The sequence below is a fragment of the Rhinolophus sinicus genome, chromosome 17 (genome assembly GCF_057876585.1).
Source record: "Rhinolophus sinicus isolate RSI-liver-muscle chromosome 17, RSI-T2T, whole genome shotgun sequence".
NCBI classification, from domain to species: domain Eukaryota; kingdom Metazoa; phylum Chordata; class Mammalia; order Chiroptera; family Rhinolophidae; genus Rhinolophus; species Rhinolophus sinicus.
In genome coordinates, this window is record NC_142517.1 from 100050210 (window position 1) to 100151777 (window position 101568).

Below are 101568 nucleotides of genomic sequence, written 5' to 3' on the forward strand. Positions count from 1 at the left end.
ATAAAGACAAAAGCAGCCAGATACAAAAGAGCACGTGCTGTATGATTCCATTTATATAAAAGACAAAAACACACAAAATTAATCAATACTGTTAGAGATACGGACAGCAATTTTCCTTCGGGGTGGGTAGTGAATAGAAGGGAGGAAGGGTTGCACAAAAGGGGAGTTTCCCAGGAGGTGGCTTATATGTACAATTGACCCTTGAACAACATGCATTTGAACAATGTGGGTCCATTTATATGTGGATTTTTTCAATAAATACTATAAATGTATTTTCTCTTCCTTATGAAAATCTTAACAGTGTTTTCTTTTCTGTAGCTTATTTTATTGTAAGAATACAGTATATACAAAATATGTGTTAATTGGCTGTTTATGTTATTGGTAAGGCTTCTGGTCAACAGTAGGCTATTAGTAGTTAAGTTTTGACTACAGGGGGTGGGCACCAGCACCCTCTGACCACCACATTCGTCAAGGGTTAACTGTACTTTGATTTTTTTTTTTTTTAAATTAAATAAAGGACATACTAGGAAAAAATACTGCCTGATACTTTCCACAGCCATCTCTCAAATTCAAGTTCCTTTATCAGGTCACTAAATACATACATTCTGACATGCAAAGCAACAACAGGTTTTTGCATTGTTCTTACGAAGGCAATAATCCCAGCCTCTACCAAAGGTGTTTAAGAAGCACTGCCTTTCAGAGGAAAGACTCCTGCCTTCTGAGGACTTGAGGTCTTCCATTTACTCAGGATATTCTGGATGGGTAGGTTTTTAAAAAAAATCTTCCTGACTCAGCCTGAGTGTCTAAAACACCTCAACCCCATGGAGGTCACTGTTTCAGCCCTGGCAGCTACCTGCTTGTTTGAAACACCATCCACGTGCCGAGAAGCTGCCCTGATCCTCTCTACAACATGCTTGCCCAGAAACTAGCAGAGCTTCAATTGACAGTTCTCATCTGATATCTAAATCCCTGAATGCTTCAGTGTTGGATTGGCAGCCATAGTCTGACCTGACCTTCTCTTTCCGGAGTCTCTTAACCTTGTTTTTCTCTCCATTCAGAGTCTTTGCCTGGATTTCTGACAGAATGGTTTGCATGACCAAGTTCTGAACCTAAACATTAAAGGTTAAAGATTACTTTCTCTCTTTTCTCTACCTGCCCACTAAATGCCACTTGGAATTGGAAATAAAACAACCCAAAGTCAGCTAGGTTGTAGATATCAATAATGAAAAATGAAGCCTGTAAGTAAATAGATTCCATTCAATTTTGATAATTTTCTCAGGAAACAGTTATATTCAAATTGATCTGTCCTTGTTTTCAATTACATTCTATAAATTAGCATATGGAAATTCAGTAACTTCACTTAGTAAATTCAATATCTTTCCTAATTTTTTTTAAATGGGGAGGAAGCAACTAAATAAATTGTGTTTCATTTTTTCCTGAAGAACCAAGAACTAGATTCATCAAATTCTCAGTAAAATATAAATAAAAAGCAAGAAAAATAATACACTGCACATAACTTTGTAAAGTAAACACACAGTGAAATCTGCTTATCAGAAATGCTTCAAATGAAGAGCTTTAAACAGCTTTCCAGGATATTCTATTGGTATTAGCCAGGAGAGAGAAGCTGGGTATGAGGAAACCAAAAGTAAAGTGGTTAAGCTCATCTACCTGAAGGAGTTTATCTAGTCTAGACTGCAATAATCCTGTCAGTAATACAATGGTGAAGGATTCCAGAACTTCACAACTGAAAACGTAGGGCTCAATTATACTATTGTTGTTATACACAGCCCTTTGTCAACTCTCAGAAACAAAGCTAATCCAGGTTACTGGGCACAGACACAGTGTTCTCAAAGTTTGATCCCTGGACCAGTAACATTGGCATCATCCAGAAAATTGTTAGAAATGGAAATTTCAGAACCACCTCAGACCCACAGAAGCAAAACTCAGCGGAGGGTGGGGGGGGGGGGCAGACAATGCACAGTAACTAACACATAAACAAGCCTTCTAGATAATTCTCATGCATGCTCATGGTTGACAACTACCACTCGAATTCATCCTCCCCTAACACACAGAAACATCAGGTGCCACTGCTTTTGTGTGAGTCTTGCTGGTGTCCCTCCTTCTCGTCCCATTAACCCATCCTGGATGAGATGTCATTCTCTACCTCTCTTTACCAGAGGCACTGATAGAGACTGCTAATTGTTCCTCAGGAATATTTCCACCCTTCTCCTGCCTACTATTAATCACTGCCCACCCCAACACTGCACCACAACTTTTAGCAGGCCATTGGGCTTTCCTGCGAGAAATTAGATATTCAATCCTCTCCTGCCTCTAGATAGGGATGTGTAAATAATTAGCTTGGACCAAGAGTACATGAGTGGAAGTGATGTTTTCAACTTCCAAATCACATCTTAAAAAAAAAAAAAAAAAAAAGACCTGGCTGCCCTCCTCCTCTTCCCCCACTCCTCAACTGGAATGCTAATACAGTGGATATTTGGCTTTGAGGATGAGGACCACATTTTTCTGGTGGAGGAACAAAATAGACAAAACCTGGGTCCTTGGATGCTCCTAGATCAGAGCTGCCATAGGAACCTAAATTACCTTCTCCTGGACTGTTATGTGAGAGAGAAACAGAGTGTGATTTTGTTTGAATTACTGTTTCTCTTTGTTACAATCTAGCCTGTATCTTCTTTAGAGGGCAGAGTTTCCTGCCTACAGCTTCAATCCTATTCCCTTTCATAAAGCTGAGAATTCAGGCAATCATTCCCATAAAATGAACCTTTTATATAATGAACTTTACATAAAGGACTTCTACTTCTAATACCGATGGTCTAGGTAATTTGGACCAACTTTCCTACTGAGGACCTCTACAAAAGCCAGACAGATGTACTTAATTTTTTAAAAATCTACTTAAGGACATTGAAGAGGTAGCAAGGCAATTAAAATAACTAAGCTAACAGAAAAGAGGGAAACCCAAAGAGATGCATTTGGGCTTGCTTTTTCCATGGGCACTTGCAAATTATAGAAGAGGTGACTGAGCGGCTGAGCAAGATTGTTGACAGTCTAGAAAGGGCTAAGGGAATTTAAAAAAAAAAAATGAGAATCAAAGCCCACCTAGTATGAGAGAGAGGTGCTAGTAACATCCACACTTGAGATTGAGACATTGTGGGCCGCATTTCAAGTATAGGATGAAGTGGAAGGGTTGCAATCTGGCTTTGAATCATGGTAATCACTGATCCCGAGTTACAAACACTCCTAAGTTCCTTCTTGAAGCAAATATAATTCCTCTCCAGAGAAAGATTATATAATCTCAAATCTCAAATTACTTCTACAATTTTTCAAATAACAATATCTAGCACATGATAAAAAAAATAACCAGACATTTAAAGAGATAAGACTATATGAACAATAACAACAATAACAAAATTAGGAGAAAAAGAAACAAGGCCCTAAATGGTTTTGGATATTGCAGGTATCAGATATAGCCTTAAAAATAACTATGCTAACTGTCTTCTCTGGCCACAATGGTATGAAACTAGAAATCAATTACAAGAAAAAAAAACCTGAAAAATACACAAACATATGGAGGCTAAACAACATGCTAATAAACAATGAATGGATCAACAACAGAGATTGAGAAAGAAATCAAAAGATACCTTGAGACAAATTAAAATAAAAACACAACAACCTCAAATTATGGGACACATCAAAAGCAGTCCTAAGAAGGAAATTCATAGCAATACCGGCCTACCTCAAGATACAAGAAAAATCTCAATCTAACCTTACACTTAAAGGAACTAGAAAAAGAATAGCAAGCAAAACCCAAAGTGAGTAGAAGGAAGAATAAAGATCAGAGCAGAAATAAAGGAAATAGAGTCTTTAAAAAATACAAAAAATACCAAAAAAAAAAAAAAAAAAAAAAAATCAATGAAACCAAGAGCTGGTTCCTTGCAAAGATAAACAAAATTCATAAACCTTTAGCCAGACTCATCAAGAAAAAGAGAGGACCCAAATAAATAAAATCAGAAATAAAAGAGGAGAAGTGACAACTGACACCACAGAAATACAAAGGATTGTGATAAAATATTATGAACAGTTATATGCCAACAAATTGGACAGTCTCTAAGAAATGGGTAAATTCCTAGAAACATACAATCTTCCAAGACTGGATCAAGAAGAAACAGAAAATCTGAACTGACCAATTACTACTAATGAAATCGAATCAGTAATCAAAAACTTCCCAACAAACAAAAAAGTCTTGGACCAGACAACTTCACAGGTAAATTTTACCAAACATTCAAATAATAATTAACATCAGTACTTCTCAAACTATCCCAAAAAATTCAAGAGGAGGGAAAGCTCATGAGCTCATTTTATGAGGCCAACATTACCCTGATTCAAAATCATACAAAGATATTACAAAAAAATGAAAATTACAGGCTAATATCCCTGATAAACATAGATGAGATGTAAAAATCCTCAATAAAATATTAACAAACCAAATTCAGCAATACATTAAAAAGATCATACACCATAATCAAGTGGGATTTATTCCTGGGATGCAAGGTTGGTTCAATATCCACAAATCAATTAACGTGATACCAGCACATGAACAAAAGATAAAAATCGTATGCTCATATCAATAGATGCAGAAAAAGCATTTAACAAAATCAAGCATTCATTTGTGATAAAAATTCTTAGTAAAGTGGGACTAGAGGAACATACCTCAACATAATAAAGGCCATATACAACAAACCTACAGCTAACATCATACTCAATAGAGAACATTAAAAGTGTTCTCCTTAAGATCAGGAACAAGACAAGGATGCCCGCTTTCACCACTTTTATTCAACACAGTATTGGAAGTCCTAGCCACAGCAATCAGTCAAGAAAAAGAAATAAAAGGCATCCAAATTGGAAAGGAAGAAGTAAAACCGTCGTTATTTGCAGATGACATGATACTATATATAGAGAGAACCCAAATGATTCCACCAAAAAACTATTAGAATTGATAAATGAATTCAATAAAGTAGCAGGATACAAAATTAATATTCAGAAGTCAGTTGCATTTTTATACACCAATAATGAACTGTCAGAAAGAGAAATTAAGAAAATCCCATTTACAATTGCATCAAAAAAATAAAATACTTAGGAATAAATTTAACCAAGGAGGTAAAAGACCTACACTCAGAAAACTATAAGATAGTGAAGAAAGAAATTGAAGAAGATACAAATAAATGGAAGTATATAACAAGTTCATGGATAGGAAGCATTAACATAAAATGTCTGTACTACCCAAAGCAATCTATAGATTTAATGCAATCCTACCAAAATACCAATGACATTTTTCACAGAACTAGAACAAATAATCTTAAATCTTATAGGGTACCGCCACAGCAATGTTGAGAAAGAAGAACAAAATTGGAGGTATCATGCTTACTGATATAAAAGTATACTACAAGGCTGTAGTAATCAAAACAGCATGGTACCAGCATAAAAACAGACACATAGATCAATGCAACAGACAGAGCTCAGAAATGAGCCCACATCTACATGGTCATTTAGTCTATGACAAAGGAGGCAAGAACATACAGTGGGTAAGGACAGTCTATTCAATAAATGGTGTTGGGAAAACTGGACAGATATATGCAAAAAAATGAAACTGGAACACCTTCTTACACCATATACATGGATAAATTCAAAAGGTATTAAAGACTTAAATGTAAGACCCAAAACCATAAAACTCCTAGAAGAAAACATAGGCAGTAAACTCTCTGGCATACTCTTAGTGATATTTTTTTTTGATGTATCTCCTCGGATGAGGGAAACAAAAGAAAAAATAAACAAGTGGGACTATATCACACTAAAAAGTCTTTGCACAGCAAAGTAAACCATCAACAAAACAGAAAGACATCCTACTAAATGGGAGCAGATATTCACCAATGATACATCTGATAAAGAGTTCATATCCAAAATTTATTAAAAAAAAACTCATACAACTCAACACTCCAAAAACAAACAATCCAATTAAAAACTGGGCAGAGGAACTAAATAGACATTTTTCCAAAGAGGACATACACATGACCAATAGACACATGAAAAGATGCTCAACATCACTAATCATCAGAGTAGTGCAAATTAAAACCACAGTGAGATACCACCTCACACCTGTCAGAATAGTCGTCATCAATAAATCACAAACAACAAGTGTTGGTAAGGATGTGGAGAAAAGAGAACCATCATGCACTGTTGGTGGGATTGCAAATTGGTACAACCACTATGGAAAACAGAATGGAGGTTCCTCAAAAAGTTAAAAACAGAACTGCCTTATAACTCAGCAATTCCACTCCTGCATATTTATACAAAGAAATCCAAAACACTAATTTGAAAAGATATATGCACCCCGAGATTCATTGCAGCACTATTTACAATAGCCAAGATATGAAATCAACCCAAGTGCTCATCAATAGAGGACTGGATAAAGAAATTGTGGTACATATATACAATGGAGTATTACTCTGCCGTAAAAAAGAATGAAATCTTAACCATTTGCGACAATATGGATGGACCTAGAGGGTATTGTGCTAAGTGAAGTAAGTCAGACTGAGAAAGACAAATACCATATGATCTCACTTATATGTGGAATCTAAAGAACAAAACAAACAGACAAACCAAACAAAAACAGACTCATAGATACAGAGAACAAAATGATGGTTGCCAGAGGGGTGAGGGGTTGGGGGACAGGGTGAAGGGATTAAGAAATACAAATTGATAAATACAAAATAGTCATGGGAATGTAAAGTAAGCTTATAGTCAATAATGTTTCAACAACTATGCATAGTGCCAGGGGTGTACTAATAAGTGGGACAACTGCATAAATTATACAAATGTCTAACCACTATGCTGTACATCTGAAACTAATATAAAATACTATTGAAAGTCAACTGTAACTGAAAAAAATAATTTCTAAAAATGCAAAAAACAAAACTGCTTACAATGTTAAAGGAGACAGAAAATGAGACTGAATTTCAACAGGGGATTTGAAAACATAAAAAAAGGACAGATTTTTTTCTAAAATTTCTAGACTTCTAGCATTTCCAAAGAAATAGGAATTTCCTAGAATTAGGAAACTATATGCTGACTACTGATTATTAAGAAAAGTTTTGAGAGATCTTCTACCTCTAAATCCCACGAAATGGGTTCTTCACAAGAAACAGTAGAGAGAAACACTGGACCACCCAAAACAATCAGTGTCCCCCAGGGGCTTTAAAACTACAATAAGTCCTCATTTAATGTCCTTGATAAGTTCTTCAACTGCAACTTTAAGCGAAGCAATGTATAATGACACAAATTTCACCACAGTCTAACTGATGTCAACAAGAGTTAAGTTCCTACTGCATATTTCTGATCACAAAACATCACCAAACTTCTAAATAAAGATCCAAAACACCTCTAATATTAAACACTGAAATTAAATGTCAGCAATACAAACATTTACGAGATAAATGAAAAACAAGTATGATAATTATATTCCAGCCTGCTTATTCCAGTTCAGGGTGGCGGGTGTCCAAAGCCTCTCCCAGCAGCTCACGGAGCCAGGTGGGAACCCACCCTGGATGCCCTTCCATTCATCGCAGGGCCACTCACACCCACACCTCACTCAGACTGGGCTACTCACACCCACACCTCATTCACTGAGACTGGGCCACTCACACCCACACCTCACTCACTCAGACGGGGCAAACTGACACCCACACCGCACTCACTCAGACGGGGCCACTCACGCCCACACCACACTCACTCAGACGGGGCCACTGACACCCGCACCGCACTCACTCAGACGCGGACAATGAGGATACGCCCATACATCTCAAGTGCACATCTTTGGGAGGCGGGAGAAAATCAGACCATCCTGAGCAAACCCACGCAGACATGGGGAGAATGTGCGAGCTCCACACAGACAGTGGCCCTGGACAGAATCGATTTTTTTTTTTTATTCTCATCAACATTGTAATGAAATGACATTGAATGAAATGACATTACTCAAAGACCCACTGTACTAATAACAGAGAGAGTGGATATCTAATAAAATTAAAGAGGAAACATAAACTTTCAGAAAGTTTCCAAATAAAACTCATACCTTTAGCTACCTAGATTTTCCTCTGTGTTCAGCCATGTTCTCCTTTGTACATAGCCCCCTGCCTTTTTGTTTTGTTTTTTTTTGCCCCTGGAAATCCCAGAACCCATCTGCTTACAACTGTTCTGTTCTGCTCTGCATTTGAGATATAAACTCTCATAACTTTTCCACTAAGTCATCTGGGAGTTCTGGGTCAGCAAATGGGTTGACAGAACAGGCCAGAACAAGCCCCTGGGCATTGCCCCCAAAAACCTTGATAGGTCTCTGAATGTCAGAGACCTTGATATAATGTTAGGTGTCTGAATGTTAGGTCTCAGAGACCTTGACTTTCGGACAGAGCCATGTCTGCAAGAAAACAACAAAATGTCTGTTGGCCTGCACCTGACAGAGCCAAACTTGCAATGACAGAAAACACCACAAAAGAGCTACTGGCTTCCAGGCAGTCAGCATTTTCTGTTCAAACAATGCTCCCCTGGCAGCACAGCCCCTAAAAACCCTCCTCACCTCCTCCCTCGGGGCCACAAGTCTCCTTTAGACATGCAGCCCAGGTTGTAGCCATCTTTGTTCAGCCAGATAGACTGTCTCTTAATAAAACAGACTTTCTCTTAATAAACTTGCGTAACTTGCCTGACCATGCGCGTTCCTTTACTGGCCGACCTCTCACTCCTGAGGTTATCTTTACCTCTGGAAACAGTAGAACACATTTCTACTTCTTCCTCCTCCATCCCATTAACCCCCACCTTCTCTACCACCCCACACCCACCACTCATCCTCCTCCCTCCAATAACACCGGTGTGAAAGGGAGGCAGAGAGCTTTCCAGGCTGCTAAGACACAGAGAAGGCATTTCTTCCCTCCTCCTGAGGGAAGGGAAAGCCCTCAGTCCTGTGGTTGAGAGTGAAGGGGACTTGTCTTCCAGGCCACAAGTTGGGGATACAATGAAAACTCCTCAGCAAGATGTGGGTATTTATGTTAAATAAAAGTTAAATATGTTAAATAAAGGTTAATTTAAAAATGACTCAGATGATACTGTAAATGTATATTTGTTGCAAAAATGTGTATATAGAGGTATATATAGTGCTCAAGTTAATTCTCCCCACCACCAACTCTCCCTGCTCCCCAGAGGTATTTATTTCTAACATTAAAGAAAAAAAGAAAAGTTCTCTCCTGCAAGTATGTGTGTACCTGTGTGTGTTTATTTCTATCTGTATCTAGGGTGCTGCCGTACTGAGGGGTATTGAATGTGTGTTTATTTATTTCTTTAGAGAAGCGCCAGCTACTGTACTATCCAGGCTGGAACAGAAAATCACTTTCAACTCAGTCATCTATTGCCATATAACAAACCAGTGATTTGAAAAACAAAACAAAAAACTCACCATTTTATTTCACGTACAATTCTGGGGTTCAGCCGTGCAGTTGTTCTGATCTGGACCAGCCAGTGGGTGGGCTGGAGCTGTCCTTCACATTCCCTGGTTGGCAGCCTGGTCGGTGCAAGGGCACTCAGCTACAACAGCTGGTCCCAGCTCCACACACTCTCGCACCCTCCAGTGGACTAACCCAGGCTACATCACATGGTGATCTCAGAGTTTGCGGCAGCAAAAGCAGGCAAACTGCCCAACGCATAAGTGCTTTTGGGCTTCTGCTTACATCATATCTGCTAATGCCCTATTGGCCAAAGGAAATCAGATGATCAAACCCAGCTTCAAGGAGCAGAGAAACAGATGATTCCACCTCTTGATGGAAGAAGTAGCCAAGTTACATTGCAAGGGACTGTAGCTACAAGGATGGGAGGAATTTATAGCCATCGCTTCAATCCACCAAAGCCCCTGAGGGCATGTGTAAGGCTCCTGGGAATTCCTAGGGCCTGTCTTTCTCAGAAGCTAGATCACCTGGTCAGATGGGCCAGTAGTTTCAATGTCCAGGGAAAAGGCACACCTCCTTTTCAGATGCTCTGTGTAATTAATGCGGGGACTCAGCTCCCGCTCCCCCACACAAGAACGCAGGATATGGTGAGGCCAAAAAGGAACAACAGAGCCATAGACAGGGGAGTCATACCACTATATTCTCACTGGCGGCTGGTTTGGAGACATAGGAAGCAGTAGCCACACAATCTACAATCCGCAGTCCGCTTCTCTGCCAACCAACCAACCCCTTGCTAACTGCAATCTGCGCTTGCTAGCTTAGCCACCGCAGTTATATTAGTGGCTAATGGCTAACCGGTAACAGCCGACGGCCATCTACTACCCGAGCCAGCACCTTTCCATGTGAGGCCAAGAGCCTGGAAACTGTACCCACACTCTGTGCTCTGGATATTTAAGGGGAAGCCTCCTCCTTCACATGTCAGGCCTGGAGGCCTAGAGAGAGAAGGCGGACAGGGTTTCTGGGTCTGAACAGTGGTGGCTACTGGGACCTGGCGTGGGGCCCCTATGAAGGGAAGAGAAAGGGCGAACAGTTGTATCTTTCTGAACCCAAGTGAGGGGCTTAGCAACCAGCAAGTACATTATCATCTCTGGAAAACCCAGGGCAGCAGCCTGTGCAGGTGAGTTAACTTAAGAGCTTAAGTAACTAACTGGAAAGAGAAACTGATTGTGACTCTTTTCACACCATGTTTATGAAGAAAGTTTTATTAATTATATCTATTTTAGTTAATATTTAATCATTAAAATTGTTCTGTGTTTACTTCATGAATTTGACAAGCTGTATACATACAATGTGTACACTTTTCTACACATACATTTTAATAAAATGTGTGCATTTTTTAAAATTGCCCCAAGTTAATCATAACAGTGCCAAGGGCATATGGGACTTGTGCAGTGCTGTGAGGCCGACACTGTCTCGGGAGCGAGGTAATTTGAGTGCTAGTCCCCATGCGGCCACTAACGAGTTCTGGGCTGAGATAAACCACCAAGTGTCTGAGCCAGAGTTGTTTGACTGTAAGGTGAGGGGTTAAATCAAATTATACCTACCACCCATTTACTTCTGTGTGGTCTATCTACTTTTATTAAGTAATACTAGGCTCTCGGGGCACATTGGAGGACAAGATGGGACTGACAACCTGCGGTAGTAAGGACACACAGACAAACAACAAGTAGAAACTGCCTGGGATCTCTGCTCTCTGAAAGGATTGGCGCAGGGGCCATGGGCGTGTTGTGGCGCCTCCTGGGAATCATGAAGGATGAGGGGTGTTAGCCAGGGGAGGCACACAGGTACCAGAACAGCATGCCACAAGCCCTGAGGGGAGGGATGCATGGCAAGTTCAAGGAACGCAAAGACTTCTGGGAGGACCTGATCACAGAAGAAGTGGTAAGAGTCTTGAGACACAGCTGGAGACATAAGGGCCAGCGGCTTATTAAATCAGCCTACACCTGAACTCTGGCTGACCAGTTCTCCAACAGAAATCATTGACAGGACAGGGTAAATATGTAAACACCATCCAGGCTCCTGAAACACACTCAAAGGCCTCTCCTGTACTAACAGGCCATATGCCTTACTCTCCTCATTAAACCCACGCTAGGAAATAAAGCAGGATTTCTAACTCCATGGCAAGTCCAAAGCCTGGTGCATTATCAACACTTACTTGAGTCAAAGGATGAAATTAAAAATGTAATCCAGAAAAGAGTCAGGAGGAAACCAGTGCTGTGTCCCCTGCTCATAGATGTTGTACCGCTACAATTTTCCCACACACAACATTCATATAGGTTCAGCTGTCATTTATTAAGTTGCTTATGTGCTAAAAGCTGCTGGGAGAATAGAGTGCTAACAAGCAGAGGAGAGTCCGATTTGGTAAAGAGTTTACAATCAAGCTGCCACTTCCTTCTCAGCCTGTAAATACACTTGGGTTTTTATATGTATCCCTGTTAAATCTCTTTTCTTAAACTTGTCACTTATTTTTCGGACAGCTGACAAGCTTTGAAAGGATCCTCTACATGGCTGCCTCTATCCACAAACTTTTATTGCATTCTAAGTGTAAGATAATGGACAATCAGAAATGTAAATAGATAATGCAGTATTTACAATGTGCCAGGAGCTGTTCTAAGTTATTACATATATTAACTAATTGAACCCACATGACCAGCCTATAAAACAGGTACAAAGAATATTAGTTTTTTGTACCACTTCAAAGAAGTGGCTGTTAGGCCACTTCATGGGCTTGTCAGGAGGAGTTAAGTACTTTCCCATATTACAATGTGGAGACAGAGAAGCTGGGTATCTTAGCTGGGTCATGCAGCTGTTCAGTTTTGAACGCAGGATTTAAACCCAAGGACTCTTGCTCCTCGAACCCAAGTGCTTAACAATTGTACGATTGTCCTTTTGATACCACCTGCTAAGTATTCTGATTAAACAACAAGAGTGCTCTGGAAGACAGTGACTAAGTTCCAGGAGAGGAGTCACGGGTGATTTCATGGGGGAAGGCATACTTGAGCAGAGCAGGTTGTGACCGCCGTGAAAATGTCCGCATTCATCTCCTGCTGCTGGGGGTGGGGTGTAGGAGCGGCATAACTGCCTGATGGCTCCAGAGGCCACTCTCTGAATCCCCCACCACACTTCCCAATGCAGCTCCCAGCCAATGACTGAGCGCGACAGGGAAATCCCCACCACCACCCTCCCAGGAGGGGCATTCCTGCAAGATGCACTCCCCTGATGGACAACTTTGGAACTTTGGCTCATGGTGTCCCTGACAGCTTTGCCAAATTTCCCCAGAACCATACTGCTTGCCTACACTCTTCCAACAAGCCAGCCTTCATTCCTTTCTTCCTCCCTTCCTTCAACCTCTCCTCCACAGACCTCAGATCTGCAATGCAATTGCAAGAGCAATGCTCTCACAGGGGTTTTCCCCACCTTGGCGTTTACTTCTTGGAGAACCCAAACTAACGCAAAGATCTTAAAGGATGTGTAGACTTCTGCTGGGTCCCTGCAACTGCTCTTACAAACGTCAATGACCTAGTCACCAAGGTCCAGTAGTCTTTCTTGGGTCTTGGTCACCACTTCTGGCACAATGGTGTCATGCAGGGTGACAGGTGGGGTCTCTAGTCCTGCTCCCCACATAAGAACGCAGGACATGTTGAGGCCAAAAAGGAACACCCACAGAGCCATAGGTAGGGGAGTCATACTACTATATTCTCACTAATGGCTGGGCTGGAGACACAGGAACCAAGAGTCACAAAATCTGCAATCTGCCGTACTAACTGCAATCCGTGCTTGCCAGCCACCATCTTCTTGCTAGCCCCCATTTTCTGCTAGCGTAGCCACGGCAGTTATATTAGTGGCCAATGGCTCAATGGTTACAGCTGATGGCCAATTAGCCACAGCTGATGGCCATCCAATCACAGTTGATGGCCATTTACTACCTGAGCCAGCACCTTCCACATGAGGCCGAGAGCCTGGAAACTACACTCCTGGCTCTGTCCTCACGATGGTCACTTGAAATCGTAGCTCCTTTGTTTTCCACAAAGTGGGTGTTATGGACTGTGTCCCCCCAAACTTTCGCATGTTGAAGCCCTAACCCTGAGGGGGTGGTATCCGGAGATGCGGCCTCTAAGGAAGTAATTAAGGTGGAATGAGGGTGGGGCCCTGATCAGGCAGGATCAGTGTCCTTGGAAGAACTCTCTCATTCTCTCTCCGTCTTTCTCCCCTCTCTCTCTCTCTTCCTAACCTCTCTATCCCCTCTCCCCCACCCCCAACCCATGCTCACACAGCAAGGAAAAGCCAGTGGAGGACACAGCCAGAAGGCAGCCATCTGTGAGCCAGGGAGACCAGAAATCAAGTTTCCCAGCACCTTGATCATGAAACTTGAGCCTCTACAACTGTGAGAAAATGAATTTCTGTTGTTCAAGCCACCTAGTCTGTGGTATTTTGCCTGAACAGACTGACACAGCGGGTTAACCTGGTCCTTCACCTGCGCCCACTCCTTTGTCAGTTCTCCTTCCTCTCAAGGTCAGAAGTTTGAAATGAGTCTTATGGAACTAAAGTCAACATGTTGGCAGGGCTGGTTCTTTCTAGGAGAGAATTTGGGGGCGGGGAGAGTGGTGTAACGTCATGGAGGCCTGAAAGGGGAGTTCCCTATGAGGAGGCATGTAAGTTAAGCGCTGAATGAGGAGGAATCAGCCATGCAAACAGCTGAGGGAAGAGCCAGAGCCAGAGCCTTTAGGTGGAAATGAGCTTAGTGTGTTGGTTTCTTGTTACTGCTGTAACAAATTACCACAAACTTAGTTGCTTAAAACACCTTAAGTTTATCTTATGGATAGAGCTGTTTATTTACTCATTTCCTTCTTTAATTCTTTCGTTTAACTTCTTCCAGAATATGAAGGCATGGGACTTGTAGGTCTTATTCCCAGCTGTGTCCTGAGAACCTAAAGTACTAAGATCAGATATTTTTTTGGCTCATTCTCTAACTGAATGCAAAAATAATAAAATAAATGGGGGTATAGCTACTTGATGTGATATACAGATTAATAAAATGAGAAAGTTTATGATGTCATGTTAAATGAAAAAATGCATAATACAAAACTGTACATATTCACAAGATGGAAAATAAATATTCAGGTACACCTTGTTTTTACTGTGCTTGGCTTCATTGCATTTCACAGATGTTGCATTTTTTACATATTAAAGCCAAGACGCTCCACTAGTAAAAAAAAGATCACAACTCTCTTTATTGTGATACTCACTTTGTTATACTGGGGGTGCCAAAAAAATGTATACACATTTTAAGAGCTGGTCAACGTTGCTCAAGCACTAGTTCACCAAAATAAGAAGTGTCTGGACGCTGATGGTAACCACTTTGAGCACCTTTTGTAATTGCAGAAGTCAAATGTGACTTGTATTCATCTTTTGTTATCACTCTATATTGAATATTGCAATTTTAATAGTTTTTTCCTTAAAATGTGTATACATTTTTTTGGCACCCTCTGTACATTTGGTCTAGAACCAAACCCACAATATCTCTGAGGTATACCTGTACGGAGAAAGATGACTGAAGTAAAATGCCTCAAAATGTTAATAGTGCTTGCTTCCGACTGTAGAAGTATGGATAGGATTTTTCCCTCTCCTTCCTTTTATTTTTATTTTCTGCATTTCCAAAATTTCTGTAATGAGTGTATATTACTTTTCCCCCACCCCTACCTAGCTTTATTGGCGTATAATTGGTACATGTATTACTTTTTACATGTCTGAGGCTATAGGTTAGACGTAATCTACCAGGTAATGGCTGTCTCCTTCTTGAGTGTCTCCTGATTCTCCATACTTTTGTCCCCGCCAAGGAGCAGTCTCAAGTGCCAAGACATCCTTCTGCCTGTCTGGTGGCAGAAGTCACATTTTTGTCTTCTGTCACAGTTATTTGTGACCTTGTCCTATCTCCCTCCCACTCTGCTCTCTGAGGGCAGTGGGCTTTCAGCATTCATCTCTGTATTCCCAACAGTATTTCTTTTGCTGTTGGCCTCGTACTTCTAATATGCTGCCAAGCATATTGCCCATTATAATAACCTTCTATCAGGTCTTCTTATTAATTAAGCCTTTGCTCTCCCATAATCTAGTGAGGCTAATTTAGTTGAGCCTAGTTTAAAACATAAACCACACCTGGTGCAAAGCCCTCCAATGATTCCCCATCTTAGAAGAAAAGCCAAAGGCCTTACATGATTCATCACTTGCTCTTGCACCAGCCACACTGGCCCTTCACTGTGCCTGGAATATTCTTCTTCAGAGATCCCCCTAGCCAGCTCCCTCTCAATTTCTTCATGCCTTGGCGTAAATATCACCCTACTAGAGAGGTCTTCCGTGCCCACCTCTACAAAAAAGCGACTATTCCTGCCTACAACTTTGCATCCCTCCCATTCACATTCACCTTATTCTTCTTCATAGCACTTATCACCTTCAAACACATGATTTATTGTGTGTTCCTCCCCCAATCTAAGCACCGTGAGAGAGAGCATAAACTTTATATACTGCTGCTTCCCCGGGGCCTAGAACAGTGCCTGCTATATATAGCACACACTCAATAAATATTTTTTGAATGAATGAATTACTGAGAATGCTAAATGAATGGATGGATGGATGGATGGGAAGTCCTGTAGGAGGCAGGAAGGAGAGGGATGTCCCTGGAGTCGTTAGTTTCAGCAGGGATAAAGGGCATCTACTGCTCTGTAACTGCAGGGACAGTCCAGAGACAAAAATATGAAGCAGAGTTAGTCTTACAGGTTGAAAGAGATGGAGCCAAAGAGTGATGAAGCTGGGCTTGACTTCAAAAGAACTCAGAAGAAGGTATGAAGCCAGGGAGGAGAAAGCAGGAGGATTTAGGGACTTAGGGTAGAAAAGCGTTTGCTGCGTTGCCCCTTTCCCACGGCATGGTTGCATAGCAATCAGGGAGAGAGCGTGCCATAGAAAATATTAAGGGGAAAGATAAAGTGGATATCACTGCTAATTAAGAGGCGTTAAACATACTTTCAGGGGTCATCTGAAAGGAGCTTGTGGGAAAGAAGGGGGATCTGACATTTAGAAAGGTGCCCCCCATAGCTAATTGCCATGGTCTGAATGTTTGTGTGCCCCCAGAAGTCCCATGTTGAAACCCTAAAGCCCAATGTGATGGTGTTTGGAGGTGGGGCCTATGGGAGGTGCTTAAGTCATAAGGGTGGAACCTCCTGAGTGTGGAACCCTCAGAGTTCCCTAGACATCTGCCGAAGGGAGGACAGAGCAAAAAGACAGGGGTCTATGAACGAGGAAGTGGGCTCTCACTAAATCTGCCACTGCCTGATCTTGGATTTCCCAATCTTTAGAACCCTAGGAAATGTATTTCTGTTGTTAACTACCCAGCCTCTGGTGTTTTGTTGCAGAAGCCTGAATGGACTAAGACACTAATGCAGCCAGGCATTCTTAATCAGCCTTCATCAAGGCTGTGGTTCTTCGCTATTTATTGTTCTTCCACTACAAATGAGAGCAACGCTTAGCAAAAGCATTGTGAAGAGACCCTGCGCGTTCTTCCTGAACAGAGAGCTATCTATAGCGTGTTCAAAATATTCCACATGCAAATAAGAAATTTGCACTGGGCAGAAAATCGCTCTCTCGCCTTTGTCAAAGTGGTTGTAATCATGGCAGTCTTCGGAGAGAACGTGGTAAATAGGAAGGGAAACAAAATACCAAGTGATGGTGACAGAGAACAATTACATAATATGATGTACTTTTGATAGGAAAAAAATGTTTTTCATCCATTTACATCAGAAGTCTCTAAAACATTGTTTTACAGATTATAGAACTAACATTTTTTAAACAAAATTGTATGTTCCTTAAAAATAAAATAAAACACTACATCAGTTCTCACAGAGAAAATAAGAGTATCTCTATTTATAATATAATAAAAATTAAAATAATTAAACTTTAATTCAAAATAGCCCCATGAAATAGGCAGATGAGGGATCTCAGAGGAGGAATGGGAGGCTCAACAAGCTCAAAGTCACTCAGCCAGTGAGGGGTGGTGCCTGACTCTCAAATCCCAAGTCTCTCCCACCTGCCGGTGAAACACCGGAAATGGAAATGGAAGCGGGGAAAGAGCCAAATGGCCCAGCATCGTCTAGTCTCTGAGTGGCCAAAACAAGAGAGTGACATTCCGTTCTGGGAAAATAAGGTGTTCTTTGTGTAGTACATGGATCCAAGGGAAGGAGATCCCCTAAGACTTTCAAAAAGGATGTAAAGGTTCTAAACAAGGGTACTTTAAAAAATCAATTCGCCATGCAACTGAGAAAATGCTGTACCAGTCACAGAACTGCGCTAGAGGCCAAAACTCAGGATAAGTACAGGTACCCTTATACTTGCTCTCTCGAAACCCTCACCCCACCCCCATTTCCATTCTGCTCTCTGAGGACCCTGAACACAAACAAACTTGCCTCCTCTGGAACAAGTCACTTCCCTTATGTAAAAAGAGCCAGTTGGATATCACGACCTCTCATCCCTTCTACCATCAAAATGCTTTTATTGCCCAGAAAAGTGTTGGGCTAATTCTTTCTTTTTTCTAATTCCACTTATCTTATTTGTACCTCAACATCTCTACACATACTTCTCTGTCCTAGGCTCTTTCCTGCCCTGAGCCCGCTAGAATGCTTTTGAATACTTTTCATTCTCCTCTCTAAACACCCACGTTTTACCCTTCTTTCCAGTGCAGCTCAAAATGTCTCCTCTCATCGGTGCCCCCTGCTCCACCGGCCTGCAAGCTCTCTTCTTCTAATCATATTGTGTGTATTTTTTTCTCAGACTCCCTGGAGTGCACAGGCAGTGCTGTGCCTCTCACCTGCCTTGTTCTGCCCCAGTGCCTGCAAGCTCTTGGGACTCCTGCCAGATGCTCAGGTGCCCTTGACAGGCATTCAGGTCAGGAAGCAGCCTTTCCTACTCCCTGCCGCGCCCCAGCACCCAGCAGAGTGCTGGCTCCCAGTGCTAATAAATACTAGTTTGTTTTGACAGTCATAAAATATTGCTTAGCAATTCTAGACACCTAACGTCTCACTCTCTGCTCCCTTGAGAGCCCTGTTACTGCAAGGCTCACAGCTAGAAGTCCCTGATGCCAGTAACTGACGTGATATTTACAACTAGACCTCAATATTATTAAAAGCTGGTGTGACACTCACAGCCAGGCCATTTCATTTTCGTTTTGGACAGAAACATTCATGAAGAATAATGACCACAGACAAGGTACTATAGACTGAATATTTGTGTCCTCTTAAAATTCTTATGTTGAAACCTAACCTCCAATGTGATGGTATTTGGAACTGGGGACTTTGGGAGGTGATTAGGTCATAAGGACAGAGTCTTCACAAATGGGATTAGTGCCCTTATAAAAGTGGCCCCCAAGAGTTCCTTTGATCCTTCAGCCATGTAAGGACAGAGCTAAAACACAGAGGTCTATGAACCAGGAAACAGGCTCTCACCAGACACCAAATCTGTCACAACCTTGATCTTGGACTTCCCAGCCTCCAGAGCTGTGATAAATAAATTTCTGTTGTTTATAAACCACCCAGTTTATGATATTTTGTTATAGCAGCCCAAACAGAATAGACACAAGGTTACTCTGAAACTATGATAAAAAGAAACAAAACAAAGCCACCTCATAATTGTGTCCAAGCACAGACAAAACTGAGGTCACTGTGCCACTACAATATACCCCATCCTAGAACTGCCCCCAACTCAGAGCAAAACCCCGCTTTCTTAGACCCTCTCCCAAATCATCTCATCAAAGCCTAAATCCTATAGGTTCTTTCCAGCATCCTGTTACTAAGGCATCTTACTGCAATGAGTAATAAACCAACTTATTTAACTGCACAGGTGTTCTTAATGGTCCTTGGCTGAAATGCACTGTCCATTGTAGACAGTCATTTCACATTCACTGATATCCACAAACATATTAGGGGTAAGTAATAGTATTCCCAATTTATACTGTTAACCAAAGAAGAGATTCAGGCTGTAAAAAAGAACAAAAAGCATTTATTTGAGCAAAGAACTGCAATCCGATAGATGTAGATTCAAGTACCGTGTTTCCCTGAAAATAAGGCCTAACTGGACCATCAGTTCTAATGTCTTTTGGAGCAAAAATTAATATAAGACCCGGTATTATATTATATTATACCCGGTATTATACTATATTATATAAGACCCAGTATTATATTAATTATATTATTACATAAGACCTGGTCTTCTACCCGGTCTTATATTAAAATAAGACTGGGTCTCATATTAATTATTGCTCCAAAAGATGCCTTAGAGCCAATGGTCCGGCTAAGTCTTATTTTGGGGGAAACACAGTAACTCAAACTGCACTCTGGAGAGAACAAAGAAAGGCATGGTTTATCAAGGCAAAAGCCACAAAATCTAATTCTTTCATGCAAATGAAGGATTGCTGGCCAGGTTAACAGGGATTGGTTAGTTCCAATATGCAAATGAAGGGGATGAAAACTACAAGGAGGAGGTACTGTCTCTATGTGTCCATACAGCGGTTGTTTGTTCCACGATGTTTGTGGCTCAGCCTTGAACTGAGTTTAGTAATAGGTTTAGCAATTTAATAGCAGCTATGAGAACTGAGGCACAAGATCTGCATAGGCCCACCTCCCTCATAGCCTCCTGAGTCTATTTTAAGTGACTCTCTTAGCACTGTTTATTCCATTTTATTTTTTTCCATTATCAATACCCAGAGAAACTGAGGCTGAAAGAGGTCAGGTGATTCAGAGATCATACAAGGGGACTTCTAGTCCTAACCCTGGTCACTTAATGTAAGGGGCTGCACAGGCCGTTTTCACAACACCCAGATGTCCTCAGCCACTAGAATCTTAGTTTGCTTTTTTTAAATCTTATCAGTGAAATCAAACATCAAAAACAAAATCCCTCAACCAGGAACATTTCTGTCTTGAGAAGCTTTTAAAAGGAAGTTGAACTCTACAGTGAAGGTGTATGAGTGTTCCAGTCGGGGTAGTAGGTTAGCGGGTGTCCATTATATTATTCGGTATACCTACCTGTGTGTACATAAATATTTTACAAAATTTGTATTAAGTACAATGAACTGAGAACAAAGCCCCAGAAAGAGGCTAGATGCCAGTCTTTTCCACCTCCTGTATAAACGGTGGCACAAGCAACAAACAGGACTCCAGCTCACTAACCAAGATAGGTAACATTTAACGCAGTATTTTAAAAAAATCCAATCAGCAAACTAGGACCCAAAGGCCAGTGCCTGTTTTTATAAAGTTTTATCCTAAGTTCCAATAAGCATCTGTCTACGCACCCACAAAAACCAAACCCCAACATTCGCAAAAAACAAGATTTGTTGATAGATTGTAAACCATGTTTATTTACATTGATGAATGGTTGTCAAGTAATAATGCTTGTAAAGCACTTTGATTACATAAGGTGCTTTATAAATGTAAAATACCATTTATTTGAAAATGAGAAGAAAAAAAGAAGTGGCCTCCAGGGTGTCCGTCGCTAGTCGCTACGCCCCCTATCCCCTTCACACGCAAAAAAAACTTGCTCCAAAGGAGCTGAGAGAGTTAAGGGAGCTCATTTCCCAGCAGATCAGGGAAAGCAGGTGCGAAAGAAGCCTGCAGTGGTCCCAGCTCCCCTCAGCAGCTTCCAGCCCCAAAGCCCCTGTCCTGGCACCGCCGTTCCACCCGGCTAAGAGGGTCCTGTGGCTTTAAATGCCAGAGGCCCCGCCGCGCCGCAGGCCGTTGCTTAGGGAGACGGACGCGCAGCGGGGCGCGCGCCCCCGGGCCTCGACCCCCTGCGGCGGCGGCCACCGCGCCAGGCGCGGTCTCGCATCCCGCCCGCCATGGCCAATTTGCAGTCGGGTCGCAGCTTCGGAAAGCCGGAGAAGGACGAGGGCCAGGACGGGGAGGAGGAGGAGGAGGAGGAGGAGGAGGAGGAGGAAGAGGAAGAGGAAGAGGAAGAGGAAGGGGAAGAGGAGGAAGAGGTGGACGAGGGGGAGAAGGGGCTGGAGGCCCCCGGGACGCTCGGCGATGACTTCTGGAAGATTGTGGACATCGATGACAGCACTGCCGAGAACCTGAAGGCCTTCCGCCCCCGCTTAGCCAGCATCGTGAGCCCCAGCCTGAGCCCGACCCCGACGCTCAGCCCGACCCCGACGCTCAGCCCGACGCCGACGCTCAGCCCGACTCCCAGCGCGACCTCATCCTTCAGCGTCGGCTCCCAGAAAAGTACCGCCCTGCCCGCGCTTTCCTCGCAGGCTTCCCGGGCCCTCGGGGGCAGCTGGCCCGCCGACCCCTGGGCCTCGGTCCACCCTGGTGTCCGATGTCTAAATCCAGGCCCCACCACACACACCCCAGTCTCTCTCGCCCCTTCTGTCAGAGGCACTGAAATCTTGGCGAGCGGGTGTGATGGTTCACAATGTAGGATATAGGTGAACGCCTCGTACAAGTGGGAACGTGGGCAGGGCCCACGGAGTGCTCGTTGTTGTAACACTTTGGCACGCGTTCACGCAGGGACCGCGCTTCTCCCCCCCTCCTTCCTCCCCCCCCGTGCGCGCGCGCGCACACACACACACACACACACACACACACACACACACACACACACACTCACTCTCTGGCAAGTGCCACTCCCGCAGGAGTAGTGCCTTAAGGGTGCTATGCTACCAAAAAGAGCCCTGCAAAACAACTCACCTTTTGTGTTTAACTTCCTGTACTGAAACCACTTCCTTAGAAACATTTTGGTCAGGATAATTCTTTGTTGGGGAGTGGGGGGTAGGCGGGGCAGGAAGGTTCTCTCCATTATAGGATTTTTAGTAGCATCCCGGGCTGTGCCATTAGCCCCTACCCCATGTGGTGACCATCAAAAATATTAAGTTGGTGCAAAAGTAATTGCGGTGTTTGCAATTTAACCTTTTAAGCCGCAATTACTTTTGCACTAACTTAATACTTTCAGACATTGCCAAATGTCTCCTGGAGGGCAAAATTGCCCTTTTGAGAACCACTGACTTAGAGGGAATGGCTAAAAATTTTAATGTTTCTTTTGACAGGTTTTCCTAAAATATTTCAGAGATTTAGGAAAGACGTGTCTGAAATAAAACCAGATAGGTAAGAGAATGTTTTCAGTTTTCATATTATTATTATTTTTTGAAGCTGATTATGTTTACTTTTTTTGATAGACATGTCAGGAAGTGGAGTAAAATCATCCAGAACATTTACAACTAAGTTTTTTAATCTACACTCTTAGACACTTTGGAGGAGATAGAGAAACGGTCCATGCACATCTCCAACTTATTACCTACCTGTAGAGATGACATGTGCACTTGTTAATCTTATGATATAATAACTGTATGCCATGTGTACAATAGTTAGTGCTATGAAAGTTTACAGCATAGGTCTGTACTGGCTAAAATTGAGAATGATCAGGTACACCTATGGAAGAGTGGAAATGATGATCTTTCCTTTGATTCTCTTTTTTCTTCTTGTTGCTATTAATCTTCAAACACTTTAACTATAATAGGAAGACACCAGAGAAACACGTTGTGGAATATCTTTATAAATCTTCTCTGAAATCTCACACCGAACTTGAATCCACAATTTTGAAGTACTTAATATTTACCTAAGTTTTGCTTTTACAAGCAACTTTTAAATTCTTAAGTATGGGAGAATTGTTTTGTTCCACATACGTATTTGTATTTACCCCCTTTAATTCAACATTTTCATAAAAGATAATGTATGTATATGGTTAAAGTATTAAAGTATACAAAGGTATAAAATTAAAAATCTTTGTACTCTTCTTCACCCGCCATTCTCACTCACCAGAATTAACATACTGTAACAGTTTGTTTTGCTTCCAGTATAATTTTAAGTAGCATCTTTGCATTCCTTGATTTATCAATTTTTGACATAAATACTGACTTCCCACCATGAAAGATGATAAATGTAACTTCTACTACTTCCCTCCTCTCCATTTTTGGTAGTTAAATTATTTTTAGTTTTTCCGACCTTTAGGACTTTAACCTCTACTTTCTGATTTATCTATTTTAGTGAGAATTAACTCTATTATGAAAAATTAACACATTAATGTACTACTTCTACCTCATCCTTTCCTCTCCTAATTAACAACAAATTATATTGAAACTTATGTATTTATACAAAGTCATATATCTTTGCCAAGCTTTATTATGTTTGTACTATGTTTTGTAATTATAATTAACTCTTAGTGCTTTGGGTACAGGATGATTCTAAAAATTGAAAATTGATGAATACCCATAATTTCATGCTGAGAGCCCAATAATGTGACTGGATTTATGCATAAGAAAATGAAATCCTATGTTTGTAAAACTTGGCTCCTAAAAGGAGAACTTCTCAACTCTCAGTTGTTTTTCATTGTCTTCAATTTTTCTGACTTGGGCTGTGACCACACTTTCTTGATTCCCATATTGCTTGCTTTTATTTTTTTTCTTTCTGCTAGAGAAACTCCTCAGTAGTGATTTCATATAGATCTCATGGGTAGCCAAATTTCTGAGTTCTTGCCTGTCTTGAAATCTCTTCATTTTGCCCTCATACTTTACTAATCATATAACCTGGCATAAAAGAAGAAACCATTTTTCCTCAGCACTCTGAGACATTGCTTCATTGCCTTCTAGTAGCCAGTGTTGCTGGATACTAGTCTGATTCTCAAACCCTTCTGATATTTGATCATTGCCTCTTCTTCACTGAGCCTGTTCTTTCCTTCAGAATTCCTAATGGATGGCTGTTGGGCCTTTGGATAGCTTCAAGATTTTCAGCGTTTCTGTGCTGCAATGCAGCCCTTGCACAGAACTTATTTCAGAATTCCTATTTGTAATTTCCAAGAACTGGTTCTTGTTCTCTGTTGCTGTTCAAATAGGTGTGTGTGTGTGTGTGTGTGTGTGTGTGTGTGTGTGTGTGTGTATTTAATTTCTTTGAGGGGGTACTCTTATACTGAAGGTCTTCTTTGTTCTTTGTATTCCTTTTTTATTTCAGGATCAGTTGTTCTGTCTATCTTGGTGCTACTCTTCCATGCTACTGATTGTCCGTAAGTGACTGGTAATCCTCGGTTATCCATTTGTATTTGTAAATGAATGACTGGTAGGTAGCTAAAATGGACTCCTTCAGCAGCTGAGTAGCTCTGTTTTCTAACACGGCTTGTAGAGGAAGCTTGACTGAGTCCTATGTGGGTGATGGGGTATGTCAGAGCCAGCGTCTCGTGGAGTGTCAGCAGCTCCCAGCAAGCTGGGTAACCCCCCTATTACTAGAGTTAGCATAAGGACACTTTACCGTATGGTTGGAGTTCTTTATGGGTGAAATGTCCCTGTCCCTTCACCCAAGTCCGTTGGGCAGGTCCTAAGTAACCTCATACTGCCCTGGGCCTCTCTTTCAGGCCTAAACACCCCTCAGGCAGGCTGCCCACTCTTTATAGAAAGCAGTTCTTTGGGCTTCATGTGGAAATAAAAGCAACTGCTGCCACATGTCCTGAATAAGGGGACAGGAAGGGGCCTGCCTGGCCAGCTCTTCCAAGTTCATTCTTTGAACTACTTGGATGACAGTCCCCAACCTCCTCCTCTCTGCATTTGGTTGAGTCTAAGCTAGGAGCTTGTTGGGAATTCCCTTTGGAAGAACTTTACTTACTCTCTTGTCCTCTGGTCTTGAGCTGTGATGTGCTCCGCTTTAGTTTTCCATCAACCTGAGGCCACTTATTTATTTTCTTATAAGGACTTCAATATTCCTTGTCTACTGATGGCAAGGAATATTGAAGTCCTTGTAAGAAAGTAAATAAGCTTTCTTGTTCTCCAGGGCTGTTTTTTGTTTGTTTGTAAGTATTTGTTATCTCCAAAAGCAAGGGCAGAATTGTATGCTCAGGTGCCATCTTGACCTGGACTTTTCAGTATGGGAATCTCTCTTTCCTAGATCAAATTCTTAATTATCTCATCAGTCTTCCTAAGAAAATACTTCTTTTACATTTTAAAGAATTCTGTGGTGAATTTTGTTAGATTGTGTTTTTAAAGAAATCTATCCTAAAGAGTCATAAAAATACAACCAATATTGGCTCAATTTCTATTTTTAATTGCCCTGTTACTCTTCTGGTTGAATATGGGGCAAACTTTAGCAGCTGATGAGTGTGCAGAAACACAGATTTCGGAGCCAAACAGGTCTAGGTCCCCATATGCCTCTGCCACACATAATTTCGGAGAAGTTCCCTAAAGCCAGCTTCCTTGCCTGTAGAAAGGATATTAGTCACTACAGGTATTAGTACCTGCCTTGATTGGTTTTTGCAAAGATGAATGAACTAATGTGAGAAAGCAACTACTATGGATATATGACTATATAGTTAAGTTCTTAGAAAACGTTAATTTTGGTATTCTCCTTGGTCATCTGCCATATTGCCACAGAATTTCAAACAATCTTTGATGTTGGTGTAAGGAAGACAAAGAGACCTAGATGAATAATGTATTGATTTAGTTAACTGTTGCATTGAAAAAAAATCCAGTCATTAGATATTGTCTCGGATTCCTCTTCAGTGTCCCTGTGCTCCTGCTCCCTAGAACTTGTTTCTCTGAGGGATTATATAAACAGAACTTTCCAGAGATTTGCACAGATGGCTTCAGCAGAGGAATACTTTGCCCATTACAGGACACAGTCATTTCAGAATTAAGACAAAACACCCCACTGATGCGGTATGCCAAGGAACAAAGCATTAAAAAAAGGAAGGTAGAGACATAAGAGAACGGAGAAAGGTGAAAAGGGGACAATCCTAAAATTGACTAAATGATTTGGAAAATAATTTGTTTGATAATTTTAGAAGATGCAACAAATTACAAATAGCAAAATTCAAAGATGCAAAGGAACTTGAAAAGTAATAGTTGTTTGCCAGTAAGTCATTTTATCTAGTAAAAGTCAACAAATTCCTGCCTTCCTATTAAGATAACTCAAGTTAACTGATTAAACTACTTGTAGAAAGAATGAAGATTGTTTAATTACAATGCATTTAACTTCAGCTTTTTAGAAAGAGTTTGGATTGTTTTTAAGCTACTTAAAATAGATGATATGTTCTCATTTAAAGTCAAGGAAATGTTTAAACACACACATCATAGCTGCCACCACCACTGGCAGCACACATGCACAGACAGAGTGGTAGTAATTTACTCCCTGAGGGAAATAATATAGTACTAGGAGCCTCTGGGATTTAGAAAGGAGTCCTTTCCAAAGAACAGATATGATGCAAACACACGGTGCCTGACTTCACTGAAGAGATAAAAATGGAAGAAAACATTTCAAATAAAGTGGAATTCAGGATCTTCTACATGCATTTGTTATTTGATTGTCAAATGTACTATCTTTAGAACTGCCGACAACTACACAGGTATACTCAAAATTAGCATTTTGTCTAAATTGCAGGATGATCTATCACAGTTTGTATCCAGGAACTCCAAAATCAGTACAAACAGAAGAAAGTTGGCTTCGAGACTTGTCTCACAAAAAGGAGCCCGGTGAGTAGTTTGGTTTCCAAGCTTTTGCTGGGAGACGGGTGGCACACTGGAAAGAGCACGGTGTCAGAGGCCAGCAGATCGAGGGTTGACTCTCAGCCCCAACAACTAACACTGTGATGGTTGGACGAGGTACCAACCTCAGTCAGTGCGTTTCTTCACGTGTTGGCAATAATAACACTGCTGTCACAGGCCTGTTACGAAGATCAAAATGAGGTTCAATATTTACACTCCTCGACCCTTAGTCTTTAAGAAATGGTGGCATTTATGTTCACATCAAGAAATAACCTGCCATTATATTTTGATACATATCTTTATATTTTATTATAGAAGTAACATGCACACTGTTTTTCCAATGTCAAACCATTAAGAAATACAGAGGGCTCCAAAAAAAGTATACACATTTTAAGAAAGGAAAACTGTACTAAAATTGTATTATTCAATATATATCGATAACAAAAGATGAATACAAGTCACGTTTGACTTCTGCAATTACAAGAGGTGCTCAAAGTGGTTACCATCAGCGCCCAGACACATCTGATTATGGTGAACTACCGCTTGAGAAATGCTGACCAAAGTGTCCACTTGTATATATTTTTTTGGCCACCCCAGTGTGTATAATGTAAAAATTAAAATTTTAACTTATCCCAATATATTCCTCAGAGGTAACCTTTATGAATAGCCTTTCCTTTCAAGTTTCATGTTTTTGTGTTATATCACTTACTCATCAGATGCGTATTGAGCACCTAGCATAGGCCAAGCCCTGTTCCAGGGAAACAGCAATGAACAAAACAAAGAAAACCCCCATCTTGGTGATCTTCTGTTGAAGTGTGAAAGGTGGAGGTGAAGGTGAGATAAATAACACAGAAAATAAGCAAATGCATAATACATTAGGTGATGTATGTGCTAAGGAAAACAAAGTCAAGCAGGTAAAGGAATAGAAAATATTGGAAGGGATGGGGTGCAAGCTTATACGGGGTGCTCAGGGCACTATTCACTGAGAAGCCGAAATATTTGAGCAAAGACCTCAGAAAGGTGAGTGAGTGAGCCACGTTGACCTCTGGGGAAAGAGTGTTCCCGGCACAGGAAACAGCAAGTGCCTCCTGGAACAAGGAGGCGGCCAGTGTGGCTGCGGCGGGGTGAATAAAGAGGAAAATCCTAGGGTACAAGGTCACAGAGACAACGAAGACCAAATCTTTCTCTGTGGCAATGAAGCGGGACGTCATGGGAGGGTTTGCACAAAGGAATGATACAACCTAGCATAAAAATGGACCAAAAAGATGTTAATTATTAAAAAGATGTTAATTATTACCAAATGAATCTCTATGGTCAATGTAATTCTGATGGGGTTTTTCAATGGAATTTGACAAGTTGAGTCTTTGATCTCGTTTGGCAGTGTTAAAAGATAAACGGAAGCATTTTCAAATGTTTAAGAGTTTATTTGAGCAAACATTGATGAAAATTGTGCAGCACCAGACCAGGTGTGTTCAGAAGCTCTCCACTGACGAGAACTGGAGGAGAGGTTTTTATAGAGAAGACATGGGAGCAAAGCAAGGAAATTATCTGATTGGCTGTAGCCTACTGAGGCATTTACAGGAATTGACTCTGGCTTAGGTTTCAATTTGCTGACACAGGCTACCAAGGCATTGGTGCCACCTCTAATGATCTCCTTGATTGATTACTTTAACAGCAGGAACCTACATTATTAAAGTACATTAACAGCAGTGTATCGCCCATTTTGGGGGAATCTTCTTTTACAGTTTGTTTGTTTTTTTCATAGAGGACTCAGATGCAGCTCTTATTAGTTTATTCCTAGGTACTTTTAGTCTTTTATTGATGTAACAATTGGAATTTTTTTCTATAATAGAAAAATTTTTTCTATTTTCTAAATGGTTATTGTCACTGTATAAGAAAGCTATTGATTCTCTGTATTAATCTTGGATCTCTGCCCCACTTGCTCTGACCCTCTTATTGAGTCTAATGATTTGTCAATTGAAAGTCTATTAGACAATTACATTTCCTATAAATAACATCAGTTTTACCTCTTCTTTAATTTTTTTACTTAGCAGTGTGTCATGGACATCTTTCCATGTCAAGAAAGATTGATCTAATTCTTTGAAATGACTGTACAGTATTCCTGTATATACAGTTATTGTATTGTGACTTATGTAATAAACATGATTGCTAGATATTTCAAGGTTGTCTTGGTTTGGTTTGGTTTGTTTTTTTTTTGAGCTCTTCCCAACAGCAAATAATGCCATACTGAAAATCTTGGTGCATTCATTTTTATACAGTAGGTTCTTGAATAACATAATTTCATTATGATGTTGATGAGACACCGAAGGAACTTACCTCTTGTACATCAATTAGCCTATGCAAAATTGATTTTGTTAGACATCTTTCACTTAAAGTCGCAGAACCTGTTGACGACAAGTGAGGACTTACTATGCCTGCACTTACATTTCTATTGGATGGAGCAACTAAAACTTTAAATTTTTTCCAGGTCCTTCCATAGTAAATGAGTCATCTTCTGAAGCCTATCTTTTCTCCAACAGCAGTCCTTGCTGTCCCCTTAAGCTCTTCCCACTGTAGGTTGTTCTGACTGGTTTTTCATCATTCCAATCCTATCTGCTTAAACTTCTAGACATTTAGTCACAGTCGCTGGCTTGTTGGTGGCTGCCTTCCCCATTCCTAGTATCGCCCTGGAATCGTGGAGGAAATAATCCTGAAGGCTTAGCTCACTGTTGCACTGGACCCCCTCACCCCAGCACCCATGTACCTGAAAAATCTTTTATAGAACAGCCACCATAAAGTAGACAGAATCGTACTTAAGAGAAGCAGAAAACAATAAGGTCTGAAAAACATGATTATAATCAAGTAAAATAGGCATCTGTGTAGTATTCTAGGATTGGAAAGGAACAGAACATTTAAAAATGGGACACACTAGAGTGATGAATTTTCTGTTTGTTCCTTATTGCTGATAAAATATTATTTGGAAAAAGGCAAAAAAAATATTAAAATACATTAAGCGTACTTATTTTTCCAAGAGGCATATTTTCTTTTATATTAAACTTCTTTCCCACCTTGTCAGGATTAATGACAAATGTACACTCTTTTTACAGAGAAGAAAGTATCCTCTGTAACGAAGACAACTGAACCTGTAAATCTGGCTTCTGAGTTAAGAGGTGAATGGATGTGGAGAGTCATCCCCTCTACTATCGAAGGCAAACTGCTGTTAGGAACCCCCCTTAGCCTGGGCGGTACCCACACCCCTTAGAAAAGCCCTCCCCCTGAGAACATACGCAAGAAGGTGGTGGACAGGTAGGGTTTCAGGACATTTACACAGTGTGTGTGATGGGCTAGGCTCTCCAAACTAGAGAAAATGGGATACGCTGCACAAAAGAAAAAACTTTCCTTCTAAATCTCTCCTTTTCTCTTCAGAAAAATGGGTAATTAATCCAGAAGAACCCAAACTAAACATTTTATGTGAGCTAGAGGTAAGAAATGTTCATCAGTCCAACTAGTATGCTATGCTCATGGTACAAATCATTTATCTTCATTTTCTCTCTCTCTTTTTAAAATTCAGTTTGAGGAAGACTTCCTAACACTGTTTGAGCCTTCTCTGAGAACGTTACCCAGCATCGGGCCACCATCCATTCTGGCATTCAAACATGAGAGTTACAATTTAGGCATTACCTTCAAGGTGATTTTAATTCTTTTTTTGTTTTTTTTTTACTGTAATAAATGATGTGAAAAGCCACATGATGATTTGCACAGAAGACAGTGAACATGCTTTTAAAAAGAACAGGTAAAGAGCCCATTTACTTGAATAACACTCAGACAGGATGGCTCTGCTAGGTTCTTAGGGCTGCTGTAACAAAGTATCACAAACTAGGTGGCTTAAAATGATAAAAGTTTACTATCTCACAGTTGTGAAGGTTAGAAGTCCAAACTCCAGGTGTCAGCAAGTCCCACCTTAGGAGAGACTCCTTCTTCGCCTCTTGGAGCTTCCGGTTGTGGTCGTCAGCCCTTACTCCGTGGCTTGCAGCTGCATCACGCCAGTCTCTGTCTAGCTGTCCTGGTGTTCTTTGTGTGGTTGTGTCCAAATGTCCAACTGTGTCTCTTCTCCAAGGACACCAATCATGTTGGATTAGGGCCTACCCTAATGACCTCATCCAAACTTGATTACATCTGCAAGGAGCCCATTCCTAAATGAGGCCACATGCACAGGTACCAGGGGTTAGGGCTTCAATAAGGCTTTTGGGGGTGGACACAATTCAACCCGTAACAGTGGCCATAAAGCTTGGAAACATAGGTAGAACATAGGTTTGCCATATTTCATCAGGTTAAGTGACCAATTAATGCCTGTGCTTGATAGGCAAGGGATAGGTCACCTTAGTAATTCCAACAGGATGGAACACCACCTGCTTCCCCAGAGTGTGAGGGGCTGACTGGTGGAATGATTATTTCCAAACTTGTATGTTATGGCCACGTGGAGAGAGCTGCATGTCCCCACCACCACCGGCCCCCCATCGGAGCCCCTTTGATTACTTCCTGTGGGTGCACTACAGGTGCAGGCTTAGTCACGGAAAGCAAGAGACCACGCGTGTGAGAGCGCGGCCGGTGTGTATGCAGGGCTGATGGGACCGCTGCCTAGGTGCGCTCCCTGACGCGGTGCTCACCGCCATGTCGAGCAGCATGTTGAGCTGTGCAGTTCCGATGAGGGCAACAAACATATTTACTATAGCATATCATTTAATATCAGTCAACATCTATTGTTTATATTTGCCCAGGTTTCTGAACTTTATGGTCACCCTATAGACAATTTGGGTGGAAATTCTTTATTCAAACATAGCACCCTCCTCTTTCGGAATTGCAAAGGCTTGTATCCAGGAAGCGTCTTGAGCTTTCTTCCCCTGACATCCAGAGGTGGGCCTGAACACGAGGAAGGCCTGTGGCCTTTCTTCCAGGAGGTTGTGCCCTCCCTGGCAGCGGGGCAGAGCTGACTCCTGCTCTTCAGACAGACCTTTGAGATGGGGCTTTAACACTCGCCTGGTTCAGGAGCAGCAGCAGCTGCTGGCTTGCCCACTCTCCTCTGCGGCCATACCCTCTTCCGGTGCAGATCACAGCCTCACTCGTGGTCTTTTGAAGCACTGCCACCTTGCTTCATCCTTGGTAAGGGGTAAAGGGACCCCGGGCTGAGAAGTTCACTGCTAAAACCCTTGTATGGAACAGGCTGCAGATGGCCTGGCACTGTCAAGCTCTCTTGCTGCCCTGCTCCATCATTTGGTAGCCATCCTAGATGTTATCAGCCCCCAACCAGAGTGTTCTGCTTCCAGCTGTGCTATTGTCTGGTTTCCGTGGCCTGAAGATGTCGCACATTACTCTGGGGTAGTGAACCCCTGGCTGCACAGGCCACCTCAGCTGCCCTTTGGCCCCACAATGGCCATTTTGCCAGTCCCAGAGAAGGGTCCTGTGGCACATACAGATGCCCTGGTGGTGTTCATGACCGCGAGTCATGATCTGGGTCTCCTCCTGGAGGCCGTGCGGAGGCTCAGCTGCTCGTCGTCCTGACCTCAGGTCCCCAGCGTGGCCATAGTGCATCAACTCCTCAGGCCTGAGTCTCTCACTCCAGCTCTCCCTTTTGCTTCCCCTGGTCGCCCCGCACCCTCCTGAATTACCTTCAGGGCCCAGACAGGAGAATTCAGCGCCTCAAACTGGGCTTTCCCTTGAAAAAGGATTCTATTTCAAAAAGCTGATCACTGTAAATGGTGGTCTACATAGGAATGTCAAGGCTTTTTCTTACCTGACACTTCTTGAAAGAGTTTATGGTATTCAAACTCCTTAGACCATTTGCCTGAAATCCGGTATGTGTTCTCCTCGTCTCTCGCATCTAGTTACACACTGTACATCCCACTCCCCAACAAGGGACTCTGATGTCAAAGTCATTTCTGCAAATGTCTTCTTACACTGAGGCGGCCTCTCAAGGACCCACCGAGTCGCTCCTGATGGGCTCAGCTCTGCTCTGGTGGCCTGTTCCAGACAGGCCGGCAAAACACCACCTCAGCCTCCTTAGTCCTCACCAGCTCTTAAACAGAGGTGATGTCTCATTACTGGAATATACAGATCTTGCTGGTTTGATGCTTCTAGTATAGGATCAGGCCCCTGAAAGTTTCCCACCAACTATTTCTGGGAGTCCGCACGGTGCCTGACAGAATTCCTCACGTAGGTTACCACATCCCACCACCCTGCTTTCCTACTGGACATTCGCTGGCCCTGCCCAGAGCCCTTGCTCCTATTACTCTCAGGGGCTCTTGTGGGCACGTCTTTACTTTTTCTGCCCTCTCTGAAGGAAGAAGAGGAGGAGATATTGCCCAGGTGTGAATTTTGTGGGAGCGATCTAAGACCATTTCTTTCCAGTGTGGATGTTGACTCTGACAACAGTAGCTCTCAACCAATAGGACATGTAAGTTCTAAAGCAGGTTTACTGGGAAATAATGTTATTTTTAAATACCACTTTTAAACATATGCAGTATTCTCTCCTGCATTGCCATTCTTAAAAGTTAAGTGTTAGCCGTCCAGGAAACACAAATCGTAAATAACCATAGTGCGATAGCATTCCACACCCACGCAGATGGCTAGAATCAAAAAGACAGATAATAGCAAGTGTTGGCAAGGATGTAAAGAAACTGGAACCCTTGTACACTGCCAAAGGGGAATGGTGCAGCTGCTTTGGAAAACAGTCTTGTAGTTCCTCAAAAGGTAAACATATAAATACCACACAAACCAGCAATTCAATTCCTAGGTACATACCCAAGAAAATTGACAATGTATGTCCACACAAAAACGTGTACACAAATGTTTACAGCAGCATGATTTATAACAGCCAAAAGGTGCAAACAATCCAATGCCCTTCAACTGATGAATGGGCAAGTAAATGTGGTGGATCCGTAAAATCAATTATTATTCAGCCATAAAAAGAATTGAAGTATTAATGCATGCTATGACATAGATGAACCTTGAAAACATGATGCTAAGTGAAAGAAGCCAGTCACAAAGTACCACGTATTGTATGATTTCATTTATATGAATTGTATAGGATAGGCAAATCTACAGAGACAGAAACTAGATTAGGGGTTGCCAGGGGCTGAGAGGAGAGAAGGAAATGGAGTAACTGCTAATGGGTACAGGCTTCATGTTCCAAAATTGATTGTGATGTTGATTGCACAACTCTGAATATACTAAAAACTACTGCATTGTACACTTTAAATGGATGGTTTATATGGGATATGAATTGTATCCCAATAAAGATGTTACCAAAAAGATCATGATAGATTCAAACCCCATTAGCCATTTTTGTTTTTTTCTCCCTCTAATTATCTTTATCTAGGACTGATGAGATGAAAGTGACCTCTTTGTCTTTCAGGCCCCCTGTTGTAGTTATTTCCAAAATCTGCTTGACCACATCTATGAGGAAAAACAAAAAGTGCAAAGGTCTGAAGCTGAATTAATCTCTATCAAACCTCATATAGCCTACGGCAGTGAAGTTGACAGACTCAAAGCAAAGGAGAAAGCCCTGCAGAGGTAGCATGGGGCCATTGCTACTGAAACTCAGACCCACTTAATTAGACAGCTTTTTGTAAAACGAACCTTGTTCTTCAAAATATATAATTTCAGGGCCGGCCCGGTGGCTCAGGCGGTTAGAGCTCCGTGCTCCTAACTCCGAAGGCTGCCGGTTCGATTCCCATATGGGCCAGTGGGCCCTCAACCACAAGGTTGACAGTTCAATTCCTCGACTCCGCAAGGGATGGTGGGCAGCAACCCCTGCAACTAAGATTGAACACGGCACCTTGAGCTGAGCTGCCGCTGAGCTCCCGGATGGCTCAGTTGGTTGGAGCGTGTCCTCTCAACCACAAGGTTGCCGGTTCGACTCCCGCAAGGGATGGTGGGCTGTGCCCCCTGCAACTAGAAACGGCAACTGGACCTGGAGCTGAGCTGCGCCCTCCACAACTAAGACTGAAAGAACAACAACTTGAAGCTGAACAGAACCCCCCACAACTAAGATTGAAAGGACAACAACTTGACTTGGAGAAAAGTCCTGGAAGTGCACACTGTTCCCCAATAAAGTCCTGTTCCCCTTCCCCGATAAAAAAAAAAAAAAAAATCTTAAAAAAAAAAAAAATACATATATATATATATAAAATTTCAAAGAGGTATTTCTAGTGAAGAACTAAAAATTGGCCAAAGCAAACCTATTACAATTCCTGATGGATGTTACGAGATTCAGAAGCTTCAAGAAAGTCAGTGAACTTGCTGATTTAAAGTAGAAATTTACCAATCCCAAATTGTCAGGGCAATTCAGAATTGCTATATTGGAGAAATGTGTGCACACAACAGAGACCCATGTACTCTGATTAAATGACTGCACTTACTAGTAATAACAGATAAAAATAACAAGGGATGGCATTTAAACAGTTAAAATTTGTAGTATACAGTTTTAAGCTTGAAACACATTTCAGATTTACATGTTTGTTTTTTTATCTTGTAGAAAACAGGAGGAAAAAATAGCCAAACATTTGGCAATAATAACAACTGAACACACTAGTTCCTCTGAAGACGGTGAGTTCATCAACGCTGATGTTATACATCAGTTGTACATTAGAAAGCTCATATGTTTGACCAAAAACTAAAATTGGCATATTTAAAAAACAATATTTAACATTTTAATTTCAGTCAATGCTTCAGTCAAAATGGCTCAGAAAAATCTGATATTTTAAGTCATCTGGCTTTTGAAGTTTTTAGTCTTCCTCTCGTTACTGATTGAAATAAGTTAGCAAGATCTATAGAGCACTTTACGGATAGCTGCAAAGAGCTTTTGAGTTCATTGTCTCTTGTTTTATTAAGAACACATTCTATTTTGTTTTCAAGCTGGGGTATGTAAAATCTGTCAAAAATAAATCAGAGTCCTTGCCTCATATGTGGTTTCCATCAGTCGGTGGGCCAGTATAGTTATAGTGCTGGTATAGTTAAAGGTGCGCTGATTTTAGAATCAGAGTTCTGGATTTGTATCCTTGCTTTTCTCACCTTAGGCTGTCTGATTTTAGGTAAATTACTTAATCTTTCTGAACATCAGGCTCCTCCTCTACCACTCTGAGCTATTACAAAGATACTTAGAGAAGATACATTTTTGGTTGTGTTTTTAAATTAAATCTCTCGTATAAAGTGCCTTGATATTCAACTGTTTCCTACTAAATCTAATGCCAGAAAAGTCCACTTAATGAAAATCATCATTTTTCTTCTTTTAACAAAGAAATGATCTCATTTTTTAACAAAAGAAGGCCCCCACTTTAACTTAATGAAGGGCCTCATTTTCCTTCCATTAAAAAATAGTCTGATGAATCAATGCATTTGTATTTGAAATTTCATGTTAGAATAGCGATTTTGGAAAATTTAAACCATGTATGTACTTTCATGTGATCCTTTTCCCATTAGATTCAAAGCACTTGAAAACAATTTCTTACCAACTTTCCATGGATATTCCAGAAAAAGCTCTAACTGATGACGGACCATTTGATTTTCAACTAGATGAAAGAAACATATCCATTGTTTGTTGTGATTCTAGGACAGCATGTGGAAAGGTAATGAGCTTTGATTTTTATTTTGCTTGCTACTCTTTAAAAACCAATTTTACCTAAAATTATAAATGCTGTCATGATGAATATAGCAGCTTGGTACATGGCACCTTTAACTATTGTCAAAAAGAATTGGTATAGACTTGGCCTTTTAACTTCTACTAGACTTTGCAACAGTGCTTTACATATGTTTTATAGGGGGCCCTTTTGGTTAAAGCCTTTTTACTTTAAAATGTGGTTATTGTACATTAAGGAACATTTGGAAGCCTTAGAAAACTAAAAAGAAGGGGAGAAAATCAACAAAGGTCTCAACCACTTCCCAAAAATCATTATTAATATTGTAATATTTTCTAGATCTGCACTACCCAATATAGTAGCAAATACTACATATGGCTAAATTTAAAATAATTAAAATTAAGTTAAAGTTTAAAATGTAATTCTTTAGTCACCCTAGCTACATTTCAAGTGCTAAATAGCTATATATGACTAATAGCTGCCAAATTGCAGTACAGATACCGAACATTTTATAGTCACCAAAAGTGCTATTAGGCAATACTCTTCAAGACTTTTTTATGCATAGGTTTTGTTAATGTACTAGTAATTATATTATATATGTAATTTTATCTCTTTTTAAACTGAATTATAAAAAGTATGTTTCATGATATTATACAGCTCATATTAACATCATTTTAATATCTATGTGCTTTTTCATATAGTTTATCTAGCCATTCCCTTGTTATTGGACATACAAGTTATTAACAATATTTTTTGTTATCCTAAATAACACTGCTTCGAATATCTTTGTGTATGAGTTTATTTTTATATAAGTATAGTTCCTCAGAATAGATTCCTAGAAATTAAATCACTGAGACCAGGTTTGTTTGTCTTGGGTGACATAGGAGGGGAGGCAGTGAACAGAGATGACTGACAAAATCAAATCCAAATTCTGTCTGGGGAAACATCATTCATCCAGCCCTCAAATTACTCCTATAGATGATCTTTCAAGTTCAATTACCAGCACACATGAAAAAGAATCAAGAACACAAGGAAACTCAGTACCACAATTGAAAATCCAGAGGAATAATATCCAATAATAAAAGATCTGCAAAGATTTTGGAAATTGAAGTAATCTAACTATATTCATGAAAATGAAAGATCAGCTTGGAGATATATAGAGGGAACAGAAAACTATGAAGTGATATAACAGGTTTAAAAAGAAAAAAAATGAACTTATAGACATAAAAAACAACTACTGGGAATTAAAAACTTAAACGATGAGAGTTAAATGCAGGTTAGATCCAACTAAAGAGAGAACTAATGACCTGGACAAGACATTAAAAATTTATCAAAATTCACCATGGGGATGAAAAAAAGGTAAGGAATACTTTAGTAGAGTGTAGGATATACAAATAAAATGAGGGATCTAAAATGTATTTATTCAAAATCCCAGAAGGAGAGGAGAAAGATAATCAGACAGAGGCAGTATTTAAAGAGATAATGGACAAATATATTGTGATGGAAGGAGAACTGACTCTGGGTGGTGAACACACAATGGGATTTATAGATGATGTAATACAGAATTGTACACCTGAAATCTATGTAATTTTACTAACAATTGTCACCTCAATAAGTTTAAAAAAATGAAATGAAATTAAATTTAAAAAAAAGAGAGATAATGGATGACAATTTTCCAGAACTTATAAAAGAGACTGATCAACATATTTAAGAAGCCCAATGAATCCCAAGCAGGATCGATTTTTTAAAAATCCTAGACACTTCATAGTGAAATTGTAGAACACCAAAGACAAAAGCAAAATCTTAAAAACAGAAAATAAAGAAACAGTTTCACTTACATTTAAAGGAGAACAGTAAGGTCATCAGATGACACTCCAATAGCAACAATGGATGCCAGAAGTCAGTGGAATGTCCTCAGTGTGCTGAAAGAAAATAATAATCAATATAGAAGTCTATACCCAGTTAAAATAACTTTCAAGAAAATGTGCCCCTGAAAGACATTGTCTGTAAAAACAAAGAGAGTTTGTCAGTAGTAGGCCCTCACTAAAGGAAATGCCAAAGAATATTCTTTGTGTAGTTGGGTGGTCTGAGTTTTAAGAAAGATAAGAAGCAAAAAAACTGATATATGGTATATATGAATAAAACTAAAAAATAGCTGATAAAATAATAATAATAATAAATAATGGCTGATGGAGTTTCAAAAAACAGTTATAGAATAAAAATGCATGACAAATAGTACATGATTTTGGAAGAAGGTTAAATGCAGTTACAGTGTGCTAAAATCCTTCATTTGAAAAAAGGACAAATACATAACTGAACTTTAGACTTTGGTAAATTAAGTTTGCTTGCTGAAATTTCCAGAATAGCCAGAAAACTAACAGAAGCAAAGAGTATAAATTCCCAGCCAGTGGAAGTAAAGCAAAAAATAGAATAATTTATTTTAAATATCTCCTAAAACGACAAGGATAAGGGGAGAGAAAAACACATAACAGGGGACAAATAGAAAACATCAAGGAATGTCAATAACTAAATGTAAATTGACTACATATTCCAGTTAAAAGACTAAGGCTGTCAGACAATTTTTTAAAAAGAAAAATATTCAACCGTCTACTGTTTATAAGAGACACATCTAAAATATAAGGATATAAAAACATTAAATATAAATAAAGAAAAAACGATATGTCATAAAAACACTAAAGAGCATTGCTAGAGAGAAAGAGGGTCACTTCATAATGATGCCCTTCGTAATGATAAAAGTTTTCATCCACCAGGAAGATATAACAATACAAAATATTTTTCCCATGTTAACATAGCCTAAAAATATATAAAGGGGATACATTAGCCTACATCTCCCAATAACTAAGAGGGCTAGTAGACCAAAAAAGAAGCAATAATACAATAGAATATTCAAACAACCTATTTAACAAATTTGTTCATGGATTGGAACATTAAATATTTTAAAGATGACATTCTTCCCAAATTTCAAATTCTAACAGGATTGCATATTTGTGTGTTTTGGGGGAAGGGAGGTCTTGACAAATTGATTCTAAAATTTACATGGAAATAGAAAGAATCTATAATAGCCAAGACACTCTTGAAGAAGGTTTGGAGGCAGGGGAATATGCTCTACCAGGTGTTAAGATACATTACAAAATATACTAATTAAGACAGTATAATGTGAGGGCAGGATAAACAAAGAAGCCCATGACAAAGAATAAAGAGTCCAGAATCAGACTCATGCGTACATAAACATCTTATTTATTACAGCAGTGGCACTGCGCAATAATAGACAAAGAAAAATCTTTTCAATACATAGTGCTGGGACAATCAGGCATCTATACACTTTTTAGTGAAATTGGAGCCACTATTTCACAGAATATTTAAAAATCAATTTCAAGTAGATTAAAGACCTAAATGTGAAATACAAAACTACAAAGATTTATTTTATAAGGGAGAATAGCTTTATTACCTCAGGTTAGGGGAAGATTTACTAACTGATGAAAAACGGCAGTGTCCATAAAGGATTTGATAAATTAAAATTAAAGTTGTGAAAGACAAGCCAAGAAGGGATAAATATATGCAGCACACATAACACACAAAGGGCTTACATCCTAAATGTAAAAGGACATGGAGAAAAAGTCTACCTAACAGAACATGGGCCAAGAAAACTTGCACACTTCTCGAAGGAGAAAATTCAAATGGTCAATAAACTTATAAAAAGATGCTCAACCTCATTAGTAAGCTGGGAAAGGAAAATTAAAATCACAGTTAGAGATCAGTACATACTATCATATTTGCAAAAAATATAAAGTCTGATAGTACAGTGTGTTGGAAAGGATACAGAGCTAAAGTTGTTATTATTTGCCTCTAGTGGGAATGTAAGTTGTATAACTTAGAAATAATTTTGACATTATCTAGTAAAGTGGAAGACAGGCATATCTTGGGATTCAGCAATGCCACCTCTGGACGTAATATCTGAGAGGAACTGGGTACCAGCATACATGCACATAAGAATATTCATAGTATTGTTTATAACAGCCAAAAACTGGGAACAACCCAACTATCCATTAACAATAGAATGGATAGTGATAAATTCATACAATGGAATACTATCCACAAATGAAAGTCATTGAACTGTATGCATCTCATAAACAATGTTGACAGAAAGAAATTAAAAATTAAAAATATATAGTGTATGATTCCATTTGTGTAAAAATCAAAATGGGAAAAAATAAACTATATTGTTTAGAAATTATAAAAGTGCAATGAAATTACTGTGAAATCAGATTAGTGGTTATGTCTAGAAAGGAAGGATATTGATTTTGGGACAGACATACAGTGGGCTTCTAGAGTCTCAGCATTGTTCTGTTTCTTCACCCAAGCAATGATAACATGGGTATTCACTTTATAATTATTCATTAACAAAACTGCATATTTTAGCACTTATATGAATTTATTTCATATTTCATATTTTTAAAAGTGAAAAATGTATTGTCTTCTAGAGTATCTAACTAACATTTACATGAAAATTTAGGTTGCTGCACTGTTCAGCCCTAGGAATTCTTGTATCCATTTTATTATAATTTAAGATTGGGAATAAATAGAATCAAATTAAATCTATAATTTATTATAAAATATTGTTGGGGTCAAATTCATCTCCCTATATTGTATTACCTATAAAAGAGTTAAACCTAGAGATATAATAAGGAATATCTCCCTGTATTTCTTTCTTCAACTTCCCATACTCCACTAGTGTTTTGTTCAGATGCATGTCGAGGTCATCCTTGAAGAGATGCCAGATGCTGCAGCTTCTACTGGGGTTTAAAGTCAGTTTATGGTAGTATAATTTACATAGAATAAAATTCACCATTTTTAGGTATACAGCTCTATGAGTTTTGACAGTTATGCAACCACCACTATAATCAGGATATAGAATATTTTCTTTGTGGTAGGGCTGGCTTTTATCTTCTGTTTTGTTTTTCTAGTAATATGTGTATAAAGTAAAACAAAAACCCTTCAAACAGGTATGTAATGTCATATTTTTGCGAGAAAGATTTTATCAAATTATCTCAAGGGGTTAGGGACAATCTTTAATGATTCCTAAGAATTGTTCCCTGTTGCTGAAGCAAGGCCAAAAACTTAAATTAATAAATGGTTTGTATCACTGTCTAGCAAGCAAAGGATGTCTGTTGTTACAATACTTAATGCATGCTATCTGAAACGATGAACAGTTAAGTGTCCTTTTATTTTCTGGGGTTTATAGATCGTGAGGAATGAGCTTTTAGAGAAGCACTACAAACATGGAAGCAAATTTCTGACTTCATTTCCAGATGGGACAACACAAATATTGTATCCTTTCTTGCAACAAATTACTTTTATTCGCTTTATTTCTTCACAAAAAGACAGATAAAAAAAAAAAAAGAAAAATATTTTAAATATATATATTACCCCCAAATCCTACCATCCAAAGAAAAGCTAACATCTTTTCATACATCTTGTCTTACTTTTTTCTGAGTGAGCATATATGTAATTTTTTAATCCGTTTTTCAACTATTTATATTTTATAACTTGCTACCTTTACACATACAATAAATAATGTTTGAGTCTTTAATGTACAATAAATATAGAGATACAACACCATTTTTATAACCACAATGTATTTCATTATAGGATGTACTATATTAATTTAACCTATCCCCTATTCCTGAACAAAGGTGGTTTTGCAATCTTGTGCTATTATGTACAACCACTAAACGAACAGTTTTGTGCGTATTTCATTGCATATTTATCACTTATTCCCTCGAATTAAATACCTAGGGATAAAAATTCTGGGTAAGAAATTATGGACATTTTAAAACTTTGATAGATTTTGCCTGCGCCCCCACCCCCAAAACTGTGTACCAGTTTACGCATCCATGAGCAGAATGTTATTTTTAATACAAAAATTCAATATTAATTTTATGGAACTCTGAGTTATTGATCATGTGAACTTCTGCCAGATGGATGGCCAGGCCTTTTGGTATTTTAACATCAAGTCTATTTAATTTAATATCTCAAGGAAAGTTAAAAACAATTTTTAAATAATTTTTTAAAAAACTATGAAAGGAAGAGTTCGTTTTGGTGAATTGAAGGCCTCACCTTATAGGAGAAAGTCATTTTTAGTCATAGTTCCCTAAATGTTTAGTCAAACACCAGTAATAAACCGGAAAAAGGACTTTCACCATACAGGAAGTGTAATGAAGTTTTAGTTCCCTAGACCCTGTGAGAAAGAGTTTATAGGTTTTATTTTAATCATATCAATGCATTTTAAATAACTTCCCCAACTTTTATTTTCAGTTATCACTTCATGCCCAGGCTTTGATTCTTGAGTCTCTTGAAGGCTGTGGATGATTTTCAAAATGATTCTGAATCAATCTTGTGTTTACTTCATCTCTGGATTTCTGCTCAGCTTAGATAGGACTGAGTATTAACAGTTAGTGAATTACCTTCAGTGTATTTTGTTCTTTTTGCTGTTAGACATGAAATTGTTTTCTTAATTTCATTTTCACAATGTTCACTGCTAGTGTACAGAAATACAATTTTTTATATATTGATCTTGTAGCCTACAACTCTGCTGAACTCGTTTGTTAGTTCTAATATATTGTTTTGCAAATTCCTTAGGATTTTATATGTAAAAGAGCATGTCAGCTGCAAACAGGGATCCTTGTCCTTCATTTCTTCTTTAATAAAATTTCCCTGACTAGAACCTGAAGTACAATGTTGAATAGAAGTGGGGAAAGTGGACATTTTTGTCTAATTCCTGATCTTAAAAGAAAAACAGTCTTTATCATGTTTTTTCTGTTTATGGTTTTTTCTCTTTATTCTATTAACATAGTATATTCATTAATTGATTTTCAGATGTTAAACCTTGCATTCCTGGGATAAACTCCACTTTGTCCTGATTTATAATCCTTTTTATATTTGTTAGATTCCATTTGCTAGTGTTTTGTTGAGGTTTCTTGTGTCTCAGAAATATGTTTTGATCCACAAAAAATCCTTTTGTAATAACAGTACCTCCCATTTTCAGAATGCTTTACAGTTTCAAAGGGCTCTCTCATAAATTGAATTTATTCCCAGAATAGCCAAGGACCATTAATTAGAACACTCGAATGACCTTATCTGATCTCAGCTACCCATCTGGAAACCTCGCCATCATCCGAGTGCCCAACAAGATAAATGGCTTCATGTGTATAGTCCAAGAAGACATGCCCAGTAACCCCGCAATCCTGGCGGTGCTGGATTCTTCTGGCAGAAGTTCCTGCTACCATCCAAATGGAAATGTCTGGTAGGCTCCTAGGTTCCTCCTGCTGTCATTGTGTTTTTTGGGTTTGTGAAATTTTATTTTTCCTTTTATTTTTTTCTAACTTGATTGACATAACATTGTATAAGTTAAAAGTGTACAACTGTGTTGATTTGATGCACTTATAAATTGCAAATGATTACCACTGTAGCATTAGCTAACACCTGTATCATGCCACATAATTACCATTTCTTTTTTCTTGTTGAGAACATTTAAGATATACTCTGTTAGCAACTTTTAAGTATACAAGATCCAACAATTAAGTTTGCGAATTCATCCTACAAAAGTGCTACATACCTCATTGCTGAATATCACTACGGTCCCCTTCGAAGTACTCCCCTTGGGAAGTTATGCACTGATGCCAGTGCCTAGTCCACCCTTCAAAACAATTTTGGGACTCTTCCTGGGATGGCCATCGGAGCTTTCGTCGTATTACCTCTGATGTCCTGAATGCCATCAAAATGGCTTCCTTTCAATATTTTCTTTATATTCAGGTAAAGAAAGAAGTCATTGGGGGACAGATCAGGTGAGTAGGGAGGGTGTTCCAATACAATTATTTGTTTACTGGCTAAAAACGCCCTCACAGACAGTGCCGTGTGAGCTGGTGCATTGTCGTGATGCAAGAGCCACGAATTGTTGGCAAAAAGTTCACATCATATAATTTTTTCACACAGGCTTTTCAGCACTTCCAATAGTAAACTTGGTTAACTGTTTGTCCAGTTGGTACAAATTCATAATGAACAATCCCTCTGATTTCAAAAAAGGTTAGCAATAGTGTTGCAACAAGTTCGCGAACTTAACTGTCTGACCTTGTATAATACAGTATTATGCAGAACTTACTCATCTTATAACTGGAAGTTTTCTTTTTCCTTTTTAATGATAAAAATGGCTTTAAGAAAATTTATTTAAGCTAGTGGTCTTTAGATAATAATGTTCAACTCAGAGAAATATTTGATGTATGTATGCTTTTCCATATGCTTCTCAGTGGAAAACTCCTAGGCAACTATGTAAAACAAAGCTCATCATATTCTTTCTATAAACAGCAAGAGAATACGAAGCATACAATTTCAATATTAGGAAAAAGCGTCTAAGTAAATTATATGGTCACCATAGGGATTTGGGACATGAACCCAGGCAGTCTCTGTACAGCCTGTGCCCTCATAATGTTACACTGCCTCATCCATGGAAATAATTTACAGTGCACAGGTACCCCACAGCGGTATTGTTTGAGATGTATTTATAACTAGTAAGCTTCCCGCAGCCACACCCAACAACAATAACATACAAACAAAATCTCCAGAAAAATTAAAATCCTGATCCCATTTTGATCTACTAACTGATATACTCTGTGACTTCATATTATTTCATTTGGCCTGAGAAAGTGAAATTCAGGTTCGAACTGCAAAAACAATTTAAACTCCTTGAGCTTTTCAGATAGAGATATTCCCTCCCTTTAAATTCTTTAAAAGTATAACCATCTCATCTTGAGAAACTCTGCCAATAATTGACAAAGTTGGGACACTGCCAGGACTTGAGAAAGTTAGGACGCAGAGAGCTATTTGTGTTCTTAGTCCAAATCAGTAGTCAACGCACTACCCCCCTGTATATTGGAGAATTTCTACTTATCCTTCAGGGTTCAACAGCAGCTCTGTATTACACTGGGTGGGGGCACGATGTTATTGTCACCAGATAGTCATTAGCTCCTAGGACTTTATTGTTGCCAGTGCAGCCCTGTCACCCACCAGCTCTCCTGGGCCCTCTGACGGGACTCCCTGGTACCCTCCTAGCCGCTTCTAGCTGCCTCTTGTGAAGCAAGCCTGTCTCCCCTGCTAGACTCATGCTCCTTAAAGACACACCCCGGACCTTTGCCACTACATAGCATGTATCTGTACATGGTATAGACTCAAAGAATGTTGATTAAATAATTTATCTAGATAATTTGGCATCATCCTTCCCAGATATAATATAACCTCAATTTCTCACTTGTACTTTTGCTATTAGGTTACTGCCACTAATCAATACTGGGGGGGATAAGATTAGTCATTTTACTTAGGGAGTCCTCGTGGCCAATTCATCTGGTTTTTAAAACATAATTCATTATCCAATTAAGCCAACTTTCTAAGTACCCAGAACTCGAACAATTCTGTCTGCTCAAGAAAGGAATGGTGATCCAAGCTGGAAGAAGGTGAGAGTAGGAGAGGGAGATCACCGAGTAGAATGGAAGTCATTAGCACCACCAGACTGCAGACTGTGCAGCGCTAAATTGTATGTGTACAGTAAACTGCGGCGTTGGCGACGCTGAGACTGGGGAGCCGGAACAGTGTGAGCTCCACCTTCTGCTCTGGTCCAGAGCTCTTCTCCTCCACAGAGACCGCTGCCTCCTGCTCACACCCAGCCTGATGGGAGGGAGGTCTCCTAGAAAGTCTCCTGGCGCCCAGTTGCTGGATACCGTTAGAAAACCCCTCTCTTGCACTGTGGCCAATTTGGCCTTGCCCAGAATTTACATCCCCCGGTCTTCATTTTCGTCGAGGAAAATCTGAGTACTGGCCTTCTTCCCTTGCACATAGATTGCTCTCCTGTATGTCTTCTGGTCCAGACTAAACCTTCCCTATTCCATTTTCATCCCTCCCAGCACAAAATTCTCCAAATTGCTTTACCATCCTGGTTCCATCCTTTAGACCCATTTTGGTTCATCAGTAGGTCTTGAGTTGGGCCCAGTCCTTCAAATTAATATAGAATTCAGTCACAGTCTTATGACTCCTAGGATTACCGGAGGTTTTCCATCATTTTATGCTATTGGCTACCATAAACTGCTACTCTCTGGTTAGCAAATGACAGGGCTCATTTCAGGGTGGAATTACTGTGCTACTGTGTATGATTTTTTATTTCCTTTCTACCCAGGGTATACATCAATATCTTGGGAGGTCAATATTCAGATCCAGCTGGCAACAGAGTAAGGGCTTGGAATTGGTCCAGTTCTGGCTCTTCCTCACCCTTTGTTTCATTTAAGCCTGTCTTTCTGGCTTTGAACCATTATGTTGGAGTTCGTATCTTAGAACAAGACAAGATTTCAATCACTTTTCTAGCAATGGGCCAACAGGCAAAAATCAGTGTTGGAACCAAAGTGAAGGTAAGCATGTTTTTAAAAACAGTTAAAGCATTTAGAATAATAAGAGTAAAATAACTTTTATTAGTGTTATTACTGATAAATTATACTTGTGTGTAATCTACTGTCCACTAAGAATTTTAGAATTCAATGAAAAGACACATGGTGAAAGTTTCACATGGAGTGGGGGCAGCCTCATTCATTGTTTCTTCTTTCTCAGCAATTCCTTTTGGTTTGGACTTGGATCCAAGCAACACTTACTGAATGTTTGCTCTGTGGCTGCGTAGGGCTGCTTTGGGAGTTTGGTTTTAGGATTTCGTATTATGTGTGCTTTTTTGTGCTGTAGTAGAAAGCCCTGCGCTACGTCAGGAGACCTGGGTTCTCACCATGTTCAAGACGAAGCAGAAGCCCCATCTCCTTGGAGAAACTTCCCAGACCCCCTAGCCCTTGGCCCACTGAGGATCAGGCACGTCCTCCTCCGGGAGGCCTGCAATGCGCTCCTCACTGTTCCGGCTGTGTCTGTCAGTCTCGCTGCCACAGTCAGCTGACGGGGCTCCACACAAGCTTTCTTGGTGAGAAATGTACGGCACCGCCTCCTTTTGGTACATTACATTCATGGCAAGTGCATTCTTACCAAAAATGTAAAAAATGCACCCCCCCCTTCAGAAATGGATTCCAATCAGAAAAAAGAGACATTCTCATGCAAAAGAAAGAACTTGATGATAAAAGTTTTTACTTTTTTCATGATCCTCCTTTCTTTAGATGTTTTAAAAATACAAAAGGGACGTGTGAACACATTCTCATATTTGAAGATTCAAATAACATAGACATACAGAAAGTAAAAAATGAGATTCTCCCTTTATCCTTTTTTCTGTTCTAACACCCTTCCCAAAGGTAACCACCACCCAAAATTTGGTGTGTATTTCTCTTTTCTATGTATTTAAAATTATTCACATATATCTTCTTAAAATAAAAATTGGATTATACCATACTGATTATATTGTTGGGGGATTCTATTTGTTTTTGTTTTCCACTTAACAGGTATTAAAGGTTTTTCCATATCGTATTTCCAAACATATTTGTCTATTTTATTTTTAATTATTACATAATATTACAATGGTTACTGTAAAATTGTTAACTATCTTTTTTTTTTTAACATGTGTGTAGAATAAACTTCCAATTCCTGTAGTTTTTTTGTTTTCCTTGACAACAATACTTTCAACTCTCTCAGAAAATATTAACTATGTCTATTCTAAAGTCTTCCTCTGGCTACTAATTCTATTTTCTTGAGTCCAAGTATAGTGTCTCTGATGGGTGAATCTGATGCCTCTGTTTCATGACCTCAGATTTCCTCAGCTGTTCAGTGCTTCTTGGTTGTGTGTTCATTTTTGTGTATGAGAATCCCTGTTTTCCTGCATGTTCTGCTTAGGGACGTTTGCTTCTGGTAACTGCAGAGAAGTGGTAATACTGGCTAGCCGCAGCTCCGGGCTTTTAGCCCCAATCAGGGCTCCACACAGAGGGGAGGGAGGGGCGGCCTCCCAAACATTATCCCAGTGTTTATCTCAGGGTCTTTCCTGCGCATTGTATTTCTGTTGACTTTGAGCTCAGGATGTGTATGTTTTGGGTTAGTGGTTTCATTTGGTCATTTATCACTCTGGATATGGTCCCATCCGCTTTTTTTTTTTTTTAATTAGTTTCAGGTGTACAAAACAATGTACTAGTTAGACATTTATACCCCTCACAACCCCCTCCCCCAACCTACTACCCCTCTGACATCGTATACAGCTGTTACAATGTCATTACTCTGTTCACTATGCTGTACTCCACATCCTGTGATCATATATATATAAAATTGTAGTTGACATTCATTATTATTCAGCTTCAGGTGCACAGTGCCGTGGTCAGGAAGGCTTTTGTGCAGAGGAGCAGCAGGACCAGATGTGGGTTTTAAGAGATGATTCTGGCTGCAGGAGGATAAATGCTAATCTGTTCATTCTTCATCCATTTCATACCCCTCCCTCCCTTCCTTACTTCCTTCCCTCCTGATCCTACCTTCCTTCCTTTCTCCCGATGGGGGGATGAAAAGGCAGACAGATCCTGTGAGTTCTCTTGTCTGTTGCAGGTAAGTAGTCACTGTGCCGACAGGAGGCAGTTCAGCTGTTATTTAGCCTGTCCCACTAAGGCTACACACCACTCCCAGGCTGGTCCTGAAGCCGCAAACTGGAACTCCTTAGGCATTAGCCTGAAGAAGTTTTAGTTGCCCAGGTGCTTCTTGAAAATATCAGCTCAGGTGCTACCTTCTCTGACAAAGGCTCTCCCCTCAGTGCCCTCCCAGCCTCAGGCCAGTACCTACCACGCTCCCCCCGATTGGGCACTTCCTAGGAAGGCATCTTTGTGTTCTGCTCAGGATATGCTAGTTCAATTACTTGAATACATTGTAAGCATTTGGACGTGTCCAACTTCTGTTTGCTCTGGCCTGCTCTCCTCTCTCAAGTCTCTGCAGCATTTCAGCTCATTCCTTGTTCAGATTCGAATAACACCCCCGCAGTTCATAGATAATTAGACTCAAGAGGGAATCCAGCTACAAATTAGTGCCGCCTCCTCCACCTCCTTGGTTCCACAGGCACCATTTCCACTACGGCACCCTGAGCTTCCCTTCTCTTTCTTTGCTGAAAAGCTAGCAAACCCTGAGGAGATTCCAGTTCTCCGATACGTGAATGGGGACGACCTTCTTCTGCTGGCCAGTTTAATAAAGATTCGACGCCTGTTTCATAAACTTGAAGGATGTGTGAGTTTTCCCTCCAGCCAGGTTTGGGAAAAATTTAAGCAACCTTCCTACCTTTCTTCACTTGCTCTAAAACTAATTGCCCTTTGTAACAATTCCGGTATAAAGCAAGATACAATAACAACAATAGCAGCTATAATAAATGAAAAAATTTAAGAATGATGGTGCTTTCGTTTGTTTTGTTGATTTTTTTAAGGGGGGTGTGGGAGAGTTGAAGAAAACTGTATAAAATGACTAGGAAAGACCAAGACATAGGCTTTTTTATAAATTTAGAACACATCTTGAGTCATCATAGGTTTACATTCTGGCTCAGAAAACTGAACAACTCACTTTCAGGACAGCAGAGAATAAGTAAATCATCAAAAGTATCCCGATCACTTAGAGTCCTGAGGAAAACTGCAGGGAGGGATTAGACGCTTCCAAAACCATGCAAAAGACTGGGGAAGTGAAAGCCAAGGAAAACCCTGCTGGCTTTCAGGAAATCTGGAAGTGAAGGAATCTCAGGAAGCCAGGAAGCCACGAGCACCAAAGTGAGAAAGTGGCCTGAGCTCTGCGCTCTGCTCTGCGGGAAGAGCTGCAGCTCACATCAGAGTGAGGGAATAACAAGGAACTGCCATCTAGCTGAATATCCACCCCCCTCCTGCCAAAGATGGATGATGGCTGCAGCTTCTCTCCCACCTCGCAAAATTCAGGCAGGCATCTCGCATGGGGAATCGTAACTGGAACGGACTGGCAAAAGACAGTGGGACATTTTTTCTTTTCCCTTCCAAGGGGAGAGGGGATGGATGTTGCTCAATCTGCAAGGACAGCCCAGCAGTTTCTCCTGCTCAGTGATAAAATCGCTTTAGAGCAGAAAGCAGAGTTGAGGTGGACAACCCTAAAGAGGTCGCTGGAGCACCCGGACACTGTGTCTCTTGGGCTTGCCCAGACTTCTTGGTTCCCTGTTCTTTTTCTTTTTCTTTTTTTTGGTAATTTTGTAATCGTTTTTTTGAAATGGAATGGCCACATATAGCCTAAAGCTGTCATTCACCACTATTTTTAAATATATTTTTAATTATAGTTGATACACATTATATTAGTTTCAGGTGTACAACACAGTGATTCAATGTTAACATGCCTTACAAAGTGATCACCACAATAAGTCTGGCAACCATTTGTCACCATACATGGTTATTATATTATTGACTCTCTTCCCTATGCTGTACATTACATCCCCGTGACTTATTTTGTAACTGGAAGTTTGTACCCCTTTTCCGCCCAACTGTTCTTTGGGAGAGGGTGAAATGCAGTCTGAGAGGGCCTTTCCTTATAGTGAATTCCCAGTTCGGTGCTAATGCACAAGAGGGATTGAGCCCATCTACCATTCACCACTTGGTGTGAAGAATTAAATCATATTGTTTTCCTCCTAAGAGCCAACTGAGGAAGTGCAAGCAGGGAATGGAAGGGAAAGGAGTAAGTGGGAGCTTGGGGCACCGATTAGGAAGTAGGACTAATAAGGAAGTAGCTGAGCTACCGGGAGACGGCTCCTCAGTCCTGGTATTAACCCATTCACCACCTTTTATGTTGCCGTCAGCCAGCCTGCTTTACAGGAACTGCGTTAACACTAAAGATTCAGTTTTATTATTTTGTCATTTTTACTCTTGCTAATCTCCACCGCTGTCTTTGTGAAAATAAGGTTGCTAGACTTACATCTTGATCAATGCTAAATCTCTCTTTTTCACTTTTGCCTTTTGCCTCCTCCTTTTCATTGATGAGAGAATCTTTTCATTTCTATCAAGTGAGATAGAAATATTAAATTAATTGAGCTAGTATGTATCAGCATATCTCTGAAGAGTAGCACATAACAGTACAACAAGTAACAATCACAGCAAGGCCTTCACTGAATCTGTTTTTGTACATCAGTAAAAATGATTTTTGGAGTGCTTAGCACACAGTAGGTACTGAATGAGGCCTGATTAATTGGACCTGGGCAGGATAAGGAGACGGCATCTTACACCATGTTGCATTAACCAGAAGGTTATGTAGAATGAGCTTTACTTTTAAAACAATGATAATTTATTACATGTAATAAATATATGTTGTGTCTCTTAAAATGTATTAAAAAGAAAATGTTTCCTAGTGAAAAATGCTTATATCTATTTACTATCTATCTATTAAGGTCATATTTCAAGGCAGTTATATTTATTTAAGGGTTTGACTTGTTAAAAATAACAATAATATCTTATTTTGAGCACCTATATGTACCAAAAGTGGATTAGGGAAGAAGAAAACACTTTAAAAGTGTAAGGTTTTCCAGATGTAAATATTAATGAAATTATTGCTGTACGTAAAACTTAAAGTAGTACCAAAGAATCCTTGTTTCCTCTTATTCCTGATTTCAGAAATATGACTTTTATTTTTATTTTGCTTATACATATTTCAGGTTTTATTTATACATTGTTGGACTGATAAAATGATCATCGTTTTTAGAGGAAATACATATGTGTGTGTGTATCATTCCAGGATGGAGGATAGAGGGGTATGACCTGGCTTCAGTCCAAAGAAGAAGGTTCAAGTGTGGATAGAGTCAATGTATGAGATCTTGGGACAGCTCAGAAGGAAATAGAGCATTGGACAGAGTATCTATTTGGGAACCTATCTGCCTAATCTATACACCAGTGGTCAGCAACATGCTGGGACGGTGAATAGAAGTACAGGAAAGGGTAACAAGCTTGCCGAGTAGAGAAGGCATCCATGTGCACATTCCTTCATTCATTAAAGATGTCACACATGCAAGACGTTGTACATGGCTCTCAGGGAGTCTACCTTCCAGCGAGAGACAGCAAAGTCCATCATTTCAGATTGTGATCAATGCAATAAAAAGCCAGAGTAATGTGAATGAGTGTCATGGGGTAAGTAGGCAGGTAAGTGGGGGCACTACTTTATATTATGTGGTCAGAGAAGGCCTCGTGGAGGGGCTGGTATGTAAAGGTTGAAAAGAAAGCAATCATACAACGAGCTGAGAAAAGGGGAGTCCGGGCAGAGAGAACATCGAGTGCTGAGGTGGGAATGGGTGCCTGCACGTTCCAGTGATAGAAGGAAGGCCACTGTGAGGACAGGGCGTGTGGTGCCAGGTGAAGCTGGCCAGGAGGCAGGAAGCCACTGAAAGCAGGACTGTACGTGCCATGGTAGGGAGCTTGGGTTCTATTCCACAGATGCTTGCCTTTTCTTCAAGAGGTGCCAATTTCAAAAGCCTGCAGAGGTGACTGCTCATCACCTTGTATTTTTTGTTTTGTCCTACTCAATAATGAGAGCTGGGAGCAAGGATGGAAAGCAATGGGAATGCTGACGTAGCTTTGCAGAAATTATAAATTGGTACCATCTTTGGAGAGCCATTCGCCTTATTTAGTAAAACTGAGGATGTGCTCACCCAACACACGAAAGTTCCATTCCTACACAGATAAATTCTAGAGAATCCCACATGTACACAGACAAAACCAAGCTTGTTCACTGCAGCACTGATGTAATAGCAAAACAACAAAATGGCCTTCAGCAGAAGAGTCGGTAAATTGGGGTGTGCTATGCACCAAATGTTTGCGTCCCTCCAAAACTCATACGTTGAAACCTAATCCCAACATGGTAGGATTTGGAGGTGAGGCCTTTGGGAGGTAAGTAGGTCATAAAGATGCCCTTAAGAATGGAATTAGTGCCCTCATAAGAAGAGAGCAGAGAGCTAGCTCACTCTTTCCTCCACGTGAGGACACAAGGAGAAGCCAGCAGTCTGAAACCTGGGAGAGGCTTCTTGCCGGAACCCGACCCTGCTGGCTGCCTGACTCAGATTCCCAGCCTCCAGAACTGTGAGAAATAAAGTTGTGTCATTGATAAGCCACCCAGCCTGTGGTACTTTGTTGTAACAGTCTGAACTGAGACATGGTATGCAAACAGTGGAATTCCATACTACCTAAATCAATCTGAACAACCCCCAAAACCATTTTCACTTTCAATGAAAAAATCAAGAGAGCAGAGAAGTACGTTTAGTATTATTCTATTTATATAGTTTTAAAACATGCAACACAATCCTGTGCATCATTTCGTTAGACATACCTATGCAGGAAAAGTATAAAGAAAGGTATGGGAATGAGGTCCAATTCCAGGCTGGTACTTCCCCCTGGAGGTGCATGTGATGGGGAGCAGGAAGCAGGGGGCTTTGCTGATTTCTTAAGCAAGGTGGTAAGTTTACCGGCCTTTATTAATTCTTCTTCATATATTTTTAATATCCTAAATTGTTGTTTTTTAAAAGACTAGCCAGAAGCAGACAAGTAAAGATAGAAAGGACTTTTGAAGCAGTTTCTGGGGAGAAGCAACAATTCTGTGAGTCAGCAGAGGCTTTCACTGAATCCTTAAAAGTAGACTAGGGAATTGGGCCATGAAGGTTGGAACTTACAAATGTCTTTTCTTCTGATCCCAAATGTTCCTTTAATACCAACTGTGTTCTTGTTTTTGAACTCTACGCTTACATACATAATTCTCCAGAGATAGAGACCAGATTCAGAGTTTAACATGAACCCCTTAGACGTCTTCTACCCAAGTTCTTTCAATTCCGGATGATCAGGAATTCACACAGGTAATATTTCACTAGCTAAAAAGATGTGCTCCATTGTCCGGCACCCACACTACCTGACTTCTTTCCCCAGTGCCAAAATTAGGTGGAGATACTGTGCACTTCCGTACACTTCTAAGCTTTGATAATCCATTTACTGTGGCATTCAGCAGATGGAAAAACACAACTTAATTCCCAATGCCACAGAAATCAAATGATCTTTTACGAACACTTCTGAGACCAAAAAGTGGTATGATAGCTTTTCATTAATTCTAGAATAAGAGGAGACAGAGTAAAATAATTCTCCTTCGTACTCTTACATTGCTTACAGTTGATGTCTTACATAACCCTACAAATTCCTGACACTAAAACTGAAAGACAGTAAGTGCATTCTTAGGCCTCACAGCTAACCAGGGAGCAGGAAACGAGCCCAGGTCTGAGGACCCTGCATCCAGGGCTCTTCCCTCATTTCTCGCCTGTGGCTCTTGACCCAGGGCCGGCATGAAGTGGAAACCACCAGACAGTCCTTGGGCAAGTCCCAGCTCTCCACCAACTAGCTGTGTGTCCTTCGGCCAGTTATTGAACCTCCGGGAGCCTCAGTTCTTTCAGTTGTAAACTGATAAAAGCTGAAAAAGAGAACATCAACTTTGCATGGTGGTAGTGACCAGTAGAGAGAATATATGTACAGTGCCCGGCCTTCAGTAAGCTGTGCTCAGTGATGGAAACAACTGTGATTATTACAGAGCCCAGCCAAGCTTGTGGAGACCCTAGCCTCGCATTCACAAGGCCTAACCAAACTAGGGAATGGACTCACCTTTCTCCTGAAGATAGAAATGGATTTTAGAGTTAGGTTACATAATTAGATTAAATAATCAACAGAAACTAAAAGCTGATGACTGAACGGAATGACTTAATTATTACTATAAAATAAGCTATATTATTAGAAGTAGTAAAAGTAACTTTGTACCATATCAACATTTTGTTTCTCCTTTACTTACAGAGAATAGATCAAACGTGTTATACAAAACACTCCCACCTAATTTCCATAGGCACGCATATAAATTTTTGCAACATTTATTATTTATCCATCCTAAAACAGATGAAAATACGGATCAATTTCTGTTCCATTAAACTACAAAGACAAGGTTTAAAATAAATTACATTCTAATGAATGGCCCTTGGCCCTCCCTCCAAAAGGAAACAAAGCAATCCATCTAGACCAGTGACCTTCAAACTATCCCCTTCTCATACCTTTAAAATTTTTTAAAAGTTATTTTTAATGCATGTTCTCCCTTGCACATTTTTCAGTTGACATTTATAGTGATTCCTAAGTTTAAGCAATTGTGAAGAATGTAATTTCCAATGTATTGTGAATGTTGACACTTTGGAATAAAACATTCTTTTTTTTTTTTGCTAATCAGTTGATTTTGTTTATTTATTTAATAATTGTTTTATTTTTCAATTACAGTTGACATACAATATTATATTAGTTTCACGTGTACCACATAGTGATTAGATATTTATATACCTTACGAGGTGATCACCCCAATAGACCTAGTACCCATCTGACATCATACATAGTTATTACAATATCACCGACTATATTCCTTTTGCTATCCCCTACATCCCCATGACTACTGTATAACAACCAATTCGTATTTCTGAATCCCTTCCCCTTTTTCACACACCACCTCAACCCCCTTTCAAGCTGGCAGCCATCAAAATGTTCTCTGTGTCTATGAGTTTGTTTCACTTTTGTGTATTTTGTTCTTTAGATTCCACATATAAGTGAAACCATTTGTCTTTCTGTCTGACTTATTCCACTCAGCATAATACCCTCTAGGTCCATCCATGTTTAAAACACTATTTTCTAACATGAATCAAATGGAATCTAAATACCATAGCAAAGATAGCCAGCATTATCTATTTAAAAAATTTATAAAATAGTTCTTTAACATTCTTTTTCTTTTTGAACGTATACTTTCATTTCTACTTCCTCCAAGGAAGTTTGTTGGACTGGGATATATTTTTATGCTTGAAGATCATACTACTGATTACATCCTAATCCTTTTTGACCACAAAAGTACGTATTATTTTAAAATTTTAGAACTTTACTTCTTATGACCTTCTTATGGCTCTAAGTGTTCAAAAACATTCTTTTGATTGACTTAACATTACAATTATTAGTACCACATAATTGATCACAACAACATGACAAATTTTGGTAAATTGAAAGTAAAATTTTAGTGGAAATTTGGCTCATCCTTTTAAAATTTGGTTGAAAGCAAAGAATTGCAAATCACTGGACAGTCATCTCTAAACTGGCAGTTGTCAGTTAACTCATAGGCCTCCAACCACTAGGACGTAAATTCATAGAGGAAAAGTTTTCTTCACAGCAGCGTGTGTGTGTGTGTGTGTGTAATGGTAGCTGCTTCATGACCAAGAACCACATCCATTTTGCACCTCACATGGGTGGGGAAGCTGGACAAAGCATATTTGGGGTGTCAATTCTACCCTGGCTATTCAGCTGACGGTGATCCCGTGGAGAAGCCTTCACCCCTGGGGGTTCTCATACCCCCTGTTTGAAGATCACTATTCTCTCCACTTTGGTATATATTTTTAAATTTCCACATAAGTAAAAAAGAAATCACAACATACATACATGTTTTATATTAATACACACACATTCTCAGATTGCCTGGTTTCACCACTGGATTCTAAATTTAAATTGGTCTGGGATGTAGAGGGATTTTGGTAGCTTTTTAAAGCTCCCATAGCTGATTCTAAAATGCAGACAAGGTTGATCACGACTGGATTAGGACCAAAATAAGGGAGAAAAACAGTATTTCCCTAAAAGCATCATAATCAGCACAGACTCCTGCCTACACTGGGGTCGGCACTGCTCTTTTGGATGTTTTTTCCCTTTATGCTTGAAGGGTAAACAATCACCTCCACCATGAAAAACTCTGGGACATGGTGGCTGGGAACTTGCGGATAGGCAAAGAGTTCTTCCTGGTAAAGCAGACTGTCTTGTGGAGAGATCAAACTGACAGCCTTAGAATCAAAGAAAGTATGTTTTTCTTAATCAACTTTAAAAAATCAATTCATCTGTTGTAAGTGTAGCATCAGTCCATTATCTCCTGTATTGCAGCATTTCCTCTCCCTCTATAAGCAATGTGTCTTGTTTTACTGTGGCTGTTTTGAAGATTTTTCTCTTTATTTTTAGTTTTTAGTAGATAGAAAAACAGGGAAAACATTCAACAAAAAACCAAAAGTTCATTCCTTGAAAAGAACAACAAAATCGACAAGCACTTAGTTAGGAAAGCCCTGGCGAAAGGAAAAAAGAAAGAAGATTCCAAGTACTTGAAACAGGAATAAAAGAGGGGACATGATTCATTACCAAACTTACAAAAATAAAAAGGATTATAAGGGAATAGTATGAACAGCTGTGTGCTAACAAATTAGATAGTTTAAATGCAATGGACAAATTCCTAGGAGTATACCAATTACAGAAACTGACATAAAAAGAAATGAAAAATGTGACTCAGCCTACAATAAGTGAAGAGATCAAGTTAGTAATTTAAAAATTTCCACAAAGAAGAGCCCAGGCCTAGATGGCTTCACTGGTGAATTTTACCAAACATAGAGAATAATTAATGTTAATTGTTCACAAATTGTTCCAAAAATAGAAGAGTGAACATGTCCCAACCCATTCCATGAGGTCAGTATTACCCTGATACCAAATCAGACAAAGATAGCACAAGAAAGAAACTAAATATCTATGTAGCTGATGAATATAGATGTAAAAATTCTCAACCAGTGTTAGCAAACCAAATCTAGCAACATATAAAAATGATTATACACCCTAAGCAAGTGAAATTTATCCCAGAATACAGGGTTGGTTTAACATCTGAAAAAATTAATTAATTTAATAGACAATAGTACAGAATAAAGGGGGAAAACACGATCATTTCAATAAATGCAGAAAAAGCAGCGCATTTCCTCATCGTGAAAAAGGACATCTATGAAAACTTCACAGTTAACATCAGACTTAGTGATCAAAGGCTGGATGCTTTCCACCAAGATCAGGAACACGCTCGGATGTCTGCTCTAGCCACTTCTACTTATTGAAATGGAGGTTCTGGTCAGAGCAAGAAAAAGAAATAAAAGGCATCCAGATCAGAAAGAAGTAAAACTCTCTCTCTTTGAAGATGGAATGATCTTATATATTAAAAAAATCCTAAGTAATTCATATATACATACAAATATTAGAACTAATAAATGAGTTCAATAAAGTTACAGAATGAATACTAGATTAATGTACAAAAATAAACTGTATTTCTACACGAGCGATGAACATTCTGAAATGAAATTAACAATTTCATTTACGACAGCATCAAAAAATAAAATACCTAGGTACAATTTTAAGAAAAGAAGTAAAGACTCGTACACTGAAACCTACAAAACATTGTTGAAAGATATTAAAGAAGACCTAAATAAATGGAATGACACCCATGTTCATGGGTCAAAAGATGTAAAATTGTTAAGATGGTAGGTAATACTCTCCAAACTGATCTACCGATTTGACATAATTTCTACCAAAATCCTGCTGCTTTTTTGCAGAAATTGGCAAGATGATCCTAAAATTCGTATGGAAATACAAGGGACCCAGAATAGCCCAAACAATCTTGAAAAAGAAGAACAGAGTTGGAAGACTCAGACATTCCTATTTCAAAACCTCCTGCAAAACTACAGTGATCGAGACAGTGTCATACTGGCATAAGGCGAGACATGTAGATCAACGGAGAATTGGGAATTCAGGTATAAACCCTCACATTTATGATCAGTTGATTTTCCAACAAGGAGAAAATAGTCTTTTTCAACAAATGGTGTTGGGACAACTGGATGGCCACGTGCAAAAAATAAAGTTGGACCCCTCTTCTTATCATATTAAAAAAATTAATGTAAAATGGATCAAAGACCTAACTGTAAGAACTAAAACTCAGAGGAAAACACAGGCATAAATCTTGATGACCTTGAATTAGGCAATGGTTTCTCAGATAAAACACCAAAAGTAAAAGTGACCCCCCAAAAAGATAAATTGAAATTCATTAATACTAAAAATTTTTGTGCTTCAGAGGAACCATTAAGAAAGTAAAAAGACAACCCACAAACTAGGAGAAAATACTTGCATATCTGATAAAATTCTAGTATGCAGAATATATACAAAGCTCTTCCAACTCAATAAATAACAAGACAACTCAATTAAAAGTGAGCAAAAGATCTGAATAGACATTCTCCAAGGAGATATACAAATGGCCAATAAGCACATGAAACGATGCTCAACGTTATTAGCTATCAAAAAACAAAATGTAAATAAAAACCACAATGAGCTGAATGATCCAAGATGGTGGAGTAGATACACACTGTGCTTGCATCCTTCTGTGAACACATTAAAATTACAACTAAATTATAGAACAATCAACCTGGAGAACTATCTGAAGTCTAGCTGAACAGAAGTTTTATAACAAAGGATACAAAGAAGAAGCCTCATTCAGACTGGTAGGAGAGGCAGAGATGCAAAATGGGCTGGTCCCAAACATCTGTCATGTGGTGGATGAAAATTGGGAGGGGTATCTCGGCTACAGAGATTCCACATGGAGGAGCAAGAGATCTCAGCCTCACACAAGGCTTCCCACCCAGGAATACTGGTGCTGGAAATAGGAGCCCCCACAACACCTGGCTGTAAAAAAGTGGGGATTCTGACTTTAGGTGGGATGGAAGGCTGAGGGAAACCCAGATGTCCTCTTAAAGGGCCCACACACAGATTCACTCACTCACAGGTACTCACCCTGGGATCCGGCAGGGGGATGGTGCCTTGGGGGAGCATCAGAGGCACATGGGGGGCAGACTGAAGGGCAGCCTGGAGGACAGCTGGCAATTTCCCTGTGTGAGGTCCTTTTCTCGTCCCGTGCAGCCAGCAGGCAAGTGCCATCTTTCCTGTGTTAAGCCCACCCACTACGCTTATGGCCAAATCTGAATCTGTTTGGTCTGGTGAGCTCTGCAGCTCTGCTCTGCTGACTCACTGAGACCCCACCACACCCAATTCCATAAGGCAGGAGGCTTGATTGGTGGTTGAACCTTATGGGAGCTGGCAACTAGCACTGGGCAGCAGCACACTTCAGTGTGTCCTAGCATTTTGCAGAGCTACCCCAGACCTGATACTGGTGGCAGCATTCTCAGTTCACAGTGTGGCCTCTCCCACATGCCTCCAGGTCCAGCACAGACAGCAACCAACAGTGGATTGCTTTATAACTCTTACTAGGTAATTCCCGGCCAGTCACAGGCAGTGTCTGACCTGGGCCTGCAATGGACCCCCTCCCAAGAGGCCCCAGAACCAACATACTTGAAGGTTGGCTCAGATGACAGCAGAGCACCACCCAATTAGCCCCACTAGTGGCACACACAAACAGTGGTCTGAACAGGCACCAGAGCCTGCTGGGCTGAATCCTACTCCATGTAGTAAACCCCACACACAGCAGCCCATAAGCTATGGATGTGGCCAAACCCTACAGGCAGTCAACTTGAGGGCTAATCCTACCCACTGATGTGCCAATAGCAATCAAGGCTCAACTATAACAGGAGGGCACACACAACCCACACAAGGGACACTCCTGGAGCACACAGAGCAGGTGACCAGGGAGACTGTGGTACAGCCCCACAGGGTACTTACTATATAAGGCCACCCAGCAAAAGAATATAGCAGCCCTACCTAATACATAGAAACAAACAGAGAAGCAGCAAAATGAAGAAACAAAGAACTACCTCCCAAATGAAAGAAAAGAAAACTCCAGAAAAAGAACTAACAAAATGGAGGCAGGCAACCTACCAGAGATAGAGTTCAAAACACTGGTTATAAGGACGTTCAAGGAACTTTGTGAGAATTTCAACAAAGAGATTGCAAGCATAAAACAGGACACAGAAACCATAAAAAGAACCAGTCAGGAGTGAAGAATACAATAACTGAAATGAGGAATGCACTAGAAGGAATCACCAGCAGACTAGATGAAGCAGAGGATCGAATCAGAGATTTGAAAGACAATGTAGCAGAACACACCCAATCGGAACAGCAAAAAAAAAAAAAAAATAATGAGGAGACTTTAAGAGACCTTTGGGACAACATTGAGCATAGCAACTTTCACATCATAGGGGTATCAAAAGGAGAAGAGAGAAAGCAAGGCATTGAGAACATATTGGAAGAAATAATGACTGAAAACTTTCCTAACCTGGCAAAGGAAATAGACACACAAGCTCAGGTAGTGCAGAGATTCCCAGACAAGATGAACCCAAACAGGCCCACACCTAGACACATTATAATTAAAATGGTAAAAGTTAAAGACAGAGAGAATCCTAAAAGCAGTTAGTTACCTACAATAGAGCTCCCAAAAGACTGTCAGCTGATTTCTCAACAGAAACTTTGCCAGAAGAGAGCGGCAGGAAATATTCAAAGTGACAAAAAGCATGGACCTACAACAAAGACTACTCTACCCAGCAAGTATATCATTTAAAATTGAAGGACAGATAAAGTGCTTCCCAGAGAAGAAAGCTAAAGGAGTTCATCACCACCAAGCCAGTATTACAAGGAATTTTTTTAAGACAAAAAATAAAAAATAAAAAATATGAATAATAAAATGGCAATAGTTACATATCTATCAATTACTTTCAATGTAAATGGATTAGATGTTTCGATCAAAAACAGGGTGGCTGAATAAATAAGAAAACAAAACCCTTATATATGCTGCCAACAAGAGACTCCCTACATATTGAAAGACACACAGAGACTGAAAGCAAAGAAATGGAAAAAATATTTCATGAAAATGGAAAAAAACTGAAAAAGCTGATGTAGTAATACTTATACCAAACAAAATAGACTTTAAAACCAAAGCTATAACAAGAGACAAAGAAGGACCCAGTAATCCCACTTCTGGGTATTTACCTGAAGAAACCCAAAATGCTACTTCAAAGGGACATGTGAATTCATATGCTAATTGCAGCATTGTTTACAATGGCCAAGATGTGGAGGCAGCCTGGGTGTCAGTCATGGAAAAATGGATAAAGAGGAGGTGGTACATATATACAATGGAATATTGCTGGCCAGGGAAGGGAATGGGTTCTTTTCATCCTCGCTGGCATGAATGGACCTGGAAGATATTGTGCTGGGTGGAGCATATCAGACAGAGAAAGATAGATGCAATGCGATTTCACTTATATGTGGAATCTAAAGAACAAACAAACAAAACAGTAACACACTCATAGATACGAAGAACATTTTTGCCAGATGGGAGGGGGGTTGATGGGGTGGGTGAAAAATGGGAAGATATTAAGAAGCACAAATTGGTGTTATAAAGTAGTCATGGGGATGTAGGGTATAGCAGAAAGAATATAATCAATAAGCAGTAATAACTATGGTGTCAGATGTGTTCTAGATTTATAGGAATGATAGATGGGAGGGAGGTTGGGGGACAGGATGAAAAAGGTGAAGGGATTAAGAAGTACAAATTGGTAGTTACAAAATAGTCATGGGGATGTAAAGTAAAGCACTGGGAATATAATCTATAACGTGGTAATAACTATGTATAGTGCCATGTGGGTACTAGATTAGTCAGGGGGATCCCTTCTTAAATTATATAAATATCTAACCCCAATGCTGCACACCTGAAATTAATACAAAATAATATCGAATGTTAACTGTAATTGAAAAAATTAAAAAGAGGAGGGAAAGGTGAAGGGGAATAAGAGGTTCAAATTTCCAGGTACAAAACAAACAAGTCATGGGGATGTAGTGTACAGCATGAGGAATACAGTTAATAATGTTGTGATACCATTGTAGTGTCAGATGGTTGCTGGACTTATCATAGTGATCACTTCTTTAGGTATGTAAATGTTGAATAACTATGGTGTATACCTGAAACTGATATAATATTGTATGTTAGCTATGTTTTTTTAATAAAAATCTTAAAAAAAAATACCAAAATGAAATATCACTTCATAACCAGTAGGATGGCTACAATCTAAAAGTCAAATAAAATAAGAAGTGTAGAATTGAAACATATACTGCTGGCGGGAATGTAAACTGCACAGACACTTTGGAAAAATGTCTGCCAGTTCCTCAAAATATTCAACATAAAGTTACCACATGACCCAGTAATTCCACTCTTAGGTATATACCTACGAGAATTGAAAACATATTTCCATACAAAAATCTTGTACATAAATGTTTATAGTGATATTATTCTGAATAGCCAAGAGGAAACTATACCAATGTCCTTTCTGCTGATGAACTAAGATGTAGTATTATCTATACAACTACAAGATACAATAGTGTATCTATACAACTATTGCTGGATTATTATTCAGCAATAAAAAGAAATGAAGTGCTGACTCATGCTACAACATGGATGAACCTGAAAAATATTGTGCTAAGTGAAAGAAACTAGTCACAAAACACCACATATTGTATGATTTCATTTATATGAACTGTCCAGAATATGCAAATCTATATAGATACAACATAGGTTAGTGGCTGCTTAGTGCTGGGGGATGACAGAATAAGGGGGTGATAGCTAAAGGGCATAGGCTTTCCTTTTTATGGAAGTATTCTAAAATTGACTGTGGTCCAGGAGGGCTTTGTTTTAGGGAGGACAAAAATGTTCTAAGATTAGGTTGTGGTGATTGTTGCACAAGCCTGTGAATATTACTAAAAAACAATTGTATACTTTAAATGGGTTAATTGTATGGCATGTGAATTATACCTCAAACTTTTAAAAAACCTGGAACATTTTTCAGCATTATTTTTCAAATACTTGCTTCTCCTTGCCTCCTCTGAGATTCTCGTTACTCAAAAATTTTATCTCAGAATGTTGTCCCATGGATGCTCTGATTTTTTTCAGTCTTTTTTCTTTCTTCAGTTTATTTCTTTTGCTACGTCTTCAAGTTCACCAATCTTTCCATCAGGTGTCTAATCTTCTTTTAAGCCTTCCAGTGAATTACTATGTAACACATTGTATTGTTTTATTGCTATAAATTCCATTTGGTTCTTTTTTTATACTTTCAATTTCTCTCATCACTGTATTCATGTTTTCCTTTATATATGTGAGTATATGTGTAAAATCTTTTAAAATCTGTGTCTGCTAATTCTATCATTTTAGTCATTTCTGGGTGGTTTCTACTTATTGGTTTTTCTCCTGGCTATGGTTCACATTTTCCTGTTTCTTTCCATGTGTAGTAATTTTTTATTGACTCTCCATTGGGGAGTGTTGAACTTTGTTGTTTCCTCCAAAGCATGTAAACTCTTCTGTGAGGTAGTTGTTACTTTGGGATCATGTTGAGCCTTTTAAGTCTTGTTATTAGGCTTGTGTGTGTGCGTTTGATGTAGTCTTTCCTCTGGGCTAGTTTAGCCCTACTGCCAAGGTGTGACCCTCCTGGGGTCTCTACTGCATGCTCTAAATGTATAACTCTCCATTCTGGCAGCTCAGAACATGTATGTTACCCAGCCCTTTTGAACTCTGGGAATTGTTCAGCTCACAACGCCCCATTCTGTGCCTGGCCTCATGGGGTTTCAGCAATACACTCAAAGGAACGCCTAAGGAGACTTCTGGGTGTCTTTCTTTGCACAGCTGCCTCCTCTTTGGTGTCTGCCCTTCAAAGTCTAGCCACCGCCTTGAACTCCAATCTGGTACCTCAGCTTAGTAAAATGACTGTGCTCTGCCTGGGATTCCCCTCTCTGCACCTTAGTCTGAAAAGTGCCTGTTGTTGCCTGAATTGTGTTCCCCCCAAATCCTTATGTTGAAGCCCTAACCCTCATTGTGACTGTATTTGGAGATAGGGCCTTGAGGGAGGTGATTAAAGCTAAATGAGGTCATAAAGGTGGGGCCCTAATCCCACAGAACTGGTGTACTTATAAGTGGTTCCAGATCCATCTCTCTCTCCTCTCTCTCCCCACCTCCTTCTCTCCACGTGAGCACAGAAGAAAGCCCATGTGTACACACAGGCTATCCACAAGCCAGGAAGACAGGCCTCACCAGAGGCTGATTTTGAGAGCACCTTAGTTTGGGCCTGCTCGTCTCCAGAACTGTGAGAACAGAAATTTCTATTGTTTAAGCCAGCCAGTCTGTGGTTAGCCCAAGACGACTAAAACAGCCTCCAGGAGGAAGCCTGGACCACTCTATGTAGTTCTTTTCTATTTTCCTTTCTCTTGGGGATCAAGGTCCTGCACTTGAAACAATGACTTGAAAGTAGTTATTTCACATATTTCATCTACTGCTAGTTGTCTATTCAGGCTTGGATACCAGTTATTCCATCATGACCAAAAACATGAGTCCCATTGCAACATGTTTCTTATGTCTTAACTAAATTATTTTTAGAAATTTCAGAGAGCTGGAAAAGGTGGAGAGTCACATCCCATCATGAGGGACCCTTGAGATATCTTTACTGCTCGATCTTCTCCAGAGAAAAGCAAGTGCGTTTTCCCATCTGGACTGGGGTGGGAGTGAGGATCCTATACGTATCACGTAGCCCAGCACAAGCCTAACAAGATTTCAGATTTCAGCAACATAGGAGTTCTAGGTCCTATTCATACTTGTATTGACATGGAGTTCCCATTCAGTCCAAGAAGGTAATCAGTTTAATTTCCATCATACACTTTTCCTTGGAATTAAAATCAGTCCCCTAAGTGAATACCTAGGCTAGGTGTCCTTCCTGAAATCAATACTCACAGGACATACAAAGTATTACCCCTGGAAATTAAAACCAAGATTATATGCTGGACTGTGCCACAAAGGGCAGGAATGACTTCTCAGAAGAACAAGAAAGAATAATCACACTAAACCACTAGGCACTTTACTTACAGTGAATTTCATTCACGCTCTTAGGGCAAGAAGGGAAGCTCCTAAGCCAATGAGCAGAAAACAGATACCAAGAGGAATTTAAATGATACCCAGGGGTTAAAAGCTAAATTGTAAACATGAGACTTTAGATTTAAGGAGGATAATTCTAAGTTTCAGCCTGACACTGAACCCTAGAATAACAATAAACAAACTGCAGACTATGAAGCAATCGTGACCACAAAAGCTAACAATTTTGTTTTTAATTTAATAAATTACTGGATATATATCCAAGGTCAAAGATGTCTGAAGAGTGAGATGCTATCAGGATACCACAATAATGTTTTTCTTAGAGCTTCTGGCCATCTCTTCTGGATCCTCTGCCACCCCTCCACTGCTACCCACTCACCCCAATATCCTCCTGCAGCCAGAATCATCTCTTAAAACCCACATCTGGTTCTGCTGCTCATCTGCACAAAAACCTTCCTGACCACGGCATTGTACACCTGAAGCTCAATAATAATGAATATCAACTATAATTATATATATATATATATATATATATATATATATATATATATATATAATTTATATAGTCACAGGACATGGAGTACAGCATAGGGAATAGAGCAATGGAATTGTAACAGCTACATACGGTGTCTGAGGGGTAGTAGATTGGGGGGTAATCACTTTGTGAAGGGTGTAAATATCTAATTATTACATTGTTCTGTACACCTGAAACTAATAAAAAAAATTAAGCAAAACAAACAAACAAACAAACAAAAAACACCTTCCTTGGCTATCATCCATAGAGTGGTGCCCAATTTCTCAGCTCTCAATGCCCTCAACCATCTTTCCCGGACCTGCCTTTCCAGGCGATTTCTCACCACATCCCCCATCTGTATCTGCCGGCTCCTCCCCATACTCTGTGGTCCAGCCCCCTTCCTCTGCAGGGATTATCAAAGACCCTGGGTCTGTTTTCTCATTTTTAAAATGCTGTTCCTTCTGTGCCTCCCCCCACCCCTGACTCCAATCTATTGAAAATTCTGTTTTCAGGGGTTTAGATCTAATGCCTCATCCCTCTGCTCCTGTAGCCCTGTTAGGCTTCTTTTACCAGGACGTATCATGTTTTGATGTAGTTAACACTTTTGCGTGGTTGTCTGTTCTGCAATACTATAAGCTCCTTGAACACAGGAATTGTATTATACATCTTCACAATCACTACCTCCCCGTTACGTAGCACATAGAAACCCCTCAAAAAATGCTTTCAAGATGCTAAATGGAAACATTATTCTGATTTTGGAACATTCCAAGAATAGGTCTGACTTTCAAGTTGTGGATTTGCTTGCCCCTCAGTGCAGACTCCAAAGCTATCCCCCACACTCCCCAGCCAACCTAAGGAAAGGTGGGAGCCCAGAGGATTGAAACACATTAATTCTTGGAAGACATTTTGAACTCTACTGGTCCAAAATGTTCAACTCTTATCATCTAACTCATTGATACAAATGCCTCAAGGAGGAAAAAAAATGCTACATCAAAGCCAGTCTTTTTAAGTTATGTTATTTCAAAGCTGCTTCTGATCATAGCTTCACTTTCCCACAAAAGTTCCAAGGAAACAGGCACTTACCCAGAAAACACTGTAAATAAAGCCTCTTTTGTATTCCTTTCTGTCCTCTGGTGTGACCCGCTACCAACTTCAAGCCCTCCAAGTTCTGTTTTCCCTAATCAGAGAAAGGACTTAACAAGAGCCATTTCTCTTTGTTGTTGGATTGTTACATTTGACAGTAACAATTACATCTTTCCCATGAAAATGTTTGTCACCTTCAATTTAGTTTTTTATTTCATTAATTAAATGAAAGGCATCCTCTGTTAATTTTCAACATAAACATGGAAAGATTACCCAGGGAAGTAAAGGAGACCCTTTGAAAACACACTGGTTCTCCTTATACTGTGTTTCCCAGAAAATAAGACCTAGCTGGACCATTAGCTCTAATGCATCTTTTGGAGCAAAAATTAATATAAGACCTGGTCTTATATCATAATTATGTTATATTACATTATATTATATTATATTAATTATAAGACCGGGTCTTATATTAATTTTTGCTCCAAAAGATGCATTAGAGCTGATGGTCTGGCTAGGTCTTCTTTTCAGGGAAACACACTAAATCCCTTTCATGTGTGGCTGGAAAAGGGTTGCCCTCTCCCATACAAAGGGCTGATCAAGCTAAGGCTCGTCCCTCCCAGGTCTGGGCCACAGGCTGCAATTACGAGGCTCCATTCTGGGACCCCGAGACCACTCTGCATGTGTCTGTTGACTGGTCTGTCTCCCCATCTTTTTCTTCTTTCCCAGCACCCTCCTCCAATTCTCCTCCCCTTGACCCAGTATTCTCAACAGCAGCCTATCATATTGGAGCAGATTATTCTTTGTTGTGGGAAGTTGTCTTGGACATTGTAGGGTATTTCACAGCAGCTCTAGCTCTACCCACTTAGATGCCAGGAGCAATGCCCCTCTCCCTCCCAATCATGACAATCAAAAATGTCTCATCACCAGTGTCCCCTAGAGAGTAAAACTCCCAGTGGAGAACCTCTGCCTTAACCACACCCATCCATCCATCCACAAGTAACATTTATAGGACCGCCCTTTTAGCCTTCCTCAAAACTTTCACAGGCTAGGTCTTCAGCAAGTTTGTCATTATTTTCCTCTATACAGTATTTAGTGTTTTGGGTATCGTAACTCTCTTAATATCACACTTTAAAACTCCTAATTATGTCTCTCGTATTATCTTTCTATATGCATCTTCTAGATAGGTTTCCAGGAACACAGCCTCTTCAGTTACTGTGCTCTACTGCAGATTATGTAGAAAATTTATATACGTTTAAACAATTCTATAATGTAGATGTTTCCTAAGATGATGTATACACACACACACACACACACACACACACACACACACGAGGAATAAGATGCAATGGAGCAGGGGTTACAGCCTTAGGAGAAACACAACTTCCTGGAGTATAAATTTTGCTTGACGATTTAGGGGGAGCCATTAAGAATAAAACAAACATTTTATGCTAAGACATGAACAATTTGGAGTGAAATGAATTTTTTGCATGAATTTTAAGAAATGTCAACAAAATTATGTTTTGCAATGGGTCACGTCAAGCCACGGTCCCAGGTAGAGCTGGGCTTCAACAGAAACATCGAGAAGTCTTAGGAACATCTGAACATCTTCACTGAATTAAAACTGCAGGAACTTCAAGAGATCTTCTAATCCAAACTCTAGCTCAGAGACACGTGCGGTATTTTTTTAAACAATTTTAAGGATGAAGGAACCGCCTTGCCTAGGACATGTAACTAACTGGTAATTTCTGTATGTGCTTTGCAATTCTCACCATGGAAACAGTGAGGAGAGTAAGTGGTCAGGAAAACTGCAGTGCGTAAATCCACTTTGGGGAGTGGAAACAGGCTGAGTCAATCTGTACCTTGAATTTAGATGTTAGGACAAGAATTTGTCATATAAACTTGCCTTGTCTCATTCTGGTTATCTCCTGTACTCCCGAGCTTTTTTTTTTTTTTTTTTTCAGTTTAGTTGATTTGAGAAATTCCAGTCCATCTTAGCTAAAGTTAAAAAAAAAAAAAGTTGTGAAGTGAAATCAAGATTAAATTTTTGTTTTATTATTGTCTCTTTTCTTCACACCTGGAGTAACTGCTAACAAAGCCCTCTTTGCTTTCACTCCTTCTTCCCCAAGCCCCACCGAGGGTGTAGGCTTTGGGGTGTTTTTGTTTGTTTGTTTTTAGCACTGCTACAAGCTGTAGAATCAGGGCAAGACACTTAACATCTCTCTCAGACTTTTCTAAAAGAATACTGAAGTAGGTATTAAAATCTTTCACAACACATTCTATAGTATAGAATTTTACTGGCAGAATCATTTATAAACAACGTGCTTAACTACATATATATATATATATATATATATATATATATATATATATATATATATATATACTGCCCACAGTATTTATTTACCAAGAGAAACTATTCTTTAGACCAAATATTCATATTAATATTTCAGTCAGTGACAAACTTCCATGGAACTCAATCCAAAGAAAATGCTTTACATTCCAAAATCACTTTGCATTCTGCAAGATACCAGCCTTCCTCATCTCCTCAAAACCTTTCATGGAACTATAAACCACAGATGCGTGGCCACAGGCCATCCATGCATCTGAGGTTTTGTCAAAGCACTGGAAGGCATAGCAGTTACATTCGCAGTACCAACAAACGTCCTTCCTGGTGGGAAAAGGGTTGTGCTCCAGCAGTGGGCAGGCGCATAAAATAATCTGTATTTTAATACCTTAAAAATAGTGTCTCATCTCTAGATCCTATGGGTTATTAAAATGAAATCCAGCAGCATTTTCTAATATTTTTTTACATGTTTAGGAGAAAATGTCATCAGCACATTTCTCTGCTCTTAGCAACACAAGAGTAACAATAAACAAAGGAGCAGTAATTGTTTTTTTCTCTAGTAAGAGTTGCTAGTACACAAACTAAATGAGTATAGCCAGTGGCCCAAGGGAGTGTGCCCAGGTCCTGACACTGCTTTACTAACCAAGCCAAGCAACCCGATGCCAGCTCCCTCCATTCCAGGTAATTCTGAAAGAGCTAAGGACTTGATCGGAGCAGCTTGTAACCACAAAGCCATAAACGTGTCTTCACACACTATGATCCTAGATAGGAAGGAGGTTGGGTGAAGGGAGCAAATAGAGGAAACTAAGAGTTAACAGATGACAAAATTATTAGGGTGGGTATCAAGTAAGAAATAGAATCCAAAAATAGGAATGTGACCCAAGTTGCACCAGAGCACATTTCTGGGACTTCATCCATGCTCATTCCTCTCCCATCCTTCCTAGCCCCCCTGCACCCCGCCCCTCCTCCCCACAATCTTCTCCCCAGTTATGGCGGAGGCTTACGGAGAAAGGAGGCCGACGTAGATGAAGAGTTCTGGTAATCACATCGGAATCCCTGAAGCCAACGAACTCTACACTGGATTTTTTAGTTGCATGAACCAATAAAGCCCTTACTTTTTTGGGGGGGCAATGCTTAATTAGGTTCAGACTGGGTTTCCCTAGTGATTTAAAGAGTTCTATTACGATTATTACAACAAAACAAGAAGTCAGCATTTTCTCTACTTAGAATTATACAAATGTAAATAGTTCTTCATGAATATCAATCAAGATCAGTTGTCACTATAAAATATAAGCATAATGCAGGCATATTGCTGGCTTTACTCTGAGAAAATCTAGCAACTCAAACCAGTTATTTTATACTCAGACTTAACATTTCCTTTAACAAACAATAACAAACATGTTGCATTATTAGATTAATTGGGACAATTAAGGTCTCAATGTAGTTCCTTAGAAACATAATCTCCCTCATGTCACTATTTCTCTCTCGAGTTCCCATTTTACTGAATTCGTGTTACTACGTCATTCTATAAACGTGGAGCACATGTGCAGACTCTTCTTCTGCGCCAGGAGCTATTTTCTCCCAGGATGAGTCATGAGTCCTGCATTCTGCTGTGTACAGTGCTCTTCCGTGCAGACCAGACTGACAGTGACATTATTTGGAAGCTTGGCTGACACACCCATTGGTGGGTCACGTCTCAGACCAAATGAGTCACACTCTCTAAGGATGGGTTTCAGGGGTTTGTTCCAATAATTCTGAGTTTTAGAAGCACTGCTGTGATGCACTAGTTATCATGTTGTTTCTTTTCAGTTTGCTCATGCTTACTTTAGGCAGAAGACATTCTATAAGCCTTGATCGAGTGGGTGACCTAACACTCACCCCACTGTGGCTGAGACCAGTTTATATTTTTCTTCAGGATACAGTTCAGAGCTAGGTCTATTTCTATTTTTTTTTTTTTTTATAGCCTAGAGAAAAGAAGCCAGGGACTGTGAAGAAAAAGGCTCGACTGGATTTTTAAATAACGTCTGAACTTTGTTCTCTGTTTTGAGGTTGTTAAATTGTCTATACCAGTCAAGAGGAAACGTCCTCATTTTATTCCTCTCTAGATGTGGAGATGTGAGTATGACTTTCTCAGGAATTGTGGAGGTTGGGGGTAAAGACAGACAGTGATGTAAACAGCTTCTTTCTGTTCCCGCCTGGCACAGAATCATCACACAGCTGCTGATACTTCAGCAACACGGAAGCACAAGCGGACCAAGAGGAGCTTAGGGTCCACGAGTGGTAAGACCTGAGTGCCAGCCAGATTTGGGGTGAGTTAGGAAGCCATTAGAAAGTACACATTATTTGATGACACAAAGTCTTAAACAGTGCAAACTTTTCCGAATACAGTTACATATAAAGTGCTCTAGCACAGATTTAATTCCACAAAGGAGGGGATCTTTTCACATCAGCTTAATAAAAGTTTATTTTCACAATGCTAGAGAGGTAAGCCCCCAAACTTTACAATCCCTCAGATTTTACTCAAAAGATTTTTAAAAAGCTTATAAATATCGAGTCATGATTAAGAATTCTGTAGGCTTTTTAAAAAATCTGAATTATTTAAAATTATGAAAATGATAAAATGCCAACAATCAAAGTCCTGAACTAAAAACGTTCAAAATAAGACTCATCATTGGGATCCTGTTATATTTTGATAGAAGTAAAGGCTGATCAACTGCTGTCATTAATGTCAGTGCTGGGAGGAAATAATGCACTTATATTCTGAAGCATATTTGTCTTGCATATCTTGATACTGAGGTATAAACCCATATTTGCCAACATCTTTTTATTAATCTAACAATTTCTTCCACAATAGCAACTGTGGTAAAAACCGCAATAACATTAGCCAACCTGCTGTCATTTTCTATGGTCTTCTAATTAATATAGTACATAGACATTTATGAACTACACAGCCACACAAATTTGTAAGCAACTAATAAATTCTGAAATGTTAGGCATATATTAAGACTACATTCTAAATAGTTTCATTTTAACTTTCCCTTTTCTTTATGTACTCATACTTCCCATTATTTTTTTCACTAATTCCATTAAATCCTAGATTTAAATATGGCCAAAGATAAAACAACAATATTGAGATGAATGTCAACAAAATACATGAGTTTACCATTGTCTAAGCCACCTAAAGCTATTCTTTAAAAGACAATTTATTCACCCAAGGCAAACATGGAAAAAGTTAGAATCAAATCTTAGGCTCTTCATGGTTAACCTGTCAGATATATGGGACATCGTAGGCTCTGGTTTGAAAGGTCTAAATGCCAAAAGGTTAACTGTGTCACTAGTGGAATGTCCATCAGCTGAAGAAAAACCCTAGACACGCCCAGCAGTGTGTTCAACTTGCAGAAGATAGGAAGTTTGACCTGGTACAAATCAAGTTAACAAGGTTTTCAGCCCTAGTCAAAGGTAAAATTTTCTTACTCCTGAACAATAATAACCTGTAACTTCCCAGCTTAAATTGTATTGACTCTTGCCACTATATGAACTTGGGTTAACAGTTCTGCAGTCTTAACTGAAAGGATAAGCCAGTTAATCAATTTCCCGCAGACCAACTTCTTGTCAGCTACAGATGACAGTATGTTCCACCCGAGGCTGTCACAATCATGATCCTTACCAGACATGCATTCAACAAATAGTCAGATACAAAGCACAAGGTTGTACTAAGTGTTTTGGTGGACCCAATGTTGAATTATCTCATAACTTTTCCATAAGTCTCTTTACTAACAAATTTAGACCCACCACTTCTACTCCTGGAAGCTGAAGTATGTTATGACGTTGCTAGAGAACAATTTTTCTACATTATGGTCCCATTTCTGCTCAATTACACTTACAGTCCTTTTAGAACTCTGGAAAGATTAAATTCACTGAATAAAAAAATTTTCAATTTTGTTGCTCAAATACAATAAAATTCTGATATATGATGTTAGGCAAATTAAATTATTAGACAAGTGATCTCCATTCACCTAACATTAATGTTGAGAGGTTAAAGTAAACTTGAATGAGGAGAGTTTCAATGATCCTAAAAATGGTAAATGATTGATTATTTGTATGTGAAATCTAAAGTATGTCCCTTATAAAATTATCTGTAAGTTAGAAAAATTTAAGCAGACAACTATTAAATATAATGTTAACAGGTACGCTGGGCAATAAATTCAGAGTTTTTAACTTACATCTGCTTAGTTTTTTATTGAGTATAAAGGCCCAGTTAATCAACTTATTAGATTGGTCAAGGCAAGACACGAACTATAACAGGATTTAAAAAGCAGTTGGTCGTTTAGTAGTTCTCTGGTAATCACACACGCACACACGCACATACACACAAATCGGTAGAGTACTCTGCATACAGGATTTCCCCTCATAATCTTGTATAATGCACTGACAAAAGTGTCACAAGCTACAGTATTCTGAAAACTATACAAATTGAACATGACCAAATTAGAGATGCCTGAAAAACTCTTATAAAGTATTTGAGAACTTCAGCTGTATTCGCAAAAAGATCAATTTTAAACTATAAAAAAAGAAAATTCATATAAAATCACAACAGATTTAACAGACATCTTTGAAAAAATCAAACTGTAACTCATTTTTCTACTTTTTTCAAATGTGACTAAGAAAAAAAAGTACAAGTAGTAATGTCCACATTTTTAAAAAAGCTATTAACTGAGTGGATTTGGGGAAGAAAAAAAAAAAAACTATACAGTATTATTGCACTCCACGAATGTGCAGAATTCCGAAGTGTGCCAGCGCTGAAAAACTGTCTTGCATTGAGGTTTTCCAAGAGGTCCAACGCGCCTGCCAGGAAAGCATCTGGTCTGTACTAACAGCTTGCTGTCTTCAGTACAGGCCTTCATTATGTCAGCCACGCTGCTCTTGCAAAAATCCCTTAATGTCTGAAAGACACACACAACAAAAGAATGTTTGACTTCAAACTTCACTCTTGTAAAATCAACTCCTTGTTCAGAAAAGAACCAAGAACATCTCTGCTAAGCAAAAGTTAACTAACACTTCTTCATGTTCAAACACATTTGTTTATTAATTCTCTATCTTGAGCATGTTAAGAGAATATTCTTGCATACTCTTAGGAACTAGTTATTTGAAGGTTCAGAGAGGATATGTATATAAACATCCTAGTATAATATATCAATTCTGGCGATTAGTTCACAGTCAAAAAAATGATATTACAAACCCAATTATTAAGCCTCGGAGATAAATTCATTAATATAACCTTACTTCATTTTGGCAGGTCCAAACTCTCTTAGAAATTTTAATGAAGAAAACATCCATCTGTTAAATCCTAAGTTGGAAACTCAAGTGATAATATACGTAGTATCTAGTATCTTGCGGATTCATGATGAGAATTAACTGATATCTACACGTAGTTCTTATATTTTTAAACCACTTACAAAAGAGTTTTCAGTGCTGATAGGTGGGGCTATGATCGATGATGTGGGATTGAATCCATATGCACATTGAGCTTCATTTCATTGTCAAGAATTTGAACAAGCTGTTGCATGGATGGAAGGTGACCAGATTCCAGCTTAGACCACACAGGTACATCTATAAAAATAAATGATACCGGCCCCCCTAATTAAGTATGATTCTGTAATAAATATTCATTCCACAAATATTTAACGTCTGTATATACTGTGTTTCCCCGAAAATAAGACCTAGACGGACAATCAGCTCTAATGCGTCTTTTGGAGCAAAAATTAATATAAGACCCAGTATATTATATTTTACGTTATACTATTATATTTTATTACATTATATTATGTTATACCCGGTCTTACATTCCAGTAAAATAAGACCGGGTCTTATATTAATTTTTGCTCCAAAAGACGCATTAGAACTGATTGTCTGGCTAGATCTTATTTTTAGGGAAACAGCGTAGCTGGGAATACAAAAGTGAGCAAAAGAATTAAGCTTCTTGCTCTTACAGACTTTACATTCTAGTACGGTAAATACAAAAAGAACAATACAAATACTACAAAATCACAACTGTGTACTAAGAATTAAAACTAGTAGATGCTATGAGAGGGACATATGAGAGGCTGGAAAGGAGCCTTTAAACTTACTATTACTAAAAGTGAGAGAGCTGAAATATAGAAGCGTGGTACAAGGGAGGCTGGAGAGGGGGGCAGGGACTAGATCGGGGGTCAACAAATTGTAAAGGGCCAGATAGTAAGCATCTGCAGCTCGAAAATATATACAATCTGTCACCACTTCTCAACTCGCAAAGTAGCCGGAAAGCAGAAGAGGCAACACACACAGGAATGGCCGATTCCAATACAACTTTATTTACAGCACAGGCAGCAGGGCATATGGTCCACAAGGCCCTGTGTGCGGATCCCTGGGCTACGTCACACAGGGCCTTGGGCCATGCTAAATGTTCTGGTCTTTTTCTGGAGTACAAAGTAAAGACAGTGAATGAATCTGAGGCAGTGAAGCAACAAGATGAAATGTCATGTAAAAAAAAAATCAGTTTGTAGCAGATGTCAGCAAATTTTCTCTGTAAGAAGCCAGATAGTAAATATTTCAGGCTTTATGGAGCAAGAGGCAAAATCAAGGATATTATATAGATACTTACATAACTTGAGAATAAATTTCCAAAATTTTTTCATTGATGAAACTCAAAACTTTAGGTACAGACACTGGAATTTGAATTTCATATAAATTCCATGTGTCACAATTATATTCTTTTGATTTTTTACCCATAAAAAAAATGTAAAAACTCTTGTTAGCTCATTGTTTGCCGACCTCTGGTTTAGAGAATGTATTAGAGGGTAAGAAGGTAATTGTGGCTTGGACAGGGTGGTGCCAGTGAAGATAAAGAGAAGTCGATTTTTGAGAAATGTAACAGGCGGTCCTGAGAAGACTTATTAATCCATTAGGTATAGCGAATAAGGAAGAAAGGGATGTTATCCTAGGCTTCTGACATGGGCGACTGAGTAGAATGAAAACTGCCATGAAATGAATGAGAAATGCCAGGAAAGGAGCAAACTGAAGTATACAAGAACCGCAGCAAGCAGAGGTGGTCAACAGTTTGGGAACAGGAGTTAAGCACACAGAAGAGGGGTCTAGAGCTCTCGGGAGCTATACATTCAGGGGTCACCATAAAGACATTACTTTAAAGCCATGAGAGCAGATGAAGACCATGTTAAGAGATCATTTAGCATACTATGATAAACAGAAAAGCCTAATGCTCATTAAAAATCACTTAAAATTTATCACAGAATGGAAATATTCAGAACCCACCATTCAAAGTGATCTCAAATGCACCTGTCGACATACACTGGTTTTCAATCATGTTGCTTAAGAAGAAAACCATCATACATGCATAAACCTAAAAGAAAACATAATTAAGTACAACAAGTGAAGTCATTTTGAAATTAAAACATGGTAACTTAAGACAGTAACCTTTAAATAGTCTCATCTTTACTTGGTAACTACTCTTTTTTTAATCTACTTCAGAAGTTTCTATACAAACTATTAGTGCTATTCCATATTCAGATAACATACACAGAAAAAGGAAAATACATTAATTCACAGCTCTATACATGCTGAAGAACTTACATGTGATATTCATAATGTAGAGATGGAATTTCTAGAGATCTCTTAATAGCTTTAATATGTTAAACAAAAGAATGCCAACGTAAGAAAGGTTCATCTTACCATTTTTAAAATATAATTTATGAATTCACAAGAGACAACTGATGCAACAATCAGCAACTCCGTGTATTCAATATAACCTGTCCAGGTTCCAAACGTACCATATGAAGTCAAAAATACTATCTGGTCTTCATCCCAGTTTCTGGCACAGAGCACCTAAAACCCTTGGAAGTTCCTAAGTGATGGGAGCCTAAAATTTTGTGTTTTGATAAATTAATGATATGACTTTTGAACCTGACCTAAGGATAGGAGGCTGGTTGCCAGGAAAACCAATCATGTGATTAAACTTTCAGTTTGGGGAAAGGAAGGTTGAATTAGTTGCCAATGGCCAATGATTTAATCATCCAAGCCCTATGTGATCAAGTCTCCCTAAAAATCCAAAAGGACAGGGACTGGAGAGCTTCCAGGTTGGTAAACATGTAAAGATGAAAGGAGATGGTGCCCCTGGAGAGGGCATGGAAGCTCCGCGTCTCTTCCCACATACCTTGCCCTAAACATCTCTTCCACCTGGCTGTTTGAGTTATATCCTTTTACAATAAACTGGAAATCTGCTATACATTAAAATGTTTCTCTGAGTTTTGTGAATTGCTCTGGAAAATTAAACAAATGGGTTCATGGAGGAGGTTGTGAAAACCTCCAGTCTGAAGCCAGTTGGTCAGAAGCACAATTAACAGCCTGGACTTGCAACTGGAGTCTGAACGGGGAGGAGGGAGCCTTGCAGGACTGAACCCTGGAATCTGGAATCTGACGCTGTCTCTAGGAAGTCGGGCGTCAGAACCCAGCTGAACTCTCAGACGCTCTGCTGATGTCTAATCATTGTTTGTTGGTGGGAACCCTCCTCCTCCCACACACAGGTTTAAATTGAGTCCAGGAACTCAAAAGACAAGAAAAAAAGTAGGTTAGGAAGCACTGGTAATAATAAATTACACTCATTCACCTTTTGAATGCAAATCTATACCCTCCCAAAAGAGACTGGAAGCTCCTTGATGGACAGAAAGATTTTAATTTAAAATCACCTGACTAACAGCAGGATGTAGTGAGGATGTCAATCCACAAGCTGTTTAAGAAAAATAAATCAAAACGCCCACAGCAAACGAGAAAGAGCTTTCCCTGCTCACCTCTCTCTTGAGCAAAGTGGGCACTGATTTCACAGAGGTTACCCTAGCACGTAAGTCTACTTTCACGGGAACAGTACACAAGGAAGTGTCATGTAAGCTAGTTTTCAATTACACGCCTCTCCTATAGTAGATCAACAATCCATATTTCTATAGAAGCAAAATGCACTAAAGGTATTTTGAAATCAATAGAATAAAAGTAAAACATTACCGATATGTGCTTAACTTCCAATTCTTAACCCTATACAAATTAACATTTCTTAATCACAGAGTAGACACACTTCAATCAGAGGTAGCCCCTGAGGAGGTTTATGTGTTAAGAAGCCTGGCCTGTCACTAGACAAACGGGGTGCCCTAAGAAAAGGAAGTACAGCTATGTGGGAGCCCGCCAAAGGCAGTCTCAGCCTGGAAATACAGGACAAGACCAGCGGACTCCAAAAGAGAAGCTTCTTGGAAGGCAATCTCATCCAAGACAGAAATAAAGATTAGTCCCATTTATCACAGCAGAAAGGCAGACCCTCCGGAAAAGATGACTTTAAGTAAAACAGATGAAAAAAACACCTAGAAAGAATGTATGCTGCAGCGGGACCCTACAAAAGAAAAAAGAAATAGCACAATATTCTTATATTTATATTGATTGTTTCAGGTAATTTGCTAAACAGATTCTCCATGAACATAAGAGTCAAGGGACAAATAATAAAAACAGAGTGAGAGAGAGAGTGTGTGTGTGTATTGATAAGAACAGTTCAGTGGAAATCCTGTTTTTAATGTGAATAAACCCATTAACTCCCATATCAGCTGGTATAAAAGAAAGGCCCACATTATGTTTATATCATGTTTTGCTAGGTACGTTTTAAGCCCATATAATCAAAATCAGGTACTAAATTATTTTGTGCCCAGGATCTACTAACGTAACACCTCCCTATCTTCAAATAATAAAAAGGTAAGACTGAATCATTCTTACATAAATATGGAAACTAAGGCTAAGGGAGGCTAAGTGCATTGCCCAGAGATAAAAAGTGGTTTAAGTTGAAAAAAAATACGTAAACAGGTGAATCAGCAACAAGTACTTAAAAAGAAAAAATTATTAAAATATATTCATTGACACCTAAAAACTTACAGCTATGAAAGCTATTAAATTACATACCTTATTTTCTTGGCCCCACTGCCAGATGCTAGGAGCTTGCATGCCAAAGAAAGCAAAAGGATCCTTGCCAACAATTATTAAGCCTATTAATACTAGTTTGAAGACTGACAGGAAAGATGCTATGTGTCTATTAAAAAAAAACAAAAGAAACAAATTCATCAGAAGCCACAATTTCTTGTTTACTTTAGAATTTCATAACTCAAGTGTATGTGTATAGACAATTTCCAGACATCAAATCTAAAAGTTATTAATCATAACTAGTGAAAAAGATAGTAACTAGTTTATTGCAGTTTTAAAACAAAAAAATGTTTTATATATTTTAAATCAATCAAAAATTAACTTATAAGATTATATAGCATTGGCCTTTAAAAAATATTATTTTAACAGTACAAAATTTTATACCATTGACTGACCATAAAAATTTGGGAGTTCCTGGTCTATTTCCACAATAAAAATTACGTAAGAAAACACATTTTCAGAAGGGTTGTTATCTAGAAAAAGATCCTCCTCTTTACTTTCTTACAGAAAAATTCTTCTGAATTTGCTTTTATGAAAGTGTTGTCTGTATATTATTACAACTAGCTAAGAAGTTATAATAATCAACGAAAGTTAACTGACCAATTCACAAAAGTTTACCAAGTCAAATTATTTTCCTTTTAAGTTACTGAAATTTACTCACCTATATATTGGTTGAGGGAGGTAATTCTCTCCTTCAATGCGGATGTCTGGGTACCGCTGGCTAATAACCCGCATGTACTCCTCAAACACCCGCCTATAACCTCAGGAAACACTGTAGAAAAACAAAAGTGCTTCCGGTAAGCGGTTTATAATATGCCTAGACTTATTCTGCAGTTAGACAAAGCCTAAAAATTATTACCAAGATTAAAAGTGTATCTCAAGAATAGTCACAAGTTAATACAATTGATGCTGAATGATGGGTATATAGAGGATTTGTTTTCCCCCTACAAATTTCACATATTTAAGCTACCTCACCCGCAAGTAAATCCTCCCATTAGAATATTAAACTTTATAGATTTGGGTTTTTGTTGGACAGCAGCAAATACCGTATTTTGCTGAGTATAATGTGCTCCCATGTATAATGCACACCCACGTTTTGGGCCCAAACTTTCAGAGAAAAAAATGTTTCATTTCAATTTTTTAAAGCAAATTTTTATTTGTTTACATTTAGGTACTTGCTTTTTATATTATAAAGAAATTCTAGCATTTATTTTTTAACATAGTATGGTACAAGAAATTTTATGTAACAAATAATTACAAAACACAAGAACAGACACAAGGTACAAGAAATTTTATGTACCGTAACAAATTTACGATATTTACACATCACAGAAGGCCAAGAACTCTTCGTCATTACAAGTTTGTCGTAAGTTCAATAAAACCGATTATCATATTCCAGGGTATTATTTTGCATATGGATTTCGTTATTGATTTCTCAAGTTATACTTTAACTCATAAGCATAAATAAAATAATTTAAAACATGTATATAAGTATGGAATTAGTACTACCCATGTATAATGTGCATCCTTATTTTTCCCTCACAAATTTGGGCAAAAAAGTGTGCATTATACAAAGTAGGGTATATGTGAAATCTAAAAAGGCTGAACTCAGACACAGAGAGTACATTGGTGGTGGCCAGGGACTGGGGTAGGGGAAGTGGGATAATGCTGGTCAAAGGATACAAACTTCTAGTTTTAAAATGAATAAATTCTGGGAATCTAATGTACAGCGTGGTGGCTTGTTAACAATACTGTAATGTATACCTGAAAGTTGCTAAAAGAATAGATCTTAAATGTTCTCACCACAGAGAAGGTAATTATATGAGGTGATGGCTATGTAAACTAATCTTACTGTTGTAATCATTTCACAATACACACGTATTATCAAATCACTGCCTTAAATATATACACTTTCTATTTGTCAATCCTACTTCAATAAAACTGGGAGGGAGGAAGGAAGTGGTACTACCATATCAATGGAGCAGCCTATACATTCAGGTAAGATTGCCAAGCACTTAAATACATTAAGTTCTAAGTTAAGGAACACATAAATATAAAGCAGTGAAGGTACCACTTGGTAGAGAAAAGGCAGAATCAGTAATTAAGTTAGAGTGACACTGGAGGTGCCAGCTTTGTGAATTACACTGTCATCAAGGAAAAAAACACCAGCCATCAACTGAAGGGAACAGAATCAAGTTTATATCCAACAGGGTGAAACAGTCCAAATATTTGTAGATCTAATTTAAGAAAACTCACTTTAAAAAAAAGAGAGAGAAATTCACCAGTCTTTCTTTACAATTAATACCTCTGCTACATCTAAAATAAAAATTTCACAAAAGATCACATCCCTAAAAAGTAGGAAATTTTCTCAAAGGGACACAAATCTCTTTAACTAAATACTTAAAAGAATTTATAAATCTCTAGATACTTTATCTTTACATAACATTCATCTTACCCAATATTTTATTAATACTGTTGTTAGATTCATCAAGTATGAACAGTTTGCCACAACTGCTTTTTCTATAAGAAATGTTTAATGATGCTTTTGCTTTGAAGATATAAAAATAATCTAGATTACCTATATACCTACTTACCCTGAAACCAACAAATGTCAACCAGATTTCAATGCCCAAATTTGCACTGGTGTTTACAATGGAGCTGATTATCTAAAATGAAAGTCTCTTTTAATGCAACATTTTGAGAACTAGAGACCTAATTAACTGAGTTGAAACTTTTTTTATAGATGAAGGGAAACATGAAACCCAGAGAGATCAAGTGACTTTTCCATGGTTATATATCCATGTATTATTTAGTAATTCACTCAAATATTTATTGAATGCCTACTATGCATCAAGCATAGGCGGCAGGTAAGCAGTGGTAAGTGACATGACAGATCCGGTCCCTGCCCTTCGTCAGGGCTGAGCCTAGAACACAGACTTTATGATATGAGATCCTAGGCCCCTCCCACTAAACCTCTATAGAACAGTTAGAGCACGCCAGGAAATAAGCTCTCTCTGCCCACAAAGCCACAATCAGTACTCATCTAGTTGGCCTCCTGGTGGCAGAGATCTCTAAGGATCTCCCTCTAGGAGATCTAAGCCTGTGGGCCCCCAGAAGTCCCTTATATGAGCTGTAGGAGTTCCAACCCTTCACCAAGGGAAGTCCAAAAGGTCCAGCTGGAGAGGTGTGTCTCTGTGCAGGCAATACTCTTGGTCAGATTCCTCAGTCACCCATTTTTCTGTACTCAAAAGCCTAACTCTATCCTCCGTTCTTCCAGTCCCAAGCCTTCAGTTTAGTCTCAGATCTTTGCACCAAACTCCAAAAAGAATCAGCCCATAATCTTGAAATCCAAAAAAGACTTTAAAACTGTACCTTCCTTATTTCTGAAAAATGAAAATTTATAAGACACACAACATAGACAAGTTTATTTCTATGTAAGTAAACTTTCCTCTTTATATTTGCCTCCAGACTTGTGAGGAAAACCAAAAAACTTTTTTCCTATAGAATTGTTTTCCCCAAAACATTTTTTCTGTGTTGAAACAGCAATCACACTACTGACAGAAAATAAAACATACCTAGTGTTTATCAAAGTGTGCAACATGTTAAATTAAAGGCATACACGGTAAGGAACCAGTAATCATTCCACCCCTACCACTACACCCAGCTCTTTCAACTGACTCCATTCTTGCTGGGTAAGAATGTAAGTAAAACTATCATTTCCAGTATACTTCCAACAAATAAATATCTGAACATGCTAAAAATGTGTTGCTGCAGCTGCCTGTTCTTTCTGCTCCTAAACCAAAGGTCCTTAAGAAGTAAATTTCAACTCTGAAAAGAAATCTTAAGTCCTAACCACTTTGCAAATCTCTTTCTAGTAATATAGAAATATCTTACTTATAGAGTCAACTTTTGCAACTGCTCAATTTAAAATATTTTCACATAATAGTTTTCTAAAAAAGAACTTGCATATAAATTAGATGACCTGTGTGTAAGAAATAGAAAGGAAATTTAGGAAGTACAGGAAAATCCCTTGTCCATGCTATTTCAAATAGATTCTGTGCTTTTTAAAATCCAACGTGTTTTCAGTTTCCTGATTCACGGTGCCAGCCTCCCCGTTTCCCTTTCCTACACTACATCTGCACCTAACTGTAGTCAAATGCTTACTGACATCAAGCCTGAGCCTGTCACAAACCCCGACCTCTCACATTAAAAATAAAAAGCAAAACCTCAGATATTTACTATCATGAAATAAAGACTTCTAATTTCTAATTTTAGTATCTCTTAAAGTTATCTTCCCCCTTTATTTATAATAAGCACCCGTCTCCAACTGCCCTATCACCCACACTTAGGATTAGATCCTGTTACACAGTGAGAGCCAATCCTCGGCTATAGCTGATGTTCCAGAAATGCAAATCTGTCACAGGAAGGCCCAAGTTCCCTGTCTGAAAATGAAGAGCTGGGATTTTAAAGAGTGACTATCTCCACACAGGTGAACATCTAACACCTGGGCTGTTGGGGGCAGAGAAGAGTGATGATGCTTCAAAAGGATGAAGAAGAAGAAATAAGTCAATCTTCAGAGAGGACAGAAAAATGAGGTACATTTTACTGAGAAAGTACAGATATGAACCAGACGAAGAGTGAATGAAGTCTTCTCATACTTTCCAGTTTTCTATTTCAGCCGGTCTTGAGGCCCTGCTGCATCCCCGCCTTTGGGTTCTAGATTATTCACTTGGTAATTTAAAAACGCATTTCTAAATGTGCTGTTCAAACCAGTTCAAATAAGTTTGTTACTTGCATCCCAAGAATTTCAACTAATATTCCCCCACGCGGGCTGGAAATTCCAGTGGCTCAAGTGGTTGGAGCACCGTTCTCCTAATGCTGAGGTCGCTGGTTCGATTCCCACATGGGCCAGTGAGCTGCGCCCTCTACCGCTAAGATTGTGAACAACAGCTCTCCTTGGAGCTGGGCTGCCGTGAGCAGCTGGAGGTTGGCCATGAGTTAGCGTGAGCTTCCCTGGGCTGCCATGAGCGGCCGGCAGCCGGCGAGAGCTGCCGTGGGCTACTGTGAGCAGCCGACCAAGGACTGGCGACCGGCTGATAGCCGTGGGGAGCGCAAAGCTCTTAATACCAGCATGGACTAGGGAGCTGTGTCCTACACAACTAGACTGAGAAACAACGGCTTGAACCGGAGTGGAGAGGGAGGCAGGAGAAAGGGGGAGGAAAAAAAAATTCCCCCACACTGTACCAAAAAAATCAGAAGATATTTTGTTAAAACTGTGGTTTCTAGCTGTCTACGACACTGATCAGTCCAACAGCTCACTGATCATTGAAAACTGCATTTTTAGATGTAATCTTGATTTCTCCCTGGTCTCTTCAGTAGATGTAGTATTAGACATTTGTCTGTTCCATCACCTGTTCAAAGTGTTTTAAGCAATGAATTCTGAGCAAGGTGCTCTATAAACCACACAAGAAACAATCTATTAAGGGAGTAAGAAACTACTATAATCTGATAAATTCTTTCTATAAAAATTACAAACAGGAGTGCTCGCACACTTTGGATGAAGACAGAATGTGGACCAGAACCTGCTCCTTTTTAAAAGCTGCAAAAACAGCACTAAAGAAGTATCAGCTTGTCAGGTTAAGAACTGTATCACACGAAATCAAGTGGTTTTCCCTCTGGTTGTCTCCCTCTTGGAGCACTAGTTAGTGGCCGCCGAAACACATCCGCAAAATATGCCTACAGTGGCTTCTAAGATACCTGGCTTCCTTATTACATTTATCCCAAAGATCTGACACACCTAAAATTCAAGTCATGATCTGCTTTTATTCTCTTTATTCTTTTTTTTAAATATTTTATTGGGCAAGGGGAATAGGACTTTATTGGGGAACACTGTGTACTTCCAGGACTTTTTTCCAAGTCAAGTTGTTGTCCTTTCAGTCTTAGTTGTGGAGGGCGCAGCTCAGCTCCAGGTCCACTTGCCGTTGTTAGTTGCAGGGGGCGCAGCCCACCATCCCTTCTGGGAGTCGAGGGATTGAACTGGCAACCTTGTGGTTGAGAGCCCACTGGCCCATGTGGAAATCAAACCAGCAGTCTTCGGAGTTAGGAGCACGAAGCTCTAACTACCTGAGCCACCGGGCCGGCCCTATTCTCTTTATTCTTACAGGAATCTTCTAGTTTCCCTAATACCTTTGGCATAACATTTCAGGAAATATTTTGCTGCAGACTATTTCACCAAAATTTATAAATTGCTTATTTTCCTCAGCTTTTTCTGTAGAAGGAATTTTATCTCTTTACTCTGGAAAGCACTTTTTTTATTAACAGATTTATAAGCCAGTCAATAAAGATGACTTGATAAATGTATTCAATAAATCATGACTTATTACATTTTACAGGAATTCTTTGTCTCAAAATATTTCATACAGAACTTCATGCTTTTATTCTTTTCAGTATTTTTAAAAATTGAGGTATAATTCACACACCCTCAGTACATTTTTATAAGGTGTTCGAGAGACTGATAAAAGATAAAACATATTGTGTTCTTTGCTAATTCATTGGCCAAACTTAGAGGGGTCTCCTGGCTGCTTTGTTAATTGTTTTCCTGTCTCATACTTCTACCTGTTGGCTGTAGACTGATTTCACACATTAGAATAAACTCAGTAAAAAAGGCAGGAATCTTAGAAACCACCAACAGCATAAGTAGTGAGGGTGTGTTGGGAAATCGCGCAGCAGGAAGAGGACTGATGGGCAGTAGCATAATGAATTCTGGGAGCTCAGCCCCACCAGTAGAAAGGCATGGAGGCCAGGCCAAGGTCACTGCTGGCAGCGTATGTTCAAAACTGAGGTATTACGTGTATCGCATTCTATGCGTAACAGCTACCACACTGCAGCAGAGGCCAAGCAGGGAAAACCCTGCCAGAAAGGAACAGCCCCTAGAGCTCTCAATCTGTACTCGTTAGGAATTTTAAATAGGTTATCTCAGGGCCACCACAGTGAAATACAACAGGTTGTACTCATTTTTCAATAAATACTGACTGATGATAGGTACTGGTCTAGGCTCTAGAGAGAAAGCAGCGAGCCACAGAGAGAAAAGCCTATGCCTTCCTGGCACTGGCAAAGTGCTAATGAAACGAGGAGCGAACTGGTAACAGTCTAATGGAGAGAATACAGTTCATCAATTGATAGTATCTTAAGCTGTTTCTCTTGTCTTGCTTTAGAGAAACAGGGAGGAGAAACCAAAAAATAAAACACTGGAGGGACTACAGAAAAAATGTCACAAATAGAAAGAGCAGAAACAGCAAACAGAAGATTAACAAACAAAAAATCACAGGTCCTCTGAATAGCACCATTAATAGACAGATTTCACAGATACATCAGTTTTTTTCTCTACAGAAAATACCCTCTGACAGCCCACAGAACATTTACATCAACTGACCATCTATAGTTAGGTCACGAGAAAGCCCCATAAGTAGAAACTGCAAATGTCATATTCTGATTACAGTGCAATAAGCTAGAAAGTTTTAAAAACCTAACCCACTTTAAGATCTTCTAGTATTAACAAATTTAACTATGTCAAAATTTAAAATGTGATGGCCTATGACAATCATTTCACCTCTATGGATTTACTTTATGGAAATAATTGGACAAGTACATAAGATATATGAGGATATTCACGTTAGCAAAATAATTATGTGAAAAATTAGGACCAACCTAAATGTTAAATAAAGATTTACTTGTTAAATAAATTAAAAAATATAGACCTCATGGAATACTATGCCTGCTGATGCAGAATTGTATTTACTGACAAAAGAGATAAGTGATGGAGGGGAAGCAAATTTCAAAAAAAAGCATACAACTATGAACTCATGTTTATAAAATTACGTAATATAGTATGTGTCCTTGTAAAGAATCAGCTTGAAAGAGGTTCTTCAAAATGTTAATGAGTTACAAGATTTTTCACTTTCTTCCGTAGACTTTACTATTTTTACAACAAATATGTATTACTTTCATAGCCAGAAAGCTATTTTCATTTTTTTCAAAGCTGAAAGTCAAAGAGTAAAGTTTCATAGATTTACTGACATTCTCATCACAGCATTAGAGACAATAAAAACAAGTTACAATAATGAGCAATTGACAAATGGTAGTATGTACACTGTGCTGTGTTTTTAACTGATTATCTGACCCCAACTTTCCTCATTTCTGGTCCCCTCCCCTCCTCTACGCTGAGTAAGGCTTCATTTGCATATGCTCTTCCATTAGCTGGTAAATCTCTTTCTCTCTCTCTCTCTATTTCCTGGTGGCGTTCCCCACACCTTTCAAGGTTTCATTTCCTCCTCTGCAAAGCCTTCCAGCTACCCCTGGATAGATGATCTTATTTTCCTCTGGATTTTTCAAGCCCTGTTATGCCCTCCTTTAGAACACTCAGAACAGAGTGTTTTACGTATGTCTGTCCCTCCCAGCAGACAACTGGTTTTCAAATGTTACTGTTTAAAACAAATTCCTATCTTTCTAAAAACTAGACATGGGAAAAAGGACATAAAAAACGAGGACTGAAAGCAGTTCTTGCTAAAACCTATGTGGCAAGGTGTCTTTCTCACAGACTCCAGGCTACACTCAGGGTAAGGCATGTGACAGCATGATTTCCATTTTTGGAAAGCTGGGAAAATGACTATTAGAGGAACCTGAGGGCTCCAACAGTTCTCCTAAGTGACAAAAATAGAAATGAAACACATGCATGCTTTCACTGTTTTTCTTTAAGTTCCTAACAGTACAAAATAGAATCAAATATTAGAGGTTACTGGAATGCAACCAACATCCTAATTTTATAGATGAACAAGCTGAGAGCTAAAGAGATTAAATAATTTCCTGAAAGTCATTCAAAAGGTAAGAGGCAGATGGAATAAGAACGTGGAACTCCACACTGCCAGTCCAGTAAATGTGCAGTTTCCCATTAACTACCCTAATTCAAAATTTATGAGGTTATCTTGGTATTTCTAAATGATATATTCAATTTGATTTCTACCACTTACCTTAATGGCAAACTGTAAGGAAAGAATGTTTCTATTTTCTGTAACAGGAGATAAAACCTTTAAAACCATTCCTCTTTTACATACATCTAAAAGCTTTGAACTAAAGTACTTCGCTCATTATTAAATAGAAACAACTATTATGTGCACAGTATTCAGTTACACACTGCAGTGATTTGTTGTTTAAAATGGTAAAAACCAAAAAAACAAAATGATTCAATTCCATGTAAACATGGAACTTGAACAATCTAACATAGTAGATATAGTAGCCACCTTTTTATCTGTTCCCTATTAACACTCTACTATTACTCTACTATCTGGATCAACTTCTTACTGCTCCTTTAATTCACTGATTCCAAGTACGTTTTTCCCTACTTAGCATCTATTTAAAAAATCAGGATTTATCATATAATCATGAGTGTATCAGTTTAAATGGCAGTAGTTTTTTCCTTCTGAGTGGTATATAAAATAATGGTGTAGTTTACAAACCATCATATCTTAGGTTTAGTGTAACACAGTAACTATTATTTAAGTTTTTAGTTTCAGTTACTGTGGCTATTTTGGGGAAATGAAAATTTCTTTGTAGGATTTCCCCCTGGCTACTATGTTTCAGATTTAAAAATTCAGGATTTCTCTCTTTCTCTTCCACCAAAATTATAAAAAAACAAAATCTGTCTCCTTTGTTTATCATGCAAGTGAATGGCACAGCATTGCTCCTGAACTCAAAAGTCATCTTTGACACTTCTCTTCTTCCCCCAAATATGTAATCCATCACCTAGAACTAAATTTATCTTCTAAAGGTCTCTCAAACTTGCCTTTACTCTCTACCTTCTGCTATCACCTTTCTGGTCCAAGCTCCATCATCTCTTACCTGGGCAACTCCAACAGTCGCCCTAAATGGTTTCCCTACATCTATTCTTTGTCCCATGTAATTAATGTCTTTTTCACAGTGAGTCTAGCTGATTTCTCTTTAACATGACCTGCCAGACCCTCAAGGGTCCATTTCACCTTTTCTTTGGTCAGTAGCTTCGACCTCCTTAAGAAATTACATTCTCTCCCACTTACAAGGCCATTGAACATGTTATTCCCATTGCTGGAAAGCTCTCTCTAAATAAATCTTATCCTTTAAATATCAGTTCAAAGTTCATTTCTTCATGAACTATGACTAAGCCTCTCTCATGCTGTGTAACTTTCCTTCACAGCATGTGACACAGTTGTAACTCTGTTTGTGGTGTCCATGATGAATGACTGCCTTCTGCTCTTACCTGTCCTGTGACATCTATGAGAACACTGAGTTGAATTCCCAACACCAAGTTAAGTGCCTTCACAGAGTAGATGCTCAAATATTTGTCGAATATGCAACTATTTAGTCTACAGTAACTGACATGATCTCTGCAACTCACAATTGCTCAGATTTCTTTAATCCAGCATTTTATTATCTTGACCAGTATCAATATCCAAGTCAGTTTCAGGTCTTTATTATCTTGCCTCTATACCGTGAAAGCAAAGGCCGATCTGATATAAATTTGAATAAAACTGTTCTTATAGTAGTTGCTTCATTTACCTCTTAAAACTCCATTTACAGTTTGTTTGTCCTAAAACTGTAGCAGTGGATTCTTAAATTAACAAAAATTGAAAAATTCTACTATATTCTGCTTATGTTTTGAAATCTTAACTTTTTAATCTACTATTCTTTGTAAATCAATGTTCATATGTCACATGTTCAATTATTAACAGTAAAGAGTTGTAGCCAGTAACCTCTTTAAACAACAAAAACTAACTAAATGCTGTACATCTCATTACATGTCACTAGGTTGGTGCAAAAGTAATTGCAGTTTTTGCAATTATTTTTAACTGTTTAAACCGCAATTACTTTTGCACCAACCTAGTAAGTCACACGTATAGGGAAAATAAAACATGCATACAAACATCATGCCAAACAGTACCTGTCAGAATACATTTACACATAAAAATCACGAGAAAGGAAAATGTGACAAGGGAACTTTTAAGTTCTGATTAGAGAACTTCCTTTTTTTATGTTCAATGTTTAAACATCCAAATAAGAAAGATAATTTTTTCCTGAAAACAAAATCAATGTCATCATACTTACCCAATTCTATTGCTCAATTGACATAATTAACCAAACACTCAGGTACGTAAAGTAATATTGTGCAATTTTTGTAGCAGTCATATCTGTCTTGTTCACATGGTATCGTTAGTCCCTGGCACAAGCAAGTACTGAATGAATGTTTATTGAAAAAATACATGAACATAGAAAAGTTTGTTTTAAGCTATTTTGGATGCTTGATCTTTCTCCCTTCAATTCCACTTGTGTGTCGTGTTGCTATTTTTTTCTATCAGCCAGTACAAAAGTAGTACAATAAACAGATGATATATGGAGCTAAAGTTTAAGAAACAGTACTCATAATAAATGTAAAATAATAAGGGACAAAAGCAATTGAAAGGAAGGTAAAAATAGTTCTTTCCTTTGTATGCAATTAATGAAAAATTTCATCTTACAGTACTCAGATTCCATGTGAAATTAAAAGAATTTTCACATATTTATCTTAAACTGTCTTAGCTTTCTTTCCTTTCTCAAACAAACTTGCAAATGAATGTCCAAGAGATTCTACCAAAACCAGGAACCCAATATTCACCTTACTATGCAGATTAATTTCTAGGGAGAAAAGTAACAAACAGGCTAAATTTACCTGTATTCAGTAACACATTAATAAAGTTATTTCTCATCTACAGATTTAAAAAAGAAAAAATTGTATGTAAGATGCTCAGTGATGGCAAAAGAAAACTCTTATTAGACTTTTGGAACAAGTTTATACTTAAATAAAAAAAAGAAACAAAACCTAAGTATCAAAAGTTCAGTGAAGTACTTAAGACTTTTTAAAAAGTTTAATTGGAAGGAATGAAGCTCTTCCCAACATTTGTTCTACACATTTTGAAAACTTTGTTGCGAATATCCTTAGTGGAATGTATACTAGCTACTGTGACAAGTATCTCAATAAAAGCACCTATAAAAGATCGATATTTTATGAAAAGCACAAGTGAAACCAAGGGAAATAGAAAAACTATATAAAGTGGAAGCTGCAGTTTTTTTTTTTTTTTTTTTTAACTACTTATAGGCAAGAGTATCCCATTTAAACCTTAACAATATTACAATATTTATGGGTTGGTAAAATGACTGCCAGTTTCTAATTTTAAAAAAAATTATGGGAAAAAAATCGGAATGGTCAAGCTGTAACTCCCACTTGCAGTATTATATAAAAGATGATGCATGCCAGGCACACAGTAAACAGCACAGAAGCTTTTTTTTTAATCAAGGAAAATCGCAAGGTTTTTAGTTTTCACTCCGAACATAAAGTCTCACCGTAGTATTTTCTGACTTAAGGGTCACTTACTAATTTTTCTTTTTTTAAAGATTTGCTTCGTCTTTAAAGATTAAGCAAAAAGCTAGTTGGGTAAGTAGGAAATTAAACTTTAGTACCATTATGTTAATACATGAAGTTAAGAAAGCTGATTTTAAATGCATTATGGCCAACAGCAATATTCCAAAGTATCAGGATTCAAGATTTACTAATCTGACCATCCTATCTTGAAAAAAGCCGTCACATCTTTTGCGATACAGGATTCTAATTTCTGCAATTTTACAATTTTGGTGGTTTTTTCTTTATCTAAGACTTTCAAACCTTCCCCAACGCCACTTGCCTTACTACATGTATTACTGCTTTGCTTCTAATACTTAACCAGGTAACAACAAAAAAATCACTTAAAGTACATTATCGAAATCTTCCTCTCTCTCTCTTTCTCTGAATGCACAAGATCTGAAAGGGAGAAAGAGATGCCAAGGCAGGCAACTCCTGGGAAGCGGATGTAGAGGGAAGGAGAGAGAAGATCCACTTGTCCGGGCGCGAACGGTTGTCAGAAGAACAACGTACTCCTTTTTCAAAGACTTTCGAAAATGCAAACTGAGACTCACCCTCCGCAGACCTCTCCACGCCCGCCGGCTGTCAGAAGCCCCATTCCCTCATTCCACAGTCCCCTCCAACCACCCGAATTAATCTTCACCTAACCGGGCAGCGAGACCGCCCGGCACAACCCCGGCCAGGAGGAGAGGAAGCGTGAACTGGGTGCAAACGCTGGGAGCTCCGCCGCCGCCGCTGCGCCGACTCCTGCCCACCTCCGCAGGCAGCCGGGGAGCCATGGCGTGACACGGCCGACCGCTCCTCCGTACTGACGAGTGTCCCCAGGTCCTCGCCTTTCAGTATTTAACCTTCTCGTGCCCTCCTCCCCCATTCCCACCATTCTCAAAAACAAGAAGTGAGCGGTTGTGTTTGGAGGAAAACAAGGCGGCCTGGCAGTGCCGGGAAAGGGCCCCGGGAAAGGCAGGCTGCGGAAGGCTGCTGGCGCCGTTCTTCCGGGCCAAGGAAGGTTCAGCCCGCTAGGCCGTGAAGCCTGGGCCTCGCGTAGCGAGAGGCTCCGAGCGGAGGCGCGGCGCACGACTCACCAAATCTGGAACTTGAGCAGCGGCCCCGTGGCGTACTGCATCTTTAATCTCTTGCTAGGCACGCCACCCAGGTTGGTCGAGGCATCGCTCCGGACCACCGCCGACGCCGCCACCAGGAGCAGCAGCAAAAGCCTCATCTTAACCCACCCAGAGCTTGAGCCGCTCTCACTGACACTGCAGCCCGCCCAAGGCCGAGCCCGAGCCCGAGCTGCTGCCCACCGCGCAGGCGCGATCCGCCAAGGTCGGGGAGGGGGGCAGGGACGCCGCGCGCAGCCCCGCGCCTGCGCATGCTCCGCGAGGGAGCGTGACCCGTTTGCACGGTCCTGACCCACCATCTTGGTTGTGTGCGGGGACTGGGCGGGAGTGAGATAAGCAGAGAAGGGAAGCAGCAGTTGAAGGGATGTCAGAGCAGCCTGTTAATCATAGCTCCGGCACACCTGGGTTCTACGTAGACTTTCATTAATTCAGACATGTATCTGCCTGAGACTTAGGAGCACCTATTGAGCAGCCTTGATTCAGTGTGGGAGATAAAGGAGAAAGCTCCCGCCCTCGTAACAGTAATGCATAACTCTTCAGGGGTGCCTTGTTATGACCTTTTACTTGACCTTATAATATTACTTTGTCGTAAAATGGTTTTTTTTAAAAGACCTTTGGAAAATCTCAATCATATTCAAGAACAATAATTACTAATTAATCATGGTTGTGTACGGCTCTAACCACTTTTCCCCCCAGGGAAGCAAGTATCAGACACCATTATTTCATCTATAGCTATCTAAGCATGTATTTCTAAAAAATAACTATTCTTTACAAACAAAAACAAAATCCTGACCATAGTACCATTAATCCCCCCTTAAAAAAAAGTTATTGCTTAATATCTAATATCCAATCAGTGTTCAAATTTCTCCTGTTTTAATAAATATTTATTTTTCTATTTTTCATTTATTCAAATCAGGACCAAAATAAAATGAATATATTGCCATTAGTTGATAGGTCTTTTGGTCCTGTCAAAGCCTTTAACACCAAGAATACACCTGGAATTGAATAAGTTTCTTTTAGTATTCATTGCAGCAAAGGGGAACACACACCACGAGGAACTAAGGGGAGTCTCAGTACCAGGGTGTTCAAAAGACTATTATACTATCTGGACTTTGCATGATTTGGGGAAGAGGGTTGGTGGTGGCAATGAAAAAGTTGATCATACCTTTAAAATAAAGTCTCAGTGTTAATAAATATAGGTCATTCTGGATCATTTAACCCAGATACTGCAATCACTAACTAGATCAGGTAGGAGTAGGAGAAACAGCTGAACATTCAGTCAGAAACAGTTAACTCTCACTGCTCCTATTCAGCACTGTGCTGAATTGTACAATTAATTGTGCACTGTTCCTAGCAAGTTTGGTAAGATAAGAAAAATAATAAAACATGTAAGGACTGCAAAGAATGACACAAAACTGCCATTGTTTGCAAATATTAGTTGCATAGAAAACCAAAGAGTACAAACTTTGAGTACAGTAAGATTGCTAGATACAAGCTCAATTTACAAAAATCAATAGTTATCTTTCATCAATAATGAGAAAATGTAATTTTAAAGAGGTATTCCTTAATATTTCCTAGAATAAACCCTTTATATATAAATGCACACAAAAGGTGTCAAATATATATATAAACCCTTTATATATATAAATGCATACAAAAGGTGCCCAAAAGGTGCCAAAAGTATATATATATTTACATACATACATATGTATTTATATATTTACATACATATATGTATATACATATATATGTGTATATATCTATGTATATATACATATATGTATATACATATATATGTATATACGTGTGTGTATATATATATATATATATATATATATATATATACTTTTCTACTCACTTTTCAAGGCCAATTCACTGTTTCTTCAGTGAAGTCTTGCCGCCCTGCACTGTGCCCCTGAAGCACTCAGCACTGAATTCCCTATTTAGTCATCAAATTTCTTCGTAATCAGTTATTACTATCTCAGTCTCCTCTGCTCTTAGCTGAGCTTGGTAAGGACAGAGATTGTCATTCATCCCTGTAGCTCAGGTGACCATGGAGTTCTTGCAATAATAATAATGAGAATACAGCGAGAATAAAGTGAGAATAATATTGGATACTATTCATCAAGTGCCTACTATGTACAAGGTGCTGATAGGCCTTTATGTATTTTGTTTTAGTTTATTAATTTCTGACACAGACCAAATGTTTGAATGTATGCATGTCATGGACGGGTAAGATTTTAATCAGTGAAGAAAGGAGAGAACACAAGCAAAGGCCAGGAGAGGGGTTGCTACATGACTGCTGTTCCGGAAGAGTGGTTCCTCTAGCAGAAGAATGGGAAACCAGATTGGGAATGTAGGTGGGGCAGATTGTGGAAGGCCTTCAATACCAGCCTAAGCAGTTTGAATTTTTTTTTCCTATAGAAAATGGGAGCCATAGAAGATTGATGGCATTATCAAAGCACTGTTTTAGTAAAACTGAGGTAGTAAGTGTGTGCATAAAGATTGAAGTAAAGTGTCTGAAGGTAGGGAATCATATATAACAAGGAGACCATTGGTGATCCTTTTTGGCCTTACCACGTCCTGCATTCTTGTGTGGGGAGCGGGACCAGAGACCCTGCCTGACACCCTGCATGACAGTGATCTAGAGAGTGAATATTATGGGCTGAATGTTTGCCACCCCCCACCCCCCAATTTATATATTGAAGCTGTCAATGTAAGAACCAAACCTATACAGAATTTTTATAAGAGTTTATTTGAGCTAAACTAATGACATGTGCCAGGGAGCAAGATTTCAAATGCTCAGGGGAATAACAGTTTTGCAGTTTCTTTTAAGCAAGGCGGGGACTGGGTTACAGGATAGTTAAGAAAGATTATTTGTTCCCTTTAGGGTGGTGAAATCTTAGAAGGTGTCATATTAGCCTCTCTTGTCTCTTCCTTCTATCAAGCAGCCTCCTGTAATAAATTTGGGACATCTCAGAATTTTCTTCTTGTCAAGCCAAAAGAACCTAGAAGGGTAGATAAAACGTTTTCCTCCCCCACAAGCTCATGTAAACACATAGTGAGATGGTGGCCATCTGCTAGTCCAGAAGTGGGTCCTCATGAGAACCAAGTTGGTCAGCACCTTGTTCTTGTACTTCCCAGGCTCTAGAACTGTGAGAAATAAATGTCTGTTGTTTAAGTCACAATGTCTATAGTTATTTTGTTATAACCGCATGAGCTAAGACAGTGAAGGTTCAGTAATCATGTCTCTAGCTCAGGTGTTCTTCTCATTTAATTAATCTAGGATGGGACCTGGGCGTCCATATATTGAAGTTTCCTCAGGTAATTCCACTTTGCAGCCAAGTCTAGTACACTAGACTTGAAATCTCTTAGGGTACAGACTGATGTCCTGTTTTCAAATTCCCAGAGAACTCAGCAAATTACTGAAAACATGGAAGTTACTTGACCTTTTATTGCAATGAATGGCAATGGGGTAATTGGTAAGTGGTAAAAGAAGATAATTTGGTCAATATGTTAAACTTCAGCTTTGACTGCATAGTCAAGTAAACTCATGCTGAAGATAACTGGCAATGTGGGAGTAGAAAGATACATAGAATGCACACATATGTATTTGGGAATCATGTAAGTGCATGTGGTAGCTAAAATAAAGAACATCCATGTATAGTGTCAATGTATGAAATGTCCAAACCTGTAGAGAATTTTTATAGCATTTATTTAAGCCAAATTGATGATATACGTGGTCTGACAATTAATTTCACGAACTCTTCCTAGAAAAAGTGCTACACACCTCATTGCTGAATATCACTACGGTCATCTTTGAAGTACTCCCTTTGGGAAGCTATGCAGTGACACCAGCATCTAGCCCACCCTTCAAAGCAATTTTGGAACTCTTTTTCTGGAATGGCCATCAGAGCTGTCATCGTATTACCCTTGGTGTCCTGAATGTCATCTGAATATTTTCCTTTCAAAATTTCCTTTATCTTCGGGTAAAGATAGAAATTTGGGGGCCAGATCAGGCGAGTAGGAGGCAGGGAGTTCCAAGTTATTTGTTTATGGGCTAAAAACTCCCTCACAAACAGTGCCATGTGAGCTGGTGCATTGTCATGATGCAAGAGCCATGAATTGTTGGTGAAGAGTTCAGGTCATTTTCGTCTTAACTTTGTCATGCAGCCTTTTCAGCACTTCCAAATAGTAAATTTTGGTTAACTATTTGTCCAGTTGGTACACATTCTAATGAATAATTGCTCTGATACCAAAAAAAGTTAGCAACATCGTTTTGACTCTTGATTTAGACTGACGGAACATTTTTGGTCATGGAGAATTGGCTGACTTCCATTGTGAACTTTGATGCTTTGTTTCATCATCAGTGGTAACACAGCCCAAACCATCATCTTGCTTTTCCCAAAGGTCTTGGCAAATGTTGACTCTCCATTGCTTTTGTTGTTGAGCTCCTTTGGGAACGTTTTTGCACACATCTTTCTCATGCCAAGATTTTCAGCTAAGATTTTCCTAACCGTTTCTCTGTTGATGTTTACTTAGTCTGCTATGCTAAGTCAGTCGACGATTTTGATGCACAATTTGATGAATTTTTGCAATGTTTTCATTAGTTCTGCTCATTACTGGCCACCCTAACCTCTCTTCAGCAGTGACATATTCTCTCCCCTCAGAAAAACATTTAATCCATTTGTACACTGCCGTTTTCTTCATGGCATTATCCCCATAAACTTGGACTAACATGTCCCTGATTTCATTTTCACTCTTGCTAAGTTTAACAAGAAATTTAATGTTTGTTCGTTGCTCTAATTCAAGCTCAGACATTCTCATGATGGTACACAAAAATACGCCACAACAATGAACGCCACTCAGCAAGACACCGCCACACATCGACATAAACACAGCTGTGAGACACTGATATACCAAGGTTATGAAACCTCACCGAGCTTTTGGTACAGTGCTGCCAATGTAAGTGCCCAGTGGCGAGTTCGTGAACTTAATTGTAACCTTGAAAACACCAAATGACCTCAATTGTGGTTAAGAACAGTGAAAATTTATATCAAGCAAAAGAGAACATAAATTAATTTGTATGTAGTAAAAATTCAGTATCTAAAGCACACAAAAATTACAAAAAGGGAATTTTTTTATTCTACTGTTTCCTTCCTTCATTTAAATGTCTTTTTTTAAAAAGAAACAAAAAGTTTGTATTCAAACTTTAAAAAAGAATTCTATTTTCTTGTATTTCTTATTCTGACATTAATTTTTCAAAATTTATTTTTAAACTGCTTAAAAAAAATCAATCTATAACCAGTTCTTCCATTTAAGGTTTTCATGGGGAAAACCAATACCAATCACCACAGTACCATAAACCAGTAATATTGTTACTTCTATGGGAAAAACGCATTCCATTTTGTAAACAGTTAACCTACAAACTCTTTTGTTCATTTGCAGCCAATAGGAGATCAGTGACAGAACCTGGGGAATGGTAGGAATAAGTCTGATGATTAAAGGGCTAACGCGGATTAATTCAAGAAGTTTGGCAATAAAAAAGAAAGAGTGGCAACTCAGGCTATTAAAATAGCAAGTTTTAAGTGCATGAACATATTTTCCAGATAAGTTCTAAAATTTCTAAATCCTTATTAATTTCCATATAGTCAGATCTTTGGAACCATCTTGTGGCCATATCAGGAACTGTTTTAGGTGAGCTGATGAAGCGTTTTTAATTTTCAAACTCATTTAAAATACAAAAATGTTACATATCATAAAATATTAGAAAATAACCTTCAGGGTGGACGGGTGGCTCAGTTGGTTAGAGCGCAAGCTCTGGGCAACCGGTTCGATTCCCACATAGGCCAGTGAGCTACGCCCTCCGCAACTAGAATGAAGTCAATGAGCTGCCACTCAGCTCCTGGGTGGCCAGACGGCTCAGTTGGTTGGAGCGCAGGCTCTCAACCACAAGGTTGTCGGTTCATCTCCTCGACTCCCACAAGGGATGGTGGGCTGCACCCCCTGCAACTAACAATGGCAACTGGACCTGGAGCTGAGCTGCACCCTCCACAACTAAGTTTGAAAGGACAACAACTTGACTTGGAAAAGTCCTGGAAGTACACACTGTTCCCCAATAAAGTCCTGTTCCCCTTCCCCAATAAAAAGAAAAAAATCACTGTTCCCCAATAAAGTCCTGAAAACAACAACCTTTAGAAGTGTCCTTTTCTGACTTCCAATTTAAAATAGCAAAATAAGCACCTGCCTTTGCTTCTCCCCTTTCTCAGGATCTCAGAAAAACGACAGGAATGTGGTACAGCAAGTGCAACTTTGGGAAGAAGGCAGTTGACCAGAGACTGTAGAAACTCTAGAAACAGAAAGTACATGGAACCATACCAATTTGCTTACCAATCATTTCCACAACACACCAGGAAAAAGGTGAAGACAGAAGCTGGTGAAGCCCTAGAGAGGCTCCAAGACAAATAAAGCAATATAAAGGGAAGGAGTGGGTTATGCAGCAGCAACTCAAGTAGCGAATTAGACGGCCCCCTTTTAGGAGAGGCATTCAGTGTAGACTGCTCTCCCCACCTGCAGCAGCATCCATGCAGACACCTAAGCTCATTGACTCTACAGAGCTGTGCTGTCCCCATGGAATGGTAATCTTATTGCTGGGGCCTGGGACTGTCCCCTGTGGGATGGAGAGGTTACAGATAGTCTCAGTCGGAACAAGGCTGTTACTGGATTATGTCTTTAGGTAGACAGCCGAAGAGCCAAGAGTAACATATTTACCTTTTAATTTACTTTTTGAAAACTCAACATCTTACTTTTTTAACATTTCATAGACTTTCTGGCATAAAATTTCTTTTGGAACTTATATTATTTTTTACATGGCAGGGGGTATAAATTCAGGAAGTGTACAATTTAGTTTATAAAAAGTGACATAGTATTTTATTGGAAGTAGGTTGGCCCATGAACTTCTTTCATTAATCTGTTAAGCAATAAATGTTTCCATGGTTCAAGCTACGTGAAAATCAATTGGCCCATTACCTTTTTCCTTTAAAAATAAGTGTAGGAGTTAAAATGCCAATTTGGAGACTCACTTATTTGATTGTACTATACTTCCATCAAATAAAAACAATGGTCTCAGAGTAATAACAGTAATAAACGTGAAAACAGATTGAGTGAAAAAAAGAAAGAAGCAGGAGAGGTTGGTGAAGGAAAGAATAATAAAAGGAGTATTTAAAAATTTTAATACGTGACCCAGTAATTCCACTTCTAAAAATTTATATAGTAGAAAATATAAAAAGCGAAATAACTATATATTATGATTATTTCCTTGTTATTTTGTATTCTGTATAGTAGGGGTTAGCAAACCTTTTCTGTAAAGGGCCAGAGAATAAATGTTTTCGACTTTGCAAGGCACGTGGTCTGCTGCAACTACTCAGCTCTGAAGTTGAAGCTCGAAAGCAGCGATGGCTATACTCCAATAAAACTTCAAGGATACAGAAATGTGAATTTCATTCAGTTTTTACATCACCAAATAGTTGCTTTATTTGCAACCATTTAAATGTGTAAACACTACTCTGTGCTGCACAGGATCAGCCCAA

The 101568-nt window shown here is 39.1% G+C and overlaps 2 protein-coding genes and 1 long non-coding RNA gene across 3 annotated transcripts; 1 reads left to right on the forward strand and 2 right to left on the reverse strand.

Annotated features, from left to right (window-relative positions):
• Nucleotides 1–20916: 20916 nt before the first annotated feature.
• ERICH6 (glutamate rich 6) lies at nucleotides 20917–50123 on the forward strand. The gene is made up of 14 exons (XM_019748818.3): nucleotides 20917–21811; nucleotides 22633–22690; nucleotides 27002–27093; nucleotides 30213–30275; nucleotides 30532–30587; nucleotides 30677–30793; nucleotides 33443–33556; nucleotides 34517–34674; nucleotides 35639–35709; nucleotides 36583–36728; nucleotides 42001–42086; nucleotides 43906–44061; nucleotides 46978–47206; nucleotides 49860–50123. Exons 1-14 carry the CDS (start codon nucleotides 21427–21429, stop codon nucleotides 50121–50123), a joined length of 1995 nt encoding a protein of 664 aa, XP_019604377.3. The 5' UTR covers nucleotides 20917–21426.
• Nucleotides 27100–68445, reverse strand: LOC148754832 (uncharacterized). The gene is made up of 3 exons (XR_016019835.1): nucleotides 68056–68445; nucleotides 38576–38659; nucleotides 27100–27284 (listed from the first exon to the last, which is right to left on the reverse strand). It is a non-coding gene; the product is annotated as an uncharacterized LOC148754832 (long non-coding RNA).
• Nucleotides 68446–74610: 6165 nt separating this feature from the next.
• Nucleotides 74611–94165, reverse strand: SELENOT (selenoprotein T). Its single transcript, XM_019748911.3, has 6 exons — nucleotides 93944–94165; nucleotides 81063–81173; nucleotides 80384–80510; nucleotides 77708–77795; nucleotides 75856–76009; nucleotides 74611–75342 (listed from the first exon to the last, which is right to left on the reverse strand). Exons 1-5 carry the CDS (start codon nucleotides 94078–94080, stop codon nucleotides 75885–75887), a joined length of 588 nt encoding a protein of 195 aa, XP_019604470.1. The 5' UTR covers nucleotides 94081–94165; the 3' UTR covers nucleotides 74611–75342; nucleotides 75856–75884.
• Nucleotides 94166–101568: the final 7403 nt, after the last annotated feature.

What these genes read in the sequence shown, in the direction of transcription:
- ERICH6 (XM_019748818.3), top strand. Translation starts at nt 21,427, where the DNA reads ATGGCCAATTTGCAGTCGGGTCGCAGCTTCGGAAAGCCGGAGAAGGAC. An exon ending in TCTGAAATAAAACCAGATAG is followed by an intron (nt 22,691 to 27,001) that starts GTAAGAGAATGT and finishes TCTAAATTGCAG; the next exon opens with GATGATCTATCACAGTTTGT. An exon ending in GTCTCACAAAAAGGAGCCCG is followed by an intron (nt 27,094 to 30,212) that starts GTGAGTAGTTTG and finishes CTCTTTTTACAG; the next exon opens with AGAAGAAAGTATCCTCTGTA.